At 49.6% G+C, this 142,296-nt stretch overlaps 1 protein-coding gene across 1 annotated transcript; it reads left to right on the top strand.

Annotated features, from left to right (window-relative positions):
- Positions 1-40,365: 40,365 nt before the first annotated feature.
- Positions 40,366-113,337, top strand: ETS1 (ETS proto-oncogene 1, transcription factor; the record flags this gene model as incomplete). The annotated part of the gene is given in 11 exon segments (XM_084274995.1): positions 40,366-40,404; positions 40,406-40,412; positions 48,115-48,197; positions 50,291-50,435; positions 94,012-94,131; positions 94,771-94,971; positions 98,328-98,405; positions 99,286-99,534; positions 102,729-102,989; positions 112,541-112,659; positions 113,122-113,337. Coding segments are annotated over 11 exon segments (1,518 nt in total).
- Between the last annotated feature and the right edge of the window lie 28,959 nt (positions 113,338-142,296).

The following is a 142,296-nucleotide window of genomic DNA, read 5'->3' as shown; positions in this document are numbered from 1 at the left end:
TCTTAAACTACTTTTAGATTCGCCCTTTGCTTATTCTTATTATTTAAAGGACTCACCTTTGATACCCTTTCCCCTCAACCAGTGGCAGACCAGTTTGTAAAGATCCAGGTTGAGACCAAAAATAAAAACTCCCCCACCGGTTCTGGCTTACTAACCCTGCCGCTGCGGCGTTGGAGAGAGAGGAGAGATTAAAACTTGTTAGATCCAAAGCAGGGCTGAAGTTAAAATCCCCAGCCCATCCAGACAGGCTGCATCAACCAGGCATTTCCTCAGGGGGCTTCTGTAATGCTTGCAGCTCCGGGACGCGCTTTCCTTCCCCTCTCTTCTATGCCCTCTACTTTTCATTTGATTTCCGTTTGCCTCCTCCTTATCAATATTTCAGCCGGCTCCCTCAGATTAATGATGGCGAGGTGATCATCTTCACCCAAATGAGCCCGGCTGGAGCTACTCGCAACTTTAAAGGAGGAGAAGAAGGAAAAAAAAAAAGGGGAAAAAAAAAAAAGGAAAAAGAAAAAAAAATTTCACAACTTTCTTACAAAAATATCGCCGAGGAGTCAAGCCGAAAAGAGACGCTGAGTGGAGCTCAAGTGCTACTTGAAATCCCCTTTTTAAAATAAGGAAGTTTCAAATATCCGCTTTAAAATCATCGTTCTTTACTTTGAGCTTTTTTTTTTTTTTCCCCTTTCTTTTTCTTTTTCCCTGACTCTTACCTCGGAGATAGTTAACCCGTTTCCCCCTGAAACAGAACTGAAATTATTACAGCCGGAGCTGGAAAAGAGAGCTGAAACCATCTCAAGAATCCAGCCTTTCTCCCTGCGAGGCGAAACCTCCAGATCCCTTTTAGCTATTTCATAAATAAATATTAAATACATTTAATAAATAAATAAAAGCCCTATCAAACTGTAACGCGTTTAGGGAGGGAAAGGGAAACCCATCTTCAATTCGAAGTTAGTACTTTCTTTCCCTTCCAACCGGGTCACCTTGCTGGTGTAGGTTGTCATCTCAGGAGGGTTCACAGGTAATATTTTGCACTAACCTGGAGAAGAAACTTCCAGGGATTTATTTTTTTTGGTAGGACATCAATTTTAAACGTAACCCTCCGCAGGGTTACCAAAACTATTTGGAAAATGTCCTTCTACTCTCCATTCTCTTTCTCTCCTTCCCAGCTTTGCCCCAAATTCCAACATATTGAAACATTTTTCTCCTTAATAAGAGGAACATATAAAGCGAAGGGGTGAAAGGGCAACTTGGGAGCCGTGCCTAGAGCTCCGCACACAATTTACTCTCTGGTAGACGAGGCGTTTAGCATTCCTCCCAATTTCCAAGGAAAACACACTCAGACCTGTACCCAGGGACCTCGCCAGAGCCACTTTTTAATATAGAAATTCCTCGGATTCTTTGTTGTTGTTATTATTGTTGTTGTTTGTGGTGGTGGTGGTGGGGGGGGGAGTCTCCCCAGGCAAGGTATAAAGCGAAGGGGATTTTAGGGAGAAGGTGACTTCCAATGGGAGGACAAAAATAAAACCGATAGGCACAGGGTGGGGGCTTGGGAGGTGGGTAGGAGAGAAAAGAAGGGGAAAAAAAAAATCAAGACATATAATTAGCATTGTCATTTTTAAATGGCTTTTTAAAAAGAACGGCGTGTAGCGGGGTTAAAACGCCGCTTGCGAGGCTTGATCTCCTGATTCTGCGGGGATGCGAACAACTCTCGCTGGCCAGTGACCCAATCAGATCGCATTTCAAAGCCATTTTTCATTCTTTTCTCACGTTTCCACGTGTGAATTAGCTGAAGAGGAACCCCGAGGGCTTACTATTGTGTTAACAGAACCCTCTTCCTCTTATTTTCGTTGAGGCACAGCTAAAAGGCGTTTGCATCTCTTCTCCCCCCCCACCCCCCCCCCCGCACACCACCACCCCCCAAGCCAATTTCCTTTATTTTTCAAGCAGCCGGCCCCAAAATCTCAACCTAACTCTGCCAGGGGAACCTCTGAGCACACCTAAGAACCCGCAATGAAATAAACTTGGAAGTTAAAACAAAACTTTCGGGCGTAAAACACGCACAAGTCGAGGGGAAACTCTTGCCCTGTATCCTGAGCTGGGTTTTGCTACCCCTTGTAATCAAACCCCACAGTGGAGTTGGGAAACAAACCCATGTGGCTAGTTGCAGTCATCTTGGGAGCTTTACTAGCCCAGAAGAAAATTGCTGGCAAATTGGAAACAGCTGCAGCATGGGAGACACCACACCACCCCAGCCAAAAAAAAAAATCACTCCCCCTCCCTTCCCAACTCCTGAGCAGAGAAAGTTACAGAAGTTTTGTTTACACAAACAGCTCCGACCCAGACGTGACATTTCAAGTTTTCATCAGCAAACTGTAGGTGACTTGGATGTAAGCAACATTTCAACATCCATCACTGGCTGGGATGTTGTGTTTCAGGATTGGGTTTTTTATATATATAGAAAGATGCCTATGAAATCTCTTCCCTCTCACACATGGGCGCTTCCAGTTCCCTCCTGTGCCTATGCCCCCCTTTAACAGGGTGCTAGCAACACAAACAGTGACTTAAAACCCACAAAGAATTTTATCCAAGGTGGGAGGAAGGTGGGAAGGGAGTGGTGGTGGTGGGGGCAACCCGACAAGTGCTCGATTCTCATAAGCCTCTTGGACAATTGCTAGAACAAATGGAAACGGTGGAAAAGCTCAGAGTCCTGCAAAATGTGCTCTTTTCATGTTTTCTATTTATTAGATATGCTAAGAGAAAACAGACTCATATGAGTCCCAAATGTAGGCAGAGTATTAAAAGAGGCATGTGTACGCTCCAGCAATTACAGCTGAATTTGATTAAAAACGTCATGAGGGCTGCAAAAGCAGGAGTTACCTGATACACTAACCCTGAGGTTGCTTTAGGATGAATTATAACACAATTCATTTTATTTTAATAGGTCACTATAAGATTAACTGTTTAAGGATGGAGCTGTGCTATAAATGTTTACATCAAACCAGAAGTAAGCAAGCTTTACTTTCTGGTTGTTTAGAAATAATGTTTATTGCATTTTAAAATTCCTCAGCATGTTAATTAGAAATAAGGGGGAAAGTATGTGAAGTCAAAAGGAGCTCCAGTGCTTGACATGTAACCACACACACACATTTCTGTGCTTCAGTTTCTCTTTCCTCAGAGGAAAATGTGGTGATTTTTAACTGGCCATCATTATTTCCACATGCTAAGGGTAAATAATGACAACATTCCCCCCCACCATCCCCTTCCTCACTGCTCCTCTCACAGTCCTGGTCCAAAATTTGAAGGCACTTTGTCATCAGAGCCCATGGTTGAGAAGACCAGCCAAAGCCTGGGGTGATGACTCTGAGCAGCCCAGCAAAATCAACCACCTCAACAGCCAAATCTCTGTGTTTGGGAGGGAGAAATCTTGAAAACCCATATGTAACCAAGGAGCAAAATTGCATGGGCATGAAGAACTTCAACACACCTTCCCACTTTCTGTTCCCAAAGCAGGGACTGTGCCTTTCAAGTTGCTTTAGCTGATACAAACACATCTTGCAGATAGGTCCAAGAGATTGTATAAAAAAACCCCCCAGCCTCATAAATCTCCCCCTTGAGAAAGAAAGAGTGAAACAGAGAAGTACCACAGAGAGATCTTCAGCTGATTTTTCATCTGGTGTGTTGCCGGGGAGTTTTTGGATGAGATAAGAACCCTTCTGTGGCTGCCCTATCTTGAAGCAACATCTAATACAATAGGTGCTTGTGCACAGCTGGAATTTTAAGGAGCAGTTAAATTTAATTATCATTACTCATAATAGTACCATATTGCTGAGAGTAAAATATTCACTCTCCGGGAAAAGGTCTACCTGTTAAAATTCTGTTTTCATTTAGAATTGGTGAGAAGGGCAAATTCAGAATTTCAGCACGAAACAAGATTTCTGTAGTGTTTACTTCAGGGAAAAACTGAACTGAGCATCTCAAGAAGGTTTCCTTCACAGAAATCAGAAAGGCCCATCGCCCTGAACATTGGCTGTTTCATTTTCACTACCCGACGTAGCTAACAGCACTTCAACAATTTCCGCTGCAAATCAGCAAAACTGCCATAGAGATGTTTTGGGAAAAAAAAAAAACAACCTTTCAGCTCTCCTAAATCACTTGCTATCGTGAAAAACACCTTTGAAATAGAATATGTTTCACCCAGGGCCTAATACTAGTGATGAATGTGGTTAGTAAATTCAGATAAATAATCATAAATTATTTATGATTTATTATAGCTGCAGTTACTGAGATAAAAATGAGGCAATGGGAAGGGGGAAAAAACCAAAAGGAATTGCCATAATTGGTAGGTTGCATTGTATTATTCTTGAAAAAGGAATGTTAGGTGAAGGTTCATGTATGTCCCAGGAATTATAATATTCTCCTGAATGGGAACAAGAATCTTTTTCTTTCTCTGAACTGTCCTGATTTGAGGACATGTTATTGTCTGGGCTATTTTTTGATTAGTGTTTATTGTGAAGTTAGAAAACTGTGGGTTTTGGGGTTTTTTTTTTTTTGTTTTTAAAGGCAGAATTATTTGCAAAACATTGGAGCTTCTACTCCCTGTTGTTTATAAACATTCGAGGAAATGATTTACTGCCTGTAGGATTTCATGTAAGTCTCCAGTTAAACCAGTTCTGGTTTGTGACTGGACTCGTATGTTTCTCTGGTCATGTCTTTCATTCTCCTTCAGCTTTCCTACTAGGCTTCAGAGACATCCTCCTTTGGGTTAAGTTGGGGAGAACATAAATGCTATAATGAGAGACATTTCCTGATCTAAATGCAGTTTAACAGACTAAAAGGGGAGGAAGGAAAATGTAATGGTACCATGTTTCACCCCACAAGAGCATCTTGGTGGCAGAAGGACAGAAATCATTGCAAACCCTTTACACCATGGCAATCTCTAATCTTCCCGAGTGGTCCCCAGCAGCCTGCACTCTCCTGGCACCTCACTAGTGTGCATGTGGCCGTGGTGACACCTTTTTTACCAGAATTTTCATGTTTGGCCCCTTTCAACATAACATTTAGTGACAAAATGCCTGTTGCTCATGCCACACCTCATGGCTGCACATGTAGAGGCTTACCTGAGCAGCCATGGACACCAGTCACAGGGCTGGGAGGTCCCTGATTGAAGATGGATCACACTGAGGTCCCCTTCGTGGCAGAGACGCCTGAGGTGAGTGCCTCAGCCATGAGTGGTGCCCAGGTCCTCCTTTCCTTCTTCCCCCCAGGAGAGGAGTCTTCAGGGTTGCTGAGGGGCAAGGGGATCCACTGGTGGTGCATGGCCCTTGGGGGAGAGGACTCTGCACCAGGAGGGACCCCGCAGCCCTTGGGGAGGTGAGAAGAGAGGGAATGGAGCTGTGAAAAGGGACCCCAATGTTGCTCTTCACACCACACAAAATGGCGGCAGGTTTCATGAGGAACACCTGTACCCTGTCAGCCTCAGTGAGTCAGGGGAGAGCGACCCCTGCGATTGGCTGTTCTCCCCCAGTGGGCGGGCCAAGAGCCACAGGCAGCCAATGGAAAGGACAGAGCACCTCACACCTCACACCTCACAGCCATGGTGGCTGTGGCACTCAGCATGTCCCTCCCCAAAATCCCTGCGCTCCCGCCTCTGCTTTGCACCCTCTTTTACCCCCATTTTTTCAGAAGAGGCTCCCTCTTCCACACCCCTTTTGCCCTACACATCTACCGTGCCCCTTTAATAAATAATACCGGTATTTGCCACCCCAAATAAGCCTCTTCCCCTCTCTTTCTCTTTCACAGCCCAGCATAAACACCTGCCTGGCTGACGTTAACAGAAAAGTAGAAGAAAAAAGTAAAAGAAATTAAAAGCAAGCCTCTTCCTCTGGCAGACTTTTGCCTCTGAAGAAAAGAGAAGTAGCGGTGACCCCAAGTTCACTGCAAGATTCTCTGTTACTTTGCTTTTTCGTCATTGATTTTACACGAGGCACCTCTTCCAGGAGGAGAGGAGATCAAAACCTTTCCTGTTGAAATACAAAGCTCAAGGATGCCCTTATCTCCTGCACAGCTCCCCATCTTTGTATGATCTATATCCATGGCTTGATCCCTTTGCATCTGCTCTCTTTAGGGTTTTTTCTTTGCTTTATTTAAGCAAAAACCTGAAGTCTTCCCATCATGCTGATGGGAATCTGCATCTCCCTCAGAGTCCCTGGAGTAGCTGCTGCTTGGAAAAGACCAGGCAGCTTGTGAAGACACATCTGGAGCTCTAAAGCAGCTCTGTCTGCTCTGATGTCCACAAAAGACCCAATCCACCAAGCAAACATGTCTTTTTTTTCTCTCTTTCCAGAGGTTAATTGCTTGAAAAGACCTCACCTTGTATTTGAGCCAGTGTGGATGGTAAAGGAGGTGAATAGGAGAGAAGAGAGCGAGAAGGAAGTTGGCTCCACCAAAAGGCAACATCAACAGCTGGATGCATGAAAAGGAAAGGGGGGGGGAAGGTGAGGAGGGGGGGGGGGAAAAGCCCTGAGGTGAATTAAAGAAAAATAAATGGCTAAAACAGGAGCTTGATGCGGTTCCAAGTGTTTTGACGTGGAAGCATGTTTCCCATTCCACTTCTCTGCAGAGAAGGTTTCTCTTCGAATTCGATGAACCATAAAATAAAAAGGAAATTTAGAACAACACTGTAAAATGGTGTTTTACAGCTCTTTCAACAAAAAAGCTTCCCCTTGAAGAGCTCTTATACCTTGGGCCTTGTCTACGCACTATCATCAGACAGCTCGGAGTATACCAGTCAAATTAAAACATTTCAGTGCCCTCTCCTCCCGAGCAGGGCTGCAGCTTTTTCGGTGTAAAGGTGCTTTATCCGTGAATAACTGTTCCCATATGGAAAGGAGTGATGATTTGGGAAATCCCTGTGGTTAGTATTATAATGTGCTTGCTGCGAGCGTTTGCTGGATCGTGAAATGGCTCGATGTCAGGGTACATCCCTGCTTGCTCAGAGGGCCTCTGGGACATCCCTACCAGAATAGAGACAACAGAAAGTACTGAGTAAAACAGGTTTTCATTTGATCAGAAGTTTATTGCCCAAGAAATTGCCTGGGATGAGAATAAAGCCATATCCTCTACGCAAGGAAAGGAGATGGGAGGAGGGCAGATTTACCTTGGACAACAAAAGCAGGGCATGGGTCAAAACAGGGATTTGAAGGACATTCACAGGGAAAGGTGTGAGGGTGAAAGAGCAATCTGTGTGAAGGAGAAAGGAAAGACTGGTTTCCTTTTGTGCCAAGGACAGAGAGCACTTGAGGAACATGCTAAGAGGTGCCTGGACCAGGGGAACTGCCTGGAGCATTGGTTGGGCTCTGGTGGCCTAAGCACATGAACCCTGGGATGTTGGAGCTCACTGCTGAAGTCTGATGGTAGTGCTAGGACTGTGACAACAAGGGGAAGAAAGCTGAAGATACTGGAGTAAGTTAACTACAGAACAGCTGTATCCAAATGAGGGGCTGTACCAGTACATGAGAAAAAAAACCAGCCAGCAAACTAAATGAGAATATTGTTAATTCACTTAGCTAAATAAGTACAAAATCTGTGGTGGTCTGGGCTTCTGTAGCAGATTGCTGTTGGAAATCAATGTCACTGCAGTCCCCATAAAGCATTCTTCCCACTTGGCAGCTAAGATAAGAAAGTTATGTCATAAATCACAGATTTTAAGGTGAAACCAGACTATCTTTCCTGAAGGATATGGTTTGCAAAATTTTTCCTGTTTAGGAAGGAGCATGAAGACTTCATCCAGTTGGGCTTCCAGAGGAAGAGCACGCAACCTCACTTCTTCATCCCACAACCACGCTTAGAGGTAGGAATTACAGTTCTCTAACATAACTAGCCCAAATATTTTTGTCTTTGAAATACATTGCAGATGAAGCCTACACACTTCACCAGTTGCTCTCGAAAACCTTGTCCACATGGGGATAAAAGGTGATTATAAAAATATCCTAGTGACTGCGTGAACAGCTACTACCTCATCCTGTTGGTACTAAGCCACATTGCTCTAGGTGGCATATGAACAAAGACCAGATGATGGTCCCGGCCCTGGAGAGCTTCTAGATTTACACAACACATTATAAAACCCTGCAGTGTGATAAACTGACCCGTGAGCTGCTGCTGAAGCCAGCATGTGCTCTGCAACCCTTGAAAAATCAAGCAGTTTATTTTAGGAGCCTGCCTATGGATCGAGGTGGTTAAATTTGGGCTCCTAATTGGAAAATATTCCAAGTCTATAAAGAGATCAAGATGTTTCCCTTTTCCATCCCAGGCACAGCCGTGTCTGTCTGTCTGTCGTGTCTCCGTCCCCCCTCAAGAAACAATTACAAGTGAATCCCCTCTAAGCACTCCTGTTTGCTGCAGGGGAGCTGAAGTCGTGACACTGAGTCACACATCCTTGGGTCTTTAGAGGTGTCCGGTTGCTCCCTCAACTTGTTGACTCTGCTCCAGTCACTAGCCCTATTTCCTGGACTTATCTCACCGACCAGATTTCCCCTCCTCTCTCTCCCTCCTGTGGCTCATAAACACTTGAAATCTACTGTAAACCCAATCTAGGCTCACAGCTTGTTGTGAGTACAAGCAGCAGCAGATAGCAGGAGATAAGGAGCGAGGCCACATTGTCTTTTTTCCAGCCTGCTCTGACAATTCACTTTTAAATCTGAAAATTGTTTGCTTAAGGAAAAGGAAATGTGCAGGGAGAGAGGGGAGGGGAAAAAAGAGGAAGGGAGCTGTTTGAGAGACCAAATTGGGGCGTACGAAAGGGAGGATTGATGGAGATTGATGAAGGAAGTTCAGTGAGGGTCCCGGTACAACAGGCACTTGTAAACCCCGTGCCCCTGCTCCTAAACATCAGACCATTCCCAAAGGGGAGGTGGCATTTCCGCAGAGGAGCCCTTGGATGACCATCTCCTTCCAGGCACTCGGAGGCCAAGTTTTGCTGGAGTGACACCCAGTGGGAAGTTGCTCAAGCCATGGAGAAGGGCTGTGTCCACATGAGAGAAGAGCTACCGTGCTGAAACTGGTGAAAACAAAATCCCAGTGAAATCCCAGTGTTTAAACTGGAACAGCAGCATGGTAGGAAATCTCTCCCTCCCCTCCTCTGCACACATGAAAACCACTATATATTTCATGTCCCTGCAGCACCATGTGGTGTATTGTCACTTGTCCATCTCAGCTAGTTGCTCACATCAACAGAACTAACTTATTTCACACACCCCACACCCGCCCTGGATCGAGAGCCGGGTCTAACTGTGGGCTTTGGTAAGCACAGGTCTGCTGAAGCCCATGAAGCAGTGTGGAGTCCTGCCTGAGAGCGCTGTGCCAGCACCATTATGATGCTGGGGTGGTCACAGTGACTGAAGGATGTGCTCTGACAGGGTGCAGGTGGCTTTGCTGGTGCCCTGGTTTTATCACACAGCTCCAACTCATAGCCAGAGCTGCTGCGCCTGTGCTGGGGATGTTGTGTGGTATGTGAAGGCTCCTGTGCTGGAAAAATACTCAGGGTGAAGAAAAACTCTGGAGCTACATGGCTGTAAAAGCTTTTATACAACTGTTTCTGCAAAGGGACTGTCCCTTTTGCTGTATCACTGCAGTTAACGTGGCACAAGGTCCCTAGCACAGGGTTTGATCGTGGTACCCAAGCTCACACTGGGTCCTACAGGAAGAGGAATCTGCTCAGAGTGAGCACATCCACAGCTGCTTCTTGCTGAACCGTGAGATGTTTCCTTTTGATCTGTGAGGTACCAAGATATCCCAACATCCACAGATCAGATAATGGCTCAGGAGCCCGAGGCAGCCCAGGTCTGAAGGGAATGATAAAGGGACTTTGTGATCCCTGCATGGGAAGTGCTCTGTAAATTTAGGAATTGATCTCCTGATGGTGCTGAAGCCACTAAACCCCACTGCTGACTCTACTGAGTGCAAGACTTGAAACTCTAGTGATAAATTTGGAGTCCTTGGGATGTGCTCCTTGAGAAGCTGGGATACAGCAGGGATACAACCCACGCAAGGAAGTTTGTGGGGCTAATCCTCCTCTCTGTGTACACTTGAGATCCAGGGAGCTTTAAGACACACATGCAGGAAGCATTTTTACAACAGCTTTCAGAGCAGCTGCCTCTCAAGAGTCATCTTTGGGAACAAACATATTGGAAACGACCCCAAATGGGGAGACATTGAGAAGCATTAGGAAGAAAATAAGAAATCAGACTGGCCATTGGCACCTTCTTTATCAATGGATTGGGCATGTCTCATTTTTTTTTTAGAAAATTGCTTTGTTTTCTGGGATCAGAGAGGCTCTGATGGAGCTCCAGGACCTGAAAGACAAGGGTTAGCTGCTGATTTGGCTGGTGACCAAGTGCTTTGTGGAAGCAGCTCCTCGCCTTGCAACAAGTCAAGTACCTGTAGATGCAAATGGGTCCTAGAGGGACTTCCAAAACTCTCTGACCCCAGGAAATGGCAGTGGGAATTAAGTACTAATGTGGAGTTTTAAGAGTCTTCTTTGCAGATGTGTCCTTCATCCCCCCCACCCTGTATTCTGGTTGTCTGCCTGCAAAATAGAGATAATAGCATGTCTCCATTACACAAAATCCTTGCTGCCACAACTCTGCTCAGATGCTATGGCAACAAGGGCTGTGTGATATTGGAGATAGCAAGGGATGCTGAGGGCAGAGAGCTGGCTTGTGTCAAGCATGTCCTTCCGCTGGGAAAGGATGGAGCAAATCAGCAGAGCCCCCCTCCATCCATCCTTTCCCAGAGAAACTGGGAGCAGGTCTCACACACAGGGAGTGGCTGAAGTATCAGATGAGTTTATTTTGGGAAGGAAGAAAGTGGGCATCTGTCTCCTGTTTGTTGAGAAGTCTCATTTCGTATATGAGGTGGAAATCCAACGGCCTGGGGAGCTGCTAAAACACCATCCCCAAGTCCCTGGCTGAAGTCAGGTAAGGTCTTTTTGGGCTTTCCCTTGCTTGGACCCTTCGTGGAAGAGTGGTTTTCAGCTCCTGTTCTCCATCCTTGCCCATTTCCTGGCTCCTGCTGCGACACTTTGATTCATATGGTCCAACCACCCGTAACCACCCAGGGAAATAGAAGCTAAGCCAGGCAGCTATGGTCATTCATTTTCCCCTCAGGGGGAGGAAAAGAGGCTGAAGATAAGATCGCTTCATTTAAGCCAGAATCCATTTTTCACTGGCCAGTTCTCCCAAGCACGATCCCTCCAGCAGGAATGGCATGGCTGCCGCTGTCTTCAACAGAGTCAAGACCTAAATCATCTGGGAGAAGATTCTTTGTCCTCAGAGCCACATATTCATGGCTTGTTCTCCCCCTTGTGCTGACATTTTCTGGGAATCTGGACATTTAGCTCTGCCATGGACATACCAAATGACCCCGTGCCTCAGTTTCCCCATCCCCGTTCATCAGGAATTTTGATGTACAAAACCACCAGGCATTCTCTACACATCTGAAAGCCTCAATGACAGCTCTCTGTCTGAAGCTCCCCGGTGACAATTCCTCATCAGCTTGGGAGGAGACAAGGATTCAGACAATGTTTCTCTCTCCCCGCTTCCCATCCCCATTATCCTCTTCATAAAAACGAACTTTCATCAGGCCTATTTGAAAATGTTTGGGTTTTGTTTGCTACTGTAATCATTAGCTAGCCGCCAGATGGCAAGGCAACACAAGCCAGCAAGCTTTCCAAGTTGCTGGTTAAGACAATGACACAATCGAGGACAAATAAACAGAAACAGAAGAGCAGAACATAAGTGAGCACAGAGCACCAGGACACAGGGGGGCAGGAGGGGGCCAGCCCTGGAGGGAACATCAAAAGGATCCAATGGGAGAGTCCAGCTTGTGGTCACAACCTTGTCCTGGTCCTTGTCTGTGCCAGCACCCAACAGCAAATGCTTGGGCAGAAGGTGCAAGGGGTGTCTCGGAGAGAGAGGATGCAGCAGCATCGCATGGCGACTGCTATTTTCTTTTAATTATTCTTCTCTTTCTTTCTTTGTTACAAGCTGTTCTGTGGACAGCAAAATTAATAAAGCCTGGTTTCCTGTGGGCTCGTGTTCCTCGTCCCCTAACTCATCACATTCCTCCCACTCTGTCCTCTCCTGGCAGACAGAGATTAAGCCAGGGCTGGGCTGGTGCTGATTAAGCGCTGGTAGAAGGTGAAACATCAGAGCCCTCCCCACCTCTTCCTTGGTGGGAGGGCTAACCTGGGTCTCTCCCCTCCACCCAGCTGCTGATTTTGGCAAAAATCTGTACTATTTTAACCATTTTTATTAGGATTGGGACACCTCGGCTTTCAGAAGATGTTTGGCTGGGATTGGTCAAGGAGGTAGAGAGGAGAGGGGAGTTAGAGCAGGTGGATCAATGGGGGGATTGTTCAAGCTTCCTCTCATTAGGAGCCCAGCTAACCATCCCCACTGTGCAGGTCCAGCAGCGCTGAAGAGTGCTGCACAAATCTCTTGAATCAAGACTTCCTTCTGAGTGTTCTCAGATTTGAAGTGTGTTTTGGTATTTGTCACAGAATCACAGAATCACAAGGTTGGGAAAGACCTTTAAGATCATCGAGTCCAACCGTTCCTGTCCTGTGCTAAACCAGCTCCCTGAGCACCTCATCTCCCCTCTGTTAAACACACCCAGGGGCAGGGACTCAGCCCCCTCCCTGGGCAGCCTGGGCCAGGCCCTGACAACTCTGCCAGGGAAGAATTCTCTCCTCACAGCTGCTCTGACCCTGCCCTGGCGCAGCTTGAGCCCATTGCCCCTTGTCCCATCTCCTGGCCCCTGGCTGAAGAGACCAGCGCCCACCTCTCTGCACCCTCCTGGCAGGGCAGGGGAGGTGGGGAGAAGGGCTCCCCTCAGCCTCCTCTTCTCCAGGCTCAACACCCCCAGCTCCCTCAGCCGCTCCTCAGAGGATTTGCCCTCCAGCCCCTTCCCCAGCCTGGTTGCCCTTCTCTGGACACACTCCAGGACCTCCATGTCTTTCTTGTAGTGAGAGGCCCAAAACTGACCACAAATGCTTCTTTTCCATCCTGAGCAGCAATTGGTTAGAGAGAGCCCTTTGATTCTATTTCAAACAACAGGAAAGCTCAAAATTTAGGTGTTTTGATTCCTATTTTCATGATTCCCCCCCCCACCCCAGCTTTTGTTTTTAAATGTATTTTAGCTGGAATAGTCAAAGCTTCAACCTCATGAATCAGAAAGTGCATTTCTGTGCTGTTTGGTGGAGTTGCTTGTCCTGGGGGACTTGGCTCATCGCTGGCTGTTCCTCGTCCTTCTCTCACTGTTGACTTCAACGAGACCAAGATATGACCATGCAATGGGAAACTTCGCCTGGTTTTCTGTCTGAAAGCTGAAAGGCACTTACACCCCAGCCATAACTAAAATGATTTGCCCAATGTAGCTTTGTTCCCAATACATCTTTGGTGTTGGTACACTTGGCAAGCGTTGGGATGAATTGTCAACCCTGAGGCTGAGCTGCAGGCAGGGCAGAGTGGAGCATATAAGCTTCCTGCCCAGGCTATATCTGCTTGGTAATTATAGACACAGCCATGATGTCACCCAGGGTGGAGATTTACATTCACCAGCGTGATATTTCGCACGAGCAGCCTGCAAAGCAACGCAGCAATCCTCCCTCTCCATCATGCACAGGTCTGTGAAGGAAACCATCACCCTTGTGCCTTCTCTCCCCTCCTCGTACCTCCCCGGCAAGTGGAAAGCTGCTGGAGAGGGTGACGATGTGAAACACCCCAGCTCTGCCTCCAAGAGTGGTGGTGGTGGGGGAATTCTTTCCATAACTCTCCAAAACTGTGCCCTAGATTTTTGTCCTGGAATAAAATCGGATCCTCTGAGGATTTGCTGTGGTGCTTATTAAATTTTCCAGCGTGCTCTGTGTGCCTCCTAAACACCTGAGAAAGAGGAGGCTGACCCTAGAAAGCTCGCCATCCAAAACACCTCCTCACCCAGCAGAAACGCTGTCTCTGGGCAGCCAGCCACGTCACAAGCTGAGTAGCTGGAGGAAGGCAAATTATTCCTATTAACTTACTACAGAAGTAACAGCCAGACCACTTACTCGGGGACCCCGTGAGGGTCTGGGCACAAGTTGAGTCACTAGCGGGTGTCACCACCCACCATGGGTAGACCACTGTGAAGTTACTTGCATACCTCAAGAGGTACGTGTGCCCAGCCAGTGGCTTCTGAGACTACAAAGTCCTTTGTGCTGGGTGTTGTGATTGCTGGCTGATTCAGAAAGTGATCATTTTGGCTACCCCACAAGTTTGTGGAGCCTGGATGTCCTGGCCACAGCTTCCATCTGAGCTGGCTAGAATGATCACAGCAGTTGAAACAGCAACACTTAAGGAAAAAAAATACTTCCCCCCACCCCCCAAGTCTGGAGCTACCTGAAATACCTTGAAATCCCAGATTTCCCAATGCACAAGTGTAACTGGGATCACAGTTCTTTTGTTTTTTAAAGTTCCCCACCCCGCACGGGCACTTTTTTCTCTGCCAACTTCAGATCACCTGCCGATGTCACGATGATCATCCCAGGTCCACAGACAGTCCTGCCCCTGTACAAGGGCACAGCTGGTTCCTCTATCATCAGTTGCATTTTTGTTCATATTAAATATCACCTAAAGAGAGCTGCTGCACTTGGTGGCATGTGAAAATGCCAGCACATATTTTCAGTGAGGCCAGGACCTTACCCTTCTCTGCTTTAGTCAGAATCCTTCTTTCACTCATGGTAATTTCACAAGACACAGAAAGATTTCCAGTTTTCGAGGCTTGAGATTATTCACCACCCTGATGCATGTAGCTCATCCCCTTGCCAAGGAAAGATATACATCATGGTATTTTCCACTTGGCTGGGCAGAGTGAGATGGACCCGGTTGAAGGCAAGCAGCCTTGGCAGACAAGGAGAAGGATGCTGAAGCTTCCCATGCTGGCTGGAGACAGGACAGCACCACCCAGAGAAAGAAATGTTGTTTGTGCAAAGAAGCCAGTTTCTGCTCCCTGAGCTTTAGAGCTCTTATTTTCCGTATTTATTTTCCTTAACCCTTTGCTCCAGGGGAATTTAATGATGTAGACCTCAAACCTGATCAGAGTGGCAAGGAAATCAGGTTTGCTGGTATAGAGAAGCCTCTCTGCATTTCTGACCAGGCCTTTTTTTATATGTCTGTGGAGGAATGAGCATCAACACACTCCAGAAGGGGTGACTGAAAGGCACCGAGTGGAATACATGTCTTTATTTAACTTGGAAGCAACACTGCTATTGCCTTTCTACTGCCTACCGAGGTCACTGCTGCAGCCCGTCGTGCTCGCTGGCTCCTGGACGTGCTGCTCAAGACCCACCAGCTTCTCTCCCTGACAGCTGGCCACCATCAGAGGTGTTTTTCTTCGCACCGCCGGTTCCCAGTCTCGCCGGGAGACCTGCTCGCGAGCCAGCGCCTGTCACCAAACCAGAGGTCCACCTCTGCCAAATGATTCATTTCTTCTGGCTTCAGATTTTATATATATATATATTTATATATATATATGTCTCCTTGTATGCATTTACATATGTAAAACCTACCGCAGCGGTGTCTGGGAGGTGAAAGTGCCCTCTTGTGGCATGCTGTCCCAACTTTACTCCCAGGGATCCCTGTCCCCAGCCAGGATTGGGATTGGCAGGGTCATGCTCTTGGTGGGATGCAACAGGGCCAGCCACTTCGAGCAGGGCTCGCAGGATCTGGTTCAACTCTTGGCTGCAATGAAGCTTGGCCCAAGCAAAGTGAAATATCCCCCTGTCTGCCTCCAGCATCACAGCACGGTGCACAGATGAGCAGATCTGAAAGCTCAACCAAGGTACGAACGTCACGCAAGATGATCCAGACCCAGTCACAACCTTTCAGCTGTGATTTATGGGCTTTCTTTAAGAAACCACATGCCCTGATATGAAAATTCTAAGTAGTCAGGTCCATGGGTGGCTTATGTTGCTGTGAGCTCTTGAAGGCTTGGGACAGGTTGGGGTCTGAGCTCCTTGGATCAATGCCTGACTTTGCAAGTCCAAGGGAAAAGATGTTGTGCTTTTTTGTGTGTGTGGGTTTACATCTGAGGAGCTCAGGGTCTGAGCTTAAATCGATGACATTAAAGCAAAGCTGGGCTGAAGCACCGGGTGTAAGCTGAGAACTGACCCCACTTTGGTACAGCTGAGGTTAACCAGAGCAGAAAACCAGATCAGGATGTCCCCAGGCAGGATTGCACCAGCTGAGGGGCACTGGTGCAACCCAACAAGCTTCCTTTTCTGCGGGGACGTGGCCTCCTGTCCTCTGAAATGGGCATTTGTCCTTTTTAGGTATGTTAACACAGCAGCATAGCTGTACCAGGCTGTCAGCAGATCCAAAGACACCCCGTGACATTGGCTTATTATGCTCAGACCACCAGGCGAAGATCGTCTGAGCAAGGAGTCAAGCCTTGGCTTGAAAGATCCTGCGTGCTCTCTGTGGGTGATCTCAGGCAAGGTGCTGCCCTGGGAAGGCACAAACACCCTGTAGCATGTTGACTTTCCAAATTTCATCTCCGCGGAGGTGCAGAGCCCTGACCGCAGCCCGTCGCCGTGCCTGTTTGCGCTTCGGGATGAGTTTGCAGAAGAGGGATGAGAACACTTCCTTACCACCCAGGCATGCTATAAATACAGTAAAGGTTATGTCATGTGCAGATGAAACAGGCCATAAATGTCCATCAGAGACACCCATACAGCGGGAGGACTACAGATCTCCATGGGGATGTCCCTGGGAGGTGGGTGTCCACATTCCCCAGGCTTTTATGGCTTGGTGACCAGGGATGTGAGTGTTTTTCTCTGGGAGCAGAGATGTTGCTTGCACCTGTCTTGTAGACCAGCAGTGAGGCTTTCATGGAAAGTCCCACCGTCTCACATCAAAAAGAAAGCTGCAACCTGCAGGCTTCCCAAACACGCCTTCTTTCCCTTTTTTTCCACGGTTATTTTTTTGTTGTTGTTGGGGTTTTTCTTTGCTTTATTGGTCTGACCAGATGTTCTAAATATCTGGCAATGGCATGTTTATTTTTCAGGCTCTTCTGCTTTATGTTAATGACACAGCAGCGGAGAAATGAGCAGGAATGTTTCCGTCACGTCTTTTGCCGTGTGACCCAGATGTTTTGGCATCTTTGCTGCTGGTCCACTGGTGCTCAGCTTGTCATCCTTTAGTTGTGGGCCTGGTTAAACTGGTTAATCTGCAGTATTTCCCAGCGCCAGGAAGCCTAGTTTTGAGGCATGGTACAGAAGGGGATTGATAATCAATAATCAACGGGGCTAGGTTTGGCTTTGGTAAGGTCAACCTAGGGGTAGTGCCAGGTAAAAAGCCAGATGTAAGGTTCTGGCTGGAGGTTTTTGCTGCAGAAAGGTAATGATAAAAGGCTGTTTTGTTTTCTAAGCGTGATATTTCGCAGACTTGCCTCAACTGTAGAAAGGAAATATCATTAGGGAACTCCAAATCAATATTCATTAGCTATTTATAGAAAAGAGATCAATCAGTTCCTTAGCGAAAATAAATTGGGGCCATAAGGTAAAACATTTGTTTTTCCACAAGTTCAGTTGCTACAGGGCAGGGGGGGCGGGGAGGGGGCAGAGAGAAACCAACCCCACCCTAAAAAAACCCATGAGCACTTTTAGGACAAGCTTCCATTTATGAGCATCCCCCGTCTGTCGCAAGATAGCGCGTACCCTCCGCTCTCCAAGGCTGTGGTTTTGAACTGCCGGCCTGCGGTGAGCAGGAAAGTAATTACTCTACAGCACCGTTTTCACAGCCCTCTTATGGTGACAGCATTGTCCTTAAGCAAGGTCTGTCTCACTGAATATTCACTGATAAAACTGCAGCTCGCTGCTCCAGAAGCGGAGCAGGAAATGTATCCAACTCCTCCGCCCGCGAGCGCGGTGCTGGAAGAGCTAACTGGTGAGGGTAGAGAGGATTTCAAGGTACAGAAAGTCTTTGGGCCTGAGCTCTGGGTTGTGAAAACAGAGGTTTCTCTGCTGACAGCAATACAGATTCGCTGCTGCTGAGGTGAGGAATTTCATGGTTGGGAGGGCACACTGGCAAGCAGAACTGCCTGCCCGTGTTGTGGTCTTAATAATGAAGCTCTGAAGCCAAAAGGTGATTCATGCACTTCACCGTATCACCCATCAACTTCACCTACCATTTTCCCCCCTCTCTATGGACAAGAAGGTCCATGAAAAGAGCCAGAAGGGAAAGAAACACCTTCTTATAGGCACAAATGTGTTAATTCTCCCATCTTCCTCTCTCTAGGGGTGCAGTTAGGGAAGGAGGGGGCTGTGAATCAGAGCTGCTGAGTCTTATTTTAGAGAGAGCCCTCCAGGGATGCCAAGGGTATGTCTTGAGGCTCATTGGACACTGTGGATGGTGCTTTTAAGGAGTTACAGAAGAAACATGGAGCCACTGATATGTTCAGCTGCTGCAGCAGGTTGCTGCATCCCATCTCCCAGGTGTCTCAGCTCCATGTGGAGGGGATGGACTACGTGAGTGCCTATCTGGAGATCGGGATGTATCGAGGATTAGAGGAATTACAAAAGGCTTGCAGGGGATTGTCAGCAGGCTAGCGAGGGGTCAGGAGGTTATCAGCATGATGGAGGAGCTATATTTCTTGTCTGTCTTTCCATGAGAGGGGAAAAAAACCACAACTGAGTCGGAAAAGCCCCATCAGCTGCTCCTTCCCAGTGGCACTGTCACCTAAGACTTAGGGGACAGCAAAGAGGCTCCTTGTGCTTGAAGAAGGACTGGGTCCACAAAGTAGTTCTTGTTGTGCTGGGACCTGATGGAGGGCAGAGGGAGGAGGGCGAGCGGTCAGATGGGACACGAACAGAACTGAAAGAGAGCTGTGAGCTCCCCAGGGCTGGCCTGGGGAACGTCCCCCAGCAGCAGCAGTAACTGATACAAGAAAATGGAGAACTGCCTCGTCTTTCTTTCTGTCAGTTTGGGGAAGTGAGAGGGAAGTCTCCTACTGCAGAGTGCCTGCAGATGCTGATGAAGAGGTCCAACAGCAGCGTTTGCATGCCTGCGGAGAAGGATGGTGAGGGAGGAAAGAGGCACCATTCAGCCCAGACAGAGCAGCTGTGGTCCTCATGGGCACAGGGTGCCCTTGCTTGCATGAGTGAGCACCGTGATGTGCCTCCTAACAGAGTAATGAGGGGCTGATCACTACCTTGCAGCCCCAAAAGCTGGCAGGTGAACCAACCGTTGTCTAAGGCCTAGACAGCGACAATTTCCACCTCCCCTTGAAGATGCTTTCTTCTACCTTCCCCATCTTTGCCCTCTAACACGGGGTGGTAGCGGGGTCCGTGAGAGCCTGGGCAGGGCTGGAAGGGAGTCGGTGGAGCAGAAGCAGCCTGGTTCCCAGCACGGTGACACTGAAATGCTGGCACCTTGTGGCAGCTTGGAAAAATAGCATTTATAGCCAGGCCAAACCTGCCTTTAGAAAGCCCTTGCTGCTTCGGATCCGGTTGGATGGGGGGGAAATTCTGATAAGCAGAGAGAGAAATCGGGCACATTTGTTTGGGGAGAAGGTATGGGGCTAGCAAGAAGGGATGTGGAAGCCTTGCTCCTCCCACCGTGCTATTTCTGTAGCATTTCCTAGGATGTGGTCTTTCAAACAGCAAACTTCCCAGATGCATTTTGATCCTAATTCCTCCTCCATGCCACAATTTGGCCTCCCTGTGGTATCAGGGCTGGGAGTCTGTGTCAATCAGCTGAGGAACTGAGACCACATGAGACATTTTCTCTCATCCTGGCCATCCCTCTCATCTGATTTTGGAAGATCTAAGAGACCTGGGATTTGATGGCAGTTCTGTCCTCACTGGCCAGCAGCACTAGATATATTGTAAGGGTGAAAAAATGTCTGTGGGCTTGGCTCAGATCTGGTCCAAGTCATCAGCTGAACTCAGTTGAGATGCTTATCCAGCAAAGGAAGGGTTATTTAAGCCCTATGAACACGTGAGATCCCACAGACACAGCTTAAGGTTGATTCATATAGGTGTTCAGTGGGTGCCAAACCTCTTTGCTAAGAGCCTGGGCAGCCATCCCATAGAGGCACAATTCTTCATCTCAATGTATTAAATTGTCAAGATACTGCAGAGCAGCTCCCATCCCTCCCTCCCACTCCTGCACTGTCTCATCCTGTGCCGCGTTTCCACGCACGCTGCTCCTGAGATGCTCCAGGAGCTCCTGTGACCATCGCTGCTTTATTGCTTTGAAACTGTCTTGGGGACCTGGAGCCCTCTAATAGAACAGGAAACGTCCAATATTCCACGGATATAAATAACTGGGGAAAAGCAGATTACAGGAACATCTGGTTTTGCACGCTCCCAGGCAGCCTGATGGCACTGGGAGAGAAAGAGGGAGACAACTCCTAATTTTTGTCTGTAGCAAGACACTTTTGGGGGTCAGCAGGGTCGTGCCTTGGTCACCTGGACCTGCCCAAGAACAAGTCCCCTGTCAGGTCTGATGGGAATCTGGGATTACGGATGAGTCCAAGTCAGTAGCACAGTTAGTGGACGTGCATCCTACCTCCAAGGCACAGTCCTACTTGTCATCAGCTCTCCCAAATACTTCCTCCTGCTTACCCATGCTGTCTGTCCTGTCCGGGTTGTGGCTGGGCCAGCTGGCCTGTGGCCAAGGGCCGTCTGGCTCAGGCACTGGGAGATGTGAACTGAAAAAACCCGGAAAGGATGACGTGGAGCCAGGTGTCCATATAAGCTGTCCCGATAACCTGGTGGTGCTGGGAGCAGCGCTCTCTTCCCTGCTTCCCATTCCTGCCTCAGCTTAGAGGCAGGAGGATGGGAAGGTGTCACAAAGGTGTTTTCTGCAGAGGATCTGCTTGTCTCACAGCCCGTGCTGGAAGGCTGGAAGGACCAGGGTGCATACAAGCTCCGAGGAAGGACTTCTTGTGAAACTTGCAGGCTTGAAAAATGTGCTGGGTCGCTCCTGTAAACCAGTTTATAATGAATATGCAGGCTCGCTGAAGCAGTGTTTTTATAGCCATGATGGACTACGTAGAGAAATGAAGAGGATCACATGTAGATGATGCTTGTAGAGACAAGACCAACTTAAGGTCGATGAACTGCAACAGTGGGAAAGAATAGATGTGCTTTTGGGGGAAAGATCCTTTCTGGAGTGACTGCTCTGTGCTTATATTTTACTGGTGAGACAGCCTGTGAGCATTTCTTTACCCAGAGAGGCTTCTGACATGTAAGCCCAGCTCTAAATATCTTCCTCCTTTATTAGAAATAACCATTGGCACAAGCTGCCACGGGAAGTGATGGATTCTCCATCTCTTGAAGTCTTTAAATCAAGACCGGATGCCTTGTTGGAAGTGATGTATAGCCAAACAGAAATTATTGGGCTCACTGTAGGAATAAGGGGATGGACTCATATGGCCTGCGTTAGACAGGAAGTCAGCCTGGATAAATCTACGGTCCTTTCTGGCTTTAAGATCTATGAAAGTTCAGATCTGCAGCCAAAGTGTGGGACTCTTCACGTGTCTTTAAAACAAAAGCGCTCTGGGGTATGGGAAAGCCTCTGAACTGCTTGGAAAGCTCTCAGTACCTACTGGAGTACCTGAAGCAATGCCATTTCCCAGTTAATTATCTCTCTTTTGGAGTTTAGGTGGGGAGAAGAGCTCAGAGGTCCAGATGGGGATGTGGGAGGCAGGCAGGACACTGTAGGATTTGGGTTGCACCCCTACTTGGGGAGATAACTCCTGTTGGAGAGACCGTGTGCCACGCAGAGCATGAAGAAATGCTCTGGCATGGCTGGTCCAGGCTTCTGAGCTTGGCCACCCAGCTCTGCTGCTGTGGGTGAACACCACGGAGAGTGAAAGAGGGTTTTGGGCACCTCCTCAACTACTGACTTACGTCAGGTTTGGCTCCGTTGCATTTACTGACTTGCCAGGAATCAACCCCTCCCTTAGAATCATAGAATCACCTTGGTTGGAAGAGACCCTTCAGATCATTGAGGGGGCCTCTTCCCCAGCAGGAAAAGGAGACATGGCTGCTCAGTCTGATGCAGTGAAATAACAAGTTAAACCAAGGCTTCGTTATCAAAACCCAGAGGGTAGGCAGGCAGGTTGGGAGTTCAGGAATGAGTCAGTACAAGTTAGGTTTCCCCCAGCCTGTGCACCCTGAGCTGTGCACGTTGGCGGGCGCCCGCGGCGTGCAGTCGGGTATGTCACCCTCTGGGGACACTCCCCCCCCCCTTCCCTACAGCTTTCGTTGCCCCACACCTGCCTCTTTGGCCCAGGTGCTGGTTGTGGTGGTTTGTGCTGGGGGCAGAGTGAGCCTCCACCGAGCTCGTTTCACGTTACCCGCCAAAAAACATCCTCATCATCACAGTTTGTGGCTCCCAGGGATGGTTGGGTGCTCAAGCCATGATTGCAAATGCATCTCCTCCACCATCCATCCCTTTCCCAACCCTTCAGCATTCTGGGGAATAGGGGGGTGCCCCTTTTTTGCCCTCTCCTCCCAAGTGAACTCATCTCTCAACAAGGACAGCAGCAGGGAAAGCTGGTGCAGACTCCCTGCCCCTGCAAGCCAAGCAGACAAAACAAGTGGAGCTGGGAGAATATATTTTTGGCTCTGTCTCCTCTTTTCAGCACTCTGGAGATGAATGTGGAAAGCAAGCCAGAAAAAGCCAGTAGTGAATGAATCTGCTGGGTGCAAACTTCAGATGAAAAGCACCGCCCAGACCTGCTAACAGCAACGTTGTGCTTCAGACTGAACAAAGGTGAACCCAAAAGAGGAGTTTAGGAGGTTATAACCCCCCGTGGCACATTTTCCAGCTGATCTAATCAGAAAAGAGCGTTGTTGCCCTCGAACTTTTGCCTCCCTGAAGGAGAAGAGGGGACAGAAAAGGAGCCTTTTCTTCCTCAGCTACGAAGCCTGTCTGCACCCAGCAGATCTTGTGACCTCGGTCTAGAGGAGGGTTGGTTTGCGCTACACTTGGCTGGAGCTCACTCAGCTCGAACTCTTCTCGGAGCGTTTGCTGGCCCCAGCCCAGAGCTTGCAGTGCCGGCCGGCCGGCGCCAGGCGGCTCCCAATGATGCTTTAGAGGTCAGAGCTTGCTGCGGGGTTAAAACAAGTCCAGAAACCCAGGGAAACCCAGAGTGTCACTTCACAATGGGAGGTATAAGCGCACGTTTAGTCCCTCAGGGAAAAAAAAAAAACCCTCCTAAAAGCCACCCAAAACCCAAGCCACAACCCAAAATAAGGAGAGATGCTGGGGAACGTGTGCGAGTCTTCAGAGGCAGGATGCTCCCGCAGCACAGGCAGCCTTTGCTGCAGCTCAGGTGCTTTTTCCACGCCCTGTGAAGTCTTCTATGTGAAGACAGCAGTTTAGGGACTGGCTTAAAGAGTTCAGATCCCCTTAAACTTAAAAGCCACGAAAGGGGAGAAGCGCCTGTACCCTTCCCTCCACCTATTCCCCTCCCCTAACACTGGGGGGAATAGGTGGGCGTTTGTAAGAGGCATCATTGAGTCGCTGCTGGTTGCAAGAGGAAGAGAGAACAGTTTAAATATTTCCTTTCATTACAAAGCAGAGAGAAGGGAGGGAAGGAAAGAAAGGTGGAAAGAAAGAAAAGGAAGGAAGAGCGAGGAGGAGTGGAAGAGAGAGAGGAAGAAAGAGAGAAAGAAGGGAAGAAGGGAAGAGGGAAAGAAGGCAAGAAGGCAGGCAGGCAGGCAAGAAGGAGAGGAGGGAGGAAAGAAAGAAAGAAGAAAGAAAGAAAGAAAGAAAGAAAGAAAGAAAGAAAGAAAGAAAGAAAGAAAGAAAGAAAGAAAGAAAGAAAGAAAGAAAGAAAGAAAGAAAGAAAGAAAGAAAGAAAGAAAGAAAGAAAGAAAGAAAGAAAGAAAGAAAGAAAGAAAGAAAGAAAGAAAGAAAGAAAGAAAGAAAGAAAGAAAGAAAGAAAGAAAGAAAGAAAGAAAGAAAGAAAGAAAGAAAGAAAAGAAAGGGAGAGATGGGAAGGGCTTCACTGTAACACCAGTGGGGATTTGATTTGCTCTTTTAATTGGAAAATGTGCTTTTAATGCAACAAAAATAAATCTGAGCGGTGTGTGTGCTGGCTGAAGCGGGAGCACTAGAAGCGCGTTGAGCTGAGCCTGGGCAGGTCTGGGGAGCCTGGCAGCCTGGGCAGCGGCTGTGCCGAGGAGTTGGTTCCTGCTCAAGGCGAATCCTCCCTTTCCCTGTGCTCCCGTTCCCAGCTGTCTGACAAGGGTTACAGAACCTTCCTCCCGCTGAAGAGCAGGATCACAGCAGGAATGGGGGTTTATCCTACAGATAAAGTACATCCCTGTGGATTGACGCTGCCGGGATGCCCTGCGTGGGCTTTACCTGCAGGGTAGGACCACTTGGGGCACTGTGATGCTCTGCCCTGGCTCTGCAGAGGTGCTGCTGGTTTTGGGAGCCGAGTCACTTGACCTCTCGCTATAGCTCAGCCCCGGACGGTTTCGAAAGTAAATAGAGTCTTTTCCGATGGCGGGGTGACAGCGCTTCCCTGCGCTACAGATGTGCAGCGAAGATAAACAGCCTGTGAGCTTCTCCAGATGCTGCAAGCGGGGGCAACTGGAGGCAAAAATAACCCCGCAAAAGCAGGATAACACCCCATCTGGGTGCTCCGGACCTCACCCCCGAGAGCACAAACCTCACGACAGAGCAGTGATTCTTTTGCCAAAGCAAGGGTTTGCTTGTGTGCAACAACCCTCTCTGATCAGAGGACCCCTGGACCTTCGTCGCTTTGTCTGTGTGTCCTCCTCCCCACCCCGGGGAGCTTGTGGGGCTCGGGGGGGGGGCCGATTGAGGATTGCCTTCAGGAGGCGTGCTTGTGCTTTCTTAGGCGCTTGCCTAAGAAGGAGAAGCAGAGCTGTAACCCCTCCTGTTTATAGCAAACCGTCTCTCGAAAACACAGCGCAGGAGATGCAGCTTTCTGAGAAGGTGCCGCTTGTCAGCATGAAATAAAGGGGGGGGGAACCCCAACCAACCAACCAACCAACCAACCAACCAACAACCCCCTAAAAACGTGCTTTTAATGGTGAACTACAAAGGTTTGGGGTTTTGAAGAAGCAAACCAAACTTTTAGGATGCTGGGGTGGGAGCAAAGAAATGGGCTTCAGCGTTATAAATAATCGTGGTGAGCAAGAGCAGAGGTGTGGAGATACTCCAAAGCCCAGTGCAGGTCTTACATGGGAAGGTGTCCCTAAAATGGTGCTCCTCTCTTGTTCAGGTGGAGGTCACTTCCACTTCCCACGTGGGGTGGTTTGCCAAAGCTCTAACCTACAACCTGACCTCCCCATGAGAGGAGGGAAGGGGAATCAGAAGTTCCTGAGCAGGACTGAAGGGAAAATAAAAGAAGAATTCAGGGAGAGATTTAATCTCAGCCTCAAATCCCCTTACTCCTTCCCCCAGGGGCTGCATCCTCTCTCACATCCCCTTCCCCAGCCTGGGAACTGGCTCTGGCATTGCTCATTCCCTGCTCAAGCCTTGGAAATACGTGATGCTTCTGAGCAGCATCACCTGAAAAACACCGAAGACAAAGCTGGGGTCACACGGCGCTTGCGTGTCGATGAAATCCAGTGGGGTTCTCCAACCAACGAGGCAGGAGTGAAAGCAGGGCCTCAGCATTTGGCTCCTTGTTATTAAATTGCTTGTAATTCTAGGCAGTGTCCCAAGGCCTGCCGGGCGGGCTGCGTTCATCATACAACAAAACAATAGCCATCATAATTAATAAACTCTAATGGGAAAACACAGAAGCCAGAGCGCAGGTAAATGACAGGGGCAGAGGATCCTTTTAACGTCTACAGGACTAAAACCACCTCAGCCAAATGCACCACGAGTCTTTTCCTGTCCTTCATGTGTTCTCTGCTTGTCACTCGCACCCTTTGGCAAACACTGGGCTTTTCCAGAGCTGTGATGAGCATCGCTGAGGTCTCTGGTTGTCCTTCCCTTTGCCTGCCCTTCCCTGAGGATGCCTGGGCTCTGTGTGAGCATGGTGGGAGGAGATGGAGAGGATGGGAGGGTTGGAGAGGATGGGAGAAAAGAGGGGAGCAGGGGGTGCTTAAAATAAACCCAACCCACTCGTGAGTGTTACTGCAGCCCTGCTGGGTAAGGCCAGGGCTGTGTCCTCCAGAGAGGAGTGCTGGCTGCCAGCAAAAATCCTCTTAACAACAATCAATGGCAACTAATTAGTCTTTCCTTTGTCTTTTTTTTTAGCAACTAGGCTCAGCCCAGGAAGCCCTGCCTGCCACTGCACTTGGGGACTGAAAATGGCCTTGTTTCTTGGGCAAACAGGACCATGAAGGTCCCCAAGCTCCTGCTGGTCCTCTCCTGCCCACCACATACAGCCAAGGACCCCTGGGTGTCATGGAGAGGTACTCTGCACGATCAGCATCACCATGAGATACCCTGCACCATCAGCACTGGGGTGAGGTACCCTGCACCATCAGTGTCCTCTCTGCCACATCATGTCTCAGATGGACCAAAAAGCATGTTCCCCCCTTTCCTCCCCAGGTGTCTGTCCCCAGTGTCCCCTCGAGGGGCTGAGTCTGTCCCAGGGGAGAAAGCCACCAGTTCAGAGGTTGCATTAAGCCAAACCAGTGGCCTCACTGTCAGCTCATAGTGGGAGTCACACAGGGAAGTAGAAGAAAAGGGCCTGATCCTTCCCCAGTATCCTCTCTGAGTGCCGATAGTCACAGCGCTGAGATTTCCTGACCCAGAAGTGGTTTCTTTAGGAGCCCTCAATGGACTTCCTTGAACTTCTCGAGCTGGTTTTGGCCCCATGTCAGCCTTTCATCTCTTCTGGCACTTTCTGATAGTGTCTGTTTGGTTGTCCTCCTGAGGTGGACAAACAGCCTCAAAGGTGGGATGCAGCCGGGCTCGGCTCCTGGCACAAGCATCTCCGCAGATGCAGGAGATGAAGGAGTGGGACCATCTCCAGTGGGGAAACTGGGAGGACAGGGAACCACATGGATCAGCAGGGTGGTGGGATGGAGATTTACAAAACCAGGGCAAAATCTGCTGTGGGCAGGGGAGTGCCCCCTTTACTGCCACAGAGGGGGCATGGGAGGGGAGCAGCCACACGTGCAGGCAGGAAGAGGCAGCTAAAATAAGCAGATGGGTGGAAAAGGGAGAAGAGAGTCTTAAGGAGATAACAGAAAGGTTAGAGAGGAAAGTCAGAGGAAGTGAGCTGAGAACAGCCTGAATGTCATGCAAAGGTGAAGCTGAGCCTCACGACCCTGCTCGCATCAAGATTAGCAAAGCCCTGTCGTGATGCACAAGGCTGAGTCGAGTTACACCGAAAGCTGCCCCCCCTTGCATCCTCCTCCCTCCAGCACCCACCCAGGGGGGTCTCTTGGAAGTCATCCCTCACGTCAAGCGTGGGCTCCCCTAGGGCAGCGGCTGCGCAGGCTGCCTCCTCCTTCATGGGGTTGTTGTTCTTTTCTTCTCTCCAGAAGAAGACCCGCTGTTCCTTAGCATGCAATATGTCACTGGCATTTGGGAGCCAAGCCCAAAGGAACGATTGGCCCTGCCCATTTCAAACGTGGGGAGGGTTTTGCTTTGGTTTTTTTAAATTTCAACGGCTCAGCCGCGTGTGGGAACGGAGCCGCTGTGACACTCAGCTGCTGCTTCAGCCTTATCGTGAGCCAGATTGAAACACCGGGGGGGAGGGGGATGTGGGGTGTGTGGGAGAGCATGGGGGGGGGAGCTTTGTGTTTTCCAAATGCAGAGCAAGCTTACGACTAAGCCCCCAGGTGCCATTACCTCATGTTTGTTTGCACGGGCTGGGAATAACACCAGCAGCATTTGGTGTCAGAGCCCTGCCAGACACCTTTGCGCTTGATGTAATTCTTGCGGCAGCCACCCCAGCACCGAGGATGCTCTTTGGCCCTTACAGTTTACTCCTATTTCCTGACTGCCAATCTTCATTTAACTCCTTGAGCTCTGAATCACGACACAGCCGGGACGATGAGCTTCGTGGCCTCGGCGCAGGAGCTGGGGCTGCGGCAGCTGGAGAAAAAGGAAGAGGAGAGGACGAGGGGGAGATAAAGCCCCCTCCCCAGCAAGCCTGCGCTGCAGCTGATAAGAGCCCTCACGGGTTGTAATGGGAGCCCTGGCTGCCTGTTTCCTCACAAAGTCATGACTCAGGGATAATGTTCACATCCTCCGAACGGCGAGGGAGCTAAAAATACAGCCAGGAAAATGAGAATGAGCGAGCGAGCATGAATGAGAGCGTGAGTGAGAAATGCACTGGGGAAAAGAGAGAGGAAGCATGAATGAAAGAGCCTGGGAGAGAGAGAGAGTGAAAATAGCTGGACCCTTCCAAGTTTCCAAGCTGCAAACCTTTGCTCACAACCAAGGCTCTGACAAAGGCATGCTTGCGAGAATATAAACCCATCCCATCAATTCTTCTTTGCAAGCAACCCTCCTGGCATCACCCCCAGGAGTGGGAGGGCAGGATGCCCTGCTCTGGAGGGGCTGCATCCCCCTGGGGACACTGAGGGGGGCTTCCCTCATGCACCCCGTGCCACAGCATCACCTCCAAAGGAGGATGTCCTGCCTTCACGGGCGTATTTGAGGATACAAAGATGTGCTTATGCCTGCAGACCCAAACACGCAGGCAAGCTGTCCCATGGATGCACACATTATATGCAGTGTCTCCTGGAATCAGAAGGGTGTGCCTCTGCCCTCAGCATGGGTCTGCACAGGGATGGAGGGGGCTTGAGGAGCCCCACTGCTCCCCCAGACCCTGTTTCTCCTGCATTTCCCAGAGGGTTATTTAACGAGAGCTGTTGCTGTGAGTTACTGCCTTCCCCTCTCTGAGCCCCAGGCACCTGCACACACACAAGAGCTCATTCTCCTCAAAAGAGAAATCATTTTGCACCCCCACCTCCGTAGCCTCCTCCTATAACAATCACCCCCTTGGAGCTGAAATGGGGTAAATTTTACACCTTTATGTCAGCCCCTGCAGCCCCCAGGGCACTGGGCACTGTACCTGCAGAGAGGTTTTTCTACCAAAAGACCCTTTGCTGACACGTTCCCCTCCCTCACCAAACACACGGGGTCGGGCAGATGAGTGGCTGGTCCCTGCATGCAGCACCCAGAGATCTCCCCGACACGTCCCATCTCCCAGCACGTGCCAGAGCCTTGTTTCAATTATTTCCTCCTGGGGATCCGGCTGATCTGACACAGCCCCTCGCCTGCCACTTCCCTGCTCCTGGTTTTTGTTCCGAGTTTCTTTTGTCTGAAGGTTTTTCCAAGGGCTTGGGCACAGAGAGGGATGCTGCTGGGTGGGGTGGGGAGAAAAGTGTCTCTACAGCCCTGATGGGAGCTCATAGGTCTTTAAAACCCACTAGGCACAGGTTTAATACACCCTCTGGAGCAGCTCTGGAGCGTGCAGGTGTTGCAAGGGTGCTGGGATCAGGAGGATGCCAGGGTCAAGCCATGGGATAAAAGATGGGGAAAGATGTTCCCGGCTGGACTGAGGACCTGTTACCATCCTTGTCTCAGTCCCTGGTGCTTCTGGCAGTGGTGTTGTGGCAGAAGACCCAGATGCTGAGGCCCAAAGGTGCTAAGAAACCCTGACAAACAGGAGGGTCCTTACCTTAAAAGGTTTACCTAAAAAGAGAAAATCCAGCCCAACACTCCCTAAAGCTGGGAAAATGAGCAATTCTTGTACCTCCCACCCTGCAAAGCTGCCCAGGAATTGGGCTGTGGGGGGCAGGGGGAACAACACGTGTTCCTAAGCAACTTTTTTGAGGAAATAAATAAAAAGAGATTGCTGACTCCTGAGTCATGTCGGACCCACGGGCACCGCAGGGCTTCTGACAGCGGGAAGTCGCTCCCATCCCCTGTCTGGGTGCCTGGATGCCAGCGGGTCACGGAGGGACGAGAACAGCCAGCGAAGCCGGGCTAAATCCGACCCCGTATCGCAGATAGGAAGCGAGATTAGGTCCTTCTCCGTCATGGCTGCGGAGCCCAGCGCTCCTGACAAAGGCCCCAGGGGTGAGCCTGGTGCTAATCCAAAGGAGCCAATTTTAGAGCCCGCTCCCTGCAGACAATCTCTGATTGTTTGGGCTGTTTTGAAGTTTTCCCAGCCGCACCGTCATCGCATCCTGTGACTTGGCAGGAAAGGCTTTTTGTGCAGGCACCACTGCCAAAACCCCCCCCAAGAGGTGTGACAGCGTGGGCTGCACGTCCGTCCGTCTGTCCGTCCCTCTGTCCCCCCCCCCACCTCCTCCGCCCCTTCCCCCGGGGTGTCGGTGGCTTTGGTGGAGGTGGCGGGTGGCTCCGGGCTGCAGCTTGTCACAGCAGTGCCAAGGGGACCGAACACAGAAGGGGTGGCTCAGGGCCACCCACTTTGGTTGTTGGGGGCCCCTCCAGCAGCTGCAGGTGGGTGGAGGTGGCTTCAGCTGCTGGATGCCCCCGAGAAGCTCAGATGGGGCCATAAGATGCTGAAAGGAGCTGGGGAATTTCTCCTGGGCCGGTGGAAAAGCCATTACAACTGCGACACGACTTCTCCCCTTCTCTCTCCTGATAAACAACATCTTTTCCCTCCCAAACTACCCCATGAGTTTTCCAATGCACCCCCAGCACTGTTTTGTCGTCCCCCCCCAGCTTCATCTGCTCCGTCATCACCCCGCAGCCCATCGGCACCACACAGTTCTGCCCATGGATTTTCCCTTTCTGGTGTCAGCGCTTTTACCAGCTCTCCCTCAGAATGGGAAGAGGCCAAAGCAAGCTGAGATACCTGAACCTGCCATCCACCCACTTCTTGTCTGGACTCAAGATGTTTCAAAGCTCTCCCCTTTCTATTTCTATCCTTATTGTCATCCTGCTTTGAGAGGAAGGTCTATTTTTCCCCCCCTCCTTTTCTCTCTACAAAAAATGGGACATTGTTTCTTCTTTCTTTGATTTAAAAGCCAAAAACAGTTATAGGAAACTGTTCAGCAGATGTTTTACAGTATGAACCTAGGAAAAAAAAATGGGGAGAAAAAAAAAAAGAAAAGAAAAAACAGCTCTCCAATTTTGCTTGAGGATCTATATTTAGCCTAAAGCTTCCTCCGATTCAGGGTTTGTGTTGGCATAGGCGAGGCGTAGGTTTAAGCACTTTGATTGTAGTATTTATTTTATTTCTCCCATTTGCTGCATCCATTAAAATCTGGAGCTTGACTGCAGCAGCTAATGATGCTCATTCAGGGAGGAGGTAAAATTCAGCTCGCTCTGTGTTTCGGCATGGTCCCTTTCAGCCCACAGATGCTCAGGGCAGGATGGGGAAAAAACTGAATTTCCCATCCCATTTTGCATTAGGGTAAGGAAGGCTGTGGCCATGCTCATGGCAGTGCCCTGTGTTTGTGCTCAGGGTGGCCAAAATTAAACAAAACTGCCTGCTGAGGTTTATAAAGTCTGGGAGGGAGATTTATAGGCACCAAAGGAACCGATGCTGTGAGCATTGGTTTCTTGCGATGCTCCATGCGTTGATTTCTGGAAGCAGCTTCAATCAGGACAGCCAAAACTCATCCCATAAACCTTTCCTGGGCCAGACTCCTGCTGACTTCAAAAACCCAAGGGCTCAGTACCAGCTGAGTGAGACCTTTTGGATAAGGATGAGGGTTAACGTCGCCAGCCATGGGTGTTCCTCCCTCGACCAAAAGCAACAGGAGAAACTTCATCTTCACACTGTGAGTTGATACTCCAGGTGGGAAATAAAAAAGCCATCTGCTACGTGCAGGTCTGGGAAAGGCTGGGCAACGATGGCATCTCACCTCCTGTGAAATCCATACCCCACCACTACGTGTACCTTGATCCTAAATACTTGGGTGTCACTTGATGAGGCAGACTGAGGAGGGGTTTGCTGGCAGAAAATCGAACCTTGGAGCTTGCCCAAGGGACTGAGAGGAAGCCAACAGTGTGTTATCACTGCCTGGTGAAGGTTGAGGTATTCACCATCTGGGAAAAGCATCTGGAGCAGGAGTGACAGCCTGGTGATGGTCTGCCACAGTGCTCTCCATCAGCTCTTCCTGCAAGCCAGGCATCCCTTCTCACCCACTCTCAGTCAGAGCCCAAATTCTTGTATCCTGCTGCAGGGTGACTGGCTGAAGCTCCCACCAAGGGAAAGCCTTCAGGAAAAGCTTCAGGGATGCAGGTTCCCACAGGCTGGCACTCCAGCTACATGTGCAGGTGGCTGCATTTGGGTACCCAGCGATGGGAGCAGGAGGAAGAGACTCTGAGGTGACTTTGGGATGTGTTTTCTTCTGAACTTGGTGCTGAAAAGTCATGTGTTTGCAGCTTATGAAGGGTAAGGATACCAGGATTTTGTGATGGATCTCCTAAGGGGTGTCTACAGAGGGACAAGGCCAAACAGAGACTCTGTAGATGGTAAAAGATGGATAATCATCAACAGAAGAAACCAGGTTTTATTCAAATGGATGGAGGGCATGTGTTAATGATGATACAGCTTGACTGCTGCAGCTGATCCAGCAACTAGCCCAGAGATCCTTTGCAAACCTCCTCATCCTAATGCAAACCTCCAGATCCTAATGGAGAGCCAAATCCAGGACCAAAAATAAAGTCCATACTTGCTTACTCTTGGAAGTTTGTGCTCAGAAGAAGCTGCTCTCAAGTCCGATTTGCAAGGCTGTCAATCTGGAGTACCTCCACTGTCATGGGAGGAGCACCCAGGTACAAGGACACAGAGGAATTAATCAGCCCTGGGACATGGGTTGGCCTTAAGTGTGACACTGGGCATCGCTGGCAACGATCCGGGCTGTGGTTTGGAAGTTGAAATCAAAGCTGTGTTTTCCAGACATTAATGGCTTGTTTGTTGTCTAAGATGGGGGAAAACCAGATAAAAGCTGTAGCCCAAGTGACCTGTTTGATTTCCAATAGGGCATTGTTCGTGCAGATTCAAAATAGCCTGCACTAGAAAGACAGAGCAATTAAAAAGGCAAACTCACACAAATCCATGGGCTGAGCTCTGGGACGCCGGAAGGATAAAGGTCTAATTCATAGAAACATCTTTGGCTCCTTTATTTAGGATTTCTGTATATTATATATGCAGACGACCAGGAATGTAATTTTTTCCAGACTGCTTTTTGCATAAATTGGGATTGTTTGCTGTTCATCAGCTAACCCCTCCATGACCCCCCCCTCCCCACCCCCCCTGCCTCCCCTCCATCCCCATCTTGCTCTGCTTAAAACCCGAGGGCCTACGCTGGCTCCTGCAGACTTCTGCCAGTGCTGGGAAGGGGGACAGCAGGCTGGGGCACCTTGTCTTGTTTGGGAAAGCTGGTGGGGAGGTGATAAGGATGGGCAGGTTAAGGAAACACCTGGAGAAGGTTGTAGGGCACTAGGTAGGTGTGCCTGCCTCAGCCAGCCTCAGGGGATGGATGCTGGGCTGCTGGACCACGGGCATGTCCCTGGAGTGCTGTGGGAGATGTCAAGCGTTCCTTAACGCAGCCTGGGTGCGGGTGGAAACCTGCTCGGCCCCGGGAGCGCTGATAAATGAGACGCTGCTGCTTCCCCTCCCACCCACACACTTCCACTTTCACTTCACATGTGGGACCCAGCACTGCAATCCCCAGCCTGGCCATAAATAACCCTTCCATCACCAGCCAGTCCTGGCAACGGCGTGCACCAAACCTGATGGTACGAGCCTTATTTTTCCTCTTTCTTCCTCCTGGAGCTTCTGGAGTCCTTCACGAGCATCCCACCTCTCCAGGGATGTCACCTGTGTCCTGTTATCCCGCCTGATAAGCAACGGAGGAGACAAAAGAGAATTTGTGGAGCTCAGGAATTAAATCTGAAAAGACACAGCTGTTCTGAAAGCCTGATCTTTGTCACAGACAAACTTTCCTTGACCTGGAACCACGTGGAAAATAAACAGAGAAGTAAAGGACACGTTAATAACTCATTTCCACAAAACCAAGCCTCACATTTCTGCTACCGTATTTTCCCCCCACCTCCTCCTGCTTGTTCTCTTAACAAAAAGTATTCTGTAAGATATGTGTTTGCATTGGTCTAGAAGAGAGATTAGAGCACCATGCTGAAATGTCTCCAGCCTACGTTCAGCCACAGGGCACATCACACAACTTTCCTGCCTTCTGGTTCCTCCTACAGAAACACAGGGCACGAATATTTTCTTTGCTGAGCACTTAACCCATGTCTGGCTGGATGGTGGCACCCAGGATGGCATAGATGTCAGCTTGGACCTCCTGAGATTATCATAAAACCCACTGAGCCCACCTTGTCCTCCATTGTGTGACTTGTCAACTGAGGGAGAACAAAATGGTCTGTTTGATATTGGAAAAAGAGCTTTTCCCGGGTTTATCAGCTGGCCATATAACCTGACCACCATGAAATCTCTTAGTTCTTATGTCATTCCATCTCTCCTCCTCACCCCCAAGCACGGTGGCACTTCCGACACTGAAAAGATGTGAGCCATGAAAGGAGAAGCCCAGCGACTTCAAAGGATGCTCTGTGTTGGGTCTGAGTCAAGTGATGAGTCACGAAATGATGGTGGTGCGGAGTTAACTGCTCCTTTCTCCAGGCCTGGGATCACGCATGGGGACCACGAGCTGATTTATGGATGCAGCTGAGACACCATGTTCAGCAGTGCTGCTGAGATGTCCAACTCTTGGGGGGAAAACAGACCTCCTGAGGTCTCCAGGACCACCTTGAGTGGAGCCAAATGGAAAACATGGGCAGCCCGGTCTCCAGATGCTGCTTCAAGCCCTGCTGACAGTCCGTAAGGGCAGAGCTGGAGCTGTTTTTCAACCCCTCTCCAACATTTTTGGAGGTGCTGCTTGCCAGGAGAGAGGTCTTCCAAGCTCAGGACACCAAAGCCACTGCATCCTTCCCTCCAGGCCACCTACCCTACAGAAACCTGAAGTTAAGGAGAACAGGCAGCACGAGGGGACTCAGCTTTCAGCTTTCAACCCCCATCCTCAGACAACAGCAACAGCAGTAATGATAATTGCAGCTTCCCACTCATTATCCTCATAGTTTAAGTGTAATGAGCTGCTTCTTATTGCCAGAATGGGGTTTATATGGGTGCTAATCTTATATTTTAAAAAGAAGATGCAAAGAGAAGCAGTTAAATCATCTCAATTAATTTTCTGTGGTTTTCTACCGACTTTTGAGAAAAGTCACCATTTTCCTCAAGGTTTTGAACGTCCCTCCAGCAAGATGCAGGGAATGTTTTCCCAGATAAAAGCAAATAAAAATATCTCCCTTTTATTTTTACCACCATGCTAATAGTAAGTTAAGTAATAAAGAGCAAGTGATTAACTGGCTGCTGAATCGGTTTTGAAATCTGGCCAGATGTGTTCGAGGAGGAATTGCTAGTTTGATAGCGTTTTGGTGAATCTGATCTTTATTTATACACTTGCCTGGGAAAAAAAGAGCACTTCTGAATCTAGGCCTTATAGTCCTAGATTAAATGGGTTTGGATGAGGTTTTTAATTTTCAGATTTGAAATGGGTAGGCACAATGAAATACTATCTGGTGGGGGGTTGTTTTAATATCTGAGTGTATCAGTGTAATAAAAGATCCCCTTTCCCAACCAAACGGGCCTAATTTCTCCCAAAATGAGAGAAGTGATGAATAGTGACAGATTTTCCCCTTAACATCTTCAGAAATCATAACCAATTTACCTTTTCCTTACAGCTTTCCAGAGTTTCCTTCACCCCGCATTGGTTACCAGTGCGAGCGGGGCAGGGACCCGCAGAGAGGAGATCAGAGTGAGAATATTTACACTGCTTTTGAGAAAAATGGCTTTTTCTTTCCATGCTTCCGAGGCAAAATTGGCAAATTTGCATCTTAAGGGCTCAGATTGGCAGTGTTATGGCTAGAACTTCCCTAGAGATGTTGCTTAACAGCAGAGTTAGAGCTGAGTGGAAATTTCTCACTTCCTCTTCCAGACTGAAAATATGGATGGGACTTTATTTTTATCACATATAGAGACACACACACACACATGTATATGTATTTATAGTCATGTGTGCAGACTAAAAATGAAACCTGCAAGTTGGAGGAAGGAATTCTTCTGCACGTTGTATCACACCCAAGCTGGTCTAACATCTCCAGGCGCCAACGTTATTTAGAGCCCGTTTCTGCCTGCTTCTCGTACCCCTTGTAGAAGGGAGAGGAACCACATATGAGCAAGTTCATAGAGATTAACTCAACCCATATGCAGCACTCTAACCTAATGTAGCCTCATGTAAGTCACACGCAGACCAGTTTTAATCACTCAGGATGGTCCCATGCACCCTGAACTGCTCTTTCACTGTATATCCTGTATCCATCACATCGTGTTGGATCCTACCTGAGCCCAGGATGGAAAAACCCCATTCTCCTGCTTTTGAGGATCGATATTTTTCCTTGTCTTGGACAGTCCACACAGCATCCTTGAGCTCCATACAAGGAGGAGATTAATGGGGCGTTTGTCCCTGGCCCGTTGGGCAGAAGGGATGAGCTCTGGCCATGCCTCTGGTTTGCTTTCCAGGCCAGGGAGTGACAGAAAGCCTCAGCACCTGGAGACCAGATGTTCACAGCTCTTGGTGGACCACTGCTGAAGCATCTGGGGCACAGGCTGTGTGTCATTGCCTTGATTTTTGAGGAGGGGCAGGAGGGAATGCTGTCACAGCCTCGGCAAACCTGCCACAATATTTACAAGCATGGACAGCTCTGTGATCTGGCTGTATCACCTTCTGTCAGGGCAAACAGTGGCTGAGAAAGTCACCCCTCCCAAAAGCCCCTTTCTTTGCTCCCTGCTACTGGGGTCAGCGTGTGACACCAACTGAAAGCAGACTTGGGGTGGTTTTTATCAGTCCCCACTCCATTTTTCCAGTGTAATATGGAAATGATGGTACTTAGAGATCCATAAAGGGATGTGGAAGTTTATTGCGTGCAGCTTTTCACCCTTAGCGGCTTATGATCCTCAAGCAGGAGCTTTATCTGCAGGAGCTTGCGGATCTGCAGGATCTCTCTCTGGAAAGTAAGCTGGCAGCTACAAGTGGGTGAATCACAGTAGGTGAAACTCAGAGCACTCTGGCTGTGATGAATTTTGCCCAGAGTGATCCGTGTTCACTCCCCAGCTCCAGGATACAAACCACGACCCTCTGGAGTCAAAGCCTCCATCAGTACGATGTTACCTTTGTTTTCCATCCATTCCTTGAGCTGTGAAATGGTCATAAGGATTTCTTAAGTGCCTAAGGACACAATCTACAGGCGGACCAGGCAGGGTTAGGCTGTGGTTGGACTCAATGATCTTAAGGGTCTCTTCCAACCCAGGTGATTCTATGACTCTCTGACTGGGAAAGGGACTGCTCCTGCTGACACCTTTCTCAGCACCTCCCAGGTGCTGTGGACACATGACCCCCTAAATTTCAGCAGCCTACCAGGGCGCAACCCTTGAAACATCCACGAGACATCTCAGACCCAGTAAAAACCCATTAATAACTGCTTCAGTGAAACATTAAGGAATTGTTTTATTTCTTTACGAGTGCAAAGAAAATCCAAACCATCTGAAATGGAAAGTACTTCCCGACGGGCGACGGCTTGACGATAAATCCCACAAACTACCCGAAACTGAACCCAATTTTTATCTCGGGAGCCGAAGCAACTCGCTTAGGTGACTGATGCAAACCCGACTGATGCAAACCCACCCACCCACCCCCCTCCCCAGCCCCTGAAACCAGGCGGCCACGTGCAAACGGAGCGAGGTGATCTGCACGCAGCAGACACCGCGTAGAGGAACAGCCCAAGCCAGAAGCCTCGTGGCTCTGCAGGCGTGCAGTTGATTGGACAGCCATAACACAGAGGCTATTAATATATAGATTATCGTATCGGAAGAGCCGTCGGCTGCAGAGCAAAGCATCCAGCCCAAGGAAAGACATCTTGTTCGCAGCTGCCGGCGGGGTTATCCTGCAGCCTCGCCAAGAGTTGCCCAGATAAAAATTGATTGCTGGATGCATTCCACTCCTTTGGCGCTCAGACGTGACCGAGCCTTTGTAGCAAAGCCCAGGAGGCTGGAAACCTTCCCGAGAAGATGGGAACCCTGTAAATAATTTCCGGCGTTAAAATAGCTACAGGAGCCATCCCTGCCTTACGGCTGCGAGTTCAACAGGTAACGTATATTCGGGTCACCTGTAGCTGTGTGGTTTTAAGCTAAGGCCAGGGCCCAAGGAGAGATTCCTTCTCCATTTAGGAGGTTGAGAAAAATCCTCAAAGGGCCTGTTAATAGTTTTAAGTGCATAAATGTCGGGGTTTTCTTCTTACTGTGCGTATTTGAGTGATCTCCTGGACCTGGGGGCTAAAGGGGGGTGTGAAGAATGGGAGAGACCTTTCTGCTTGTGGACACCAGTTTTGCAATTTGATTTCTCTGGGAAGCATTAGATAAAATGCCTACTGATACCTCCATCCCTGGAGGTGTTCAAGGCCAGGTTGGATGGGGCCCTGGGTGACCTTGTGTAGGCCTGGCAGTTGGTGGCCCTACCTGTGGCAGGGGGGTTGGAGCTCTGTGATCCTTGGGGTCCTTTCCAACCCAGACCAGTTTATGATTCTATGATTCTATGATTAGGCAGCAGTAGGGTACCATGGAAGCCGCATGCAGGCAGAAATCATCCACGTGATGATAATAAATACAGCTCTGGTCTGCACTTTGCTAATGTCCACTTAGCTGAGAGTATCCAGAATACCCAGTTTTGGACTGGGAAAGGGTGTTATTTCTCTCCCCAGACTGGCCAGTGCTTCAGCCTGGATTTCCAGTGACGGTGCTTGGATGGACATGCTGCATTCTTTCTATCATGAGGATGCCACAAACTTCCCTAAAAAATAAACCCCAGACACTTCTGCAAGTATCTCAGCAAGCAGAATCTTAAAGTGTTGATGCAGCAACAGCTGAGTCCCTTATTGCTGCCTCCTCTTTCTTTTCCTGTTGTCTTACAGTTTGCTGTTAGGATTTCCAGGGAAAATCACAGCAGCTCTTCCCAGCCTCTCATTTGGCTCAATATGTCCCCAGAAGATCACATATGTAACCCTCTGTGTTTGGGCTTTGCCCTGCTCCTGGGGCTGCTGGCAGGGGTTCAACCCGAGCGGTGGCTCAAGAAGGCGGGGTGATGGGGATCTGTGCTGGAGCCAGGGAGGATTTTTTCAGCCTGGAGCCCTCTCCTGGAGGAAAAATCAGCTCTGCTGCCTGGAGAGTGAGAGTAGGAGAGGCAGGACGGGCGCATCCTCCTGCATCCAGGATCTGAGGGGTAGCGCTGGGGCTTCAGAGGTCCCCAGCCAGGATGGAAGGGTCGGGCAGACTGGGCAGAGGGTGGCAGAGGGGTTCAAGGAGGACAGTCCCAGGTCCTGCACTCTCACAGCACAGCAGGGGATTTACACCAAGGTTTTTGGAGTGCAACCTGTGTTTCTGCCCCCATCCCTTTTCCTACCCAGCCCTTCTCCCCAGAGACTCCCTGGTCTCCTTTAGCATCTGCGTTAAAAGCAGCTTTTGGGGTGATGCAGCTTGGCACCATCCACCTCTATCAAGAGGAGGGGGCTGAACCAGTGGCTCCCAGTGCTGCCCAGTCATCTCCCCTCCCTAGTGCCATGTGTAAGGGGAGACTGCTTCAGCCTTTATGCTTTTAAAAGCAAGCAGCAGCTAGCATGGCTTTTTTTTTTGTGCCAGAGGCACATGGTAAGGGGATTTAGGGTATGCTATGGGGATGGATCCTTCCCAGGGGTGGGGGTAAGGCAGGCACCAGAAAATGCAGGGCTCTGGAGCCAGCGATGCTCTGGGATATACCGGGAAGCTGGAGGTGCCCAGGGGACTTTTTAGGAGGAAACAGCAATTTCTGCCATTAGGCACCTCCTGGCAGAGGCAGCAGCTGAGCTGGGGTTGGGGGATCGGGGCTGGATAAACCTCTCCCTGGTCATGCTCTATGTGCCTTTTCTTTTAGTCACCACACAGGAATAAGGATTTTGGGGGGGGGGCCCAAGTAACACATTACAGAGCACAGCAGCCCTAAAGGCCACCACCACAGCCCAGCATCCCGCACTGAGGGTGGCGGGGCAGGGGTGGGGGGGCTGACAGGAGTTTCCCCCTCCCTCCCTCCTTCCTTCCAATAACCACCTCCAACCAACCTTATTTCTTAATTCCCACCGGTGCAACATCTCTCAGAGGTGGCTTTTTCCTGGCTGGCGGTGACCGCCGAAGCGTGAGCAGCGTGAAACTCGCCTTTCCCACCGCTCTGGATGCGGGGCTGACCACTCCCCCTCCCTTTGAATAGGCAGCCCTGCTGCAAACACTATGGTATTTCCATCCTCTCCAGCTCCAGCGCGGAGGATAAGCACCAGGTAGTTGGAAAGAGATCGGAGACAAGTGTGGGAAGCCGTGGAGGACATAAGCTTTTCCCTTGGTCTTTCAGCTAAGTAGTAAGTGGCGGTGGGGAGAGAGTTTCTTTAAACTCTTTTGTGGGTTGTAGGTACCTGTGTTCATTTTCAGGACATCTAAGATTTGTTTTGCTGGGGATTTACTGACTCCGTTTCCAGTTAAACCCAGTAACCGATTCATGTGTTTGCTAACAGTACTGGAGGGTCTTATATAAATGCCTGGGGTGGTGAAACCCTTGAAAAATACCTATATTTTAGAGAGATTGTATAAATTTTTAATGTATATTTAGTAGAATATTATTATTTTCCTCATCTAGGAAGAAGGCGACGCCTTGGCATTATTACAGTGGATTCAATTTGTAGTTCCTTTTATGTTTTGAGTTGCATTTTAGTTTGGAGGGGAGGGGGAATCTGGGTTTTTTTCATTGTGGGGCAGGGGGAGAAGCAAAGTGCCCAGGTTGGGATGCTCACTCAGCTCCCTCCAGCCCTGGCACAGACAGACAAGGAGTGTGGAGCCCCTCAGATCGGGGCTGATTCCTGCCTTTGGGGGTCTGTAAGGGGTTAGCTGCCACACCTCTGGGTGTTTTCAAGAGTGATGGCATCCCCCAAAGGGCAGAAGGTGTCAGGGGTGCCAGCATTGAGGCTTTTTGGGAGGGATTAGAGCCCTGGGTTTGACAGCGGCGGGGATGTGCTGCCACGGCGCTGCCATTCCTTGGGAAGGGCACAATCCTGCACCCCTCACCCAGCCAAAAATAAGAGCCAGCGGGAGTTACGAGCCCCTGAGGAGCACAGCCAAGGCCTTCCCCCTTTCCATTAGTCTCTAAATCATCGCTTTGCATGTGGCCACTCACTCGGTATTACAGTTACCATCAACTTCCCATCCTGTGCTGTCAACTGACACCTTTGGGGGCTGCGGGCTGGGTCCAGAGCGGTTTCCTGCTCACGGGCTATTCACGCTGCCACTAATCCAGCTGGCTGTTTTAAGCTCCCCCCTGCCTGTCATGTGAAAAAATCAGAGGTTTTGGGGGGGTAAGCAAGCCAGACATTTTCACTTTGGGCATCAAGGAGCAGCGGCACCGCTCGCCCAGCAGCTGGGGGTTGTGTGGAAGCCTCCCATGCATTTCGGGCACCCGGTGTTGGGACTTGTATGTGTGTGTCCCCTTGTCCCTCAGCTTCGCCGCTGAGGTTCAGGGTACTGAGTGCTCCTCCAAGTCAGAAAACACCCCGGTGCTGCATTCCTCTCTATACACCTGGCAAGTCAAGGCAGAGAGAAATGAGAGGGAACCTAATTTTCTGAAGGGGGTTGGATGGAGAGAGGTGCTAAGTGGGATTTTCAGAGCACCAGCAGATCTGGGCAGGCTGGTCCCAAGCATCCTGCTGGAGGTCATGCAAGGAGCCAGGAGCAAAACTCAGACTTACAGCTGGGCTGTCAATCCTGGACTAAGACCCCTTAGCCCCGAGACAGGTTGGGTTCTCTGAGATGGGGAACGGGTTCTCCTCGCAGGGCCACATCCTTCCCTGGTCCAGGGGATCCCTCTCTGAACAGCAGGAAACTCATCTAGTTCTTTCTCCTTTTGCTTTGCCCTAGCTGAGGATCTGGCCCCTGACGTGGTGCTCTGAGTCTATTATTTCACGGAGGGAAATTCATGAGTGAAAGAACAGATGACCTAATTAACACCCCTCCCACCTCCCCATCCCCCCCTTCATTCACATCTTCCTGTAATTGCAAGTAGCTGCTAGGATCCAAGAGAGAGCAGCACGATTTCATGGCAACAGCCTCTCTTGTTTCTCACCCCACCTAAACCCCTCTCTTTGCCGTGACCCATCTCGCTGTAGGTCTGGTGGTGCTATTGATGGTGCCATTAATTTAACTTAATTATAAAACAGCAACTGAGTGATAGATGAATGAACCAGGTAAAGAAGAAGCCTAAAGCAGAAAGCAATTTACTTGCATGAGGAACAAGGGCTCAGGGGGGCTCTCTATGTGTGTATATGAGACTGCTCCAAACCTTAACCATCCCGGCACCATCCCAGGAGCACCGTCACCCATCCCAGCTAGAGTTTGTCCAGCCAAATGGGAAGGCTCTCAGGGTAGCATCCTATCTCCTTCAGACTACTGAATAAAAGGAAGGGCACAGTGTTAAAGCAGAAAGTGATGTGCTGTCAAGCAGCAACCTCTCCTTCCCACATCGTACCCAGAAATGGTGTGGGCAAACCTTACTGCAACGCTACTCCGACTGCGATCACCGCCGTGTAGCTAAGAGAGAGGGCTCAGCCACTCAGTGTCTTACTCTTGTTTTTCCCCTGTGACCTCAGCCAAATCGTTTAATCTCTTGGAGTATTTTCTGAGGATGCTGAGTTATATATTGCTCTATTTACCATAGCATTGCTATTTACTGCCCTGCCAGGCTTCCCTTTGGTAAATCAGGAGTTATCTGCTAAGTTTTGAAACCCTACGTAGCAAAGGTGGGGTCCCCTGATACGAAAAGGGGGGCAGGAGGTGGCCAATCTGTTAGAAAGCAGAGTTTGCACACAGGCAGCAGGAGAAGCACTGCTGGGTTCTGTTGCTCATGTTCCTGCATTAGGGACGCTCCTTTTATTTTAAGCTGGTGCCAGGGTTTGATGAATTGGACGAGGTTTTTAACATGCCAACAGATCAACAAACACTCTTTCCCCTGAGGACTGAATTGGCAGGCGGCCTGGAAAGTGCCAGGAATTCAAGGGTTAAAACCTTGCGGAAGAATGTCATTTCCACGAGCTCTTTTTCCCCACCCCCTCAAAGATGATAAATTATTACTTGATGCAAAAAATAAAATGGCTATCACTGAGCAGCTTTGGGGCAGTGGAGGATGGTCGTGTTGAAGGCGCTGCTTCTCATTTTTAAAGTCATCATTTACGTTCCTGAAGCCAGAATTACTTTGATGGGCTTGCTGATGTCACCCCATCCTCCTGCCTTCCCATCTAACTCCCCCTGAGTGGGAAGACAGAGATGGCAGCTGCTGGTCTTGACTGTGCTATGGGAAAGTCACTGTGGTCTCAGTCCCCTTTCCTTAAAACAATGTAATATGAAACTGCTGCATGAGAATATTGTGCAGAGTCTTCATATCTCCAATGGACAAAGTTTGCTTTGTTTTAATGTATATTTTGAACTCCTTCCTAATTTCAGCGTGGGGGTGTGTGTTAATCATGAGGACAAACAGCTTTTCCCTTTTTCAACCAAGCTCGCTAATTCACTTTAAAAAAACCCCACAACCCAACCCAACCCACCATGCTCTTGTAAAAAAGGAGGGCTGGATGGTGAAATGAAATTAAAATTCTAATTTAGAAATGACCCAAGAGTCTAATAGCTTGATCAAGTCCCAAAATAAATGCTGCTTCTCCCACACATGTTTTCACAATAAGACAGGAATAATAAGAGCAAACAATAAGACAGAAGTCAAGCTGTTAAGTCATTAAGGATTTTACCAAATGGCTCCGATTCCCCTCTATTTATTAACAGGCCTGGGCAAGCTGTGGATCTTGATTATCTTGGTGTAAATCTGCAGTGATTTCCTTAATATCAGCCAAGATACCTGCCACGAAGAGCACTAGTGTTGAATTCAGTTCAGCTGCAAGCTCCTGGGCAGTCATTAAAGCTCTCGAACGGCGTCCGAGGGGAGGAGAGGAACTATTTAGGCTCTTATTAGAGGAAGCTAAAGAGAAGAAAAATATCACTCAAACATCAGGGAAACTTGCTGACAGTGAGAGATGTTTTGGGCTGTGAAGTAGTTTCCTATGGGAAGTGGTGGAAGTTCTGTTAAAATTAGCCTGGACAAAGCACAGCAGAGTTCCCTTTCTGCTGTCATCTCACCTCCCATTGCTGGCTCATACCTGTTTTTCCAGAGCACAGTTATATTCATACACAGAATCTGCAGGGCTTGTCTTCCAAGGTCCCTTTTCCCAGCCTAGAGTCTGCCTGTCTCTGTCATTTAAGTGTGGTCACCTGCAAAACCCACATCAGGCTGGGGGACTGAGCTAACATGCGTTGGAGTTGGACTCGTCTTGGGCAGGGATGGGGGTGCAAATGGTTGCTGAGGTTGCTCTGAATTTCTCACAGGTTTTAACAGGACAGCTTGCAGGGGTGGAGAAACCAAAAAGCAAACTGTCCTTGCTAGGATTTTTTTGGAGGCGCTGTCTAGAGATCGGCTTTGCACCCAGTCTTATTACTGGTGAGCTTATTAATGTTTTGGGTGACCTTATTAATGTTTATAAATATGTGAAGGGTGATAGGCAGGAGGATGGAGCCAGGCTCTGCTCAGGGATGGCCAGTGATAGGACAAGGTGTGCAAGTTGGAGCATAGGAAGTTCCAGGAGAAACCTTTTCCCTGTGAGGGTGATGGAGTGCTGGGACAGGCTGGGGAGTCTCCTCTGGAGACATTCAAACACCACCTGGACGTGTTCCTGTGGGATTTAGTCTGGGTGATCCTGCTCTGGCAGGGGGGTGGGACTGGATGATCTTTCAAGGTCTCTTCCAACTCCTAACCTTCTTGGATTCTGCAAATCTATGCTTCTGTGATAGGCTTTATTTCATGAAGCCTTGTCCTGGGTGTCAGGATGGGTTTAGTGCTTCTCCTGTGACCCAAGCACATGCTGCTTCAGGCATCAACGTGTGGTACTTTGCTGGAAGGTTCAGCTGGCAACGGCATCCTGAGAAAGATGCAAATGACATTCAGCGAGGCATGAAAGCGGTTCTTGAGAACCGGTGCGCCTTAGGTGGCTTGATCAAAGAGAGCAAAAAAAAACAAAACCCAACCCAAGAAAAAAAAACCCCAACCCCAAAAACCTAAGCCCCAACTGCCTATTGCACAAGCTGCAGAGCAGGAACAAGAGCTGCTGCTCTAACTTCAGCACCGTATGCTGACGGACACGTGTGTGTCATCGAAACGAGCTGGATCACCCTGGAGGTGTCTCTGTCTTGCAGCATCTGTCTTGCTCTGGTGCAGTTTGGCACCGTTACCCTTTACCCCAGAGCAAGAAGAGCAGCTTGTGTTAGCGTGAGATGATTTCCACTCATTGAAGGTCAAGTTTGTTGAGCTTTTTTTATTTTTTTAAACCCAGCTGCCATGAGATGGAAGCGAATGTGTTTTAACGCCTAGTCAGAGCACGCCGGTGGGGTGTGCAGAGATGCTGAGATTAGTTAAAGCTTCTCAGCCGCAGTAACTTGCAGTGTGAGTGTTTCTGGGTTGCTCCAAGCACAAAGAGAAACAGGCTCTTCGTTTGTTCACCCCGTAGGTAGCTCCCAGCCTTTGTGTAATAAAAAATAGGTGGTCAGGGTTGGGTTTTTTTTGGGTGGTTTTGTGTTGGGGTTTTGGGTTTGGTTTTTTTTTTTTTTTTTCCAAAAATAATGCTGGTGTTAGAGCACAAGTCAGTAATAACAAGCAGGAAATGATGATGATAATTTAATCCGTGTACACATGCAGGTGTTTCACATTTGGCCATTGCCATTAGTCACAGGGTGCGGTGGGAGATGCTGGCCCTGTTTGCTGAAGTGGTGAGTGAGTGAGGCACAGCTGAAACCAGCTCTGACCTTCACCTCGAGTTTTACTAACCACTGGCTAACCCCCCCCCCCTCCACTGCTCCCTAGCCCTGTGAGCAGGGAAGGAGCAGAGAGGAGATTGGGAGGGGGGTCCCAGTGCCTCCAGGAGCTATTGGTGGGTATGGTGTGGAAGCAGATGCTGAAGGTAACGTGGTCAGGCTGGTTCTGTCTGGAGGATGACTCGGAGGAGCGTTTGCATCTGCAGCAGTTACAGCCAGTAGCATGGGAGGGCTGCAGAAATCAAAAGGGAGGTGTTTGAGAGGAGCTGGAGCTGCTGTGTCCTCACAGAGGTTAAAGCAGTGGCGGCTCTTCCGTCTCACAGGCTGTGCTGCGTATCAGGAGGATGAAAATAGCCATTCCCCTTGGCTCCAAGTCATATCCTGCCTGAGCCAGCCCTCCAGAGCCCAGGCTTTGCTTTTTCCTCCTGCCTTTCCTCTAAGTCATATTCCCCAAAACACAGAGAGTGCACCAGCCCTGCATCTTCCTCCGTCTGTTTTAAAAGAGAGGGGGAGAAACATCTCCATATGTGAAAACAGAGCCAGATCACAGCATCAAAATGGGCTCATAGATGATTAAAAAGTATGGCTAATGAAAGGCATGGGTAGAAGGACCAGCTCAGAGGAGTACATCCCATGAAACAATGGTGTGCTCCTGTGGGCTGAGGTGAATGAAGGAAAGGAAACCATCCAGAGGGATCTTGACAGGCTTGAAAGGTGGTCCCTGGTGAACTTAATGAGGTTCAACACAGCAAAGTGTTTGCACTTGGGCTGGAGGAATCCCAGACATAGATACAGACTGGGAGAAGAGTTCCTTGAGAGTAGCCCTGCTGAGAAGGACCTGGGGGTTCTGGTGGACGAGAAACTTCATTCACATGAGCCAGCAGTGTGCTCTTGCAGCTCAGAAAGTCAATGGTATCCTGGGCTCCATAAGAAGAAGGGTGGCCAGTAGGGATATGGAGGTGATTGTCCCTCTCTGCTCTGCTCTTGTGAGGCCCCAGCTGGAGTCCTGTGTCCAGAGCTGGGGCCCCCAATGAAAGAAAGATGTGGGACTGGTGGAGAGAGTTCAGAGGAGGCCATGAGGATGGTCAGAGGGCTGGAGCAGCTCCCCTACGAAGAGAGGCTGATGGAGCTGGGCTTGTTCAGCCTAGAGAAGAGAAGGCTGCGGGGGGACCTCATTGCAGCCTTCCAGTCCCTGAAGGGAGCAGAGGAACAGGAGGGGAATCAGCTTTTTAAAAGGGTAGATAAAGGCAGGACAAGGGGGATGGAGTGAAGCTGAAGGAGATGAGATATTAGGGGGAAGTACTTTACAGAGAGAGTGGTGAGGGGCTGGAAGGGGCTGCCCAGAGAGGGGGTGGGTGCTCCATCCCTGGGGGTGTTCAAAGACAGGTTGGATGGGTCCCTGGGCAACCTTGTGTAGCTCCAGGCCTGGAGGTTGGTGTCCCTGCCTGTGACAGGGGGGTTGGAGCTCTGTGATCCTTGGGGTCCCTTCTGACCCAGACCAGTCTGTGATTCTCCGATTGCTGCGCTGCTAATTACTCAGGAATATAAACATGAGTCTCAGCGGTGCAAAGAAGGGCTTTAGTGAGGGGAGGTGGAAGCTCATGCAGGGAGAGAGAAGGTGTCTCTTGAAACCAGAGAGAGCCTTTGTGAAACAGATTGGTTTTGACAAAACTTCAACAGGAAAGGTGTTGATCTCAACAAACAGGCAGGGGGGGGGGGTTTTTGGGTTAAAAGAAAAAAAAATTGGCAACAATTTCCCACCGATTCCACAGCAAAGGAAACATGATCTCATCTTCCCCCGGCGCAGCTCCATTAGCTTCCAGGTGATAATTCATTCACCATTGTCAGACTCTCATCAGTTTACAGTAATGGAGCCTTGTGTTTTGCTTTGTTGATACAACACATCTAATCGCACTATCTGATATTAACACAGATATTTTTCCTCTCAGCTTTTCCAGCTTAAACTCATTCAGATGCTAGCCTGATCCTAGCTTTACATGGCTGGGGCAAAGCACAGCTTTAGCTGATGCTGAACAATTTGTTTTCAGCTTTCTGCAGCAGGCCATCTAACGTCCATCTCCATTTCTGCAGGCACCTCTGAGATGATGAGCTACTATATGGACACAACCATCGGCAGCACAGCACCTTACCCATTGGCTCGCCCTGGAGTGATGGTAAGAAAGGAGTTTGGGTTGGTTTTCCATTCCTAGGAGTGGGTTTTCTCTTTGGTTGCCATGACTTTGGCCAGCCCACCCACTGACACTGCTTGATGTTGACTGCTAAATCATTTTAAGGTTCCATGTAGTTCAGAGCAGTGTCTGTATACCAAGTGTTTACCAGGAGCTTATCTGAGCTGCTGGAGCTTACAAACCTCAACTGGAAATAGGATGGCTGCATCGGATTTCCTGTGCTTGTGTTTGGAGGAGGATTGTTAGGGTAACCATTGTCCCAGAGCCTCCACTCCCGGCGCTGACCTTCACCTGAGTGCAGCGGGATCAGCACAAAGCAGATCAGGCTTCAGTTGGTCTGGTTGGAGTTATCAGATGATTGTGGTCGTCCCTCTCCCAAGCCAGCTCCTTTCTGCCTGTGCTGCTGATGGGTGCTTATGTACAATATATGTTAGAGTGTGATCCTGAGCACTCCCATGCCAGCAGCTGTGGGACAGGTTTGACAGCGTGTCAACCCTTATTTAGAGAAATCACATCAATAGATGTTTGGGCAGTGTTAGAGATCCTAGGCAGGGCTAGATGAAGGCTGTGACACTGAGCTGAGACACCAGGCCACACAGAAAGCTTGCTAGAAAGCAAAATTTTCACTGAATTAGGAAGAAAAGACCACTCTGACACATGGATTATTTGTAACATAGCTTGATATTATCCCCTTAAATGGGTCCAAGCACACATTTGGCTTTTAAATATTGATTGGAAATTATGCAAAACTATTTCCCTGAAGGGAAAAGGTAATAATAATAACAACAATAATAATAGCAATAATAATAGCAATAATAATAGCAATAATAATAGCAATAATAATAGCAATAATAATAATAATAATAATAATAATAATAACAACAACAACAACAACAACAACAACAACAACAGAAACATAGAAATAATAATAAATTGAAACGTCCTGATATTATCTGTATATATGTATATGTTATCCTCATACATAGAGGTATTCTTGTATATGTACCTTACATCATATCATATCATATTGATATACACCTATGTATATATGGTAAATCTGTAGATAAGGTACACAACACACACATGTATGTACACAATATACATACATATTTATAAATATATGTGTGAAATAGCTACGTGTAAAATAAAATTAAGATTATATCCTAGGATTATTTCTACATATGCTTTTATACACTTACTTATAATGTCAAAATATAACTGTATATGCAATAAAAACCTGTGTTGTATATGACAAGTATATGCTAGGATTACATATGTGTGTGTACACATGCATATATCATACATGCAGTCAGTACATGTATATACATGTACTGAGTACTCTCTGTAAGCATATAGTGATAGTATATTATGTAATATACATGCAATAATACTTAAATTAATATAAGGCTACACATATGTGTATGTACTTCATGTGTGCATATCACACATGTATATACATGTGTATGCATATATGTCTGTGGACATGCAAATACAAATAAAGCAAATCTAAAGATAAACATATGTATGAACCTAATAATCACAAATAATTCCAATCTAAGAGGAATATATGGCTTGCCTCAGGTGCCACCAGCATGGGGCTGAGCTCCCTTATGGCGCCAGGGCTGTTACCTGGGCAGGGCTGCAGCCTCTCCACTGCCTCACAGACACCCCCCCCCTTCCAATTATGGGGGGCTGTGGGACCTCCTGCCTCATGCTGCCAAAAAATAACAGTCTGGCTGGTGGGGCTGAAGCAACCCCCCTCTCATGGAAGGTGCTGTCCCCACGGCTGAGCCTAAGGAGGATCCCTTCCCCGCCACCATCTTGCTGAGTGCAGCCCTTCCATGGGGTCTTAACTGGGTTTTTTTCCTCTCATATTTGGTTAAAAAAAGGTAGTTTGGGCCTTGGCACGACATTCCTCAGCGAGATGAGTTTAGACAACATTGTTTCTCCTGAGCAAAACCTGCCATCCCTAGGCTTTGTGCCTGATTTGGGCAGGAGTGAGTGGCTCTCTGCCACCCAGCACAGGGCAGCTGTTTCCTGGTCCTGCTCCCCTGACGCTTTCCCTCTCCTGCTCCCAGAAACAAGGTGCCACCAGCCCTTGTGAGGATCCCTGGGTGACCTGTGGCTTTCAGTCTGCCTGCTGCCAGCCAAGGACATGCTGCCCGCTTTGGGACGAGCCTGCCACACAAGAAGTGCCCACCGGTCTGGAGCACTACAGCACAGGTAGGACACCCATTGTGCAGGTGGGTTTGCGAGATGCAATGATGCCTTTCCCCTGCTGTGCTGCAGGGCTTGGCAGCGTGCACAGGAGAAAAGATGAGTCTTGAAGGTCTACCATGCATGTCCTCCTTGTCTCCTTCCTCTAATATTTGCTTTCTCTCCCAGTCCTGACTTAATCTATTTGGGTGTTTTGGCCTTAATGCAGCCACAGGGTGTGTACTGCATCATCACCATGTTGGGGCTTGCCTTGCTGGCCATCAAGGGTCTCCCTCAGTGAAGATGGGGCCAAAAAGCAGATAGAAACCTTAAAACTGATTTGTTTAACCATTCTCCTCCTGTTTAAGCAATGCTGAAGGATGGGAGCATCTTTCTTCCTTCTTTGCCCAGCTGGGAAAACCCCTCTCCTCTTTTGGGGAGGGGGGTGATTTTGATAATGTTTAGGAACTGCAGCCCTGATTTTTTATGACATTTTGATGCCATCTAGGGGACTTCAGCTCCGTGGGGTCTTGTCAGGCATGGGGCTCTTCAGGAGGATAACTGTGGGGAAGCTTGCATCTTCTTTTCCAACTTTTCTCATAGTATTTGCAGATCTGATGTCTTCACTGGTGGCTTTGGAAGGGCAATGTTGCCTCCATGGAGGGTTGCAAGGAGTTGGAGACTTCTGAATTTTAATTCCACTGTAATTTTGAGTCTCTTGCTCTTGTAGCTCATCACCTTGCTGCTTGGGAAGGTGGTGGCATGGTCTTCAGGTAGCATAACTGGAGATGTGTGGCCACACTGGGCTGCAAGTTTGCAGTGTGCTGCACAGCTAAAGGAATCAATTGACTTGGACTAGATGAACATCTTCTCTAACCCATTCATCATCTGAAAGTCGTTACAAAGTCGCCGGTGACTAATTCTTCCTCTGCACGTTGTTCAACTCTGAATCTTCAAGCTGAGCTTGTAGTTTGGGCTGCTGTTTGTATAACTGACTGGCAGCTCAGGCGTGGGGCAGACAGTGGGTCCTCCTGCCTGTGGGGTGGGTGGTGAGGCACCAGCTAAAAAGCCCACGTGTGGTGGCAGAGGAGAGGGCTCAGGTACACCGTGGCACAGGCCAGCAGCAGGAACTAAGCACCAGAGCTCAAGCTGCATGTATGTGACCTTTGCAAAGGGCCAATATGAAGTTTATGTTTCACTTAAGTCCCACATAAGCCTATCATGAAGCACTTAAATCCCATGTAAGCTTTTGCATGGCATGTGCTGGTCTTTTGTGACTTGTTCCCGGCTCGTTAGTTATGCACATTGGTCCTTTGGGAGGGGAAAAGCCCTGATGTTTAGAGACTTTTTGCAGCTAAAGAGTTCAGCAGAACCAGTGACCGTTGCAGTCAAATGTACAGTTTGAAATCTCTCCTTGGCAAATATTCAGGCATTTCACTTTTTTTCCCTTAAATTCCCCCTCTCCCCCCCCCCCCTCTTTTGGTGAGCACTTGTGTGTGAGCAGGAGATGGACACAGAGAGCTGTGCCTGTGGCTTGAGCAAAACTCTCTTGCCTATTCCCAGTCGTTCTCAGTTCAGCTATTTGCTCGACTCCTGTGGGTGACCTCTCTCAGCGTGATGTCAAGTCTGCTCTGATGAAATCTGCCCTTGCAGCATTTGGATTTACTCAAACATTTTGCAAATCTGTGCCTGGAAAGTTTTCTTTGTGTTTTGGTGGGTGTTTTTTTTTTTTTCCCCTTACCCTCTCCCTTTTTCTGGGGAGAGAAAGTGCTCTCTCCAGGGACCAGCATATCTGCAACCCAGATCTTCCTTACCACATGCTGGGGCTGTGAAATTTCTTGTTGCAGAGACTGGAGCCTGCTTTAAACCTCAGTGAGGCCTGTAAAAATAATAATAATAATAATAGTAACAACAACAGGTTTTGTTCGAACGTTGGTACATCGGTGTGAGTAGAATCATAGAATCATAGAATCATAGGATGGTCTGGGTTGGAATGGACCCCAAGGGTCACAGAGCTCCAACCCCCTGCCACAGGCAGGGACACCAACCTCCAGGCCTGGAGCTACACAAGGTTGCCCAGGGCCCCATCCAACCTGGCTTTGAACACCCCCAGGGATGGAGCATCCACCCCCTCTCTGGGCAGCCTGTTCCAGCCCCTCACCACTCTCTCTGTAAAAAACTTCCCCCTAATATGTAATTTAAACCTTCCCTCCTTTCGCTTGAATCCATTCCTCCTTGTCTTGCCATTGTCTACCCTTTTAAAAAGTTGATTCCCCTCCTGTTTGTCTGCTCCCTTCAGGGACTGGAAGGCTGTAGGACAGGCCTCCGAATCTCTTGCTACACCTAAGAATTACTTTTCAGTTCTTCCTGTTGCCGTGCAAGATACTCTTTCTCTGATTTTTTTTTCTTAATGCTGCTGTTGCTTCAGGCTAGAGCAGTTGCTAATTTTAAATCAGAGGAAACTCTCATTTGTATATACTGCTAGGAACGGGTCTTTCGTTTCTCCTTTGTGTTTCGCGTGCAGGTTACAACCATTTGTCATCTATTCTTCTGGTGTACTAGAGGCTGGTTTGGTTTTCATGGTCTTGGTGTTGGTGAAAGAAACGAGTCAACAAGGAAAATGCAAGTGTGAATATATCCTCTTGCAATAGAAACCCACAACAGTTTTAAAAGTTTGAGAGCTGCTCGCATTTAGGGAAGGTATTTTGCCTTTCAACCTTCCCTGAGTTTATTTACATTGTGCTTGAAGCCCAATTAGATTACTCAGTGATGGGGATAAAGGAAAAGCTGACTGGGATTTAGCTTGTCGATAAAGACAAGTTGGGGGGTGTGGGGGTTTTTTTGGAGGAGTTTTTTTGTTTGTTTGTTTAAAAAGCCCAAATTTGGAAACCTTATAGAATAAGTTTATTTATTAGCTTGCTACCACAGTCTGCAGTGCATATGTCAGGACTATTATCAGCCAGACAATCAACCCAAATTGGGTCCACAGCGAGCAAAGGGCACATCCCAAAGGGTGGGAGAAAATAACTAGCAAGAAGGGAGCTGCTGCCTGCTTCCAACAAGCAGTTCTGCTCCTTGGATTGGGTACGAACAGGAGCGCAGAGCCCCTTGTACCTCAGCCCAAAATGAAGGGTGCCATGTGTCTGCCCGAAGCAGTGGGGTTGCTGAAAGGATGCTGAAAGTCACACTTAGCACCCTATGTTTAATTCCTAAGGTAACAGTTTCCCCAAATTACCCTCTGGTAATATTTATGTGGGTTTTTTTGGTTGAGACAAGGTTAGGCACAGAAATGGAGCGGAGGAAGGGATTTGATAGCAGCATTGTCCTTTCAGCATGGCCGCAGTCCTGGCTGGCTCTGCCTTTTTGAGCCAAGGCCACTTTGACAACCCCTTCCACTCTGAACTGGTTTGTTTTCCTTAGTGATAGGGGAGATAAAACTGTTGTTAATGGCAAGCGAGGGATGAAGCGACTCTGGTTGAAGAAGTTTCTACGACTGCTGTGTCGCTGAGTCAGCGTGCTTGGACTGAAGGTGCTCCCAGCTGAGGGGATTGGTATGGCTTTGGGATTTTGCAAGGCAAGAAATGAAATTGAAGCCTTTTCCAGAGGAGAAATTAGATCTGCAGGCCTGATGCTGCCATGAAAACAGTCCAGCTGATTTTGATCGTGTTTCCCACCCCAAGATACTGTCATGAATAAAAGGAGTCACCTTAGGCTCACCCCCAACACCCAGTGCTGTTCAGGCCCATGCTGTGGGATACCAGCTTTGCTCAACCTGTTGCTAATGCTGTCTGGATATACTAGCTTAGTGACACCTCCCAATACACAATATTTTGGGTTTATGACCTTTGGGGGTGGCAGCAAACCGGGATCTGCTGACTGCCTGGTGCTTCATGGACATTGGGTCCCTGCAGCCGGGGTCATGGCAGTGCTGTACTGGGTTTGGCAGGAAAACAAAGCCCTTGTAGCTGGAGCAAAGCATTGCAGAGTGCCTTGCTGCCCCACACAGACAAAACAGGGGTGCCCTCCCCCTGCCACCACCCTGCTAAGTCTGGCTGTGATCTTCCTTAAAGCCCAGCACTCAGCTCAGCCTGGACTGCAGGCAGTAGTCCCATGGGGAGCATCTACATCCGTGGTGAACTCTCCCTGCTTTTCCCCACGTTGCCCTCTCCTTCGCTGAGAGACCTACTCTGTCCCCGGTGGAGATCCCTGGAGGAAAGTTCTTTCTGTCAGCAGTTTCTGGGCCATCTTCCAGGCCCAGGCTTGGAGGAGGAGGAGGAGGAGAGAGCAGAGGGGGGGGAAGGTGAAAGCTGACCAGGCTGAGCCCGATGGCTTCTCCAGCTGCAGCACATTTTCCGAGCGAAGCTTTTTTTTCTTTTTTTTTCTTCTTTTTTTTTTTTAAAAAAAAAACCCAACAAAAATCTGCAATTTTTTTTTCATGTCCTTTTATCCTATTTTTAACTGCAGCCTCTTTCCTTTTCTCAGCCTCCTCCAACACTTCCCCCCCTCCCCTCCCCTGCGCTGCTGCTGCCTCCCCCGCACGCTCTCTGCAGAGATGAATGGGCGCCTTTTCACAGGGCACGCACATCTGCTTGTGGCTGCAAGACCTAGCAAGACTTCTCAGGGCAGCTCTCCTGGACCAGCCACTCTGTCCTCTCCCTCCTCAATAAACATGGAGCAGGCAGGAGAGGACGTGGAGGAAGGTGAAGGGAAACAGAACAGGGAGAGCTAAAAAAGAGGGCGAGCCACCTCGGGGAAGGATGTGCCAGAGATGAGGTGATGGATGCTCATTGGTTTCAAGGCTCAACAAACACTGTGCACAAAATCCAGCCTCTGCCCAAAGTGCTGCTGGTCATTCTCTCAGATTTGGAGCCCTCCCTGGACCTTCTATTGGTCTCAGAGGGGGTGAAGGAGTCTTTTCTGCTGGGTTTTTGTTGTCACCCTCTGGCTGGCTCGGCGGCTCAGCTTCTTGCAAGCCTTGGGGTCTGATGTTGTCCATAGCCTGGTTGGAATGGGTTTTTCTTTGACCGTTTTCCTTCCTGGCAGCCTTTGGGCATTTCATTAGGTCTGGTTAAAGGCACTTCCCACCTACTATACATGGGGGCTCTGGGTTTGTTGAAGGACATACATAATTTTCTCCATTAAGAGCGCTTCCTCCAATCTGTCGGTGGAGAGAAATGGTCCCTCTATGAAAGAATTAGAGAGCTGTGAGCTGCCTGTGGTCTCCAAGTCTCTCCTGGCCCTTTTGCAAGATCCCCACAAAGGATGCTGAGCAGCTACTGGTCTTCAGCATCTGATTTGCAAGGATCTTTGGTTCATAAGAAAGGAAAACCTAGGAAGGCAACTCTTGGATACCTAGTGTTGCTCCCTCAAGCATCCCTCACTGCAACCTGCTGCAAGTCAGCACTTGGAGAGGTTTATTTGTGCTGAAGAATGACAAAAATCCAGGCTTTCACTTTTCTATTTGTTTCCTGTCTGACTCTGGACAAATCCCTGTGTCGCCTCTCGAAGACAAAACCCAAGGGAGCTCCCTGAGTGTTGGGTCATCACTGGAGAATGAGCGTTGAGCTCTCTTCCCACTTAAGCTGCAGACTGGTGTCAGCTGGGGATCAGCTGCCGCACAGGGAGGAACTGGGTGTTGGTCCCCTGGATGAGGCTGGGTGATGGCTGGTTGCCTGGTTTTTGGGTGATGCTGGGGGCCCTCTAGTATAACAGGAGGACAGGAGCTCCACAAGAAGCCAAGCTCAAGTTAGTGTGGCAACCACAGCAAAACTGAGCAGCAATGCTGGCAACGTTGGTATGTCATGGGGGAGGAACAACTTGATGTAGAGTCAAGGAGGAAAGGGACTAGGCAACAGGCTATCTGGAGCTTCTGTGGTGCCTTGAGGATGACTGCAGAACATGTCTTGTTTTGGCTTGGTATTGGAGTAAGATTGTTCCACCTGTAGGGGTGGAGTGAGGTGGATGTACCTGTTTCTTCTTCCAGAGGAGGAGGCTATCACGTGCCATCAGACACTTCCTTCACACAGGCCACACAAAGCACAGCCACTTTTCTGGGGGGTTGAGCTTTCCCAAACTCCTACACCCATAAAGCCCCAAGCACTTCTCTCTGGGGACTGTGGGCAGCAGAGCACCATCTCTAGAGGGTTTGGGTGGCATGTGGCCAGCCCTTCTTAGATCAGTGCCTAGGCTGGCTCTGCTGCATTGGCATGGAGCAGGGAGGACAGCGTGAGGCCAGCTACTATTTTGTCTCTGTATGGACAGGGCTGGCTGGGTGATGCCAGGAGAGCTAAGTGCAGGGCAGGCAGAGGGGGAACGTGGGGAGCACAGAGGGCTGGGACCCTGAAAGCAGCCTGTTTCTCTCTGTTCCTGGCAGCACGGAGCACCTCTCTCTCCCTCCAGATGTTCGCTGTGTTTATAGCTGCTGAAGCAAGAGGCTGAACTCTCTCATTAATACATTTCTCTCTCCCTTTCTCTCTCTCTCTCTCACACTGAAGCCAGAAGTCTCAGCTCAGAGGTTGCAGCTGGAAAGGAGCTGGGGGGTGAGGGGTGGGAGAGAGAAGGGAGGTGTATGCAAGCCTCCCATCCCATTCAACTCCCCCTCTCCACTTTCCTCCCCCCGAATCCTCCCAAAATACACATGCCCCGAAAAAAGAAAAACACTAGCAGATTTTTTATTTCAGAAAGTAAACACTTAGGCCATGGGGGTCTGGAGGTTATGGGAAAAGAGGAAACCATTGGGCTAATCAGGCCGGGACACACTTCCCCTGCTGAAATAAACCAGAAATCATTGCATTACAGGGCGCCGACGCGGTTAACCCTGGTGCTGCCAACACAGCTGAGCGCTGGGGAGCTGTGGAGAGCCTGTGGAGCTTTGCCCACGCATTTTCCCTGGCTCCCTGGTTTCCAGCCAGGGCGAAGCAGCGATGAGGAAGGGGAGCCAGCCCTCTGCAGCAGCCCTTTGGCATGTCGGCCTTTTGGGAAGGAGCCGTTGGGAATTTTTTAGTAGGAAATGAAAGCTTTTTTGCTTTTTTGCTTTTTTTCTTTTTTTTCCTATGGTTTATGAGCCATCCTATAGAATTTAATCGTTATTCTTGCCTGAGAACTCTGCCTGACGGTTGCTAAACCTCTACAGGGAGGAAATCTTTCTCTGCTTGAATCAGTGGGATTTGGGGGGTAATTTCTGCAGAGCTTTTGGATGCTTTTCAGAAGGCTCTTTTTTTTTTTAGTTTCACCCACCCCAATGATTAGATTACTGATTATTTGGTTGCAGACCCTTCGGAGGGGAATCCTTCCTGCTGGCTTTTACCCCTGTGTTTGTAGGGCACCCAGTATGTGGGATCCAGCCGTATGCCAGGACCCTGGGTGCTCCCACAGCACAAAGAACAACTACAGTCCAGGTGTAAGTGAGCTCTTCATCCCAACTGCATGAAGAGATCTCAATGTACCCTCTCTAAGCCTGGCCTTGGACTTCCCCCAGCCCCTTTAGCAGTCTCTGAGTACTATAAATGGATGCTCATGGCCGGGTCTCACACATTCTGAGACTGCTGCATTTCTGGAAAGGCTGGAATGTTCCTCACTGTAAATTAATACTAGAGATTGTGAGCCTGGGTCTCTTTGGGCAGAGCTCCTCACCACGATTGCTGACTCCCTTTATATCCTGAGGTTTGCAGAGAAGCCCGGATGGGTTTTTCACACACCTCCTTGTTGTATCCAGGCTGCTTTGGCAACCTCAAATCTTCGCACGATTCCCATGCTAACGCAGCCTGTGCTCTCTCACAAGCCTCCCCTCTGCTAGCAATTACTGAGAGGGAAAGGAAAAGCCAGCATGGAGCACTTGTTAGCCAAGGGAAAGTGATCTTGCCATCGCTGCTGCCCACTGAAGAAAGTTTTACCTCATCCGTTACAGCGTGAACACTGGCGGTGAAAGGTGCCGTCACCGGTTCCTTGAGCCATCAGCCCAGCTCTTGCAACATTCCCACCAGAAGGCATATCCCCAGATAGCACACCATAGGGGAGCTGCAGACCTGCTGCTTCCCAGCCCGCTATCTCAAGAATGCATTTGAACAGGAGCTGTTACTGCAACCTCTGGAGGTCGAGGCTTGAGATGGAAATGGAGCTCTGAGGAGATAGTCCTACAGAGCAAGTTTCAGAATTTTTGGAGTTGGTGTTCAGCTCAGATAAGCCCTTGAGAGCTCAGATACTTTATCTGAACTTTATCTGAGCTATTTGCATCACTTCAGTCTGAGAAACCAGGCTGTCAGACATTTGGGAAGGGGGGGAAAGTTGTATTAGGACAGTCTGGCCTTTTTTTCATCTTTTCTTAATTGCTATTTCTAACACCTCCGGGAGGATTGGACTGCCCCATCCACCTCAAGGACAAATATTCCTTGAAAGCCCTGTAAGGGATTGCATCCCTCTTCTCTCTTTCTCAAACTGATTAGAAATAAACTTGAGCTGTCCCTGCTGTTAATTGTGGATGGAAATGATTCCTCCTTTTCGGACCAAGCTCAGCTCTGAGTTTTCTCAAATGCAGTGTGCTTTCTGTGCCTTGTTTACTAAACCCTGTGATGTTTCTCACCTTGTCTGGACCTCCTGGGGGGAAATACGTGGTCTGTGCTGTCTCGATGCTCTCTTAGCATCCCTCCTCTTCGTTCCTGCCTCACAGCAATCAATCGACTCTTTGAAGGGACCTTAGTCTGTATAATGCAACATCCTCTTCCCGGACCATGGGGGTGGTTTCATTCACCTGAGCATTAGGTCCTGGTGGCTCTTCCCCAGGCATCCATGGACTTTTTGTGGAGGAAAGGTTCTCAAGGGTAAGAACAGCAGATTTAGCAGATCTGGCTGAGATTACAGGCTCTTAACAGCTGGGATTTGGAAGACCTTGGCTACATCACTTAGCAGAAGGTCTTCAGGCATCTAAACCCCACTGACTTCTATTGCACTGAGATACTTAAATCACTCAAAGGGCTGCCTGTGAGCCACTCCGTAGCCGTTTCTCATGTTGGAGATGCCGATGATTAATTCATTGCACATTTTATTGCGATGCTTAATTCATTGAGGTCAGGCGAGTGGCTGGAAGTCCCCAGAGATCCCTGTTGTACAAGTACTTGATATTATAAGAAAAAGAAAAATAGACCTCTCAAATGATACTGAGCTGCCAGCATGGCTGTCCCCTTGAAGCTGCCTGCAGTCTGCTGAACACGTGCTGAAGTTTACACAGCCCACCGGATGGACCTTCCCCTGTGGGCTTTGGTATCAATAGGCTTTGAAACAGTTGCAGCAGGTCAATTGTTGGCCGTTTCACAATGGATTGAAATAAAGGTTTTCTCTCCCTGCAGCTGGTTCCTGGGAAAGGAGGCTGCCTCTCAAGGAGCAGGCAGGGCTGATGAGGTTGTGTGTGTACGTTGGGAAGATGGTTTCTCTGCAGAAGAGCCATGGGAGAGTTGCAGTGAGTGGCTTGCTGGCCTCCGGATGACTCCAGTGAGGTGTGGAAAAAGCTTGGGATGGAGGGTGGAATTTGCACATGGGCTTATTTTCAGCGTGAGGTTTATGAAAGGAGATTCTCAGCCAGTGTGAGCCGGTGCAGGTCCATCCTTCAGGATGCTTCACAAACCTCTGATTCCCTCTTAGAGGCAAGACTCCTCTTTCAGTGTTTTTATTTTCCCTGCAACACTGCAAGGGCAGGTTAGGATTCAAGGCCAGGATCTAGCCTTGAAATCCTTGAAGCCTGTGGTGAGCCTGCGGGGAAACGGGCTTGGCTTCAACCCACTCAGTGGGAACGCTGCCATCAATTTCGGCAAGGGCAAGTGGATGGGTGCACACACCGAAAAGCAATATAATAAAGTTCATGACAGGACTTCCCTTCCTGGAAAGGGAAAGAAGGCCGCTGACATGGCATATGCTGCATGAGCAGGGGGCAGGCAGGGCGGCAGAAACACACGCAGATATTTGTGCTTCCCATAGTACTAAGGGAATGGAGCAAAAGAAACTGCTCTGCCAAAGCAGAGGTTTGATTTCTAAGAAGGGTTGGCCCAAACTACTTCTCTCTAACTCATCAGCAACTCCTTTTTTTTTTTGGGAGTCAGAAATGCCTTTCTCCCCTGGTTTATGTGATTCACTCTCCACATCCTAAGTTCAAGGGGGGCCGGAGGGCACTCGTTTTGGTCAGACTGATGTCAGCATTGAGGTAGAGTAGGAGGAGATGCCCCAAGGGAGTTTGTTCGTGGAAAATGTCTAACTTGGTCAGTTCCAGGAGTCTCACGAAAGAGTCTGTGCTTGGGAGACTTTAACCCAGTTTTGCAGGCTCAAGAGGCAGGAATAATTATGGAAGGTGGTGATGGAATAAAGCTGGCATCTCTGTCCTGCCCTGGACTGGCTTTTCACCACAGTGCAACCTTGGGGTATCCACATCTCCTGTGAAACGTCCCCCAGAGATGATCAGACCTTCTCTTTCCCTGCTTTGCATCTAGTAACTGCCTAACCCCAGGAGGCCAGATGCTTCCTTTGTCTGGCAGCTTTGGTTGTGTTTCTATCCAGGCCAACAGCTACTACATGAAAGTAGTAGCAGTTTCCCTTGCTTTACAGTAATCAAAATGACAGGATAACGAGGCAACCCAGTAGCCTGCTTTGCCTTCCACTTGTGCCGAGTTCCAGGCTGGGTGTCAGCTCAGTCCCCCATCTAGATGAAATACGGCTTTTTGATTTTTCTTCCCCTTGCTGCCAAAAAGTGATAGATCATTCAGCAGAAATCATCAATATTTTGTCAAAACGAAATCCAAACACTTCCAGCCAAAACTCAGCGTTTTCTGGTGCTGGCTGTGTTGATGCAAAAAACAAATCTCCGTGGGAAATGCCAACATGGAAAGAAAACAGGGAATGAGGTCGGACTATTCTGCAGAACACTTTTCCTGGCTCTCTGATTCAGCTGTGTGTCTGAGGGGCTGCAAGGCAAAGGGTGGTTGAACCCGAGAGCTTAATCTGGACCACTGGCATGTTTATTTAGAGCAGATTGGTGTAAACAGATGTGCTCTGTTGAAGTGCACAAGGAGCCCTGTCTGTGCAGTGTGTGCCACACAGCATGCGTGCACAGCAAGTACCTCCACTCATTCCCTGCTTTCCAGTATCAGGAGGCAACGCTTCATCCGAGCTCCAGCTTCAAGTGAAGGGAACTGATTTTTAAGGTTCCATCCATCTGCTCTTGCCTCATTCACGTCATCCTGTCTTCCTTCCCCCCACCCCCCACATTTGCACCTAGCCAAGCTGTTGCTCTGCCCCTGTGTTTAGCGTAGCAGATAATTCCATAACCATCCATCTTCCAAAATCCCTCCCCGGGGGCCTCACTGCTCTGTAGTCAGCAGCCTACAGTGGCACCAGACCTCAGTGGGAAGACTTTTCTGCTCCACACCCTCCTGCAACGCAATGGTTTTATCGGGGCTCTCCCACGCCTGCCAAGTGCATCTCAACGCTCCCCTCCCCGTTGCTGCCGCTCCTCACTTCATTAGCGCCGGAGATGTTTATAAATGGAAGAGATAATATTTTTCGTTTCCAGTTTGGGTTTCCAGGGCAGCCACTTTCTAAAGCACTTAGGAAGTTTAGAGAAGACGAGGTTATATAAACGATTTTCCCCCCCTGGGCTCTTATTAATCAAGTGGCTTGTGGAGCCATTCCCATAGCTTTGGGATCAAGGGCACTAGCTGGGTGAGGGGAGGCAGGCGGTTAATACAAGACATCTTTTTCTTGGCTCTTACCCTTTTTCTTGGCTCTTACCCTTTTTCTTTTTTATTTTTTTGGTGGGTTTGTGATGAATGAAGCGCTCAGACCTGGCTGTTGGGCTTTGGAAGCAGCCGGAGGGCTGAGTAACATGCTCCTAGGTTACATTCAAACTGTGTTTTGGGCTGGACTCTTGTATTAGACCCTTCTAGGCCTTCAAGTGAGTCATGTAGCATCTTTTAGTGATGATTTACCTGGCCCTGTTGATATGTCTCTGCAAAATTTCATTATTTGATATAAGATGTTTGCATTTCCTAAGAGGAGGGTTCTTATGATTCCTGTAGCAACAGGCAATGGGTTGCTCCTTGTTCTTTTACAATAAAAACCCATGGACATGCACACAGACACACTAATTAATATATTTCCTGGCAAGCCCTGATGCATTTCTAAAGCTTCCCAGCATTTTCCCACTCAGGCTACAACAGTGGCTGCTACCCAGGATGGCCATGAGCATCACGGGTGTCTCATCTGTTTGGAAAACGGCATCAAGCTTTTGTTCCCATTAGAATGAAACCAAGCTCTGCCTCCTCCTCTGTGTCCTTCCTCCTGCTGTCTTCCCACCATGGGAGCTGTGGAATGGTCTTTCTGTTTTCCTTGGGTGGATGGAGTTCTGTCTGTAGGGACAGGTCCAGTTGTTTCAAGCCTGGAGCTGAAGGTCCACAGGAAATCAGCTCATTAGTCTGTTGACCCACCTTCCCAGCTTCCCAACCACTCTCTCTCGGTGTGAAAATGATGATTTAAATAGCCAAGGACGGAAAATAATGATTTAAAGGGGGTAAAGGGGATATTCTCAACTATTGCTGAGTAAAGACTTGGCAGAAGGAAACCGTATTTCTTCCGGGTCTGGGGAGCGTGTTGAGAAAAGGTGTTGAACATCTGGAGCGATTTAGCAGTTTCACGCCGTTGTGGAAGGCTGTGCACTGGTGGTGCTGCAAACCCAGCTCACCCCGAAGAACCAGGATGGGTTGATGGGGACAAAAGCTTGAGCAGGTGCAGGTTGGACATGGCAGAAGAGCCGTGTTGACCTCCCCCAGGGACAGACGATGGGTTTGTGGTGGCCCTGGCTTCCCTGAAGGGTTGCTCGAGACACTTCAGACAGTTCCTGTGATGTTTAGTGTATCCTCTACAGCTGCTTTTCCCCTCCAACTGCCAGCAAAGAAAAGAAAAAAAAAAAGAAAAAGAAAAAGAAAAAAAATAATCAGCTGTTTTCACAACTTTTGCTGCAGGCAGTGGGGAAGCGGGTGGGGAAGCAGAGCTGTTTGTGTGCTGAACCCCCTTGTACCCTCGTGTTCAACAGCTTTCTGAAGCTACTTTAAAAACCTGAATTAACTGGACATGATGCTAGCTGTAGATGGGTGACCATACTTCCAGTGGAGTCACAGTCCCCTGCCGACCAGCTGTCTCTTCCCCATTTACACCAGCAAGGATTTAGGACCTAGGCGAACTAATCAGGAGACCCTCATGGGGAGAGAGGCGTGTTATTTAATTAGCTTTACAATGGACTGACTGGGAGGCACGTGGTGGCTCTAATGGAAGGAGATAGATGTCTTTTTAGCTGGGCTAATTGTTAGGAAATAGCAGAGCCTTTGTTCAGCCCCAGCATGTGGCCTGTGATCTCTCAGAGCCCAGGGGCTGCCTGCTTATAATTTTAGACAGATCTATTCAAGCCCGCTCTGGAGCGCAGGGCCGAACAAGCCGGGTATTGTTGCAGAGCCAGGATCGCCGTCCAAGAAAACCACCCCGAAAAACCCAAACACGTGTAGAGCGGAATATTTCTCTGTCGTTTATTCACTATCGGGCCAGGTTGCCAAGTGAAGACAATTGGGAGCGAGATTTCCAGCGCCGGGCAAGGGGGTTTGTCTCTTTGAAAGGTGTATGCAGGAGAATCCTTCATCCCAGGAGCAGCGTGATGGGCTAAAGGAGTGTCTCTGCCAGCAGAGACTTATCTGTAGGGTTTTAATTGCTAACGTGGGTCTCACCTTGTAATTCCCTCACCGTGGGCATAGTGTACGTGGGCTAATTGTGCCCATCGTCAAATAATGCCCCCAGACTGGCTCTATGCACCTGTCACCTCACAGTGGCAGGGGGACAGTGGTTTGGGATGGAGGGATTTTGGCCAGTGGGGATGCAGAATTTGTGCTACCCAAGGTCCTGCGTGACAAGGGACAGGAATCCCAGTGCTCTTTCCTCTCAAACCTCTCTCCAGCAAGAGCCCATCATGGTCCCCTGCTCCAGAGCTTTTCCTCTGGGACCATTGAACTGATGCTCCCAGCCCCCCTTGCAAAGCAAGAAAGCAACATTTCATTAAAAAGGGAGATGGAGGCACAAAGATCTCTAAGAGCTCACATGGAAATATTGACCAGGAATTAAACTTCCATTCCTGAACCCCTTTGTCCTGATCCCAGTGTTAACCTGAGGATTATTCCACTCAAGTGTTTGATTTCCCCACACTGACCACTTCCAACTGGCTCTATGCAAGCATGTTTTTCCAGTGGCTGCCTTTTCTTAGGCTGTGAATTTGTACACTAGAGGTTGGTGCTGCACTGATCTTCCTTGGGAGGTATTTATGTGGCTCCTGGCACCTTCATGAAAGGGAAACATGACTGTTACTTGATTCTTCTTGAGGCAGTAGGACGGTTTTTTTTTTGTTGTTGGGTTATTTTAAAAGATTGAAAGAGCAGGTAGGCATTAGTGTAGACCATCTAGCTGTCCAGGAGATCTGCTTTGTTAGCCACAAGCCCATTGCCTCTCCTTTGTGATCCCTCACCTGTTGGAAAGGGGATCTCAAGGATCATCAGAAATCAGTTCAGAACCCTCTATCACCAGAGATGGGTGAAGGATGAAGTCACAAGCAGAGATGTGGTGTTCAACTCTGAGCTGGCTGCAGTTGTTTCTGCTATGAAGGAGGCAGCCCAAGGGATCTGACCAACGATGAGAGAGGTTCCTACAGGTGAGGTTTGATGTGTATCATCTGTGCATGCCTGGAGTAATTGCAAGTAACGAGTCAAACAGCAAAAGTCCTTCAGGTTATGTTTCCCAGGAACCTGATGCTGTTATTTGATGAGGAGAGGGAAAATGTACTGAGAGCAAACAGCGCTGCAGAACATGTTCCATCCAGCCGGGTAAGAATTGAGTGACAGCACCCCCCACCAACGAAATGCAGGGCAGAATTACATTGCTGGAGCCCAGATTAGCTAATCAAGTTAGGAATCAGCATGGGACCTCTGGGAAGCCAATAGCAGGAGGCACTTGAAGATGCTCAAGCAGCTTGTTGATTGAGGTACCCAGGGCGTGTGGATGGAGCTGTCACTCCCTCGCAGCCACGCGGGGATGTGTGTGTGCTGGAGTCCTGACGCCTAGCTGGCCACAAAGATGCTTTTGTGAGCCCTCTCCGCTGGGAAGTTAATGAGAGCAGGAGTCAGGGAGGCTCGGAGGCGGCTTCCTCTGCTCCAGCCCGGAGGGCAATCAGAGGACGGTATTGTGGCAGCGCTGTCTCCGGGCTGAGCTGGGGACTGAAGTCTGGATCTCCGCAGCCTGAACAGAAACTTGTTTTTAATACAGACAGCACAGTGGACGGGGACTTTTGTGTGACTCCAGCACTATAGCACTGAGCAGTGAGGGGACCCCAGAGGCCACAGCCATCTGGGTCACGGAGGAGCCAACGCTTTCGTGATGGTCATCACCTCCTGGCCACAAATGCCAGATTTGAGAGCAGCCTGCCTTCCCTACAGACAGCCTGGGGAGCGGGGCACACGAAGTACATCCTGACTAATGAGCTCCATTTCTATGCCTTCTACTTAGCCAAAAAGGGGAGGCTGTGGTCACCAGGAGTGGGGAAGGCTCAAAGGCAGACCCAGCCTCCATTTACCAGCGTGAAACAACTCACTCAAATACTTCCCAACTATGACGGCACTTGAAAGAGTTTATCCCTATCATTTTAAATTCCAGGAAAGGTATCTCCCTAGGGACTGGTCATGGCAGCTGCTTGCTCTTTCCTCTCATTGCAGCGGGCCACTTCCACACCCAGAGCCACCTCCCTGCTCTTTCCTTTTCTTAGAGTGGTGGCTGCTGCTCTTTCCAACAACGTCCCCCCCTTACGATAAATCCTTTCATGTCTCTGTTTCTCCCTGGAATTGCACAGCAGGGCTGTTTGTTGGGTTGTTGGGTTTGGTTGGGGTTTTTCCCCCTGCCCCCCCCCCCCCCCCCCCCCGCTTTGCTCCTGATTTTTTTGCCTCTGGATATTGTTTACTTGACAAAACATCAAACCAAAGCCCTGACCGCTCGCGGTCATTAAAAATCCCATGGCAGTTTTGGGGAAGGCTCCAATTTGGCTAATTACGTTCCGCCGTAAATATCCCCCTGCAGTTTTAATTGGATATGGTGTTCTTCATTTCCTGTCCATAACAGCTGGGAGGCGTTGCTCCACGTTGTTACGTTGTGTTTCACCCCAGAGGTGGCCGTGCTTTGGTAGCAGCAGCGCTAGGAAAAGCTTTTACTCCAGCCTACCGGTTACACCTAATCCTGAACCCACTGGAATGAGATTGGGGAAACCTGAGGGAAGGGGAAGCTCTCCCAGCTCTGTCACACATGGAGGAGAGCCAGAAGGGCTGTGACAGGAGCGAATTTGGCCCTGCTGAAGGGAAAGAGCCGGACCCAACTAGGAGAGAGGCTGTGAAAGAGCAGTCGTGCCCGTATTTCGTGGTCGGAAATCACAGCAAGGGCTCTGGTCTCATACTACCTTTCCTCTATGCTAAGCGAATAACGGTTATTATTCTTTTAAACCAAGGTTAGTCAGCGTCCCTGGGAACAATGTGGCATTACTGCCCGCCCTTTCTTTGTCCAAACTGTTGAAAAACAGCCGAGCTGCATTGTGGAGGGAGGGCAGATGGTTATCTCCAATCAACGGCAAAATCTTTGGGCTATATTAATGGCAGGAGGGCTGTTCTCCACAGCCCAGCATCCTCCCTCGACAGGAGAGAGCCTGACTAGATATTAAGGTTGAGTAACGCCAGAATGGAAAAGGAGGGTGAGACTTGGATGTGGAAGAGGAAAGATTTTTCTGAAGCCTGTAAACGGCAAATAGGAACCAGTTGCTGAAGCAAAGTCATGTTTGGCAGGTCTTGGACTCCAAATGGTCACATCCCAGCTGAAGAAACTAATCAATGGATTCCTTCCATGCTTTCTGTGAACACTGAGCCATTGAGCGGCTCAGCTGGAGTTCAGAGCCAGGGCTTTCATGTTGCAGGCTCTGAAGTGAACACAAATTAAGGCGGCTGCTAGGATAGAGTAGAGTTGGAAGGAGAGCTTCAGCTGCCCTGGGAGGAAATCTCTGCCCACAGACTCTCTCCGTTCTTTTCCTCCACTTTGGGGGGGTTGGGATTTGCACCAGTACTAGTTTTGGAAGGGTGTAGAGTTTTCCCTGCACGTAGGGGATGCTGTATATTGCATGAGCAAAATGAGCAGAGGTTTGGGCAAGCAAAAAGGGGGAGGTGAGGCAGGGGTGTAGAGGAACTCAAAGCTTTGCTGCAGCCATGCTGCACCAAGCTGTGGCCTAGTGTCAGCAGCTTTGCAGGATCAGGGCTGAGCTGTGATGCCAAGACTGTGTGTATCTTTCCAAATTTTAAATAAAACAACCACAAACCCCCACAAGCTGCGAGAAACATCTTTATTAGAGCCTTTGTACTGGTCCAGAAGAGAAGGAACCCCCATTACAGGTGCTCTGGAGTTCAGCCAGTCCTTAAGACCATAACACTCGCAGGAGAGGCCAAGCCAAATGTGTTGGCCCCCAGGAGCAAGGCTAAAGCAGACACCACAGGGGCAGCCGCTGTATCCTCTGATGCTGCTTTTTAATCCCACTGGCAGCTCCGTCCAGGACAATGTCTCCTCACAAGAGTCTTCTCCTACGTGGCATCGACAGCCCGGTCCCCATCAGCGCTCGCTTGGGTGAGCCTCGGCAGCCTCGCCGCCCACCTCCTCTTCTGTTTCAGCCTGGGGACTGTGGTTTGCTGCAGGAGGCGACGCTCGCTCTGAGCGGGGTGGATGATCGAGCGCAGCCGAATCGAGGGGAGCGTTGGGGGTCATTTCAATACGGTTGGGACCACAGGTGCTTTCTGATGGCTTCCTCGCCGCGGCCGAGAGCCCGCAGCCAGCTGCGTAACGCGGTTCCCCCCCGCACCAGGGCGCAGCAGGCACGCACGCCGTCTCCCACACCCTGCAGCCTGCCTGCAGTTCGCAGCGTGCAGAGTGAAGTGTAGGAAGGGAAAGGTTGTCAGGCTGTGATAACTGCTTCGGGTTTCCCTTCCCAAGCCTGCTCTGGAAGGGATTGCACTGACAGGCAGCTGTTTCTTCTGAATCCACTCTTCATTTTCAATGGGAAACGTTGTGCTGAGCCTCCTCTCTATAGCCTCTTCCTTCAATCCTTGATGTCCATCCAGTATGGGAGAGAGAAAAGAAACCTGAAGAGAAAGGCAGGTGCAAACCCACTATCCCGTGAGGAGAGAAGCAATGGGGACTGAGTAGTTATCCTTCCACCCGCCCTCTTTTCACTTACAGGTTTACAGGTTCATTCCTGCAGTAGGTTTCAAGCCAAGGGCCCACCACCCAAGGTTTCACACCTCGTGCCCTGCCTGAGCACAGCAGGAATCAGCAGATTGATTCTATATTGATCACGCAGCAGATCGCTGGTCCTACTTGACCACTGCAGGTATAGGGTGTGCCCATCACTGAGCTTGCCTGTAAATTGGAAAGAGGGTGGCTGTAAAATTGGAAGTGGGAGCACTTGTTTATGGCTGAATGCTTGAAAGCTGAACTTTGGGCTTTGCAAGCTCTGGAGCTTCCTGCTCACTGCATCTTGAGCTATCCACCTTGGTAAAAGCGGCTGCTTGGGTGATCCAGAATCAGCCTCTCGATTTCTGACCCCAGCACCTCGCAGCTTCTTTTAGTTACACAAACTTTTCTTCTATAAATACACCTTGGGCGACTGAGAAAGGCGCTGCTGAAGAAGCTAGAAATAATCCTGAGCTGCAGCGTCTGCATCTGCGGCTCACCTTTCAGCACATTTAAAGGTTTCAGTGGCATTTGCAAGCAGGACCCTTGGTGCAGCCTATATGTCAACAGGCAGCCTTGAACCCTGGCGGCTGACTGAGGTGACTGCCCTCTTGCCCGGTTATAGCCAGGATGTTCATTTAGGCCCATCTTTGATCAGAGCAACCGGGTCTCTGCCAGCGTGTCGGGGACTGTTGAGACTTTCAGAGTGAAAGAACCACAAGAGCAGGTTGCTGATGACTTTTTTTTTAACACTTCTACCGGTAAATTGACATCTGTGAGTCATAATCTCCCTACTGCTGCACCGTTTGTGGTCTCAAGTTTTTTTCTACCTAAATATAATAAAACATATTTCATGTGAAAACCGATATCCTTCTGTTAACATTCATGCCATGCTGGCATGATACTCATCTTGCATCTTCGAGATGCTTGTTATCCAGTCAGTTCCCAAAGCTTTTTTGGCCTCCCACCTGTATGAAGTGGGCCCCAAACAACCATCCCCCGGCCCTTGTCACCCGTGATCACACGCCTGAGCGTGCCTGTGCACACACATGCTCTGCCCTGACCGTACTTGTGGGTGGGAGTGGATCAGATCGCTGTGAGCGGGCAGAAACGCTGCTGATGTGAGCGTGAAGGGGTGATGCGAGCGTGAAAGGCAGCGGTTCGTGTCAAGACAGGCAGTGTGAAGGCAACTGGCTGGGTTTCAAGAAACATGGGGTTTGGGTAGGTCACCTCGGCTCCAGCTCCGGGCAGCGTGCAGCCAGGGGCATTTTCCCGTGCTAAAACGGAAACTCTCTTTTTTTTTTCCTTCGTGTTTTGGGGCTGGGATGCAAACAGAGCTTGTGGCAGAAGCGCAGCAGCACCCAACTTTGTGCTGGATGCGCTCACCCCCCCTTTCCATCACCCCGTCGGCCGTTCCCACCTCTCCTCTTTCCACTCCCCCCATCACCCGCATCCTCCATCCCCCCGGACCCTGCGTCTCCCGGGACCGAGCCGCTCCCCCGAACCCCGGGGCAACCTCGGCTCCGCTCCCCGCGGAGCCGGGGGCCGCCTCCGGGGCGGGGGGGGAGGCGTGTCCCTCTCCGCCTCTGTCACCGTTCGGGCCCGGCCCAGAGCCCTCCCCTCAGCGGCTCAGCCCGGGCCGGGGCGGCGGCGGTGGTGGCGGGGGACGGGCGAGGCGGAGCGGTAGCGAGGGAAGCGCGGAAGGGGCGGCGGAGGAGCGGAGCAGAGCGGAGCAGGAGAGAGGAGCGAGGGAGCGCGGAAGGAAGGAGAGAGGAGGAGGAAGAGGAGGAAAAAGAGGAGGAGGAGAAGGAGAAGGAGGAGGGAGGCAGGAGCCCGGCCGCCTCTGACCCGGGCGCCCCGCTCCGCGCTCCGCGGGGCTCAGCAGCCGCCGCCGCCCCCGGTCCCGGCGCGACGCCCCCGCGGCGCTGCCCCAGCCATGAAGGCGGCGGTGGACCTGACCATCATCAAGACGGAGAAGGTGGACATCGAACTCTTCCCGTCCCCCGGTAAGCGTCTTGTCCTTCCTTCCCCGTCTCCAAACCTCGCCGGGGAGCCCCTGGGGAGAGCCCTTCTCCCTCTTTTTTCGCGGCGAGGGCGGTGGTGGGGGAAATGTCTGCCTGGTGAGGGTCGGTTGTGCTTTTCTTTTGGGGGGGGAAGATGTGTTTTTGGAAAGGGAAAATGAGACGCACCCCTAAGTTGGAGCGGAGTGGAGCGGCGCCGCCCCGCTCGCTGCCGCCCGGCCCTGCGCTGCCCGGCTCTGCCCCGCAGCCCCGCGGGGAGAAGGAGCGAACTTGCTTTTCGAGCAGTTTTAAAGACTTTCTACCGCCACTACAACCCCCTCTCCCTCTTCTCTGAAAAAAAAAAAACCAACTCGCTGCCCCTCCAGCCGCCTTTTCTCATGCTTCTGACATCTTTGCGGGGATGTAGGCAAGCACCTCCGGCTGGGAGGCAGGAGAGATGCACTCGACTACGTTTGGTTTGTTGTGTTTTTTGGTTTTAATGAGTTCCCCGGGAGACTTCCACCTTTTCTGGAGTTGGTGAGCCACGCCAGAACTGGTAGCCCTGCACAAACTCCTTCTCTGGGATGTACCTCCCTCCCCCCTCCACCCCCAGCTTCCATCCCTCGCTGGAAATGTCTTGTGTGGTCCAAGCACTCCTGGTATTTGAGAAACAAAACTCCAGCGGTACCTCCTCTAGATTGACCATGTTTAAACCAAGAAAACCCGCTGCTTTGAGTTTGATTTTGTTTTTTCCCTCCTCTTTGGAGCTGGAGATATTGATGGAGGAAGGGTGCAGGAGCTGTGAGGGAAGATAGTGACATGTATTGTGGTTGTTTTGTGTGTCTGTGTGTTAAAGCTTAAGCTCAGCTGCTGCTGGGCTGTGGTTAACGCTAATAGTTGAGCCTTTACCATAATAAGGGCTGTTGTTCGCATACTGATGTGTCTGACTGCTGACCCCAGACACTCGGCTGGTTTCTGCCTTGCTCAGCCGAGGTGGAGGATGAGGCTTGGAGTGTCTGCAGGGGGGAAAAAAAAAAAACCCTTCTCTTTCTGGGTACAAGGGGTGTGGGATGTGACATAAGCCCTGTTGCTTCACCCTCTCTCCCCGCTTTAATTCCCGGTGCACTGAAGTGGAGGTTTGATGGATTTTGTGTGGCACCGGTGCAGTGGAGAAGATCAAATCAAAGAGAGAGTTGTGCGTTTCTTTGCCAGTTAGCAAGTTTCTGGGAAACCCAGAAAGGGGGTTCAACTCCTGCCAGGTGATAGGAAATAAAATGACAGCTGATTGCTGGAGTGCAAGGGCGGCCGGAGCCGCTTGGACTTAAAATAGGTGCTTGGGTAGGATCAGCTTGTCTGCAGAGAGCTCCAGTAAGTCAGCACATCCCCGGGGGATCTGCTGCACGGTGTCTGATGTGGGGAGAGAGTTTTTGCATGATCTGTCTTCCCGCTTTACCCTCAGGTGGAGAGGACAGGGTCTCTGGTTATAGCTGTTTCCGTGCTGTCCCCTGAGCAGCAAGGCTGAGCCAGGCTTTCAGGTGTGGGCTTTGAAAGGCCAGGCTCCCAAATGCAACGGGGATGCTGAGGGTAATTTTTCCAAAGCATCTATGCAGGTTAAATGAGAGGCTCTGGTGGGGTTGAGGACCTCTTAGTGCCTATTTCCTAAAGCTTTGGTTAAAAGAGCGTTTACCAGAGACTCATTCCTGGGCTTCAGGTTGGGATGTCAGTCTGCTGGCTCACAGGGGAAGAAACGGGATAGGAAGACACACCTGATTCCTTGGGGCAGGGCTGGAAGGATGTGGGTTTATTTTTCAGTTCAGACCAAGGTGTCTGTTTAAATTTACACATCTCCTGGCATGGGTGAGGGCACGTTCCAGAGGTGCTGGTGTTGTTCAGGTGTTTGAACATCAGATCAATGTAATTACCTTGTGCCTATAGTGAGGACTGGCTGCTTTATGTTCATTTTCCTCGCTCCCTGACAGCTCTTTTGCAGCCTATGTCAGCAAGCATTTTTGAGAACCGACCCTAAGTTTAAACTTTGGCAGGAAGAGCACTGAAAGCAAACCCCAAAAAGGTGAAAAAGAGCTGACTCCCTATCGGCTTCAGCTGCACTGGCTTCTGGTTTGGTGGCTGCACTAACACTGTGAGCCAGAAAGGTCAATGTTGTCAATTAACTGGCTTAACCTCATTTCCCCTCCCAACTTTTTTCTTGCTGAAGCTTTCTTGCTTGGGTGGATTGATGTTGTGAGACTGAGCATGGGTGCTTACAGTTCTGGGATCCAGCAGTGCCCTGCATAGAGGACATGGCTTATTTTATTTTTTTACTCCTGTCTATTTTGGGCTGCATCTGAGGACTTGAACTGCTTGTTCAACCCTTGGTCTGGTTGCTGAATCTGCCACCAAATGTCCCCATCGCCCTTCTTTCCAAAAGGGGCATCTGCCTGGCTGTAAGGGAGTCCAGCCCCTCATTCCTTTACTTGCCATCAAGCAGTGAAGCAGGGGTTTTTATAGGGTTAACCTTTCGCGGGGGAGAGTGGCTACAGGCATAGGTTTTCAATTGTGCAAGATGTTTAATGTGCCAGGTGCTTGATGCCCTGTAAAACTGCAGAGATGCATTGGCTGCCCAGTACCCGTCCCCCCCCACTTCTCACTCCCCGTCCCCCCTTTCTCCCTCCCCCGAAATAAAACCCGGCTCCAACCCACAAGTCCAGGCAGCCTCTGTGTGTAAAAGTTAGATGGGATTTGTAGTGTGTCCAAAGGGTTTAAAAATAACCTGAAAGGGATGTGAAGTTGTACAAAGCTTCCAAAGCCCAATTTCCCTCCCTCCCACCTCCCCACCCCACTGCTGTTGCCAGCAAGAATGTGTGAGTGAGATGAATAGATCAGGAGCCAAAAAAACACGGTGCTGAGCTCCTCCTTTAATACATCAGTTGTAAGTGCAGTCGTTTTTATCGTAAGGATCTGATAAAGTAGACAGTAGCATCACTTTTGATTGCAGATATGGGGCTGATCCACCAGTGGGTTGGTGGGACTTAGTTTACCGGCTCTTTTCCTGGCAGTTAAAAACCCAAACCCTGCAAAAATCGACCTTAACGGGAACTGAACCTCACGGCTGGTAAATGCTGTCCTCCCTCTGCAGATCAGTTTGTTTCCTTCAGTTCTGCAAAGCTCTGTTTGTTCTCCGTGGTTTGAGCTGCACAACCCTTGCTGTGAACTGGCAGCGTGTTAACTGGGACGCCCAAGATAACGACGTTTCTGACTAACGAAGCTGGTACCGTGGAAGGGTTATAATGGCAGGTGGTGATGCTTGGGCATCACAGGTGAGATGGGGAGGCTGGACTCCCAGTCCTCCTGCACCTGCTGCCCCTCTTCTGACCTTTCTCAGGTGCTTTGGTGGAGTTGTTCCTGCCTGGGATGAAAAGAAGAATAGGTGGCCGTGCAGCATAGAAATCCTGATTGATGGAGCATGGGAAGCACCCCGTGTTTCAGTACTTCCCATGCCTACCCTAAGGACAGCTGGGAGACAGACGCGTTGTTTCCAGTGGCCAGTGTGTGGGTGGCATCCCAGGGGTGTATTTTTATCTGGCAAGAGCTTTTCCCTCTGTTTAAGGTTTGGGATAACATCAGGTCAGGGCTGAAGCAAGATTTCTCCCGCTGTGGTTGCTGCAGGGTGCAGGGAAGCGGAGTTGGGATGAGGACCTGCCTGCATCCCTCTCAGTTCCCCTTCCCATAGCCAGGTCAATCATTTTTTTTTGCCCTTTGCTTTCACTTTCAATGCGAGCCAAGGAGGGATCGTGCATTTAAAGTGAGTCTTCTGGCAAATGCATCTCCTCCCCCGCTGCAGGGAAACGGCAAAGTGCTTTAGAGTCTGTATGCATCTTCATTCCGGTCTTGGGGTGGGATCCTTCATCCCTCCATCTATTTCGTCTAGGGAGGGTAAGTTTCCAGCCATACCTTTACTCTCAGCTCTCTCTGTATGGGCACGGGATAGGGCCACAGCTGGATGAGCCTGTTCAAGGGGTGTGGGTTTGCTGAGCTGGTTGAGGATGAGAGCAGTGCACGGAGACTTGGAACTATTTCTCTTCCAAAAATCAAGGTTGGAGCCTGTGTGGTGCTTGCACAGGCTCCAGGCTGGTCCTAACAGTCTGCTGCTGGGTGACTCAGTTTCCCTCCTGTTAAGGGACGGGTCTTGTTCATGGCTTGCACGGTCGCGTTTATCACACAGGGACTGAAATTCTGGAGCAGAACACCAGCTTTTCCCTCTCCATCTTCAAGATGCCCTCTGTCCCTTCCTCTGCATCAGTTGTACTGGAAAAGCATTTACCTACCCTCACTGGGAAGCCAAATGTCGGAGCGTTTGCCTGGAAGCCCAGCAAAGCCTGGGGAAACAAGCACTGAAAGGTGAAGTGATTTCAGGGATGCTGAGAATTGCATCCGGCATCTTTGCGACTGCTTTTGCTCCTGCCTTAACAGCAAAGGTGAGAGCTGGGCTTTGGCTGAGCATTGCTCTGTGTGGGCATGAATCATCAGCCAACAAGAGACTAATAAATTGAAGGCTTTGGGCTCCTCTGGTATTTTCGAGGCTGATTGCCTGTGGAGGAGGTGAGAATTTGAACTGAAAAAGAGCAATTATCCTTCTATGCACTTACAAAATGCCCATTACTCTGGTATCCAGCTAGGATGGGGGAATGGGAGTTTCCCAGGAGGGAAGGGTCTGGCTGCCACCAGCTCCCGACTGTTTTTTTCTTTTTTAGTGGCAACTTCTGTCTACCTAAGGGACAAAGCTGTGAAAAGAGGTGGAAAAAGGGCAAGTCTGGAGACCTTTCCTTCAGGGGCACGCTGGTGAAAGCGCATCCCTGACTACAGCATTCTCCACCTGGGCACAGGGAGGGAGTTTCCTAGGAAAAAAGGAGCAAAACCCCATTCCCTTCACTCTTTCCATCATAACCTCCCCAAAGCATGTAACAACTGTGTAATTACAGTGTTTTTACACCAAGTGCCCGCTAATTTGCCATGTAATTACGGCGTGCCATGCTTTGATAAGCCCTATAAAATGAAGGGATAACATGGTCTCATGCCGGAATGCTGTGCTTGAGCTCTCCAAAGCGAGCTGATGGACACGTTGTATGCCATCCTGCTTTCCCAAATCCATAGCAGATTGCTTGGCAAGGCAGGCAGCGAGTAGCTGGGAGCGTGGCAGTGCAAACCGTGGTGTGCTGGGTTTTACTGGGGTGGAGAGCTTTTGAATATGCTGCTGCTGTGCAAAAGCATGGGCAGCATCCTTCTGAAGGGATCCCCGCAGCGTGGATGAGCTGGGGGTGTGTGGGGTGCAGCAGGGATGGAATTTAGGGTGCAGAGGTTGTCCTGTGGTTTGACCTTGGGATTAGATGGTGGAAGCAAAGTGGAAGGTGGCTTGGTTGCTCTTCACTAGTTGCTGTTTTGGCAAGAGTTGATACATCTCATGTGCTTGGGGAAGAGGCAGGTGTGAGTAAGAGCAGACTTTTGTCTGAATATAGTTTAGGGGTGTAAACTTGCAGACATATCATCCCAAAAGGCTGCTTTCCGTTGTGGTACTGGTATCAGATGGGATTTTGGAGAAGAAAAGGTCTTTGCACTTTTACACTGTCACCTGCTCCTTGCACGGGGCACAAGGGGAGCAAATGACAGGAATGGATCTGGAGGATGGAGCTGCTGGAACCTTGAAAGCTTACAGATCTTGCCGGGGAGATCTGTGCTTGGTAGGGTGGTGCCAAGTGAGGAAGGAGGGGGTGGTCTTAAAATGCCCCTGGAGCAAGAGACTTGACTCTTCTTTGCTCTGTGAGGTTGGGGTCATCTTATGGGTGCAGAGTTGTGCCTCTGCAGGTCCTCACTCCCCAGGTTTGCTTCTCGGCTGCAGCTTGTCCAAATCAGCGTAGCTCCACTGAAGCCAGGGAGATACGCTCTGATCCAGTGTAAAGCCTCATCGCTGCAGAAGCCAGTGGGACAAATCTGTAGCTGATATGAATTGTACAGCTGTCTCACAGCCAAAAAATTGGCTGCATATCCCCCCCCTTTTTATTTTAGCCCGCGACATAGTTACACATCTCAACTCTTTTGTTCCTCTTCCGTGACTAAGCTGCTTGCTGCCTGTTTTTCTTTTTTCTTTTTTTTTTTTCCCTTTCCTCTTTCCTTTTTTTCCTCTTCATTGTGGAGTTTATAATCTTCCAACTAGTTACAAGGGGAAAAAAAAAAAATTCAAAATCTGTTTGCAGCCCTGGCCAAGAACGCTCTGGTTTCGCTGGCCTTGGGCCATGCTTACATCTCCAGTCAAAATACTGCTGGTTAAACAATAAATATTTATTGATTCTCCTACAAGCTCCTACATTTTTCCCAGGTGCAGTGGAATTTGAGTGGGGGGTGGGGGAGAGAGTGAAGCCACTTGAGTCCTACCAAATTGGGAGATGGCTGAGGGAGATAACTGCTCTCTGGTGGTCTGAGAATGGGAAGGTGACCCTAGCAAAGCTGGGTTCAGGTTTGCTGTGTGACCCTGCACATCCAGCCTCTAGACCTGATCTCTTCTTTCCAACCCCAGCTGCAGGATTGGTGCCTGCAAGAGGTTTTGGTGGTAATGATGTGAAACCCTACAAATCCGCTTTACCTGCCTGGGTATCTCCTTGAATGTGGAGGTCAGGGACACACACACACACAAACTCAGGTCTGGAGGGGAGGTGTAGTTTGATGTCAGGTCCCAGAGATGCCCTTGAAAAGGGGGGGGGTGGGGGTGGAAAAGATGAAGAAAATTAATGAATTGAATAAAATCAGCGCGGTTTCAATGTGTAATTGGGTTGGAACATTCAGCCTTATCTAGCTGGTGTTTGCTCGCCGGATCTGAAAGCCTGTAACGTTAACAGGCTGCAAATGTTTGCATGCAAAGCTTGAGCCTTCTTGCAGGGCTGCGTGCCTTAAGATGAAGGCAAAGCCCTTGGCGCCTGCACTCAGAAGCGCTCGAAGTTGTTCGCTTCGCTTCTTCTGAATGTGGTGGGAGGCTCTGAGTAACTTTTGGCTTCTTTAGCCCTAGATGGGAAGCAAACCCCGAGCTCTCCATCGTTGCTCACGTCTTTATGAACTGTGAGGTGAAACTGCTCATTTTTGGGTTGAGGTTGTTGGGGTGGGGTTTTTTTTTTTCCACTCAACCGGCAAAAATCCAAGACCTGGTTTGCTCCTCGGTCCCATGAGCATCGTAAGTTGTTGGGGCAATATCTGCCTGTGTAGGACTGGGCAGGTGATGTGGGTTTTTTTTTTTTCCCCCATCATCTCCCCTGGTTTTGCTGACCATGCACAATTTTTTGGCATCCTTTGAATGGCTGTCGGTGCCTGGCTCCTTCCTTCCATCCAGCACAGACCCGCTGTGTGCACTACATGGGTAGACCTGTGGTTCGCAAGAAGCCAGGATGCTGTGCTGGATGTTCCCCACCACAAAAGTATTACAACTGCAAGGAAGCAATAGCAGCTTTCTCTTTCCCAGGGAGGAAAACCCCCTTGTTTCTGTGACTCGCTCTGCTTTGGGAATGAGAGCTGAGGGCCACAGAGAGCTATTTGCTGTGCGCTGGCAGCAGCCCCCGTTGTGGTTTGGGTTGTGTGTGGGGCTCTGCCTGGATCTGAGCTGGTTGGGCTCTGGGGATGTAATTCCCATCCCCATCACCTTGCGGCCGGTGTTGGACACAGCAGCAATCCCCTGCTCCAACAATCCTCTGCTTTCCAACATTTTTTGCTCCTGTTAAACCTTTCCTGTAAAGCTAGAAAAGGCAGAGAGACACAGAAACCTCCATCTCTGGTGGCTGGTGCGGTAAACCCGGCGTTATTCCGACGGGCAACAAGTGTCCGGTGGGCTGAGCTGTGCTGACTCAGCATCCCCCAGCACCCAGGGAGGGTTTGTAGCAGGGGGAATTGCTTTCCTCTAGGACATAGCCACACGTAGGAAACCCTTCCTGCTGCAGACCATGATGCTGGGATGGCTGTGGAGCTGCAGCCCGGCTCTGATCCCTGGCTAAGCGTTCAGAGCTTGTTAATGAACCGACCGCGTTTTCTTACACCGAGGGGATGTTAAATTGGCTCCACATGGATTATGTACGTTGTCGCGCTTTCCCGGAGGGCGATGGCATGAGTAGGAATGTGGGTCTGATGAAAGAAGCCAGACACTGAGTCAAAAAGCAGAGCGGCTCCCCCCCCCCCCCCAACCCCCTGTGCTTCCCTCCCCGTGCCCCTTCTCCCCGCCATCTCATTTCAAATACTTGACGTGATTCCAAGGCATTCTTCAGATGGCTGGTGCAGAACGCAGGAGAAGCCAGGCAGTGGGACTTATTTCTTTTAAAATGCACTATGCTTTTGGAGCCTCTGACTCCAAAAGACGTCGAAGAAAGGCTTGATGCAGTCTGGTTTTAGGGGAAACTGAGGCACGGTGCCCTCACGGTGCAGCATCTCCACCCGTGTACTCCAAGTCTCCCTCTAATTCCAGTGTTCAGGTTTTCTTATGGTCTATGTTAAGCTGTACTGTGCCTCTTGCTCTTCTCCACACAGCCAGGACCAATTCGCCCCTTGGGATTTCCAGTTTGGGTGTACTGGTTGACTCTGATTTAGGCAGTGAGCTAGATTCAAGGCAGGAGGCAGATGGCTCAGCCTTGAGTCCCTTTGGGTACCGAGTGTCCTGCACAGCAGGATGAGAGCTGTGTGACCTCGAGGTGGCTGCAGTCCTGGGCTGGGATGTCCACTGAGCCACAGCCTCTCCTGGCACATCCTCAGAGGTCTCTGGATAAAAGAGCAGGAAAGCTGCCACTGATGTTACAGCCAGTAAACCCCAGAAACTGGAGCTGGACACTTGGGAAAGGCTTTGGGGGTTTGTTTTCTGTTTGTTCCCTCCCCATCAGCACCATCTATCACAATAATCAAAATGTGGCTTTTTGACCCACATGAAAGTTTTTTGTTTGGTAGGTGTCTGCATGTGTTTGTGCAAAACCACTTGGGTTTGGTCAGTGTTCTGGAAGCAGCAAGGTGGTGGTGGGGGGTGAGTTTTTTTGGGTTATTGGGTTTTTTTTCTTCTCCCTTTTAGTTTTCAGCAATTGTTTACCGAAACCTGAACCGTCAGGAGAAACAACTTGCAAAAATGGAGTATTCCTGGCTTTTTCCACTGGAAAATTAAAAAAAGATGTAGTGGAACACGTGAAATTTGGATCTTTTTCCTTTTCTTTTTTCTTTTCCTCCACGTTATTGTTAGAAGCAGTTTTAAAACGCGATGCCAAGTGCTTTCTCTTTTCAAATGCTCAAGGCATCTTACCCAACCGCTCTGTCTCTCCAGACCGCTTTGTGAGGTCAGTAAACACAATTCCTCCTCCTTTGCGGCTGGAAATGGGGGAAAAAACTCATCTACTCGATCCCCAACATCAACCACAGGCTTTGGGTGAGTCCGGCACGTTGGTAGCAACCTCATGGCTCCCCATCCCCATCCCCTGACCCTGTGGCACTTCCCAGACCCTTCCTTTCGAAGGGATGCAAAGAAATTTGGGCTTGATGTCATATAGGTCTGTCCCTGATTCTGGGAAGCCCGGTGCCACCGCGGCGCTGGGAAAGTTTCACTTTCCAACGTCAGCAGTGGGGTTTCGGAGCTGTCACGGTAGCCGTGGCCCAGCGGGGTGGTTAGTCACTGGGGCTGGTTTCCATCCCTTTAAGCGGCTCCAGATTTGAAGCTGGCTCCAAAGCTTGCGACTTGAAAGGCTCCGGCCGTGCGCCTGTTTTGCCTTCGAGCTGGATGACTCTCGTGCGTTCATTCCTCCTTTCAAACGGCCAAGCTCTGAGCAGCTGGGGACATATGGATCCTATAGAGTGACCTGGCTGCCCGCTGGACCAGCAAGGAGGGAAGGGAGCGAGGGGCTGGATCTAGGCTGGACCAGCCCAAGCCTTTTGGCATCTTCTTGCTCTGATGGAGGGCTGCCTCTTCCTTGGTTTCCCCAGGAGTTTGCTGGCTGCTGAACACTTCATTGAAACCCAGAGTTAGGCCCTGAGGTTTTTTTTTAAAAAATAAATAAATTTTAAAAAAGGAGTGGTGGAGAGGGGGGGAACCCCAGAGGAAGAGAAGACAAGCAGAGGGGAGGGCTGGTGTGCCTTTAAAACAGCTGTGCGCCAACGTGTGTAACTGTGCTCACTAAGCTGGTGACTAATACCGTGCGGTGTTGCAAAGCAGCACTGAAGGCAGCTGCCAAGCCGGGCTGCATCCCTGGCCCAAGGCTTGAGGAGTCATCGAGTCCCCTCCCTCCTTTCATCCTGCGCCCCGACAGGGCGCCATCCTTCCCCCACCTCCCCCTCCCCCCTCCCCCCGGCTCCCAGCTACCCCACCACTCCCCATGGCAATTTATTTACTCATCTGGAGGGCACAGCCCCAGCGGTCTCTTGACTCAGCAGTCCGGGGCCGATGGGAGCCGCGGGAGCAAATTCCAGGCAAGAAATAATCTCATGACTTGTCTCGGAAAAGATTGCTCCAAAAAGATCCCCTTACGGTCACGGAGCGCTCCGTGCCTGTCCCTCCGGCAGAGCCCTGACCAGGCTCCCGATTTCCCAACCTCAGGGAGCCAGGGCAGCCAGCCCAGGCAGCCCCGGGGGGACTCATTGGACCTTCATCCCTTGGAAAAAGAGGGATGGATTCAAAGATAGAGGTGGTGCTGGGGGGTCCGGAGCTGGTGTATGACCCCTTACCCCAGGGCACAGGGCTTTAGGGACCTGGAGCTGGCTTGCCAGGGCAGGGAGCCCAGGGCGTGAGGTTGTGTTGGAGTTTCAGTTATACCTCCTTTTTCTTCCCAGCAAGAGGTTTAAGCTCTTCCTTTGCCCCCACACAGTTCTGGTTTGTGCTCAGGGACCAGCGTCCCCTTCAGCGAGGCTGGCACAGTGGGTGACTTACAAATTGTATTTGTGCTTTTTGCCTGTTGGGTTTCTGTGTTTTTCTTCTTCATCCCACATATCTCTCTCACTCTGGCCTTTCCCCCCCCCCCCCCCCATCTCCTCATCCAGAGTCACCTGAGTCCTGTCCTCTTTTGAAGGCACTTTGGGAGGTCTGGTCCCACGCCCAGTGCTGGGAATGGGGTGAGATTAGACCAGGTTGGGAATCAAGGATCTTTGGAAACCTGCATTTTTCTGGGAGGGAGGTTGGCCCCGTGGGCAAGCAGCACAGCTGAGCTGACAGCTCTCTTACCTCCTTTGTACAACTGGGATCAAGGCTCGAGAAGACGCAGCTCCTGGGGCTGTGACCATATGGACATGGGGCTCTGCGGGCATCCTGCCTCCCTGGAAGGGTGCCCATCCACTGCAGTGACTGCTGCCTGTTGAGATGAAGGTGTCTGGGGAGAGGAACCCTCCTGTGGCTCCTGCACCTCAGAGACTTAGGATTTCACCCCTTAGGATTTCACCTCAGGGCCAAGCTGCCAACGGCTATGGAGAGGCTCACACCCCCGAGCCACCCATCCAGGGCCCTGCTGAAGCTCCTCCATCCAAGTTTATTATGGTTGGTGGAGGATTCCCGGAGTTCCTGGAAAGGGCTCCCAGCTCCCAAAGTAGCCAAATGACACCCCGTCCACCCCCTCCTCCATTTACGTCTCCTCCTAATAGCCTCTTGGCCTGAGCAGCCGAATTCAATCAGCCCTTTCACCATCTGCTCCCAGGCACTTCTGCTGGGGAAGGCTCCGGGCCAGAGAGGCTGTAATTCCTTAATAGCTTCCGGATGCTGCACGCGGGGTGGATGCGAGGGCTGCGAGTGTCTCAGCCTCTCTCCACCCCCCCCCCCCCCCACCTCCCAAGTCTCTGCTGAGATTTCCAAGCTCAGACTTTCTCTGGGCAGATCCGAGCACCTCCAGCCGCTCCGGTTTATCCAGCCCTTTGCTCTCCTGTCTCTCTGGGCTGCCAATAGGTGACATAATCCCTGTCCTGGACATCCCTTGGCTCTGGGATGGGGATGACTGAAGCTGATGGGGCAGCCCAGTTCATCTTTGGCTGCTTTCCTCAGCTCACTCCCACCTTCTTCATCTTCCCAGGGCTTTGTTCAGCCCAATCTTTGCGCTGGTCCCTTCCCTGGTGGGACGTTTCCTAGAAGTCAGAGCTGGAAAAGATGACCTTCCCAGGGTTGTTTGAATAAACCCATTACCTGCATGGGAATGCTTGATGACCTGGAGTGGCTTGGAAGGGTCAAAGCCTGGGAGATCTGTGCTTGCCTAGGGATGGAGGAACATTAATCTCAGGGCTTTTCAGCTACTGTCTCTGCTTGGGAATATCCCCTTGTTTTTTCACCTTCCTTTTCTTGTCTGCTTAAAAATAATAATGAGAAGAGATGTTCCTGGGATGTTGTGAAATGAAATTGGTTTGGGAGTGGTGTTACTCTCTCTGGCATGGGCTGGAGAGTTTTGGTTCCCAGGTTTCTCCCAGGACACACTCTGGCCTCCATCACTGGATGAGCTGAGCAGCTCGGTTCACTCTGGGGACAGAGAGGTGCAACAGTGTTGAGCTGGCAGGCAGCATCCACACATGGCCTTGTCCTTCATCTCCTCCTGGTCGCAAGGCCAACATGAAGCCAACCCTTGTTCTCTTTGCCCAGGTGATACCTTTGCTTACATGACTTCCAGCCCAGCCAGCAAAATCCTCTGCTGTTTGTAGCTACTGGGATCTGCTGCTGCTGGTGGGTGGAAACATTCAATGTGCAGTGGGTGCAGAGTGTGAATACCTCTTGTTTGTGGTGCTCAAAGAGGTGTCATCTGGTGGCATTAGTGGAGTCACAACCCTGAGGGCTGCCTGGGGAACTGAGGAGATGAGGCTGGCTCAGGCAGCAAAGCAAAGAGAGCAGGTCCTTTGCTTTGAGCATCTTTTGCCTCCTCTATCGAGTTGGTCCTTTCTCCTCTCCTGTTAAATGATGCTGTGCTGAGAGATGCAGCTGGCGTGGGGAAGATGCTCAGAGCGCACAGTGAATACTGGGAGCAGTTTCAGGTTTGATTTCGGCTGCAGGGGGCTGTTGGGTGTATTTGTGAGCCATGGAGAGGGAGGAAGGATTCCTTCAGAGAGGGGTCAAGGTACTTGCAAGTGCAAGTCTGCAGTGGCAGTAAATCCAGTGATGCAGAGATCCATATCACAGGCAGGGGAATTAGAGGTATGTGGATCGTTATGCCACCTGCCATCTCTTGGCAGCTGCCAGCAGAGCTGCCTATTTGCTCTAAAGAGTTCTAAATAATTTTGTTGATTAAAATGATTGATTATCCTCGGTCCAATATTATTTAGTCAGAGCAAACAGTGCTGAGATTTACCAGCCACACTCTGACCTCCCAACCCCGATCTGTTTGCAGAAGCCTGTGCAATTATTTGCTTGATTTCAAAGCTAAATATCCTAATCTCTCCTCTTCTTTGGTAACGGAGAAGAAAACCAGCCAGTTCAGCCTGATAAGGGAGGACAGACCTGGAGTGGTGGCAGGTCTGTGAGCAGAAAGGCTGGTCAGATGGGGACCTGATGGGTCACCAGGTGAAGACAGGGGTTTCTCCTTCTCCTCCACCTAGACCTGACGTGCTCTCTGAGTGTTTCCCGTGCTTCCTGAGCAGAGCCAACCCCCTTCCTGCTGCGTGGAATAAACCCAAGGTGCTATCAGGAGCCTAATATCAGAAGAGCTTTCTCCAGTAAGGCAGCAGCAGCCATCCCTCTGCAATCCACCACGGGGGACGTGATACGCTCCAACTTGCACCCTCCCATTGAGCAATCGGCCACGGTTTATCGCTTGGCTGTACGTCTGGCTGGCGTTGCCCTGGAGGGAAGGGTTGGCCGGGCTGCGGAGGTGGGGGGTGGGATGGGTGGCAGGAATCTGCAGCTGCAGAGGGATGTGGCAAGCTTCGCCCCCGTAGCTTGCTGCCCCGAGGCAAGCGTGCCTGCTCCAGGAGGTGACCCGGAGCTGCTGAGCTTCTCCTTCCTTGTCATCCCTTCTGCGTCACTGGGTTTGTGCTCTCTGCAACGTGTGGAGACATCCTGAGCTTGAGGAATGCTGCAGGAATATCTCTTGGCACCTTCCACTTGAGTCTGATGGGTGCTTTTTTTGTGTGGACACTGCCAACGTCTACAGCAGGTCCAACCCTTCCAGCTTTAACAAACATTCTTGGTTTATGAATGAGAGAGCTGGTGAGTGGAGGAGATATTTTGGGGATTGAACGTCATCCTAGCTTGAGGGCACTTCAGACTGTGGCCTGCCATGTGGTACCCTCGTGTCTGGCATGACGTGGCATTGATTCAGCCTGGGGGCAAGGGCTAAGGCTGGGACAGAGAGAGAGATCAGTTTATGCAGGACTCAGGCTGAAAAGTCAGTGAAGCATGGGGAATTCCTTGGGACAGATGGATTGGAGGTGTTTGGCTGAGCATCTGCATGTCTGATCCCTTCCTCAGGTGTGGAGAATTGAGGCTCCTTTTAAGGACCAGTGGATCCCAGCATGGGATAATAATGGGGTTTGGGGCACGGAGTCATTTCATGTGGCTGAGGGTATGTGGTGGTGAAACCTTCCCAAGCTGTGAGGTCATGTGTAGCTGCTTACAAAAGGTTGGCACGGTGTTCCTCAGGTGTGTTGGAGCTGGCTTTCATAGAGGTTGGGATCTCTCTGTGGGGTGATGAAAGAGCTCAACACGACTGCTTGGCCCTTATCCCTGCTGTGAGGGGACAGCCCTGCCAAGAGACCTCAGCCTTCCCTCTTTGTGCTTCCGATCTTCACAGCATCTTCCTCGCACAACATACTGCTGATTAACCTCAACCCAGCCTTGCAAAATCTCTGCTCTCCCTTCTCCAGCAACCGGGGTCTGGCAGCCCAGCCCTGACCTTCCTTGGAGCAGCTGGAAGCATTGGAGGCAAATTGCCATCTGTATGCTTGTTGCTGAAGGAGAGGGAGGTTACTATCTGGAGGAGAGAGCGAGGACTTCCTCAGACAGAGAAATCCTCAATCTGAACTGGTCAGGTGTGGTTACAGTAGTACCTGGGCAACATCCTGTATGTGCCTTTACACCCCAGTGTAAATCTGTGTCAGGGTAGTGGGATGCATCCTCTTCTGGGGATAGAGTCTCTGATTGTATCATGTCTTCACTGAAGGTGGTCAACCAGATGTCTGAGGGGAGAAGTGCTGGCTGGAAAGCAATGGATGCTCTCACAGACGGTGGGAAGTGCTGGGCATGGACAACCTGAACCGCTGCCTGCGGAGTGTGGGTTCGCTTTGGGAGGGCTCAGGCTGTGCTCTTGTGGCTATATGGAAACCTCCAGGGTGGTGAAGCTGTCACAGCAAGGCAGGGCAGGGCTAGGCTGGCCTTGCAGGGCTCCCAGCCCAGCCCCAAGAGAGTGAGGAATTTCAAGAGGCTTCTGGTCCCAGGCGTGAGCCATTCGAATACCTCGGGCACCTTTCCAAGAAGCAAATGAATATCTAGTTTGCTTGGTAGGGACTGCTGGGTTTTCACAGTGGGTTTTTTTTGGGTTTTAGACTTTTTTCCTTAGTGCTGTTGAGCAACTGGAGAGCTTCACTGCTGGTACTCAGGGTGTGAGGAGTCAGGTTTTAGCTGCTGGTTTGCAGAGGAGCATCCTGTAACTGGAGCACTGATGCAGGGCAGCTGACACGGGCATGACCCGGACTTGCTATTTACACTTGACCTCCTTTTAGTCGGGGCTGGGTGTCCATTACAGGCTTTGCCAAGCCCACCCCACGCTCCCATTAGTGCCTGTGTGTCCATGCACGGGGATTAGAGCTCTTTAGCAGCGCGGTTAGTGGGGATTAGAGCGAATTATCACAGGGGAAGCATGTCTCATAGGTTTGTAGGAGGCAGGGAGTGTCCTCCCAGCCCTTCTAAGGAAGGATGGAAGGCAAACAAACCTGAAAGTGAGATGCAAATCCTGTCTTCGGAGGGGATGCCCCAGCTCACGAGATGCTCGATTTGGGAAAGAGGGAGGGTAAAGGGTGATAAGGCCCTGCCATCTGGAAGATGATGTTTGGATTCCCAAACGGGAGTGGTTTGGGCACGTGGAGGTTGAGCCTCACTGCCTCTGCCTTGGCTGCAGCCTCCCAGTCTGGCCATGTCCGGAGTGGTGCCCTGGGAGCTCAGCCTCCGCACAGGTTTTGCATGGGTTTCGTTAACCCCAGGTTCTGCTGCCAGGCTGGTGGGATTGGAAGAGGCTTGTGCAGGTTTTTAGCTGTGGTGCTGTTCAATCTGAAGCACCAGAAGCTGTTTTGAAGCTGATTCACGAGCATTGCATTTTTGGGGTGGGGGTGGGGGTAGGGAAAGGGCTTGTGTTGGGTTGTTGTGGTGCTGGAGCTAAAAGCCACCCACTGGCCTCGGAGCACGAGCTCGTTGCTTCATCTTGATGGAAAAATCTTTTTGCTGACTGCTTTGCATAGTTTTGACGAGTGTAGTTAAGCTGTGGCCATGTTCTCCAACCTCAGAGGTGGCCACATCTCCCCGGTGCTTGCTTTTAATGCATCTGTGCCTCCTTCCAGCAGCTGAGATGGGGTGGACAGAGAGAAGCCCTCCACTGAGGGAAGCCCTGCTTGTTCAGGGAAGGTGAACTGTAGGTCCTGTCTTTGCCTGCTGAGGCTGGGGGTGGGGGGAAACTTTCCCGTAATTGCAGCCAGCGTTGACTCAAAACCCTGTGGTTTTGCTTAGCTTGGGTCCAGGGCTTTCTCGAGCACTTCTTTTCCCTCCACTCCCCCAGAAAAGTCAGGGGGGCCCAGCCAAGCTGACCACCAAGCTGCTGTTCCCCTGCGAGCTCCTGGGACTGCAAGGGATGCCGCTTTCCCAGGATCTCCATCCGACACCCACGGACAGAGGGAGAGGGAGCAGAAAGGAGCCTGAGTGAGGGCAGCAGGCAGGCTCAGAGGGTGAAGCCGGCAACTTTAATAGCATCAGGGTAGAGGGCAAAGCATCCTTTCACCTGCCAGTGCTGCTGCCTCATTCCTCTCCAGCTGCAAGGTACCCAGGGCCAAACCAAACCTTCCCTCACCTTTTGGTTGCATCAAGTTGTGCTCCTGGGCTCCCCCCCCCCAGCATCCTCATCTAGCATGCTTGCACCCATGCCAGGGTCCTAGAGCATCCTGACAGCTCACCCTCACCTTCACCTTTCCCCTTCCTCACTCCCTATGATGCTCTAAGCACCAAACTTGGAAGAAATGCTTTTATCTACGTTTAGAAAAGACAGTTTTCAGGCCCTTCATTTAGGGGAAGAGCTCGCCCCCCCCCTTGACACACCACATCTCCATAAGAAAGCTGCTGAATGCCGGAAGAAAGCCGGCTTTGTTGCGCTTTCTGCAGCGCTAAGCAGTGTGGGCTTTCAGTTTCCTCTCTTGTTTTTCTCTTGAAGCCCAGCTTTCATCTCAGAGTATTTATTTTTCACTGCTTGAAGGACTAGAAAAAACACAACCCGCCAAAAAAACCCAACAAAAAATGACTTCTTTTTCTCTTTTTTTTTTTTTTTTTTTGTGAAATATATTTATTTTCAATTAAACCAGCCAATCTCTGGGCCTTTTGAGCTATTCCTTGCAGAAGGAAGCAGGGCTGGTCTCTGGCAAGTTGCTGCAGGAAGAGGAATCAAATCTCTCCTCCGTACTGCCCAGTCCTCTGCCTCTCTGTCCCATCCCTGCATCCCCAGCAAATGCCTCTCCCAGTACTCTCCCCATCTCCCTATCCATCCTAGCTTCCCACTTTTCCCTCTCCTCCCTTTTTTCCAGCTTTCCATCCTGCTTTCTCCCCCTCCCCTCCGAATTTCGTTGCCCTTTTGGTCTGAGGAGCCCTAATTGGAACAGGCCGGCTCCTCTCCTGCTTCCTGCGTGGGAGTGAGAGGCAACGCTTGTGAAAACAGTTCAAAAGTGCAGACAAATTTTTGCCTAATCCTGCCTAAATAACAGGGGGCTCAGCTGGGGTTATTTCTCTGGGAGTCCCCTCTCCAAAGTGGGGGGCACCTGGGAAAGGCAAAGCTGCCCCCAGGGTGGTGGTTGGGGGGAGAGTGGAGGTGCTTGATGGTGGAAACCTGAGCTGGGGAGATGGTGCCTCCACGCTGCCCAGGCTGCTTCGTTGGGGAGCGTGGGAAGGGTCTCAGCTCCCAGCCCCCCCTCTTCCCAGCCTCCTCTTACCCTGAGAAAGGTTTCTCTGCTGCTGAACCCTGCCAGCTGGGGGATATTGGGAAAACTGCTGTGTTTCAGCTTCCCCCAGCCCTAACTCTGCCCTAGTTTTAGTCCTTGGGAAGGCTGAGATAGAAGGGGTTTGGTGCAGCGGGGGCAGGGGGATGAGTTTGGGCAGCATTGGGTTTGGTGTGGGCTGGAGCTGGGGCTTGGTGGTCACGGGCTTACTGTGGGCACGTGGGAAGAGGGTGGGAGAGCAAACAGAGGCAGAGCCTCTGAGAAACTCTTCCTGCTCCATCACAGGCATCGATCCAGTGGTTGGGGAATGTCCTGGACCGTGGACACCTCAAGGTGGGGCAGCAAGAGGGGGCTTAGAGGAGGATCTCCACTGCCTTGGGGCTGAAGGACAGGTCTTTCGAAGGACACGGGCACAAATCTGTGCAGCCCTCAGATGCACAGACCAAGAGAGATGATTTTTCTGGACTCTCTGCAAATAATCTGGGTTGAAACCAACATGCACCTTCTCCCAAACTTATCCCTGTGCCTTTCAAGCCACCAAAGGGCCCAAAATCCTCATGGCATAAGCATGCTGTGGGGGTTACTTTCTGGTCTGGGAAGGGCAGGATGAGGAGGCTGAGCAGGGAGCAGGCTTTTACCTGAGACAACAAAGCGCTGGGTTCCTGACCTTGGTGTCCATCCATCAGAGTGAGGGCAGGAGGAGGCCGCCGGGTCAGCTGGCTCCACTCTGACCCTCCGTACATCCATTTACATGCAGGCTACTGGGTAAAATAGCAGGGACCAGACAAGGACACACTGGGGCTTTTGATGGGAAAAAAAGTGAGTGGCCGAGGGGAGCTTTAAAGATGCATTGACCCCGAGTGGAAATGCGGGTGAAAAATGACTTTGCTCCCATCCTCCTGCTCAGAGCATCTTCCCCCCCCGCTCCACACCCCCCTTTACTGCCATTCCCTTTGCTGATGGGATCAGATGCTAATGCTTTGGCGTGCAGCGGAGCCGCCCGCGTTTTAAGGTCAAAATCCCTAAAGTTTGTAAATCGTAGGCCTTTATAAAGATCAGATGCATAGAAACAGTTTATACATGAGGAGCCTGGTGAGAGCAGAGGGGGAATCTGGCTGGGAGATGAACTCGGTGATCTTGGCCTCTTTGGCTGTTTGCAGGCTGGTTTCTTCCCAGGCTCTGTTGGCGCAGCACCTAATCCAAGTGGGGGGGGAGTGGGTTTTGGGCAGATCCCCCTTAGTGTAAAATTCATATAGGGTTGTTATTACCCTTGTCTTTCTGAAGTCCTGTCCCCAGAGATGTCAGGGAGCTGGAGGAAAATTAGAGGTCTGGTTTTGAGAAGCCTCTGGGGTCTCAAACAGAGCCCCCAGATCCCTCCTTGCTTTGGAAAGCTGCAACCAGATGAATAGATATCCTTTTCCACCATCCCACCGTGCAAGGTAACTTAACTTCTCTCTGCTCTCCAGATCACAGACTCACAGAATCCCATAAGGTTAGGAGCTGGAAGGGACCTTGAAAGCTCATCTACTCCAAGCCCCCTGCCAGAGCAGGATCACTCAGACTAAATCACACAGGAACTCATCCAGGTGGAGTTTGAATGTCTCCAGAGGAGACTCCCCAACATACCTGGGCAGCCTGTCCCAGCACTCCATCACTCTCACAGTGAAAATGTTCCTCCTCACATTCACATGGAACCTCCTCTGTTCCAGTTTGCACCTTGTCCTGTCGCTGCCATCCTGACAAGAGCCTGGCTCTGTTCTCCTGACTCTCACCCTTCACATATTGATAAACATTAATAAGGTCACCCCTCAGTCTCCTTTTCTCCAGGCTAAAGAGGCCCAGCTCCCTCAGCCTCTCCTCAAAAGGTGTTCCACCACCAGATGCTGCTGATATAACTTTCCAGAGCTCCCTGTCATTGCAGTGGCAGCAGGAGGAGGAGGAGGACATGGCATCTAGGCAGCGAACTGCACGTGGCAGCCGTGCTGATGAAGGTTTAATGGGAATCATCAAACCTATAGACCAAACTGAGTCTGGGGTGCTAACTCCGTGGCCCCTGCAGTGGCACTTAGTCTTGGGATTAAAACCCTGGTGTTTTCAAACTGAGTTTAGGTGTTAACAGCTGGGTTTACTGCTGCCTTACACTCCTTCCCCTACATTTCTTCCGAGCCCGTGGTGTGTGTGCACACGCATGCGTGTGTGTACTTGGTGGACAGCAGGAGGTACACAAAAGGAGACGTTTTATTTGTTCAAGGTTTGATTAGAATCTTGGAAAGAGGTTTCAGATGGCAGTGAAAGCTGAAACCAGGAGGGAGCTAAGCCCTTGGTTGCTTTTGTTACTGAGGTTCAGCTCGGCTCTGACCTTTAGGCATCCCAAACTTGAAGGCGCTGGAAGGACATCACCAGCGCTTGATTCTCCGCTCCTCCCTGGGATGAAACTCTCCTGCACCCAGCATCAGGCAGAGCTGAGTAAAAACCCCTCGCCTTCCCCAAACGCTCAGAGACTAACAAAGAAAATGATATTTAAGTGAATTCAGCATCACAAAACCAGCAGAGGCAGAATTTAGGTGAGAAACTGCCTCGGTGTCCCACCAGCTCTTCGAGATCACACGGCTACGGCTCGTCCGCAAACACGTATGCAGGGCTTCACAAACACAGTTAGTGTTACACATGTGAGCTTTTCTACAGATGTGGGACACTGCTGACTAAAATAAAGCTTCTGCAAGCATTTAGCAGGCTTGGGGTTTTTTTTTGGGGGGGGCTGTTTTGCCTTCTGAAGAAACTTTAGCTAGTAGCTCTGGTCTAAGAGGAAAAAAACCAACAACCCCAAAAAAGTAGATGATGTTTCAATCCTAAATCTGCTGAGCTCGAGGTATTTTGAAGGAGAAGCCTTGAAATGCATGGGGGGGTGTGTGTTTTTTTGGTTTATTTTGGTGTTTGACTAGCAACCCTCCTCTGACACTTGGCTTTTTATTTTTGAAGGTTGCACATAGCCTGCTTGCTTCTCCGCTGGCCTCTCACTGGGAACTGCTTTTAAGTCTTCCCTGTTTTGATGGGTTGTTTGTGTGGACCTCAGCGTTCACCTTACTAAACTGAAACCTTCCCCCCCCCCACCCGCACCACCCCTCCCTGCTACTGAAAAATTGATTCGCTGGGTATGTGCAAACCCAACCCTGTGAATCCTGCAGGAGAAAACAAGGAGCAAGGGAGGGGGGATGGATCATGCATCGCAGAGGTAAAATGACAATTTTACACATCCATCACCTTGCCCTGCTCTGCTCTTGGTAGCTTGTGCAAGGAGATCATTTCTGCACAAGTTTTCACGAGTGATTCAGTGTGAAAATTGGGGTTAGGAAACGTTTTCTTAGCCTGGCTCTGACTCATCTTCCCATAGCACCCGGGGAGCAGTGAACTGCCGTTTAACCAGCCGGCGGAGGGGAGTGGATTCCTGGGTGGTCCCTGTAACCACAGAGCACGGAAAGGAAAGCATTAAAATGTAACATGAGGATGAAGGGAAAGGGGCACTGAACCACTTTCTCCCAGTGTTATCTCAAAGCAGCAGATGGAGAACAGAGATAGTGAGGGTGGCTGCTCGTTTTTCCATGCCCTCTCCAGCCAAATCCAGTAAATAATGAAGTGTAATTTGCCAAATAGCCTTTGATTGTGTTATTTGCTTTCGAAGGTCCCACTATTTCCACCGTGGCAGGGAGTCTTTGAGTTACACAGTGAGGTTAGGGAGAGGAATCTCATCCCAGGAGGCTCAGTGTTGGGAATTTTACGTCTTACCTGAGCAAAGAGTCGTGCGAAATCACTGCTTGAGTGCCTTGGGATGCACTTGATGCTGCTTGAAGCAAGCACTTGCTGGTGTTTTGCAGGTATAATGGCTTATTAAATCAGAGTTTAAGTTCATTTAGAGCAATGCTAAGCTGAGGTGTTCCCAGAACACAGAGAATTCTTTGACTTTTGATGCCTACACCCAGACGTTTGGGAAAACACCATCAGAGCTCACATATGTCATTTTTCCATGGAGAACAGTTTTCATTGAACAATTTCCAATAGGCTCCAGCACTAAGCCAGCCTCAGGTGGAAAGTTTTACCTAGGAGATCGATACAGTTCCAGCTGATTGAGATGGTGGGTGCAGGAGGCTTTCCTTCTCCCTGGAAGACACTTTTTTAAGCCTCTTTTTTTTAAAATTTTTTTCAGGAACGCTTAAAATACATGAAAAAGAGCCAAACCTTTATGCAGATTGAGGAGGATTTGGTTATTTATTTATTTTTTTAAACAGTTGCTTTGTTTATGAAATTCTTCGGCTACAAACGTCTCCCTCCTTCCAAATAAATTGGAAAAAAAAAAACAAAGAAAGAAATGAAGAAAGAAAGGAAGAGCTTTGCTTCTCATCAGGACTTACTCCAAAGCCCAGCTCTTGGCTTGGCCTTGTGCTCTCCCATGGGGGTGGCTGAGCTTTGTTCGGTGACTCACCCCTGAATCGAGTTGCTCCCTGCTATGGGCTGTGCATGATGTAACTCTGTGCTAATGTGGGATTTTCCAGCTCTTTGTTTTCCCTCACTCCTTGAATGGGTTTTCTGCTGGTTCTTGATCCTGCCTCAGCCTGCTGTCAGCCTACTGCTTCCAGGAATGCCCGTCATTCCTTAAAATCAGTTTTTCCCCTCTTGCTTTTCTTTGCACCGGGATGCTCAGAGGTGGAGTGATAATTCAGAGATACTCCCTCTTTTCTTGGTCAACCTGATGTAGGAGTCTTTACCTTCATTGGTGTATGGAGTTGCTCAGCTATCTCCCAGGCTTCAGACACCATCTGGGGTGATGAATCCAGCAGGTTGATGTCTGGAAAGGTCTTTGATATCACCGTCAAGTTTCCAGTAGTTTATTCATAGTTGGTTTGTAGGGAGACCATGTTCATCATGTAACCTAGCTTTCCAGACATAACTTGTCTGTGCCCTCCTATGCTTACTTATTTTTCTTGTATTTAAGAGGTCTGCTTGTGGACTTGCAGGGGATGGATTTACAGGTCTGGGTGTCAAAATTTCAGAAGGAAAAGAATGAAGTGGATTGCTCTGTTCAGTGTTACAGGGACTTCTGTTGCCTTGCCCAATCCCATGCCCTCATGGCCATTTTTCTTTCCTTCTTTCAGATATGGAATGTGCAGATGTGCCTTTATTAACTCCCAGCAGCAAAGAAATGATGTCTCAGGCATTGAAAGCCACATTCAGTGGCTTCACAAAAGAGCAACAGCGGCTGGGAATTCCCAAAGGTAAGACATGGTTTCCTGGTAAGCAATCATGGTAGCCACAGAGATTGTGTCCTCCTGCCAGGCTGCCCTTCTCCACATCTGCCACCTCTTTTCTTGATTCTCTTCATCTAGCAGTATCACCTTGTTTCTTGACAGTTTTGGCTGGAAAAATCTGTCTGTATAGGCAAAACCTTTCAGTGTTTGGAAACTCTGCCTGTCTCTTCTGCTGACTTCTGCTGTGTGACTGCTGTTGTCACTTTGGGGACCTGCTTCTTTGGAGGCAGCTCCAGGGCTTCTGTTTGCAAAGAAGATATTGGTATCTCTACCATACAGAGAAGCAGAGGGGTCTTTTTACAGGAGACTGATAACAGAGAGAAACCAAGCGAAATGGAGACATGGGTGGGAAAAGGGGGCAGAGAACTGGTGGGATTGTTGAAATCCCAAACAAATCCAAAGTTCATACCCTGTGTGAAATAGGGCTCATCCAAATTGTAGTTACGGTGTCCCCCCCCGCCACATTGTACCCTTATGCCAATGACTGTCTGTGGGATGAGGCTCTGCAAGTGCTTCTCTTCTGGGACACTGTCTGTGCCCTGTTTTCCTGGGGGAGTGTCTTGTGGTTGCACATTAATGGATTTCTTCTACACCTGCTTGTTGTAGACCCCCAGCAGTGGACAGAGACGCACGTGCGGGACTGGGTGATGTGGGCAGTGAACGAGTTTACCCTGAAGGGAGTGGATTTCCAGAAGTTTTGCATGAATGGAGCTGCCCTCTGTGCCCTGGGCAAGGAGTGTTTCCTGGAGCTAGCGCCTGACTTTGTGGGAGATATCCTCTGGGAGCATCTGGAGATGTTGCAGAAAGGTGAGTCCGGGAGTCTCCAGGGTGCGTGGCTCACACCATCCTGCCTAGCCTGATTTTGGGCCTTTCCAGAGACCTTGGCTCCCTGCCTGGCTGTGCAATGAGCACATTGGGCTTTCATCCCAATAAAAGCAGCTTTCAAAGCTCAGCTTTCCAGTCGGATTTCAAGTGGGCATCCCAACCGGTACTGGGCAACACAAATCCAGGCACCTCTTCAAAGAGGAAGGGTGTTTGCACCAGCTGCTTGGCAGGAATCCACAGTGGCCACGGAGGCTCTGCCTGCCTGGAAATGACGGTGGGTTTTTCCAAAGCATTCTTCCTCAGCACATTCAGCTCCCGTTGTGAATTTTACTACTTCCTCTGCTAGAACCGGGTACAACAATACCACCAAAATCCCACCCTAATTTCCCAGTTGTGATTGGAACCTGCCTTTCTTTGTTCCACCTCCCGAAAGATGTAACAGGATTTTTGGTAAGAGTGGTTATATCCCTCACAGGAGAAGTTGTTTCCCGCATGACAGCATCTAAGGCCATTAATTTTCATTGATTGAGGCCATGGATAGTGATTTTGGGTGTTTTCATAGTGGCTGGATGCCCAAGCAACACTGAACCTGGCTTGGTTTCTAAAGAGAGGGTGAAGAGCCACAAGCAGGAGCTAGGCTCCATCTCCAGCTCATTTTTTTTGTGCAGAGCTGTTTGCTTTCCTGGAACATCTCTTGCACTGTAATACCAACCTTGCGTGCTGTACGGATGGTAGGAAGGGGAGGGGGAACAGGCTTATGCCTTCCAGGAAATCATTGACAAATGAATGTTAATTGCTGATTACTAATTTTAATGCTACCTGTGGTTTGCAGAAGGTAAACACGTCTCTTCCCAGGCTTTGTGTACAACAGGCTGTTTTTCTGCTCTCTGCCTCTCTGTCTGTTCTGTTCTTCTTGGGTTTTTTGCATAATTTTTATCGAGTGCTCGTATCAACAGCAAGCAGTTTAACCAAACAAAGCAAAACCTTGTGGTTGGTCTTAATTTTTCCTTGCCATAAGCCAGCCTTTTTACCACAGCTCTGCTTTCCCACAACCCTTCTCCATTTATTTGGGCTGTAAGTTGCTGGAGAGGTTTGCGATGTGCTCCAGGTACTGAGGCATCAGGACTTGGGTTTGCAGCTCCTTCCCTGAGCAATAGAGATGAACTCGATGCTGTAGTTTCATGTTAAAGTAGAGATAGTGTTTCCTCAGGACATTGACATACACCAGTATTCACATGCTGCAGTCACGAGGATGCAAAAGGTCTGAGGCAGAGAGGAGCTTTTGCAAAGAAGCTGGAAATCTTTGTGCCTCTTGCTGCTTTCCTTCCAAAAGGATGAAAAAGAAGAAGGCTGAATTTCTGTCTCAACACTGTTGGTGTAGCCCTGGGAGCCAAGAAATCTCTGTTCTGTGTTTGGTTTTACTGTGTCTCTTCTTGCATAAGCTGTCCGAGCCTTTGCCTCTATGGTGGGTTCTTAACACATTTCCCAGGAGGGCAGTAGCTGCAAAGTATTTGGAGAGTAACTAAGAAGAGTTTCCAAGAAATAACCAGCCTCACCCCAAGGACTAATTTCTATTCTCTGCAAGTCATGGGATTCATCTTGTTGGTAGTTACATCTCCAAGCCCTTGACGAGACCTGGGTTCTGTTGTGCTGGTGCCGTGCAAACCTAACGTGGGAAATTGTCCACCGCCACATCCCTCCCCACACAAGAGGAGGTCGTCCTCCACTTCTCAGCTGGGCATGTGAAGTATGAAGAGATCAAGGCTTTCCCAGGCTCACCCATAGAGTCGAGGCCCGACTTGCCAGTCCCTGTCTCTTCCACCTTCCCCAGCCACCCACCATCATCTCTTTTGGGGGTGTTGATGGTGGGAGTGGTGGTTAACCACAAAACAATTGGCTTTACCTATAGCGGTGTGACCGCCGGCATGGGGTCATGCTGGGACAGGCTGCGACCTTGCCGTCCCTTCAGCGAACACGCGTCCCTTGTGAGTGCTTTCTGAGAGTGACTCACGTACCACAGGCTGCTGGAGGGTTTAAAAACGGCAGCAGATGGGTGACTTTTCCCTGCATGGATTTGGGTATTTTCAGGCATATTTTTTCCCAATTTCTTCTCAAAATAACCTCTTGGGTTACCAGCAGTCAGCAGTGCCCTCCACTTGACTGTAAGCATAGCTGAAGGTTGCTCTCTTTCTCTGTGGTCACCCACCCTCCCCCTTGGCAGACACCGTGGGGAGAGGAAAAGAGCGTTTCTCATTAGGTCTGTTTGTACAAACCCTCTTTTTGTTAGAGAATATTTTCCACCCTGCAATCCCCTGGGAGAGAGGGCCAAAATTAGCCTCCTTGCAAGCGGCCGCGTGTGTTATCTTCTCTTAGCTTCTCTTTAGCCTCAGCAGAACTAAACCTAACCTGGAGTTGTCTGTGTGTGGGTTTTATACTTTATTTTATTTTGCTTACCCTCTGCAAAGAAAATAAAATCTCCCATGCTGGTATCTCTGCCCACATGCTGTGCTGGAATAAGGTGTTAATGGAAAAACTGGTCAGGGTAGGAGCGGTGTGGCTTTTACATGGGAAAGCAAACTCCGCGCCAAGCCCGAGTGCTCGGAAAAAGCTGATGGAAAGTGGAGGATCTCAGCTTTGAGGTGATCCATGCTCTTGCTCAGTGAATTATGCCCATAGTACGGCCAAAATTTTGTGTGTGCTGCCCTTATGTCCACTGTGGAGTTTGTATGAGGAGTTGGGTGACAGACGGCGTGACGCTTTTGCGAGCTGCATCCTCCGCCTGCATCAGGTGTTGAGGTGAAAGGGGCTACGTAGGCTGAGCATTAAGTTGGGCTTGGAGCTGGGTTTGGTGTGCACTACCCACTCGGCTGCACACACCTACTGCTTGGCTAAAAATAGGATGGTTTTTTTTTCAGGCAAACAACTGCCCTTGTACGGTGGGTTGTTATTTTTTCATGAGCTCATACATGTAAGTGTGGTAAAGCAACCCTCAAGAGAATGAAAGATGGCAAAAAATTAAGGCAAACAAGGAAATTGTGCAACTCGTCTTTCAGAACCACCTGGAGCCTCTGATTGAGAAAGTTGTTACTGTTCTATTTTGCTTTATTTTGTTTAAATTTGGGCATGCCAGCAGCAAGAATTCCTGAAGGAACTCTTGCATCGAGCACTTGTTTCAGTGGGATTTCAGCTCCGAGCTCGTTTCTGTTCCATGGACCGTCCCAGTTTTAACCCAGGGGAGGAGCATTTTAGGAAGTTCAGACCTCTCTGTGTTACAGCAAGTCTTGCAAAGCCCGATACGCCTGGGGACATATGACATTTCCTTCCTTTTCTCTTTGCAGAAGAGGTAAAACCGTACCCAGCAAACGGAGTGAATACAACATATCCAGAATCCCGCTATACTTCAGACTACTTCATTAGTAAGTCTCAATTATCGGTATTCTCAGAGGTTTGTGTGTGTCACATGATGACTTCACCATGTAGTTGCTGCTCTGTCATGGCAGAGCATGCCAAATATGGAATTTTGCCTTTCCTGGTGTTTTGGGGTTATTTAGAAACCCTCTGTATTTTTGGTGACTTCCTTGAGATGCCGTAATCTGGCTTTGCAAGTGCTGTTTGTTTGAAGCTGTAGCTCAGCAGACACAAAAAGTGACCTCAACACTCCAGAGCATTGGGAATTTAAAAATCCCAACAAACTTATCAAAAAATGGGAAGGAATGAGGGAAGAAAGCTTAATTCTGGATTGCTAGGTAGGAACCTAACAAGGAAAAGGATGAGGCATCTATGTGGAGTCCTGCACTTCCCATTGTTTTGGAGGTGTTCTTTGTGGGCATTTGAAATCTCCAATGTCCTTTCTGGACCAGCAAAAAACAATATATTAAAAAAAAAAATCAACTCACTTGAACTGGGATTCCAGGCTCTGGCCAGTGAGGAGAGGATGACTGTGGAAGTGATTCATCCATTACAATCATCAGTGAAACGTCTTTGCCCAATGTTTCCTTTGCTGACACTATGCTCTTCATGATTTCCCAGCTTTTCCCCACTACCAGCTTGCTTGAGAGGAGTTTGGAGGTTGAGGGTGTCTTACATGTTTTTAAATCGCTGCAATTACAAGCCCCCACCACTCCATAGCTTTTAGAAAGCTTCCTTAAAAATTACTGCCTGCTTGTGCTGGGTATTTTATATCCAGGCAGCCTCTTCTTGCACTGTGACCCCCACACTTCACTGTGCAGTGGGAGACTGGAAGGGGGGAGAGCGATTTTCTAGGTTGCTTTGTGACGCTCCCGTTCTTGCCGGCAGGTTACGGCATCGAGCATGCGCAGTGCGTGCCTCCCTCCGAGTTCTCCGAGCCCAGCTTCATCACAGAGTCCTACCAGACCCTCCATCCCATCAGCTCGGAAGAGCTCCTGTCCCTCAAGTATGAGAGTGACTATCCCTCGGTCATCCTGCGTGACCCAGTGCAGACGGACTCCCTGCAGACAGACTACTTCACGATCAAACAAGAAGTAGTAACGCCAGACAACATGTGCATGGGACGTGCCAATCGAGGTAAAGTCGGGTGTCTCCCAGGGTTTCCTTGGGGTTCTTGCTGTGTACCTATACATGAGGGTTGCCTTCGCCTCTGTGAGAGGGGATATCCCGTCTGACAGTGCTTTGGGGGGACCAAGGCCATCAGGGCAGTGTGTGATGCCAGTAACAAAGCCATATATCTTATGAGGTTGAACTCCCGGATGGATTCGCTGGTGGCTTTGAGCCCTCCCTGCTTTTCCATCTGGGGAAATCATGAAGAAGGCCTTTCTTTTCTCTATTCTGCTGCCTGTTTTTTACAACATCTGCAAAAATGTAACGTTTCTGGCTCTGGACTTTGATGTCAGACTTGAGGGAAGTGGAAATAGGCTTAAAGGTTATTAGGGAGGACAGACTGCTGTGTGGTTGTATAAATCTTATTTTGCTAGGACAGCAGGCAAAACCCAACAAATCCTTCACAAGTCCTCATTGGGAATTACTGTCCAAGGCTCAGAAGGGTTTCACACTTGATGATACAAAGTCTTTATCCACTATCTCCCCTGATTTTGATGGCCATTTGCTTGAGCTGATAATCTGTTCTGAACAGCCCAAGCCCTGTGCTTTGTTAGGGAGATGCAGATGTCATGGGTAGAGTCAGCGACAAAGCCGAAGGACCATCTTGTGCTACAACCCTACATCTCCAAAAAGTTATAAGTACATCATTCCTGTTTGAGATGATGGCTTTTAAACGCCTAAACACTTCTGAGGATCTGAGCCCAAATGCCTTTTCAATTAATATTATTAAATCCTGAACACATGGGGCCCAGATGCCCGACTGACTACTTTGTAATTACATGACTTAATGCAAGGCTGAGGATCTGGCTCACGGTATCTATTCAGAGCAAAAGTTTAATCCATATTGCTCAAAGTCACTTACAAAGGGGGTATCATTATCTCCTGATTCCAGGTAGGGAACCTGACCTACCTGCGATCGCGCCCTGAATAGAATCCAGGTGTCCCTGTACCTAAAATTCATTATAGCAACGTGTTGCTGGGAGCCAGGTTTGATGTTGAACATTTAAACCCATTCATCCAGCTAGGAGAGCTGAAGATGTGCTGGCTCCCTGTGAGAGCCAGAGCCCTTTTGTGGGTCTGCATTGCATATGCATCGCTCATTTTAAGTTCCTCACTCACTTTTTTCCAAGCTGGGAGAACTAATGGCAGGCAAGTTATTATTTGTATTACTGCCTCTGCTTCTACTGCTGGCTGAACGTTAATATGAGAGAGGTGACTTGGATGGTAACGTGAACCAAAAGGGGCAACAGTGCTATGATTTTAGGCAAGCTCCTCTTTTTGGGGTTGCTTTTCAGGATATCTTTCATGAGTGTCTTTCCCTTTTCTTGACCCCTTCTTTAACATCAGTGATTTCATCATCATTCTCATTGAAATGCAATGATTCAGGCATTCTTTTGCAATTCTACCTTGAGCCTGTACTCACTGGAAAGCCTAAAAAAGGCTCCAGGGAGGCAGGGGGGAAAGAAAGAGCCCTTAACTCAGTGTTGGGGACCAAGGGCCCCTGGTTTTACCAAACACTTTGAACACACTGATTGCAACTGAAAAAACTACAACAGGCTACAGCCAGCCTTACACCACTGCTACACTCCAGCCACATGGAAGAGCCTTTGGGTGGCATAATTCCTCCCAGAGGGGTAGTATAAAGAAGTCTTAATATAAAACAGAGTCCAGGTAATTTATATTTATGGATGGTTTTACCTTCCACTGTGTTAAAAGGTTAGTCTGTCTCAAAGTCTGGCTGAAGCTTTCCCAGACAGTCACCTTTTGCCTTTCTTCCTGTGGGCTTTAGGGGTTAATTTTATGATCCCATGGGAGTGTTTTCACTTTGCCTTATCAGTTGGGACGTCTGGGTTGGAAAGCAGTAGCTGCCAAATTCTCTCCTGAGTAGGTGCAAGGTGTGATTTTATTTTTTTCTTTGCCCCAAAGGCTTCACATTTAGGTCAAATTTAGGTGAATTGTCAATGAAATTACCCAGGTCACGTTTCTGATGTGGCAGCTTGTTCACCTGGCAAGTTTTTAATTCTTAATTTGAAACGAGCTGGTGCTGCAGGACTTCTCAGGGAGGTGGTTATGCCAATTAATGAACGTGCAGGGTTGTTTTCCCCTCGTAGGATTCAGGAAGTGATTGAAGTGGATTTGGTGAAGTTCTCAAAAAAGAAAACTAGAAGAAGGAGGGAGGGGGAGAAAAAAGCTTGAAGCGTGGATATTGCCAGCAGAATCAAGCCAGTGGCTCCAAACTTCACATGATTCTGGGCCAGCCATCAGGGCAGAGCCCACGGTAGTTGAATCTTTTCACAGCAAGCACTTTTCAAACGACAACGCAACAAATATTTGGGGGAGCGTGCCAGCGTCCTTCCACGTTCCTCTTCCCCTGGGATTTGCTATCTGGGCCCAAGCTGCGGGTAGCTCTGCCAGTGGAAATTTCTCCAGGAGTTCTTGCACAATCCCAGCAGCTGTTTTTAGCCCGGTTTGGGAAATTAGTGAACTTGAATGATCCTGTTACGCTCTCAGTTTGTCAGTAAAGATGTTGAGCAATCAGCAGCGTACAGGAGATCAGAAGGAGTGATTTCAGTTTGTTCTTTGGATCCTTTTTTAGCTCTTGGTTTTAAGTTACAGAGGGTATACTTCTGCTGTCTCTAGTGGGTGTAAATCAGCATAATGCTGCTGAGGATCCGGCCTCTCGTGTTCTCATCTTCTCTAAAAATACCCCAGAGAGTAGCCTTGATACAACCCAGCTGTGCTCACCTTACCAGAACTGGAAAAATAGCTGTTTGAGCCCTCAGCCTTTTGCTCTCCTCCTCCATCAAATCTGCTGCTGTTTGGGGATTTGGGGGTGGGAGCTGGTTGTAACATAAGGCAATAAAAGGCAGCTGTGGAGGCTTGTAGAAAACATCAAAAGTAAAAAAGCTGGGTGTCCAGTGCCCTTGAAGATGCCCGAGCTCAGTTAGCCCCGCTCTGAATTGCCAAGGTAACAAAAATATCCCAGTTCCTCTCCATGTTTTTGAGTTTGTTCAAGGATGAGACATGGTGAGACGACATCATTTGCCCAGTTGTCTTCTGCCTGCACAGCAGGCAGGCAAAGCATCCTTCTCCCAGCCAGGGTGTGCTGGGCCATCCCCGTGCTGACCAAGCGCATCTCACACGCCCTTCCTTCTCGCCAGGTAAACTGGGAGGCCAGGACTCTTTCGAGAGCATAGAGAGCTACGACAGCTGTGACCGCCTGACGCAGTCCTGGAGCAGCCAGTCCTCCTTCCAGAGCCTGCAGCGTGTCCCCTCCTATGACAGCTTTGACTCGGAGGACTACCCCGCCGCCCTGCCCAACCACAAGCCCAAGGGCACCTTCAAGGACTATGTTCGAGATCGGGCTGATATGAATAAGGACAAGCCTGTCATTCCTGCCGCTGCCCTTGCTGGCTACACAGGTAGGGTCACACTCCTCAGGAACCCGCCTCTCTGCTGAGTGGCGTGGGTAGAACCTCTCTGTTGGTGGAGGGCAAAGCCTCCGTGGTCTCCAGGTTACCCAATGGCTGCGTCGGTGGTTGAGCAGTCTGTGAGTAAAGGGTTTGGGGAGGTGCCTCTGGGCTCAGCCACATGCGTACGGGCACACCTGAGAGCATGCAGCCCCCCAAGGTTGCGTGGCCTTCAAACGTGGGTGCTCCAGACCTCATGGAGGATGAAGGACCTGGTTGGGCGCAGGACATTTGATGCCCTGTGTTTTCATTTTTGTATTGCTGAGAACAGAAGGTGGTAGAGAGCCCTCGTTTGGCCCTCCCCCCACTTTTCTGCAGGTTCTGGACACTTGGTTGTGGTTTCCTTGAGCAGGAGCGACTGCGGTTCTGGAATTGCTGTGTGTGATGTGAAATGATCTCCTCCCCATTTGGCATGGAGGAAGGAAGCGCTCAGTTTTGCTCTTCCACCTTGGTGCAAGGCAGACCCAAACATTTTCCATTCCCAGCACTGGAGGAGATGAGATGGTGATAGGCCATGGAAACTCCATCCTTTTACATGACAACCCTCCAGCAATCTGGCATCTCCGTGGAGAGAAACCTGGTGGGATGGGGCTTCCAGCTAAAACTGAGATAATCCTTTCCAGTCCTTCTGTGCCATGTCTTTTCCTTGCACTATACGTAAAATTTGCAACCTCCTGCCAGTTCCCCTTTCCCTTGTACATACTGATCTGTCCTGCCCCAGCTGGTAGCAGCTGTGGCCCCAGGAGCCAAGCGTGGAAATAATTTCGTGCAGATAAAGATCACCAGAAAGGTTCAGAGCAGATCCTGAGGTGCGACCGTCCCTGAAATCTCCTCCCACGCGCGGCTCATCTTGGGGCTGATACTGAGTTGTGTCTTTTTTTTTAAGTGGGGGTGGGGGGGGGGAGGTGGAGGAGAGGAGGGAGAGAGATGCAGACGGAGGAGAGTTGGAGAGATTATTTTAGGAGCTGTATGTAAAAGAGGAAGCGGGGGGTTCTTGTCTTGCTCTGGCTTTGGTTAGAAAGAAAGCTCAGCCCTGCCTGCTGAATGAGGCTGGTTAAGCCCGCCTGACCAAGTCTATGCAAAATAAAAAGCGTGCTCTGCTGTTCCTGAATGGGTTTTAGCTGGGGGATGTGGTGGTTTGGAGAGGCATGAGCGGTAGGAGGGGCTGTGCCCCAGGACACCGTCCTCCACTGTGCCACAGAAGCTGATGTTCCAAAGAAAAGCCATCAGTGAGCGCGACTTCTAGTTTTGATTTCTGTTTTCACCTGATACCACCTTTCACTATGGCCTGTGGAAGTGTTTTGGCTACTTGGTGCCAGGGCAGGAGAGTTGGTTTTCTTTCTAACAGCTGGGGAAACTGAGGCACGGAGGCGCTGGCAAAACTAGGCACTTTTTATTTTCCAAGCTGGATGTTTCCTCCCACGTTCCCTGTAGCTCATGGAAAAGAACCGCCCCCGTAGGGAGGCGGCATTCCCAGCTCCCTCCGTGAGCGAGGAACTGAAGTCAGCGGCTGGACCCCGTGTTTTGCCAAGGAGTATTAGCACCCCAAAGAGTGTCCTTGGACATGTGCCTCCAGGAAGGGGAGACTTTGGTTAATGCAGTGCCAGAGCACGCTTCCAAGCGCTTTACGCCGCCTAACTTTTTCCCTTGCCTCATTTCAAACCCTGTTTTTGAGCTGGGAGGATAATCCCTCAGCCCAGGCGTTTCGGTGCGATCGATAAGTGGGAGCACTTGATTGCTCTTTGCATTCCTTCACTTGAGAAACTTGAAATGGGGAGAGGAAAATCAGAGGTTTCCAGAATCAAACTTGAAAATCCTCAGGCTGGAGCGTTGCTTGCTTGTGCTGGGAGCTGCTAAGCAGTAATTCGGTGCTCAAACTACCACAGCCTGTTTTTACCATTGGGAAAGATCTTTAGACAGGCCACCTTTGTGGGGATGTGACTCCAGAGATGTCCTCTGTCCCTTTTTAAAGCTTCCTGACCTATCAGCACCTTCCATCTTCTGTGGAAAAGGAGCCCAGCAAAGTGAAACGGGTCACGGCAAGACCAAGTGAGAGCATGTTGCGCTCTGCACTGTAGGAGAGCTGGCCACTGAGAAGTGCTGGAGCTCTCTCTTGGGCCAGCTGAGCAAGGAGCACGGGGCTCTTGGGCAGAACTCCGAGGTCCTCCTTCTTTTTTTTTTGCTTTGCATTACATTCTTTTTACGTTACTTGGGGGAGGAAGTGCTGTCTAGCAGCTAGAGCACAGGAACTTGAAGTCTGGGCTCCGTTTTCAGCTCTGATGAGGAGGTGGAGCCTCCAAACGAGCAGAGCAGGGGATTACCAGCCCAGGCTCCCAAAGCAGCCAGGACCCCCCCTGCCCAGCTTTCCCTTCCTTGCTCCAATGACACCTCGAGCATGGATCCACCAGCCAGTGGAGCACCCAGCAGACAATCTGTGCTCTGCACCTTTGAGGGCTGCAAGGGCGAAGCTGGGGTGATCACGTCCTTCATCTCCAGAGCTCCCCGGGTTGACTTTAAGAACTTGACAATATTGTTCAGGTTTTGTTGCCAAGGGCCTGTTTTGCTGGTGGCCCGGGGAGGTGGCACAGCGCTTTATCTCAGCCACAGCAGATCTCTGATGGTATCTGTCCTAGGAGGCGCATGCTTTGGTGAGAAGGTGCATTTTGGCGGAAGCTCCATTTGCGTTTGATGTGTTCTTCACCCAGCTCGCAAGCAGCTTTTCAGAGCTGTATTATCTGCCCCCACATCTTGACCTAATTTAACAAGTTGCCATGGTTGCTCAGATAGAGGTTGATGCAATTTTCTTATCTTTTTTGAAGGAGAAATGTAACTGCTCAGGAGTTGGTGAACTTCAGTTTCCATAGCTGCAGGGAGGGCTGGCTCTGACCACCTCTGGTTTTGAGGCCAGCTCTTTCAAAGCTTGGCCAGCTCGAGTCTCACATTAACCCATATTTTACTCTTTTTTGGTTTTTTTTTTCTACATGAAGGCAGAACACACCTATTAAAATGAAGCAAGAGATGTGTTAGGATGCATCTTCTCTGCAGGCAGATGTGCTAAACCTCATGCTGGCTTAGCAGAGCTCGGTTTAACTCCCTTGCTCATGCAGCAGCACAGTGTTTGGTGTGGGCGAGCGGCTCCGTGCTAGGTGCAAGCTGGCCCATGGGCACAAATCCCTCCCTGCCTGAGCCCAACTGGAATAAATCGAGCTCAGCTTTGCTTCCATGCTACCCACAGCCCCTCTGTTCCATAGCTGGATCCTCCCATGGGTATCACAGCCGTCCACATCCTTTGTGAGACCCGATGTTGTGGGGGTAAACGTGGACTGTCTGTAGCAGAGAGGCGTGCAGCAGCTCATGCAGAGGGCAGGAGGTGTGGATCTGACCCCATTGGGCTTTGGCCTTTCTGCCCTATATTCATTTTTCCGCTATGCTGACCTACTTGCACTGCTGCCCTCTTGGTGATGCAGGTCCAGCAGAGGTTCAGACCCTCCTTCTGCCCCTGTGGTTGGCAGCAGCGACACGGGGCTGAATTGGTTTTGGCTTTTCTTGAGCACTCCAAAGCACCTGCACAGGTTTATTGTGGAGACGCAGTGTTTGTTTGCTTTGAGGTATGTAGGACCCCAAGCATCACCTGTGCAGGCTGGGGCTTTCCATCTCATGGTGTTTGTCTGCATTGCCACAGCACCAGAGCTGTGATGTGCCAAGGTGCTGCTCCACAGAGCTGAACAGACAGTGCAGAGCGATAAGTGATGTGAGCTCAACGTTGCTACCTCACCTGCAAGGCTCGTGTTGCATTTGCAAGGCTGTCATTTCTTATGGATCTGGTTAGGAAGTTGTTGATACCTAAAGATTTAATGCCTCCTTCACAGCTAATAGCACACATGACCTAAGTGTCTCCCTCTTAGCAACAGATTGATTCTGTCTTCATTATCATGTTGCCCTCAAAGAAGGCACAAAGTAGCACAGGGAATAGCCGACCTCTCACAGATGCTATCTCACCCGGGAGCACTACTGGGCCAGATACAGCCCTGATCCTCACTAGCTGCATTCACAGTACCATGTCGACTTGCCTGCTAAACCCATCTGCTCTGTCTGTATCGTCTGTGGTGCAGAGCCTGAAGCCTTCACAGGCCTCTGTTTCTGAGTGATGCTTATCTGTGACACAGAAGTGAAAGCGTGCAGCTGCTGTTTTGCAAGAAAGTCAAGTCGGTGCCAAAGAAAGTGGGTCTCTTTCAAGAGAGTTTGTCTGCTGCTTCCCCTCTTCTTCTTCTTCTTGCCTGTGCTGCTGGCCTGAGGCTTCCACCAGCGTGCTTGCTGGACGTGCTGTGGTTGCCAGCAGCCAAAAATCCGCCAGCAGCTGCCTTCCCAGCCCCTCTGTCACCACAGTCTGGTGATCTGGCTGTCCTTGACATCCAGAGCCTGAGGTAGCTTTCCTACAAAAGTCAGCATCCTTCCTGCCCGCTTGCCTGTGCTTCTGGAGAAGTGTGCTTGCGTGGGCATCCATAGCCACTTGTACTCTTGGGGTAGGGGAATTTGGAGGTGCAGTCCACTGCCCCGGCAAGCAGAAGAATCGCAACAGCACTTCCAGGCCCTGGTTGATGCAGGAGATGCTGTTAGTTTGTTCATTCTGCAAACTAACCTGCCCTTGCAGGGTGATTTCGAGTGTGACCAGCCTGCAGCTCCTGCCCCTGCGTGGGTTTAGAAGCCCTTCTTGCTTCAGGCAAGGTGGGGACCTCAAGGGTGGGGCTCAGGACTGGTTCAGTGGCTCCTGCTCCACCTGCTAGACATGTGCAAATGACAGTGAAATCAGCCCCACGCAAGGCTGCCCAACTGTGACTGCAGCTCAGCTCTCCCCAGAGCTGCTGCAGCCCCTGGCAGCGCCTTCTCGGCAACCGGCAAAGCAGCAATTGTGGTTTAGTCTCTCGAACAACGAGCTGGAGCATTGCATGGCAGCTCTTGGCCTGCAGGACCACCTTCAGGAGGAGATGTGAAGCTCACAAAACCTCTTGTCCTTTGCCAGATGCCTTGGGAGCGAGACCAGTCCTCCCAGGGTGTTCTTTCTCAAGCCAGAGGAGATGCATCAGCAAAGCTGAACTGGTCTAGAGTGGCCCATCTGGCCGCTCTCCTGCCTGTATGCATGGCCAAAAGCTTGTGGTTCCCCAAGAAAGGTGTTTTCTGGGTCCTTTCCTGCTTTCTTCATGCCTGCTTCTTGGAGGTGCTTCCGTCAGAGCTCCACCACTGCCCTCCCACCCACGCAAAGCCGGTGCTGCGGTGGTGTGACCGCCTGCACCAACTGGGGCAAGAGCTGGGAAGGTGGTAGTTTAAGCTTGGTCTAACAGAGGGAGCGATGGGGTTGAGTTGTGCAGTCACCTGGTGTCAAGGGGGGGAATTTGAAGACCCTAGGTGCCACGGTGCCATCGAAGGGAGCTCAGGGAGGGCAGGCACATGAGCGAGGCAAAGGCTGTTTTGGAGCTGTTGCTATGCCCGATTGTTTTGTTTGGTTGGAACCACAAACCACAGAACGAAAAGCATAGGTGTGCTGCTTTTTTTAAAGTAGGATTTTTTTTTTTCTTCTTCTTTTCTTGTTGTTTGAAAGAAGGAAAACAAAACAAAGGCCGTTGAGAAGGGTGCAGGGTGTGAAACCGTCTTGAGACGGAGTGTGGATGACGTGTTTCAGGCCCTGGGTACAGCGCAGATGACTGTGAGCCCCAGCCAGGTGGTACCACCATCACCAGTACCAGTGAAAGAGCAGCCATCGTGCATATTTGAGTTTCAAATCCCACCAGAGCAACTGGGTAGGAAAGTAGTAGGGAACTTCCAGTCCTGACCAAGGAAGCCTGGCACAGGGATGGCGTGACAGCAAACCCTTTGCTGCAGGGACACCCATGGGTGCTGTTGGAGGACCCACTCAAGCCAGCCGTTCCCGCTGTAGCAGCCAGCCGTTATCCAGCTTTAGAAGCATATTTTCCCGCTGACGTGGGAGAATTCCTACGGTGTGACACTTCTCCACTGAAGGACCCTGTTCAATGCCACCAAGGCCAGACAGGGCCCCCATTGTGGCCCCGACGGGTGAGCGAGCCCCTCCGGCGGACACTATTCTTAGCAGCCTCCGCGGGTGCTGGAGGTCGTGGCAGGGCGGGAGGACATCCCACCACCCTCTGAGTCCTTGCCTTGTCTTTTGGGGAGCGGGGGCTGCCCCCCTGTTTGCCAGCCAGGGCCGGGCTTGCTCTGGGAAGAGGCAGGATTTGTGTGGTGGGACTGGCGTCATGAAAAGTGGCGTGCGCCCCTCCACCCCACGCTTGTGGCTGCATCCAAAAAAAGGCTGCGAGAACACTCCAGTGGGGATTGTTTTTGGAGATGACCGAGGTCGTGTGGTGGGGTACACCCACTGAGCTAGGCCAGCCTTGGGGCAGGCAGTACGACTCTGCGTGTTTGTCCCATGAAGTGATCTGGACCGGGCGTCACAGCGGGGATTTCCAGTCCCGGCTGGGGACGAGCGGAAGGGTTGAAGCAGAAAGGATGGAAAATGGGCGCTGCTCCCAGCTCCTGCGGGGGCGGAGTGTTTGGGGTGCGGAGACAAGCCTGGCAGCTTCATGCTTGCCCTGTTAGCTTTTGGGGATGTGATGGGAGGGAGGTGGCATCCTCTGCATAAGCCAAGGTCACCTTGAAATCCTTGTGGGCATCGGGGAAAAAGAACTCCCTGCTCCTTGCTGGTCTGCAGAGTGGGCAAAAGCAGCTAATTTTCGGAAGATACCCCTCCCAGCATTAGTTACAGCTGTTACCCTCCCCACCAGATGATGCACAGACCTCCAGCACCCCTTCCCCCATAATTTCTCCTTCTGCCATGTCCCCAGAGCTGTCTTTGGGCATGTAGGGCTTTGGTTCCTGCCACCTCACCGACATTTCAGCGTCACGCAGCAGCGATGCATCTGCAGGGCCTCCTCTGCCTTCGTCTCTGGCAGGGCGTATGTTTATAGGAGCTCAGACATGCCTGCGAGCCCTGCAGTAAACACATTCTTGACATAATTGCTTGTCCAACACAGAGGAATTTGGGGTTTTACGCTTGTCCCACAGGCAGCTTGGAATAGACCTTGGGAATCCCTGTTCCAAAGGATGACACCGCTTCCTTCAAAATCCCAAAATACCCAGCAGAATGGCACTCAGTGCTGTGGCTGGAGTCCTACCTCGCTTGCTGGAGAGAGGATGAGAAGTTACTGGGTTTCCCAACACCTCTCCATGCCAGCTGGCAGCTGAGCTGTGAGCACCAAGCAGGCGCTTGGCTTGGGGTTAACGATGCTTGGACCTTGAAAGGGCTCCTGCAGAACCAGGGTGGCCCAGGGGGATTTTGTGGGCAGTTTCTTACCTGAGAACCCTAGGTGGTGGGTTTCCATCCGTTTTATTTTAGGTAAGGAACAAAAATCGGTCCTTGTTCTTTGACTGAGCAGGAAAGGAACCAATGTGAGGTGATAAAGCTGGTCTTCCTTCAGTCTTGTCTCCTAGGACAGGTCCTCTGCTAACTCAGTTTGGGCTGCTCGCTGTATGGGTGTAGGGAATTGGTGTGAAGCCAAGGGTAGGCTTGGCCAAGAGATAAGCCAAGAGAAACTGGCCCCATGTGAATTCACCTGCAATTCCTCACTGAGGACCTGAGGCAGCCGAAATAACCTTTTTGCCCAATGTTTTCTCTGTATTTAAAGCTCAGGGCTATAAATAGGTCTACGTTTTTGAGATGCAGTGGCATTTCAGGCCAGGATTTTGGCTCTTCCCTTTAGGATGAGAGGCGAAGGCGTCATTTGAATTTCCTCCCTCGTTTTGGCGCGGATAGCCCGACTCCATCCCTACCGGAGAGCGCGGTCGTGGAGTCAGCATTCTGGCAAGCTCCTGTTGAGGATGACGAGCTGGAGCCTTTCCCCTCCGAGTGTCTATCTTCCCATTTACAAGCAAGAGAGCTGCTGTGAGCTCTCTGCGTTGTCCTACCCAAGGCTGTGCAATAACCCAAGGCTGTTTGGCGAAGGACCCTGTCCCTGCAAAAATCTTGGAGCGATTCCTTAGGGATAACAGGAGGGAAACATTTTGGACAGGGGCTGGATGGGGCACAACAATTTCCCTGTCCGGGAGCCAGCTTTCTCATTTCCTCCTCCCCAGCAGCTTGTCTGCGTTTGAGTCATTTTAAACCTTGTGGAAGAGGGGGAACAGCCCTCTCTTCCCTCGGTGGGTTATCCAGCAGTCCCACTTCTGACAGCCTTCATTGTCATGCCTGGAAGCGGGCTGCTCACCATCCCTTTTCCTGAGTACGTAACTCGGTTTTTCCCTGCTTGCAGCTCATGCTCATCGCTGTCGGGAGGGGGGGTTTACCCCAGCCTGCCATCCCAATCCATTCCATGCAGTTCTTTTTCACTATAAATCATTTCCTCTAACCTCTGGCTCTGTTCATTATTATTATTATTAATGCCATTCATATTATTAGTGATATATTCTATGCTGCATTTAAAACATGGTAAAATCTCTCCTGAAACACGTTGCCTGGAGCTAAGTGCAATATTTTGGGTGCGGCCGCATGTGGAAATTGCTCATCAAAGAGATTTTGGCTTGAGGGCTTCTCCTCTACCTTTCATTGGGACACGAGCACAAAGAAGAGATAAATATTTCGAAATCGTACCATGTACACCAGTAATCCAGCCAAAACCTGGCTATGGAGCCACAGGCTCTCCATGGGATGAACCAGGTGCCACAGGTTAGATGTGTCCACCTTGGGACCCTGAAGCAAATCGCTGTCACCCAAAATTAACACCCAGGGGAAAGATGGAGAGGCTGAGTGTACATAGCACGGGATGCTGTGTGCCAACCTGTGCCTCTCTGGCTGGATTATGGCTACCAGGTCTTGCTTAGGGCTTTGCTAAGACCGTGCCAAGGTTGTGATGGGGAGATCCTGAGTTGGTGAGATCCGCCTGCCAAGTCAGTCAGCCCCTGCCTTCCCCACGCTCCAGCTCTGTGAGCCGGCGTGGCCCATTCCTGCAGCAACACGCCCTGGAAAGAGGCCCAAATAATTTTCATACCTGGGTTCCCCCTTATCTCAGTAAACAGCGACGGAGTAAAGAGTCAAGGTCGGGAAGAGGGAGTCTGCTGGAGTTCATGCGATGGCCGGGAGCTTTTTGGCACGGAGAAAGCGCTGGTGCTCTTGTGCCAAGACAATGACTCCTTGCTGTTTGGATGCCAGAAAAATAATCCTATTTATGTAACTCGGAGTGAAGCATTCCAGTGCATGAATATTCAGCTCTTATTGCAAATAGGAAGCTCTTCTACCTGCAGGTTTTAACTCTCAAGCCGTCATCTCAACCCAGATCTTGCCCCGTGGCTGCTGATGGTATTTTTTTGTTGTTGTTAGTTGAAGGTTTTGGGGTTTTTTTTTTCAGTGTGCATGTGAATTCCACCCCCCCCCCTCCCCAGGATATAAGCAGCTGTCCTCTTCCTGGCATTGATGTCTCACATTTCCTTTGTCTTTCTAGGCAGTGGACCCATCCAGCTTTGGCAATTCCTCCTGGAACTGCTCACTGACAAGTCCTGTCAGTCCTTCATCAGCTGGACGGGCGACGGCTGGGAATTCAAACTTTCCGACCCAGACGAGGTACAGTGCCCTGGAATTAAGTGCACAGCTCAAACACTGCTGAGATATTGGTGTGGAGCCAATCTCGGGGCTGAGATGTGGGCAGTCATATTGTTCTGCTCTTGGGTGTGTGGAGGGAAAACCAATAAATTCGAGTCCAGCTCCAATTTAAAAAGAATGTTAAAAACGGGGCTGTGGTAGTACTTAGGAAGCAGTAATTTGTCCCCAAAGTTGGTGGAAAGCAGCTGCAACACCCTAGAGAGAGGTGAATTGCCAAAGTTCTTTGACTAGGATATGTACAGGTAAGAGGAGGGGGGGCTTCCCACCGATTTTGGGGAACAAATGTCCCATTTGTTCCCTTCTCTGACTCACCAATCCTCATAGAGTCACATAAGACCCCGTTTCCCAAACTTTAATGCTCGCCACCCACCTTAAAAGACAAGGAAATTCCCCCCCCCTTGACTCTCCTCACCTTTCTCCCAGGTGGCCAGACGATGGGGCAAGAGGAAAAACAAACCCAAGATGAACTACGAGAAGCTGAGCCGCGGTTTGCGCTACTACTACGACAAGAACATCATCCACAAGACGGCTGGGAAACGCTACGTCTACCGCTTCGTCTGCGACCTGCAAAGCCTGTTGGGCTACACGCCCGAGGAGCTCCACGCCATGCTGGACGTCAAGCCAGATGCTGATGAGTGAAGACACCTGCAACAGGGGTGGAGGATTTAACCCCCCCATGTCATATTGGAGAGTCGATGGGACATTTTCTGTTGATTCCTTTTTATTTTATTTTATTTTAATTTTTTTTTTGCTGTCTTGTTTTTTTTTTATTATTATTTTATTTTTATTTTTTTTTAAGGAGCAACTCAGATTTGATGCTTTGAGGATGTTGGGGGAGAGGGTGGCAGAAGAAGGCAGACTTTTGGCCAAAACCTAGAAGTTTGGTTCAGAGAAGGATGGGCTTATTTTTTGAATTTTGTTTTTTTTTGTTTGTTTTTTATTTTTTTCCTGAAAACTCCCAAGACAGGCTTTTTATTGTGGGGGGAAGGCTGAAATTCTGAGTTTTAAATAAGCCAGAATGTAGCCTCAATGTAGCTCACTAAAAAAAAACCCTCCCAAACAACCAAACAGAACACCCCTCCCCATCCCTTGCTGGTTAGAAAAAGTATTATGGCATGGATCTCTTCGGCTTTTGTGTTACAAACGTGACAGCTCAGGAAGTGACAGTATTCCTGAGGATTTGAAGCTTCCTTTTATTGGGGGGGGAGGGAAAGGCAAAGTGGCTGAACATTCCTGCTTCGGGGAGGGGCAATATAGGGGGAAAAAAACCCCTAAACCCAACACAAGAACCGGTTCTTGTTCTTGTTCCATCACCTTTCTGTCTGTTGTCGTCTTCTCTACGCAAGACAGAATGTTTGCTAGGAGGGATCAAGACTTTTTTTTTTTACTATTTTTTATTTTTAAAATTTGTTAAAAGTTTTATTTTATTAAATTTTGTGCCAGTATTTTTTAATTTTTTTTTTTTTTGACTTTTAAATAGTCTTAAGCTCTAAGATGGTCTCAGTATTGCAATACCCTGTGTGTTTGGTTCTGTTACGCTAGCAGAGAGGTTTATCACAGTGAGGGGAAAAAAAAACCCAGCCCCAAAACCCCCTAAATAACCCCCAAAATAAGGAGTTTATGTGGACCCCACTGGAAAAGTGTAGCTCTACGACTTGATATCTCCGACTTACATGTGAAGGAAAATTAACTCCTAGTGATGCTGGCTGAGTGTGCTGCTCCTGCTTCCAGTTCCACTCGCTTTGCTCTGCCATTTACTGGTAAAGCTGGTTAAATATTCCTACAGCTGCGTTTCTGCATCAAGATTTGAGGGGGAAAAATGTATTTTTGGGGTCTTTTTTTGCTTTTGCTCAAGGAATTCTTTGGTGCTTTGGGTTTGGTTGGTTGGGTTGTGGGGTTGTCTGGGTTTTTTTTGGAGGGGAAAGGGGAGAAATTCCCGTGTTTTGAATGTCATAAATGGAAACTATAGGAGTTGATTGGGCTGGGGGAGCAAAAAGAATCAGGAAAAAAATCGAAAAACCAAAGGGAAATGGGTTTTTCCTTCCTGTTTTGACCAGCTCTGTCTTTATTGCTGTCTGTTTTATCCAGCCTGGGCACACACGGAAAGGAAATTGTCCTTGCAAATGGGTTCTTTACTACTTCTTGTAAGCCCGATCCTGCAAAGCCCGTCAGGGTGTGAGTAACACGAAGCATATGACCGGTAGCGCCGGGTTAAACCAGAGGTCTCGCGTGTTTGCCCGAGGTGCTTTGCAGGATCGGTCCTGGGGAGAGGGGGAAAGCTGCTCCCTCCGTCCTCCCAGCCTTTTGCAACCAGTTTACATTCAGAGGGGTAAATCCTGCCGCGCCGAGTGCTTCCTGGGGTGCTCTGAGCAGACTGAGGTTTGGGGTTTGGTGTTAGAGGATCAGGCAGCGTTTCCATGTCTGGATACAACCTTGAAGCTGGATCTGTGGGGATCCGCCTGCCAAATGGGGTCTTCCTCCCCTCAGAGCCACTGGCTGCTTTCTTTTTAAAGACAGTATTACGCGTTTGAACCAAAAGTACCTTCTTTTTGTGTTGTTTGTCTGTCCGTCTGCGTGTTTTTTAGGTAGTTGTGTTATTACAGAGGCACTGTGAGGCAGTAGTGGGGGGCAAGGTGGGGAGAGGCTTTCCAGAGATGCTCGCTGGGCAATCCCTGCTGATGTATCAGATCGGTGGGATGCAAAGAGCCAAAATATTTGGGCATGTAACCCACCCTGTGCTGGGGCAGTGTTGGATGGGGAGCTCGACCCCATGGTAAGGTGAGGCTGGGCTCTCCTCTGCTTCCTCTGTATCCCCAGTTGGTTATTTTGGGGCAAATAAGTCTCAAAATCGCTGTGTGCTTAAAATAAAACAACAAATGGGATGGCAGAGGGGAAAGGAGTGGGTTGAGAGAGAGCTACAGCTGAGGGGTTGGAAGCAGATGGTGGCTTTGGTAAGGGAGGTTATTAGTTTGGCTGTTACGTGGGGTCAGGGCTGCACATCATCCCACTGAGTGTAGGGAAAGGAAAGAGTGGAATGGACAGAAAGGAAGGAAAAGGGGATGGAAGGAAGGGGAAAGGAGGAAAGGGATGCTGCCCACTGGGAAGTTCAACTTCAGCTCATCTCCACAGGTGGATGGGGTGGGTGGGAGAAAGCAGCTTGGACGAGCTGGGGAGGAGAATAGGTATGGTGGGTGAGGCCAGGTGCCTATCTCCTGCCCTCAACACCGTGCTGTGGCCCAGGACATGTCTCCTCCTTCTCTCGGATGCTCCACTGCAGCTGAAGTGCCTTTTTTTAAGTGGAGTTCAGGGATAAAATTTCCCTCCAACAGAAGGACACATAGGTTTGGGTACCAACCCCCTCCTTCTGCCAGGCTACATCCCTCATCCACTCCGCTGTCCCCAGGTTTCCAAGCCAAACCTGTGTGTTCCCAGTGATTTTGGGAAGACAGTTCAAAGGTTAGAAAGGGGGAGTCGTGGAAAGCAGCTCAGTTTCTTTTGAAAGTAGCCCCTGGATGGAGCTTCTCCATCATTTCTCACGGCTGTTTCTCATCCCAGCTTGCAGCCTGTGTGCACGTGCAGTGGGAAAAGGGCAGCACAGTCCTAGGGACGTAGGGTTCATCTTTATTTTATTTTCCTTTGCTTTTTATTCCCATTTTAGAGACCATCCCAGAGAAGGCTGTGTGCTGTTTATACACTGGAAATTTGCAGATTTGTGGGTTTTTTTAGTTTCTTTTGTTGGTTTTTTTTTTTTTTTTTACTTTTTTCCTGCTTTTTAATTGCCTGTTGACTTTAGGTGAGGGGTGTGCTGAACCAGGTGTGCTGGACCCCAAACCCTCTGCCCTCCTCTTCCTCAAGGTCATGAAAACGGGGTTCACCCACTCACATGTGTTAGACCAGGAAGGGTTTTTAAAAGGGATGATGGAGATCTGCTGGGGGATGAGACTCACGCCTGTGCCCGTTGCTCTGCATGGGGATGAGCTTCCCCCTCAGCAGATCCACATGGCTTTTGGAAGCTGGGTAATTTCATCCAGGTTTGGAATGTCTCAGGTGCGTTCAGTGATTTGGGGGGGGGGGTGTATTTTTTTGGATATTATTTTTCATGTTTTCCTTGTCATCTGCTGTTCTCCGTGTCCTCTTCACCGCCTTGGCAGAGCCCTAGCCCTACCTTGGGAGCTTAGCTCTCACAAACAGCTATCCAGGCCCTCAGCACTCGGTATTTGAAACCTCAGTAAAAGGGGAGGGGAGGAGAGAAACCCCCCCTAAACCCCCATGAAAAACGCAAGCACTTTTTCTGCTGCCTCCCTCTCCCTGTCTCTGTGCGTAGGATGACCGTAACCCATGGACATAGAAGATACTATAAGATTTAACCTTCTCGCCTCTTTCCAACCCAACCCCTACTCCAAAAAAAGTCCCTTTAAGCCCTGAAAAATCCAGATGCCATGGGAAAAGTCTTCACCTTCTGACTCTTGCTCTTCTGGAGGGGGTTTTCTGCGAAGCTTAGAGGGCTTGGGTGCTTCTTCTTCGTTAACGTAGCGAAATTTGGATGCCTTGGCGTGCTCTGCTCTCTGGTAGGGTCTATATAACATCCCATGAGCTGTTGTCTACATTCCAAAGAGGTTTTAAATAAATGATAAATCTATGTATACATATATGTTATAATGGAATATCTCCGGAAATTAACTGCCTCAGTTTAAAAAAAAAAAAAAAAAAGGAAAAAAAAGGAAAAAAAAAGAAAAAAAGGAGAAAAAAAGGATAAAAAAAGAAGAAGAAAAAAAAGTTTTTTGGTTTTGTTTTGTTTTTACACGTGGGGTTTTTTTTAAGCTGGTAAGCATAGAAGAAAAACAAACAAACAAACAAAAAAAAGAGATTGTTATATTGTGCTGTTTGACTATTTTCCAACTTGTATTTTCATATAATTTATATTTTTTAAAAGTGGAAAAAAAATTTAAAAGTGAGATTAAAAGCAAAAAAAAAAAAAAGAAAAAAAAAGAAAGGAAAAAAAAAGCAGGTGCTTTTTTAAAAAAATAAATAAAAATCCAAACAACAAACCAACAAACAACTGAGCTGAGGTAGCTTACAGATGTAGCGATGTGTGTGTGTGTCCGTGCGTTGTGTTTCGGTTTGGTTTTGTTCTTTTTTGTTGTTTTTTGGGTTTTTTTTTAAAGGATTAAAAAAAATCCAAACAACAAAACAAAACAACAACAAAAAAAAAAACCAAACACCCCCCCCAAGTCCCTCCTGCATTGAATTCTTTAAAGGAGGAGGGGATTTGGTTTTGTTTTAATTGCTGATGCTGGCACATCATTTTGCTGGAGAGGTTTTTTATATACTGTAGCCTTATTTCATATCGTATTTTAAACCATGTGAAATTAAAAGAAAAAAGGAAAAAAAAAAGAAAATAATAATTCATAACTCTCAGCGTCGCTGTGCTTATTCGTTGCCTTTAAATTGGGAGAGAGGGGGGCAAAGTGGGAAAACAATGAAAAGACTTTTAAAATCCCTTAAAGACTTTAAAATCCCTTAAAAGCAACTTCTTTGTATATATATTTATATATATATATATAATTTTTCTTCGTTGTCAAACAAAATTGGGTGGTTATAGGAAAGAAGGATCTGGCTGGCATCAGGGGGATGGAGGAGGGAGATGCTGCACCCATGTTGCCATCACGGGATGATTCCAGGGTTTCAGAATGAGCTTTTCATCTTGAACCATCACTGGGTTGCTTGGGATACCTGTGTTTTCCCACCCAGAATGATTTTTGTACCAGTGTTTGCTTCTGCAGGGTCTTGTGAAATAGGTGTAGCTGATGAGCAAAGCCCCATGGCCACCAGCTCGCCCTTGCTGCAAGTGTGAAGATGCTGCTGGGCATCCACTGTCCTACTTGGGTCCATCAAGAGGAGAAATCTGCCTCCAGGCTCCTAATAGATCAAATCAGCTCGTTGTGCTTCAGATCTTTGAAACATACCTTGATTTTTAGATTTTCCTTCTTTCCCCAGCGAGGTTCATGCTGGGTTGGGGATCTCCTCATCCTCATCAAGCCAGGAGGAAATCTGTGTCGTGCCTAATTGGACAGGAGCTTTGATTGGTGCCTGTTAGCATGTAGGTCTGGAAGTGCTGATTAATAAGGGCAACATCTTGTAGAAGTTCATGGTCCAGGAGCTGACACTTACTCATAGGGCTGGTGAGTTTGTGTGATGGGAAATTCCCAGAGGACAATATCATTGATGCTGGTTTGCTGGAATCAGCATGAAGTGGGTTAGAAGAAACACACCGTTCAGATTTCTTGACTATCAACAAGGGTGGACAAGTCATCAGCATAAAGAGGGTGCAACCAGGAGGAGAAATATTTAGAGTAACTCCGTTTATAGTAACTCAGCTTGCAGCCAGGCAGGAAGCAAGAAGTCCTGAGGAAGGACTGGGGGCCAAGGGGTGGAGCATCATCACGATGGTCCTCAGGCTGCGCAGGGAGGGGGCTGAGTCACCAGACCCTGGATGTAATAACAGATGGGTAGGTGAGGTGCTCAGGGATATGGTTTAGCATAGGACAGGAGTGGTTGGACTTGATGATCTCCATGGTCTTCTCCAACCTGGTGATTGCAGCTGTAGCAGGGTCCTGTGGGCCACCCACATCTAACCTCCCAGCTTAATGCCACTAGGGTCTGCTGGAGGGGCTGGGTGAGACCCCAAAATGGGGGGGGGGGGGGCGGGATGCTGGCCAGGCGAGCACTAAGCCTGCTCCATCCCTGGCTTGGAGACACGGAGCTCCAAGCAGGAACCCGCCTTCACTGCTGGCTGAGCCACCGTGGGACCTTGATCTCGCCGTAGCTCTTTTCATCGCAGCTGGAGCTGCCGGGCCGGGCAGCGCGGCCTCGTGCTCGGCAGAGCCCGGCCGCCCCGGGTAAACAAACAGCGAGCGCGGCTCCTTTCCCATCCGCCGCTTTCAAGTCTCCGTGCTGCCGCTCCACGCCAGAGGCTGTGCAGAGTCAGGGGGAGGAGGAGAGCGGCTAAAAACCAAAGGGGTGATGGTGCCCCAGCTCTTCGAGGGGGTTTTGCCCCCCCACATTCTGTAGAAGGGGAGCACGCAGCCCTTGGTGAAACGGGAGGATGCTGCTGGACCGAGCAAGAGGGATGGGGAGGAATCAAAAACTGGAGGGGAAACCGAGTCGCTGGCACCCGGCATATCCCCCCCCACCCCACCTCCCTCTCCTAGTAATTGCAAACGATTGCTCTAACGCTTGGACTAAAAATACCAGCTGGTGACCTGCTGGGGGAAGCCCCCATGCACCTGGGGTACCCGCTATGGAAATGATGGCCAGCAGCCAACGGCCCCAGCAGCCCAGCACCCCACCGACCCTCTCCCCCAGAAGAAACACCACTGAGGGTGGTGAACGAAGCGAATTCTCCCTCCTTCATTCCCCTGGATCTCCAGCATCTGGTGCAATAACCTGTGTAGGGAGTCTGGGTAGTGAATTGAAGCTCTTCTTGCAGGAAAAGCATCTCTGCCACAGTTCGGCACCCCCAAAAGCCATCCCTGTGTGTTGCAAGACAAGCTATTAATAAAAGAACATCAAAATTTGGCTTTACTGGAAATGGATGAGCTCCCCAGGAGGAAAAACCTGCCCATGGTGTGGAATTGCACCCCTAGGAGGATTTTGCACGGCTTGTTGGCCCCAGGTGCTGTTGTGTGGCTGCTCAGGCATGTGATTTAAACAAAGCTGGAGCACCAAGCAGGGTTTTTTTCCAGACTCCAGCATGTCTGTGTCCAGGGGTGTACACATCCAGCAGCACAGCAGAGCAGGAGGCAGCGTATCCTCAGGGCTGGGGGATGGCACTTGTGGGATGGGGGAGATGGAGTAGGGCTGGTTTGCATGCTTAAAAGCAGCCGCACACGCTGCTTCTAAATAGAGTCCAGAAAGCAACGGGTCTTTTTCAGGTTGGTGTCTTGAAATGAGACATCTAAACTGGCACTTGAGGGAAATAAAGAGAGATTGAAACAGGAACTGAGATTACTGAAGACTAAGCGAAGGGAAGGGCTCTCTAGAAAGCTCTGAGACAGAACGAGCGAGGTGGAAGGGGGCAGTGAAAGGGGGGGGGGTGTTGCAAATGGGAAAACAGGGGAAAGCGGTGGAAGGACAGACAGGGAGAGGCGTGGGAAGGCACATTGGGTTGCTGAGGTGGCAGGGGGATGAGCTGCACCCCTTCCCTTGGGGATGGGGGGGCACGCAGCCGCAAGCACCCATGTGCAGCCGCACACCCACCCTCGCTCACACGCTGCTCTGGAGCCTTGCACCAAGAATAACTGGAGATTTTGGAAAGAATTTAGACACTCAGGCCCTATTTATCCCCCCCCTCCACCCTCCCCGGGGCTGGCCGTGCCCAGGGTGGTGCTGCTGCGGGTGGTGCTGGGGGTGCCAGGGCCGCCTTTCGGAGTCAGCACTTTCCGCTCCGTGCGCTGTTTGCTTTCCGTGGCCGGCTCCCTCCCGCTGCGCCGAGGCCTCTGAACACCGTCCAACAGCAACTTTCCGGCTCCTCCAGCGGCCTTTTCCCCCCACGCCGGCGAGAGCTGCCGTTCCCTGGCCCCGCTTGAAAGCCGGCCCCACAATGAGCTATTGTGCCAGGCGGGGAGGCAGCAACCGGGGCCAAAAAACCGGCTGCCAGGAGGGGCAGTGTGGTTGCCAGCACCCAGCTGCCTTGTGGGGATCCCAGGGTTAGGGATGCTCCCCGAAACGCTGCATCCCTGGGATGCGGATGCTTCCCGAAATGCTGCATTCCTGGGTGGGGATGGTCCCCAAAATGCTGCATCTCTGGGGTAGGGATAGTCCCCTTGAAGCTGCATCCTGTTCTTGCCTTCAGCATCCTTCTGGGGTTTGGGGTGGGGTAGGACACTCGCAGTCCTGTCCATACTGACCTGAGCTTATTTCTTCCATAGGACAGCACCATCTTTGTGTGGGGGAAAACCTGGGGTGTCCTAATTCCACACACACACATATCCCTGGCTCAAACTGTCCTTGATGAACCCCAAGTGATGAGACCCACCGACTCCACCTCCATGCCCCAGCCCAACTCTGTGCTGTTTCTTTAACTGCCTTCCTACACCCTCCTCTCCCTCCCATCCCTTCTCCTTCACCCTTTCTGGCATCCCACCATCTCCCACTGCCCCTTCTACCCCGGGGTCAGCCTTGGCTCCATTCCTCCCATCTCCTCCCACTCCAGCTCCAGCACACTGGAAAAGGCATCGCAGGAATGGTGCCATGGATTTTCAGCTTCAATTAATGACATTTACCAGCTGGAAACGACGAGATGAAGCCAGAGCTGTGCAACTCATTGGCTCCATGCAGATCACCAGCGTGCCCACCTCAGACCACCAGCAAGCTCAGGGCCCTGAGCCCAAACCCAAGCAGCCCTGGGACTTACAGGGAGCTGGGTGCAGGCGACTGTGTGGGCTGGGAGGGATGGAGGAGAGAGAAAAGTGTTGTTGAGTTCAACCCCTGGCAGGGGAAGGGATTTCTTTTGGAGGGTGGAAATGGTCATCTCAGGGATTAGGCGCTCCAAGGAAAATTAAAAGGAAAAAATCCCCCACACTAGGGTTTGTCTTTGAGGTTTTTATGTTCCTCTCCTTCCTCATCCTTGTTGCTTCTGCAGAAATCCCAGCCATGCCTTTGCAGTGGTGATGGCATCGCTGCCCTCACGCCCAGGGCTCCACTCAAGGAGGAAAGAGAATGCTTTCCTCAATGAACTAAAAAAATCAGTCAGGGGGGATTCAGCAGCAGGAAAGGGTTTTGCTGCCGGTCTGAAAGGGCAGGAGAGGTTGGCAGGAATCCCATGGTGCAGGTTTTGGAGGCAGAAGCTGAGTCTTGGCCTCTTTCACCCTCCCTGCCTCAGTTTCTCCAAATGCAAATCTGTTTCCCACACTTTGATGCCCAGCTTAGAAGGACCACACGGGCGCTGGCGGGGGAATCCCTGTTTGGGATCGGGATGGGATGGCAGCTCCTGCCAACCCCTCCACCACCACCTTGTTTCACTGAAGCCTTTTTCCAATTACCTGTATATCCAGCCAGAATAAACCCAGCTCTGCAGATTAAACCCATGCCCAGAGCCTTTCCCCAGCTCTACTCCAAATATCTCCCACACAGGTGAGAGGGTGGTCACTGGGGGATGATTTCTGAGGTTCCCCAGGGATGCACAGGGTTGGGACCTTCTGCATGGGGCTACAGGCATCAGGGTCCCGTGAACACCAGCAGCATCTGTTTCCAATCCAGCACAAGCCAGCTTGTGCTCCCCTCCTCCTTGACCCCCCCCACCCCAAAAAACAAAACCCACCCCCTTTCCACCACACCCCCCAAGCCTGGGCAGGCAGAAAGCCCTTGTTGGAGCAGAGTCCCTGTAAATCACCAGGCTCCATATCACCAGGGGCTCGTTTTTCATCCCAAAGGCACCCATTTAAATACAAAATAATAAGCAAGTGGGGAAAATATCCCTCTTGGCATGCAACTGGCACAGCCCAGGTCTGGTTTTCCACCCCCTCCCCCCAGCCCTGTGAGAACCAGCCACCCCCAACAACCCAGCTGGCTGGTGATATGTGTATTTATTTTTCCCTTTCCCATTTTTTTGGGGGGTTGTGGTGTTGCTCCCATGAGGTCCCACGCAGTGGCTTTCATGGCAGATCCAATCCCTGCTGATAAAAATAGGAGCTGAGGGCTTTGTGCCAGCAAAGGGAAAGAGGAGGGGAAAAGAGGGGATGAAATGCAAAATAAAGAAAGAAGGAAAGGTGAGTGGCTCTTGCTGGGCTGCAGGAGGGCTTGTGGGTCTGAAGGGTTGCTGGCTGCCCTGGTGATTAACACAGGGGAAGGTCTCCAATGATGGGGTTTTGCCACCATCCTTGGGCAATATGAGGGGGTGGAGGGTGGACAACCCCCCTTTTTTGGTACAAAGTAAGGGATTTATGGCCTAAAGTGTAAATTGAAACCCTCCAGCCTGTTTCCCAGTTGAATTTGGAAATTTCTGTCTCTCTTGACCTATTTAAAGGCAGTGCCAAGCTCTTGGCTAGGATGCACCAAGGGGGCTTAGCTCCCACGGTGTCAAATCTGTTCTGGTTTCTTGAGGATGCCAGAAGCTCCTGACTCAGCCAATCAGCACCTCCCCAAGCTCCCCTCCCCGGGGACTCCCAGCACCAGAAGCATCCCCCCCCATGGGTGTTTTTAAAAAGAGTGTTTGTGGGTCCTCTGTGCTGGCTGGGTAATTCAAAGTGGCTTCAGCATCTAAAGAAGGATGACCCAGCTGATAGGCTCAGATGTTATAGATATGATGGGAGTTTTTTTGGGGGGGGCTTTGGCTGTAGAAGGTTTTTTGTGCTTTGGCTGTAGATGGTTTTACTCACAAGGTCTGCCAGGTTTTGGTAAGATCTGGCCTCAATTTTAACACCCCTGTATCACCTGGTAAGATGATAGCAACCCAAGAACACTCAGCCTAATGGCTCTGCTGGGACATGAATCTGATGTTTTGGGGGTGAATAACTGGGGGACTATCAACTAGAAACAGTGAGGAACATCCCCATGGTGTGACAGCTTTTGGGCTCCAGCAACATCACTATTTACAGCCGGAGTTGGGGGAGGTGGAGGGGGGGGGGAGAGCTGCAAAATTGGCCACAGTTCAGGCCAGAGCAAGGAAAATGATTGGAATGAAGCTCCAGGAGCTTTGTTTCTCTCCTGAAGGATAGGAAGGGGCTTATCCAGCTCATAGGCTCCCTCCCTCCATGGGGAAGAGAAATTTGGCTGAGGGATCCAGAGGCAAAAATGGGGTGGTGAACAAATTGAAAGTGGAAATGAGGAAGATGTATTTAGCGCTGCGGTTCGTTAACCGCTGCAAGGGCTTGGTCACCACTGCTGTGGCTTAAATGGAGCCCAGGGGATGGGGACAACTCTTGTTTCATTTTATTTTTTCCCCAAATATTTGCTCTAGCTCAAAGAAAAGCATTCACACCTTGCGGCAGAGGGCATGGCAGCTCTTTGTGGACACCCCACCTGCCAAGGCAGAGGTGGTGGCAACAAGCTGGGGATTTTCACATGAGGTTTGGGAGGGTTCCTGCAGCTGAACCTTTTTCCAGAGCTGGAAATGTGGCTTGGTGCCATTGGGAAGCCTGTCCCTCACTGATCTCAATATCTCAATGTTGTAGCAATAGCAAAGGGGCATCTTGCATCTTTTCCTCCCCAAACACCCATAGGTGCACCAACCCAGCACGAGGTTTGTGCCCATCCCCAAAAACCTCACAATCCCAACCCAAAAATGGTGGTTGCAACCAGACATGCAGGGAAGAAGCCAGAGTGACGAGGCCGCCTTTGCCTGGTCACCCTGAGTCATCAGCAACCTCAAGATCAGTGAGGCTGTGCCAACTGCTTGCTCACCCACCAACAAAGAGAAAAAAGCCACCCCAAAACCCCAAAGTGAGCTCAAGGACTCAACAAAACACCATGTTCAAGTCTCAGGAAGAGTTACCTGGTGCACACACAATGCTCTGGGTGGAAATCATGATGTAGATTCCATAGGAGCATTCCTGATGGCAGCGTGGGGATCTGTGTGATCCTTCCCTCTGTTAAAATTAGCAACAAGGAATGTGCAATTCCTACCAGGATGGCTTATGGAAATGATAAACAGCAACAGAGCAATATAAAGTTTTATGTGTGGATTTGGAAATCTCAGCAGCCGGAACGTTGGATTCCCCCACCCTGAGCATGGGGCTTGTAGGAAGGGATGGAGGGTGGGGGGAAACAGCAGCAGGCTGCTTCCAGAGGTTGCACATTTTAGCTAAATTAGTTTAATAAACAATTTGGTTTCTGATTCAAACTTGTTTAACCACGCAAGCAAAACTGATACAAATCAGTCGTAGGTTGGTATGCGCTCGCTGGCTGGCTTTGCACGAAGCTGGTCCTCACTCCCTCTGTGCACGCATGGAGATGACCCAGCACAGATAAGGGAGGGCTTACTTCGGGATGGTGGGTAGAAGAAGGATTTCACAGCATCACAGATTTGGAGAGTTTAGCCCCAAATCTTGTCTTGACCATGACTAAAACGAGGTGACACAGGAGGAGCACTGGCACAGAGCAGGTGGTGTTCCTCCAGCCCTGTGCTGCATGAAGACCTGCATCCTTTTTCTCTTTGCTGAGCACATCCCTCATGTACTCAGGATGGCTTTCCAGACTCATTGACAATTTTCTCAGACATTCTTTTTTATGCCATAGAGATCTTCGTTTGGGGTTGCTGTAACTACAGAAATAAACACAGAAGTTTCTGGTGGTGGATGAAAATGACTTGTGGTTTTTGACTGACCAACTTCTGTGCATTCAGCTTCCAGATGCTTCGAAGAGGACGGCTTGTCAGATGATGCTGATGCTGTCTGGGCAAAGCAGAGCTGTTTAAAGCTCACAATTTAGGGCATGGTGTTATGAGTAGGACCTGATGGAGCTACAGAGGGTGGTGTCTAAGCTTAACAACATGCATGAAGGTGCAATGGGAAAAAATGCTGGTGCTTCCCCATGTGTAATTGTTCTCAAGGATGAAGGTGGTCTGTAAGGGCCTAGTAGATATGGGTCACATCCTAGCAGATGTTGGAAGTGCTGAAATGGGAACTGAGTTCTTGCCTTCCCAACAAAAACACTGAGAGTCCTTGGAGCTCAGCATCCATTTGCTTTTTCTTGTCACTCTGTTGGCATGGAAAGGTCCCAGCCACATGTGTTCCCATTGCTGCTGGACAAACCCTCTCTGTGAGCTTCACCCCACCCAACTGCAGCCACCAAAATCACTAGCACAGTCCCTGGCTCGTTCCTGAAGCCTCAACATAAGGGTACAATGGATGGTAGGAGCAAAGTGTTGGGAGATTCCAGCCCTGCGTGTCCTGGTGAGGAGTCCCACTGTGTCCTCCCGTGGATGAAATCCCAGCCAGCAGCAGATGCATTTTTAGGAACATCCCTTGGAAAAACCAACCAGGGAGGAGGCCAATAGATCTCCTTTGGGAAAAGCAAAGCCTGTAGCAGAAAAGCTGGTGGTAAATGAATGAAAGTCCAGCAAAGGAACTCGGAGCTGTGAAGATCCCAGCCTGCTAGCGCGGCTGCCTAACTTAAACCAGATTTCTGTAGGAAATAACTCCAGGATATTTCCACCACAAACTATGCACTGCTGCTGCTTGGATGAGCCTGAACACCGTCATCCCAGTCTATTTTTTCCCCATCTTCCCTTCCAAGCATTGTTCCAAGCCCGAAGACTCTGCCGCAGCCAGCTGGGTACCCTGGGAAATAACTTTCCCACCACTTTCTCTCTCCCCATGAAGGACATGGGGGGAAGCAGACAAAAGGTCTCGCCGAAGTCAGCGGGAAGTACACAGTGGTGTGTGTGTTATTATTTAGCAGCGTGGCTGGAAGGAGGCAAAGTCAGCTCTTCATCCCCATCACCAGCGGAGCAAAGCTGGGGTTGAGCCGGTTGCTCAGGCTCCACGCAGGAGAGCGTGGGGAGGGCTGGGAAGGAAGAGGCCTGGCTTGAAAGTCAGGATGGAGAAGACAATATCCATCTGCTTTCCAAGAACGGAGGATGAACACAAGGGACTGTGACCTCAAGCAGAGTTGAATGGGCCAGTGCAGCTCCAGCTTGCTCTCCTTTTCCACGCCGGATGCTCAGAGGACCAGGACACATCTGCCCTGCAGCTCCATGGCTCTGCCAGCTTCTTGGAGGCTTGAATTGCTGAATGAAAGAAAAGCCTGAAAAGGGTATGATTTGCATTCCTGGAAAAGTCAATAATACCTCATGAAAACTTTCAAGGTGAAGAATGGGGTTTCTAAAAAGATGTCTGCTTTCCATTGACACTCTGGGACTGGCATTACAAAAGAGGGGAAAGAATGAACCCAGATTTACACAGAAATACCATGTGGGAGTGAACTGGGTAGATTTGGAGTTGTAGCTGAAAAAAAACCCCAGTTTTCGAGGGGTGGAGAGAAGCTAAATGAAATGAAAATGTGTTTTGACCATCTCTCAAAAAAAACCCCAGCATCTTTCTCTCCCAAAGGGTACCAGAGCCTGTAATCCAAGCAGCTTTCCTAGCATGGCACAGGGGACCTTTCTTCCATCCTTTGTACATCTTGTAGCCCTCTCAGCCTGAAAAAGCAAGCCCTGGTCTTGATTTGAGAAGTGCAACCCTCCAACAAGGTGACTTCAAAAGCTCAGAAATAGCAGACTGTGGACAGGTATAAAGAGCTGTGTCTTCTGAGATGGAGCTGGTAATGCAACATCGATAGGATTGAAATGAGAGAGAAGTTACCCATCACTGGTAGGCAGAGGGATAAGCAGGTAAAGCAGATAAACGTTGGCTGGGAAAGTAAGTCAGGTATGATTAGGTTGCTGAAATCTCCCCCAGGTCTGTAAGCAATTCTGTGCTGATATTTCGGGAGGCAGAAATTTCTGCCTCCAAAGACAGCCCAGACCCAAGGATCTTTCTGGAAGGAGGAAGGGATGGAGGTGAGAATGGAAGCTCTTCAGAAAAAAATCAGAGTCAATGGGATTTTTAAAGAGCCACTGGCTGAAGTTTTTGGTGGATGCCCAAGGCTTTGAAGGCAACTGAGGGGGATGGATACATCCATCTTCCTGGGTGGAAAGAGGTTGCCCAGCCAACCTGTCGAGGTCTTGCTGGTGCATAGTGATGCTACCAATGTACCCTGACTAATACACACACCTCCAAGGTCACCTTATTTTTCTTGGCACGGAGAAGTCTTGCTTCCAGGAGCTGGAAATGGGGCAATGCCATGGGGTTTCGAGGTATTTGGTATCTTTTTTACCTCATAGGTCCAGTCTGGCTGATGTGAGGGCAGCAGGAATTAAATCTCCATGCCTCTCTCAGTCCCTCAACAGCAGCTGCTTTGGCCCAAAGCCAAGGAAAGGATTTATCCCGTCAAAAGGATAAACTTCACCTCTCCATTGCTGACAGCAAAAGCTACCTGGAAGAGGAAACTTTTATATTTTAACATGGTGTTATTTGAACATCTGTTGGAGAAGGAGTTTGGGGAGCCTGGGCATTTCCCCCTGGGGCTAATCCAATTAGCCCAGCATGGGGAAAGTTTTATGAGCTCTCCTGTCATTGTGGTTCTTTTGGGAGAGGGTAATGTGGGGTTTAATCCTCTCAGGGGAGATGTGGCCCAACCAAAGGAGCATGGGGGCTCTTAACCCTGAGCTTGGTGTACATGGACTGGAGAGGAGTGCTTTCTTCACATGACCCTGAAGATCTTCCCAGCTTTCCTGATTCCTCCTAAAATCTGCACCCATCATCTAGGATAAGGGAGTAGCCAGCTCTGGTCTAAGTAAACCAAATAAAACTATAAGGGATAAAGTAAAATTGCATTAAGCAATCCTTTTGATAGGGAAGGAGTTGAAATTGGCTGAAAATTGCTGGGGGTGAGGAAGATGCTGGTCCTGGAGGGTGATTTCTGGATGTTCCCAGGACTTTATCCGGACAGGGGAGGAGGAATACTGCTTTGATCTGCTTCATTTGATGATTGCTCACTCCCATTCCTCCCAGTATTGCACTTCCCATGGAAGAAACTGGGACCTGAGCATGAAGAAACCCTCTGCAGAGAGCAGGGAAAGCAAGGGGTACCCCAGCATCCGATGGGACTCGGGGTGCCCTGCCCCAACGCCCAGCTCCCACCCTCCCAGGGAGCCGACTTCAAAACGCCGGCTGGTAACGTGACCCCGGCTGCCCTGTAGGAATGAAGGGTTTTACCAGAGCTGGTACCAAAAATTCCCCAAGTCCCCGAGCAGCGTGTAAGCCCTGGGAGTCTAAACATGTTCCCTGGCATTAATCACCGGTAATAGAAACCAGAGCTGGCTCTTGTCCCCGCTGAGTCAATGCAACCCTGACAACGCGTTGGGAAATACGCACGCAGGCTGAGAACGGGGCATGAAAGAAATTCCAGGCAGGGTTGGGTGTTTGGTTTATTTGGGGGGTTTTTGGTTTTGTTTTTGTTTTGAAGTGGATTTTTGAAACTGGAAAAAAAAAAAATAAAGGGAGCAAAAATAGAAGCAGCAACAGCAGAAACCTCAGCGAGCTGCTGGTCCTCAACATCCCTCCTCTTCCTCTCTCTTCTACTTCCCTCCTTTATCCCCCTGACCATCTCTTCCCACTCCTGGCACAAAGTTTAGCTGTGCTGGAGGGATCAGGCAGGAGCTCTGGGCAGGGAAAAAGCCTCCTATGATCCAGCTGGAGAGTGGCTTCCTGGCACCCTGAAGCAAAGAGCGTTGAGGTGACATCAAAGCCACACCATCCTACAGGACCTCCACGAGTCCCACCAGTATTTCAGGTACTTGATGTTAAAGCATCACATCCCAACCTTTTTAGCCATGAGAAGCAGGGAGGAATCTGGGTCTAAAAATCCTTGCTCCTGACCCCTTTTCATCCCTCAGGTTTGGATCTTTCCCCCTTATCCAGCTGTGTTATGTGGGATGAGCTCAGCAAAAGATCGCCGCGAGACTAATTGCCATGGCAGGGACTGTGCAAGCACTTAGGAGAGATGGACTCTCGAAACACTTAATGAGGTTTCACTGAAATGGCAGCTAAATGATCTCCTCCTCCCACTATTTAGGAAGTGATCGATACAGGCTCCTGATGGGGAGATAAATCTCTCCACAACTTTATCGGATGGTGTCGAAAAGCGGAGGGGAGAATTGTTTTGGAGTCGGTGTCTGTGAGCATCTGGAGTCGCTCCGTGTTTTGGAGCATCGGGGGCTTGATGTCCATACACAGAAAATTGCAATCAGGAAAGAAAAAAAGACCTCCAAACCCCACCCCAAACCCTCTAAACACCCGTCCTCCCTTGCTGCAGATTTTCCCACCAGAAGAAAACTTGGATGTTTTCTAGAAATGTTAAAAATGTGATGACAATCCCAGCCCCTGCTGCAATGCTGTTCCCTGGGGGGATGCTGAACTCCAAACATCTTGAAAGCCCCTCCTAGAGTCCCTCATCTCTTAGGAGTTTTCCCTCTAGCAGAGGTTTTGATGCATAATGGGACCAGTTGACCTTCCTCTTTAAATTCCTGATGGTTTGACGCTGGGCTGATGGAGGGGACAGCATGCCTTGGGATGATGACACGTGGAAATATTGCTTTAAACACTGTTTTTTTGTGGCCAGAGCTCAGCTAGGCATGGTGTTTTAGCTTCTCCCTAAAGCAAGCAGGGAAACTGAGGCACACAGACAAGCTCAGGTCACTTTATCCTCCAATGATGCTCATGGGGGAATAGAAAATGCTGAGATTACTCTCCCCTTTTTATCACCAGCGTCTTTCCCCCTCCAAAAAATAGGAAAAGAGAATTCAAATCATCTATTTTACAACAAACTCCTGCCTTAAGAGGCTCCATTGGAAGCACAGTAAGAATAACACTGTGTGTCTGCATCCATGTGGCATCTGAGAAGCTCTTTGAGGGAAGAGGTCACGTTTGTCTGCGATAAATGGGGCAAAACCCGAAGGTTCCTGCCCACGCACGGCAGCGTTGAAAGAGATACTCCATCCCAGATGGATGCAATTAGATGGGGGGGATCTGGGGTGGGGGGGTGGGGAAAGAAAGCAGCAAGAAAAAATATTATGCAGGTGCTGTGGGATGTTTCTGGAAACTTCAGATGCTCCTTTTCCCCAACGCTTGAAATCCTGCTCCTAGGCACTGAATTATTGCTGGTTTCCCTGAGCTGGGAGGTTTAGGAAACACTTGGATGCTGCTTGGAGGATACTTTACCATTTTTCCTTGTTCTTTTTTGCTGCTTTTCCTGCTTTTATGCCCAACCACATCCCCAAAACACGGTTCTCACAGGCTCACCCCTATCTGCAACGTTGGAAGGGCTGGCTCTTGGCCACCCTTCACCGTGGGACTTGTGGCTTTGAAATAAGCCCCAGGGTTGTTTTGCTCTTATTATCCTACCAGGATAAAACCAACAGCTTTTTTCCAAGGAAAGCATCTCAAGGAGGGTCCTTGCTGCTGGCCATGAGAGTTTGGGCTTTTAGGAGGGATTTTGGCAACATGGTTTGTTTGGTTTATTTATTTTCTTGCCTTCAGCAGAGGGAAAGGGGATGCAAACTGATTTGGGCAGCACAGCAGTGGGTGGAAGGCATCGTATGTGTCTGCAGAGAGCAGGGCAACAGCTTTTAGTTTGGCCAGGATGGCATTAAAGTTTTGTCTCATCCCCAGGATGTAAAGGGAAGGGAAATATCCATCTTTGCTCCGTGCCTCAGTTTCCCCACATTCAAAATCATATCCATCCCTGCTCTGTGCCTTCCTTCCCCACCTTTTGGAAGAAGGGATCCCCAGGATCTGCATTTCAGGTCCAGGGCACAGAGCTGAACCAGTGGAAGAGATGGAGGAAAAGGAAAATAAAACCCAAAACCCAAACCAAACAAACTGGGAGCAAACCCGATTTCCACCACCATACAAACAGCACAGCAAATTCCCAATGGAACCGGTCTGCTTTTTAGTAGGGGCAGGAGGAGCCAGATTTTTCTGCCTCCTGGTATTTTTAGCATCTGCTGCCCCTGGGCAGCCCATCCTAATCAGTCAGTCGCCATCCCATGTTAAGATCAGTGACAATGCATCTTACTCAGGGTCATTTCCTCCAGGGCAGGCTCCTGCTGGACACAGCAACACTGCAAGCTTCTGTTGAACATCTGGTCCGACTTCTCCCGTAGCTTTTTGGGTCACTGGCTCTGCCCAGCATGTCTCCCCTTTCACCCTCAGTGGGGACAGGGAGAAGGAGCATCCTTCCCTCCCCACACCCCACTGGCGTTGCCTCCAACGCCCCCTGTGATGAGTTTTTGGCGTCTGGATGTGCTCCTCACCCCTGCATGAGGTCACCCGTGCGGGTCACATTTGGTGGCACTGGCCTTTGACCCCTTCCTCCCAAAGAAAGCAGCTTTCCCCATCGGGTAACGCTTGCTGCCTTAGTGGGGCATCATCATTCCAGCAGCCCAGAGCTGAGCTTGATGTATGAACACGCTGCCTGCTTGGCATCCACATATCCACCCTCAATTTTTGGGTCTGGCAACCAAACTTATTGTGAAGGTTGAGTTGCTGAGCTGCAACACAATCTCAACCCCTTATGAGACATCAGAGAGTCTCCGCTGCACCTTCCACAAGCCTGTTGGAAGCTCTGATTCCTGCCTGGGGAAAATTCAGGCTCCCTAACAAAATTGATTGTCTTTTTACTTTCTCATACAGTGGCTTTGATAATGACATGAGGGAATGTGGTCCTCAGAGTAACCATGGAGATGGAGGTCCAGCAGCAAAATTGAAGGCCCTGGAACTTTGTTTTTTCATGAAGCCCCACCAAAAAGTCAGTCAGATTTCTTCCCTTACTAGTTTTATAGTGCTGTGTCTCAACTGTCATCACCTTTGCCAGTGTGTGGACTTCACCTCCTGACTTATTTGGGTATCACTGGGATGGGAAGGTCTCCAGGGCCACCTCTGTCCTTGGGCAGGAGGATGGGGCATCCCTTGGAAATCAAGCACATGGTTTTAATTTTCCTCTCGACCCATAGAGAAAAGGAAAGCAAGAAGATTTATGGCCTCCCTTCTCCTCCTCCAGGTTTATAAATAGTGTTTATCAGGTGCTGGGCACATGGTGGCTTTTGGGGGAATGGAGGAGAGGGATCAAAAGCAGCATTGGGTTCCTCCTCCTCTCCCCTTTCAACATGTCTAATCTCTGCTCCCATCTATAAATGGCCACGTTAACCTCTCTGGTTCAAACTGGAGATGTGCTGGGGGCATTTCACTGCCAAAAAACCCTTGAAATGAGCCCCCAACTTCTGCTCACCAGCCTCAGCTCCCCACAGCTTTGATGTTTCCTCTTCTTTGCCCCAGGTTATCACATTGCTGCGGAGCAGAGGGAGAAGCTTCAGGAGTCCATGCAATGGGACCCCACTTCCACAGGTACTTTGGGGCGACAACACAGTTTAAACAGTCCATGAGATGAAGTATTTTAGGGTTTTTTCTCCTTCCCAAGGGGAAAAAAAACCCCAAAACTAACCCCAAAACATAAAACCGAGGGGGATGGTTGTGTATTGTCATTGCACAAAAGTGGGTCAATAAGTGGGCTGTCCATAACGTTGCTTTTTACCATTATTTTTCACTGAAGGCAGTGATTTATGCTTGTTACTGTGCTGTTTTCCTGGAACTGGGTTGGGGATTTTTTGTTTTGTTTTGCTTTGGTTTTTTTTTCTTTTTTCTTTTGAAGATTGAAAGTTTTTACTTCTAAAAGAAAAGTTCAATTTGAAAATGAACAGGTGAACCCTGCTTCAACCAGCCACTCTGTGAGAGGAAAAAAAACACACAAAAAAACCCCCAACCCAGCCCTAGGTGACGGAGAAGGGAAATGGGGTTTAAAAAAGAGAGGAAAATAATTTCTGTGGGGGTTTTTTTGTCCTCTTCTGCCTCAATTCCTACAAATCCTTCTACAGTGATGGCAGCCAGGCCCCTTGGGATGCTGGCAGAGTTGGCTTTACCAAAGATCTATTAATGTGAACTACAAGGAAAGAAATTTTTGATACCAAGAAGAGCCTCCAAGGACACTCTATAGAGACAAAAAGAACAACTTTCACAGAATCACAAGGTTGGAAGAGACCTTTGAAGATCACCAAGTTCAACCATTCCCATCCTATGCTAAACCAGATCCCTAAGTACCTCATCTACCCTTTTTTGAACACATCCAGGGAAGGTGACTCAGCCCCCTCTCCAGGCAGCCTGTTCCAGCCCTGACAACTCTTTCAGTAACAATTTTTTTTCTAATATCCAATCTAACCCTGCCCTGGAACAGCTTGAGCCCATTGCCCCTTGTCCCATCTCCTGGCCCCTGGCTGAAGACACCATCACCCACCTCTCTACAACCTCCCTTCAGGTAGTTGTAGGTGGTGATAAACCCGCTGAGCTCATTTCCTAAACCTTTTTATAATTATTATTTTTTTCCAGACTTTGAAACAGCCAAAATGCTGGAGGTGCCAGGGCCAAACCCCTTGGAGATGCTCCTCACCTAAACCCTCCTCCCTAAAGCTTGCAGCCCAGTTACAAGAAGAAAGCACCCCAGGAGAAGGCACAAGCATCTCCTGGAAGGTGTGGTGCAAGTATAAAGCCTGGTGATGGTTTTCCATCAACTTTTTAATGCTTTTTTTGAGGGGAAAAAGGGAGTTTTTCTCCCAGCAAGCAGCATAGACACAAGGCTGGAGCTGCAGAAGTGAAGGCACAGAGACCATGAGAGCATTTATCTTTCCCCAGCTCCGAGGCAATTATCACATGATCTTTATCTCCCGCTGGTAAGTGCAAACACAGCATCAGGGGTTAATCCTCATCCCTCCCCATCACAGAGCACCCAGGGGCACCCCAACCCAACCCAAGATAATGAACCCAACCACAGATAACGTTTTTCCGATGGGGGATTTTATTTCCAGAAGGACCTGTGGTAAAATTGTGGTGGGATTAACCTTTTTGGACCCCTCTCTGAATTTGGAAAGTGGTTGAGGAGCTGTTTTTTTTTGGGGGGGGGGAAGGAGGGAAGGGAGGAGGGACATGTCAGGCACAGGAACAAATAGATGAGAGAAGTTTTCCAGCACTTTATGATTCAAATCTCCTTCCCCTTCCATTTACGAAGGGTTTGGGGTTGGGTTTGGTTTTGTTTTGTGTTGGGTTTTATTTTAAATTCAGATGCCTTTCCTGATTTCAGTGCAGCTTTGCATCAGAGGAGCTGTAAATGGACATTTAAAAACATCTCCAGTAAACAATGCTGCTCCATTCACGTTGGGAGCAGAGTCCCAGGTGATATAACTCCACCAACGTCAGTGGGAATGGACATGAGGGTTGGAAAATCATCGTCAACAGAATTGCAAAACGACCAGCTGACGGCTTAAAGCTGCTCTCTTCAAGCAAGATGATGAAGCAATGGCTTTTTAACTAATTACTCTGGTTTTAAATATGTCTTTTTAAACATTGTTTTGCCTGAGGGCTCAAGTCGTGCGTCTGACCCATCTTGGCAGCCCTCCCTCCCCTGCCCCATGCTCTTGGCCGAGGTGTTGATTTTCGTGGGCATCTTTTGGACTCACAAATGAAGGAATCACCGACTCTGTACCCCTGTACTCTGTTTCTCAACTGAGGAGTGGGACTTCCAGGCTCCTCTCTGAGAGGTGACCTTCTGGCCAGCTGGATTTAAGGGATTTGAGCCCACTTGCATGACTCTCCCCAACTCCCGTGGCTTTTGCATCTGCTGTTTTGCACAGTGTCTTCTGTATTTAGTTTAGACGTTTTCCAGACTGACATTATCTCCCAGGGCTGGTCATTCCCACCATTATGGGTGCCCTCCCTGTCCAGCCAGGGCAGCTCTGTGTTCCTGCAGTGACAGCAGTAGCTGAACCCTGCTACCAAACCCATCCATCCAAAGCACCGGCGAAGAGCTCAGCCATGTGTTTGACATCACCTCAGTGGCCGACACGAACCAGCAGATGCCACATAAAACAACTCCAGTAAGCAGTTTTAGGCCTGTCCATCCATCCAAGAGGTCCAAGGCATCCTCAACAACAGCTTTGGGCTGTGCAATCTCAGGCCATCGCCCCCAACAAGCTCCTTTGAACTCCAACCCGCTGGGCCACGGCGGCCACGAGCGAGTGTTGTTTGAACATGGTTTTAATCTGGTTGGATATATTTAATGCACTGACATGTCTTTAACTGGGGGAGATCTAAGCCCTGCCTGGCAGGTGTGATGGAAAGCAGACGCTGTCTTCGTTGGCTCTCTGGCTTTGGAGGTCCTGGTGGGAAAAGCATGATCAGAAGCACTTTGCTCTGAGGTTTTGTGGTGTGCAGGCATCCACCAATGCTGGGCAAGGTGAGGGGGTGTGTGTGTTGGGGGAGGTAAAAAAAGCACAGAAAGCAGAAAGAAAGCAAATGGGTAAAGGAAGGTAAAGAGAAAAGGGCACAGAAAGCTGAGGTGATGAGGACAAGGCAGGGAAGGCACCAGTTTCTCAACAAAAGAGTAGTGGAGCCAGTGGTGGCTTGTTTCCAGCAAAATCCAAAGCCAAACCCCTTTCCTGTATAGTGTGTGTTGCAAACAGTGCAATTTTAAGAATAATTCTTATTTAACCTGAGAATTTTTTTTTTTAAATAAAAAAGGAATCTTCCTTAAAACATGGTTCATATAAATGGCAAACAGCATGGAAGGAGCTGTATATTCTGTATATTGCACTGTTTTGGCAGTTTTTGTTGCCTTCCAGAATAAACTGCAGAGCCAGGGATCTACTGCCCATTTCTACCCCCTGGCTCTCTCCAGCCCCAGTGAATTAGCACTGATTTATCCCAGTGGGAGACTCGGATCATGGCCTGGAAATGGGGGAAGGAGCAGGTTTGGCCCCTGCGAATGTTAGCAAGGAAAATCTCAGCTCCTTTTTCTGGCACTCCCACAGCTGCAGTTGTCTCTGCACAAAGTCTGTGTGATCTATTAAACATCTCAAATAAGGATTTAATTTAGTTTTAATAAGACAGTTTGGGAGATGTTAATTAAATTGAGTTATTAAAAACACATGGGCTGGACTTGGCTAATACATTTCCTTTTTTTATTAAGTGCATTAAAAAAAATAAGAGAAGATAGAGGGGAAAATAAAATTTTAAAAAAGCTGATTTAGATGCAGAAACTCATTCAAAAGGCTTCTTTTTCCTTTGTTGAATTAAACATGTCTCAGGCGTATCGGGAGATGAACAAATACTAAAACCAACTGGCCAGGTGAGCTTGAATCCTCACAGGCTCAGCAAGACCTGGCTTAAGGATGAAGCCAAAATGATGAATCTCATCAAACCCAAGTGTCCAGTGAGCCTCTGTACCCTCAAATCCAAAATATCCTTACATCTCCATCCCTGCTGGCTGGGATGGGAGCGATGCCAGAGCGATGCAACCGCGCATCCCTTCCATCACCCACGTTATTCTTCAGCCAGGAAAACTGCAGGAATGTGCCTTTTTATCATCTCACGTAATCAGATTTTTCCTACCTCTGGCAAAACCGCTGCTGGGAATCTCTTTAGTTGAAGGAAGTGTCAGGGTGATTTGGTTAAGCTGAAGAAAAACTCCCACGTGCTTTAAAAATGACAAATATTTTATTAGCTGGAAGTGTAACCAGCTGTAATTAGCTTAGCAGTCCTGAGTTAATAGATTTATAAGCTTTAGAGGATACAATGCACTGGTGAGACCATCTGAACTGACCTGTGTAGGAAATTCATCCTGTAGTTTCCCAGATTAACCTGTTACATCTGGGCTACGTGTACAGAACCACCGGAGAGACATGAGAACCCACCCAGGCTTTATCCCAGCTCCTTCCAACCCATGGGGCAATTAAGGGCATCACATTATCCTGCTTCATTCCTTATTTTCTCTGGATTTTCTTTTTTTCCAAAGGAACTTTGGCTGTTCTTGATGATGCATTGATGTTGGCAGGTCATGTCTGCCAGCTGCAGATCAGGCTTGGCAGATACACGGTCCTTCTACAACCTTTTCTGCTCAGCAAGCGGATGGAAAGGGAATAAAACAAGCTGGGGGAGAGGGAAATCATCTTAGGGATCTGTTTATGTTCACCAAAGTTTTCAAGTGCACTGGAAAACAAAAGAAAACCCCAGAAACCAAACCAAACCAATCTCTTCTCCCTGCCCATCCCCTCCAAAGAGCTTTGCAATGGATCTCTAATGGCTCGTGGTGCAGAGGCGCCTGTCTGCTGGCTCAGTGGTAATGAAGATTAGGTTGTTAGATGCCAGAATGGCATTAAAAAGGCATATTTGTTATATGCATCCCTCAGGTGACAACAGGCATTCACTGAGCCAGAAGAGAAAAGAGCATTAATCCCAACTGAAGCGCTGGGGAAACTGAGGCAGGAGTGGGGCAAACTCTCTGTGGGGTGTTTCTCCATGGCTGGTGGCATTTAAAATAAAGTGGGGAGATGTCACCGTGCCACACGTCTCCTGTTGTCTGAATCCTTTGCTTATCCCAATTCCTGAACGATTTTGGAGGAAATAAAGGGGGAAAGGGATCAGAGCTCGGGAAGGTTTCTAGAAGGGCTGGCAGGGAAGTGACTTTTATTTCCCTGGTGTGGGCTGAGGGACATTGTGACACAAATAGATGCAGGAGGCTTCGGTGAATCCAAAGGGCTCTGCTTTCCATTGAAATCTCATAAATTTCCAGAGGACTAGTTTCCTTCCCCACCAGAAGTAATGGCTAATTAAGAAGGAAATAAAAGAGAAAGACATTTTTGGCCAAAAAAAACCCGAATTTCTTCCCAAAATTCTCCCATTGCAGGGGTGAGCGACTCTGCAAAGCCTCCCCATGCCATGCCAGCCAGCCAGCATCATGGACCATTTCCCCAGCTCCAACCTTCCTTTCTCTTCCTTTCCTCTATCCTCAGCACAGGGGCATACAGCCACCTCCGCTTCAGAGTAGGGGTGGCAGGGGGAGAAGAAGGATGGGTGTTGGTGGGATTCTGCATATCCACACATTTCCCAGCATCTAAATATCCACAAATATTCCTGCAAATTCTTGCTGTTGGCTTTGTCCCATCCCTGCAGCTAGCATCTCCTGTTTGTCCTCACCCCAGAGCTCTCCTGCTTTTCTAAATCCCTTTTCCCATCAAAGCCCTGGTTCTTCATCCTGGGTTTGAAGGGCAGCAGAGCTGCACTCTGGCTCTGTTTATAGGAAGGAAGCCCCATCCTATAAATGACACCTTTTCCCCTACTGTGGGTAAAATAAATCACACACACCCCCCCAGACAACTTGGGTTCACCCTGAGGAAGCCAACCCATGCAGCATCTGCTATGGGTTCTCCAGACCTGGGATTTTCTCCAACACTTCTTGCCATACCCATGCTGAAACCATTTCTTCCTCAGAGAAGAAAAAGCCACCTACACAAGCAATCCTAAGCATCTATAATGTTATCTTAGAAATAAATACAAGATCTTACACAGCAGAAATTTCAGGGCCAAGCCCAGGGGAGGATGAGGACGGGTAGAAGGGCCTCACAAAGCCTTTGCTCTCAGCTACGCAGTGGCAAAGACCACAGAGCCAACAGCATCTGAGCAGCGTGAATGAGAACACAGTGTGGTTAGGCATGAGGCAAATTGTTCTGAAAGCATACCTATATTTGGAACAACCCCACCACCCTGGCCCCAACCACCCTGTCTCTGGTGAGGACCATCAGTCTGGACCAGATAGAATTAAGGTGGCTTTCTATACTCAATTTGGAAGATTAGGCACATTTTTTTTTTTTAGGCTGTGGAGCCTCATTATTTCCTTTGTAACATCTTGCCTCAGTTTCCCCACCTGTAAAATGGGTCGGTTTACAAGGGTGGTGTCACATCGTGCAGACCCCATGAACCCAGCTGTGGCTTTGGGGACATTTTTTAGGTCTCATGCCATCTCCTTCCTTCCAGCCTGCCTGCTCAACAAAGCAGCCTGTGTCCTCTCCCTGCTACCCCACGCTGGGGCCCTCGCTCTGATAAAAGCTGCTGAGTTTACAAACAAGGAGGCTCTGGTTTCCTGAGTCACAGCAGCGAGGCGAGGGGAGCGCGTGGGAGGCTGCGACGTGGCTCTGTGCAGATCCCAGCCTGGGATATTCAGCAAGATGGATCTGGGAGACACGGCGGCTCCACGGACTTTGGATGAACTAAGAGGAATCCAACCCTGTGGGCATTCTGGGGGTAGAATTGAGATTTATTTCTTCTTCATCTCAGGAAAGGTTGGGGGGAAATTACACCCCAGTTTGGGGGGTTGGACCTGATGATCTCTTGAGGTCCCTTCCAACTCCTTCCATTCTGTGCTTCACCGGATTTGTCCCCAGGTAGCCCAAACCCTTCTTGCTCTGTGTGGTGACAACGTGGCATGTGGGGCCACCTCCAAGCTGACCATCACCCAACAGCCACTCAGGCAATTACAGAGCACTTTGAAACTACTAAGGGATTGATTTTGGAGCTGTGCATCCCTGATCCCTACGAGATCCAGGGCATTAGCCCCACAGAGATGTCTCAACCCAAAGTAACCTGTACCAAGCATGGCAGATCCCACCCTCAGCAAGCGAACGCGACTGAGCGCTTGTCCGCCCTTTCATCTAGATGACCAGCAGATAAAGAAACCCACACCTCACCGTGTTTCTGTCTAATGACCTGAATATAAATGGAAATTCCACTTCCCGTGGCTACAGCCTTGATGCCTCCCCTAAGCAGACAGCAAAAGAAAGCTTTTCCTTTCCAATCACTCTGTTTCAGGGCTTTTTAGATGTTCCAGATGAATCCAGCTGGGCTTGATGGCCTGTGGTGCATGAAGGCTTCGGGAAGTCCTCTATGGACGTGGAATGTCTGTGGGTTTTTTAATTACACCATCAGTCTATGACCCTGTTCTGTCTCCCTTATTAATTAGAGATGGATTTTACCTCCTCTGACTGTAAACTTCAGAACAAGGTAGGAACTATATGGTTCCTCCAAATGAGGGAAAGGGCAGAAAGCGATGGGGTCATCACCAGGGACCTCATCAATGTCACCGAGAGTATCAATACAGCTGGGGACCCGTGTAAGGACTCAACCTGGAAAGTCCAAAGGGAGAATTAATGCAGAGAGAAAATATTGGGCGTAAACCCATGGCAGGATCTCACAGCTTTTACAGAAGCATCCTGGAAGGATGGTGAATGTCCAACCTCAGCTCCATCAGCTGTAATTTCCTTGTTCCTTTGAGGTTGGTCACCCACACACCACATTCAAAAATCCTACTGGGAGTTGCTTTGGTCCCTTCCCTGCCAGAGGTCAGTGAATCCTATGGAGTGTGTGTGAAAGCCTCCAGTTAGGTTTCCATCATACTACCATCCTCAGCAAAGGAAATTCAGCCTCCTTGCAAGGGCCAGCTCTGATGAACGCTGTCATGATGCGGTGACATTTCGAGAGAGACTCCCTGAGGGGGGGGGGTTATTCCTGTTATCCATCCTTCTTCCCCACCCCAAACCCCACAAATAGTGATATCATTCATAATAAATAAGAAAGCACACCAGATTTTGTTTTTACATTAAGTATAGATTAACTGCATGCATATTAAGGAGCTGCAGGGATTTTTTTTTCTTTGGCCTTTTTTTCCCCCCCTGTGATTTTGTGGAAAAAACCCACCCAAAACAATGTCTGATGAACCCACCTTCAGCCTGGCCCAAAGTGGGCAGCCCAGCACTAAAAAAACCCCAAAACCCTTGGGCTGAGCTCCAGACTAGGAAACATCTGGAACTATATTTGCTTTGCCTGTCATAGCCAGATAAAGAATAAGTGTTAAGTGACAGCCATGGGCTCTGCACATCTAACAGCGCAGACGGGGCTCCAGGTGGGATTTCAGGGTGTAATTGTCCATTGGCAGGAAAAAGAAAACCCCACAAATATTGAAGTTTCATCAGCCTCAGTGGTGGGACCGGGGGCTGATGCAAGGCTATTGTTTGCTTGCCACTGTTTGCATGTAGGAAGGGGGAAAAAAAACCCCTGGCTCATGTTCCTCCAGTGATGAGTAGTCATCAGGATTGACGTCCCCACCTGGACCCAGAGGTTGGGG

Source organism: Gallinula chloropus (genome assembly GCF_964237585.1).
Source record: "Gallinula chloropus genome assembly, chromosome: 24".
Lineage (NCBI taxonomy): Eukaryota > Metazoa > Chordata > Aves > Gruiformes > Rallidae > Gallinula > Gallinula chloropus.
This window is presented reverse-complemented; position numbering and strand designations above follow the sequence as displayed.